Source organism: Sturnira hondurensis, unplaced genomic scaffold (assembly GCF_014824575.4).
Source record: "Sturnira hondurensis isolate 20B ecotype Veracruz unplaced genomic scaffold, ASM1482457v3 Scaffold0002638, whole genome shotgun sequence".
Classification (NCBI taxonomy): Eukaryota; Metazoa; Chordata; class Mammalia; order Chiroptera; family Phyllostomidae; genus Sturnira; species Sturnira hondurensis.
This window is the reverse complement of record NW_028075269.1, coordinates 5,526,345-5,670,523: the sequence shown is the minus strand read 5'-3', so window position 1 is coordinate 5,670,523 and position 144,179 is coordinate 5,526,345. Positions and strand designations below refer to the sequence as shown.

General features: G+C 39.8%; 2 protein-coding genes and 1 pseudogene across 3 annotated transcripts; all 3 read right to left on the bottom strand.

The window, feature by feature from the left end:
- Window positions 1–33,398: 33,398 nt before the first annotated feature.
- BBOX1 (gamma-butyrobetaine hydroxylase 1) lies at window positions 33,399–89,221 on the bottom strand. 2 transcript variants are annotated; one of them, XM_037040416.1, is made up of 8 exons: window positions 88,921–89,221; window positions 78,520–78,773; window positions 76,680–76,794; window positions 58,009–58,207; window positions 44,424–44,529; window positions 39,427–39,623; window positions 35,259–35,425; window positions 33,399–33,898 (listed from the first exon to the last, which is right to left on the bottom strand). In XM_037040416.1, exons 2-8 carry the CDS (start codon window positions 78,736–78,738, stop codon window positions 33,738–33,740), a joined length of 1,164 nt encoding a protein of 387 aa, XP_036896311.1. In that variant the 5' UTR covers window positions 78,739–78,773; window positions 88,921–89,221; the 3' UTR covers window positions 33,399–33,737. The 2 variants fall into 2 exon arrangements, with proteins under 2 accessions (XP_036896311.1, XP_036896312.1); XM_037040417.1 differs by lacking the exon at window positions 88,921–89,221 and having other exon boundaries at window positions 78,520–78,829.
- A 37,319-nt stretch (window positions 89,222–126,540) lies between these two features.
- On the bottom strand, window positions 126,541–128,570 carry FIBIN (fin bud initiation factor homolog). The gene has a single exon (XM_037040415.1). It carries the CDS (start codon window positions 128,105–128,107, stop codon window positions 127,472–127,474), a length of 636 nt encoding a protein of 211 aa, XP_036896310.1. The 5' UTR covers window positions 128,108–128,570; the 3' UTR covers window positions 126,541–127,471.
- A 1,783-nt stretch (window positions 128,571–130,353) lies between these two features.
- LOC118983229 (uncharacterized) lies at window positions 130,354–130,449 on the bottom strand (annotated as a pseudogene).
- Window positions 130,450–144,179: the final 13,730 nt, after the last annotated feature.

Genomic DNA, 144,179 nt, shown 5'->3' with positions numbered 1-144,179 from the left:
CTCAGGCAGCCGTGACTGCGAGCAGCAGACCGGATAGCAATGGAATGGGGGCGGTGGGGAGACATTTGTCTGTGGTGGTGGAAAGGAGGGATGGGTGAAAGGCACGTCAGGCCTTTCCCTCTAACTCTAGCAAGAGTGGTTCTGGCATGTTATGTACTCACGTGCAACGTACAATTTTGTTTCTTAAAGAGGGTTTTCAGGGCTTTCCCATGTTTGAAAATGAGTAGTATGGCAGAAAATACTGTACTGAAAGTCCATGAACAATCCTGATTCTGCTATTTCAGCTACCTGACCTTGAACAATAATTAAAACCATAGTAATGACCATGCTGATTGTTAAGTGATAGCATGTTAAGCTGTGTGTTAGACAGTGTATGTAATAAGTCCCTTTATATACTACTTCATTTAATTCCCACAATAACTCTAGGAGATAGTTATATTATACCCAATTCACAGATGAGGAAAATTAGATGCAAACAGGTAACTTGTTTAAGGAGATACACAGCTGGTATCTCAAGCCCAGGCCTGTCTGATATCAGGACTATGATTTTACAGCGCTGATTTGACTGCTTCTTATGACTTTTCCTCCCACCTCTCATAGATGAATAAGGATCCGTGTCTGTCCTCACAGAATATGATGGGGAATCAAATGAATGAATGCTTTGTTGAGAAAAGTGTTGTAAATCAAAAGTGCTTTAAAAACGAAGCAATATTACTTTATTTAAAGTCTGGTGCTTTTAAATGTTCGTTGAAAGAATATATACTAAATTTGGAACGTAATTTGGAATGTTTCTCTCTCATCTATCTCAACATTTTTTTTCATTCTAATTATGTGAGGAAGAATTGTTCTAAGTCACAGAAAAGTAGTTTTCTAGAAAATCTTTCAGTACAAGAGCTTCCTCCCCAAATTTGGTTGGCTTTAAAGAACTGAAAAATGATTGACCTTGGGGTATCTTTCATGCCACGTATTATAAATGAGTCCCCTTTTTAAACACACTGGTTATAGGTGTACTTGGTATCTCATTCAGTCCTCAAGTGTGGGCATTATTATTTTCATTTTATAAGTGAGGGAACTTAACCTTTAAGAGGTTGAGCAATCCATCCAAGTTTATATAGCTCAAAGTGCAAGCACGAAGCCTGAAGATACTGAATGCCTTGGAGAAGGATTACAGCTTTACAGGCATTGACTCAGGAGGACCTTTCACTTCTTACCAAGCCAAGAAAAGAAAATGGGTTATCACTGCCTACTAGAAAAACTTTCCCGAAAAGTTTGGGTAAATGTGAGTAGTTTCTGCAGCCCTGTGACCCTGAGAGTGAGGGCCGGTTACTCCCTGGAGCCCTGGTATGTGTCTCCAGATCTCCTCAGCAGCCTTGGCTTTGGCAAACCTCTGGCGAGAACCTTGTTTTCTGCCCCAGCATAGCTGGGCTGCAGTGTTTGATAGCATTTGACTTCAGCAAGCCTCCACATGAGCCTCTGATCTAACGCTGGAACAGGGCAACGGTGGAGGGAGGCCCAGCGCGGAATGAGTCAGGTGGAGACTGATGCCGTGTTTCTTGTTAAGCGCTGTTTCCCCTCCAGGTATGTACTTTTCCCCAACAGTCGAACTCTGTCAACACAAGTCTGGGCTTCCCTCTCCCCACCAAGGCAAACACCGTCAACAGAGGGAAAGGAAAAAAAAAATGTCCGTGGCTGGAATCTGAAAACCTCTGCTTTCATGCGGAGGATCAAGAGCCCTTCGCCTTGCCAAACATTATTTGACTTTTGTAAGAACCAGCACTGGAGTTTAAGGGACATCCTTGAATTCAATATTTGGCATGGGAATCACTGGTGATTACTCTCTCTTGATGTACTGGCTAATTGCTTGGAGGTAACGTGGCAGACCCCATCAGAGGATCGTGCATACATTTTCATTACCCCACTGTTTTCTAAATAGTGAAGAAACTGGGTCCTGCAGAAGGCTGTTCACCCAGGAATCTATAGCTGCGTTGAGGGTGAACTGTGTAGCACCAAGGGCTCCCAACTCATTTAGACGGCATTTTCAACACTAGTAAGCTTATCTCCCTTTTTTCTTGTATCAGTATCTACTGAAATGATGCTCTTTGTTCTGAAGCAGCTTGAAAACACATTCTGAAGGAATGATCTGCTGGTAACGGATTGTATGTCCATGCTAAATATTCTGACTCGATTGACCAGCATCTCTAAGGTTGTGGTGGAAGGTGCAACTTCAGGAATTTCCCTAGGTGTGTATTTCAGCTGTAGCACTTATGAGCTCTGTCGTCTTAGGAAGTTTTTACCTCTTTGCGTGCCCGTTTCCCTTTTCATAAAATGCCAATGGCTTGTTACACCCACCTAATGAAGTTACTATGAGTGTTAAGTGAGATTATACAAATGGAGAAGTCAGGACAGTTTCAGGCACATGGTAAAAGCCCAGTAAATGTCTGGTATCACTACTGGGACATGAGACCTTAAGAAACTTATTTTTGGGTGTATCATTAATTAGCCTCTTACTCTTTGTGCCTCAGTTGGCTCATCTGAAAGATAAAAATGCCTATTGCTTCACCATTCAAAATTGAATGAGTTTTTGACTGCTATGCAATGGAGACATTTATTTGTTGACTCATTCATTACTGAGTGAGTCTTTACTGGGTGCCAACTGTGCCAGGCACGTCAGCATGACAGAGAAATTTCCTGTTTTCAAGGAGTTTATAGCCTGTGGGGGAGACAGAAAATTATATGAGCAGTTAGAGTAAAGGATGGAGATTATAACAAGAGGTGAAGTATGGGGTGCTGTGGAGGTACGCAGCTTGGGTAACTGAGTTTGAGGGTCGAGGTGGGGAGGTTAGGGAAGACTTATCGGAAGTGGTAGTTATGCCCAAGCCCAGAGGGTGGGTAGTGGTTTGCCAGGCAGTAAGAGGGAGAGAGTTGATCTGGGAGGGGAGAGCAAACACATGAACAACCAGCGACTGGGGAAAGCAAGAGAATTAAGTGGTTCTACCACATTTCATCTCCTATGAGATGCCATTCATTTTAAGATACGCCTTTGTTTTATGCACCCCTAAGGAAAAGAACAAGCATTGCCAATCAAAACGGTTTTCTTATTACTTGGTGATTTAATACTTTTTGAAAGAGTCTTCCTTATTCGTAATTGGACATATAGTATATTTTATTATATAGCACTCTATCAAATATAGCAAAAGAAAAATATTTATGAAATAATTTGCTTTCATTATTCCTGAAACTTCACTTTTAGAGTCAGATTCTTCTGAAAGGGCCTTTTTCATGCAGAGACATTGACCTCGAGCTTTTCCATATGATACTGTCAAGAGCATTAGTGACACAGCATTTCTTTCTTTCTCTTAAAAATTATTGATTGGTTGATTTTTAGAGATAGGGAGAGGAATGGGGAGAGAGAGGAAGGTGGGGGGGGAGAAAGAGAGAGAGGGGGAGAGAGAGAGAGAAATCTATTTGTTCCACCCATCGGCTGATTCCTGAATGTGCCCTGACCGAGGATCAAACCCACAACCCTGGCAGATCTGGCTGCTGCTGTAAGCAACTGAGCTGCCTGGCCAGGGCAACGCAGCATTTTTTAAAAGGATTCATGGACAAGCTGAAAGTCAGCGGGTCTGTGCTCTGAAGCTGGGTTTGTGAATTTGAGGAGTTACTAGTCTTCCTTTGATTCCCACTTGGGTAATGCCGTGAAATGCCTCCGATTCACTACCTCCCTCCACACCTCCCCACAGCATTTGGTGCTTGGAGGTTGGAAGGGGGGCCACTGTTCTTTCTGGGATTTTCATACAAGCTAACACTCATTCTGACAGTTTGAAGCTGGTACTTTTCATGTTTGTGCATGAAAGGCCAAAACAATTAGTAAGCAGCTGCTGCCTGTTCTATTACAAATTTCAGGTATGTCCCAATCTCAAGGGTGTTGTGACATGAAAAAAAAGTGCATCTCCAAGAATGAAGAAATATGGCTAACATAAAGGGCGTCTGTGTTCCAGTGTGTTGCCGGGAGCAGGGTGAGGAAGGCAATTGGTAACTTTCCGTCAGATGAGCTATCTGAGGGTGTTTTGATTTTATTCTAAAAATGTGAGTTAAGCTAATAAGGATGTCTGCAGAGGAATGACACTTGGTACCCAGCGCAGAGTAGATTGGGTGGGAGCATGGCGAACATGGTGGGTCCGGGGGAGAGGCCGCTGTGGAGGATTCCTGTTCCGAGGGTTATCGTCCTATAAAGGGGCAATGGTCCCCATGGTCTTGGGAGCTCCCAGGGGGCTTCAGCCAAAAGAGACTGCTCCCCAAGTGTAGCTGGCTCTCCCCCGGTTTTCACGAAAAGGTAATGTCCCTAAGGAAGATTAATACAGAAAGACGCCTAGATCTTCACTCTAAATGAGTGAATTGCCCAGATAACAAACGTATCCCTTTAAAAATGAAATTTTCTTTTGGAATAAAATCTCTGAATGCAGTGCCAATTTATAAGGGAAAAAATGGTAGTAGAAAAAATACAATAAAAATTAAACTTAAAAATAAATGACTATAACCTATTTTCTTTCTTTTTTTCATTGCTGACCACTATCATTAAGAATATCAGTATTCTTTGAATGAAATGTCTGTGTTAATGAATCAAAAAGCAGTGCAATAATTTTCAATAGGCTATTGAATTGTATGAAACCATCGGCCTGAATTTTTTTGAAAAGGAGATAATACCTAATATTTGCTCCTCCTGGTGTTGTTTTTGAAGGATGTTTACAGGGTGTGTAAACATTTCATCTGATTGTCACAGCATCCTGTGTCAATCACATTAGGTCCCCCTGGAAGCAGATGCTTAGATAAAATTAAAAGCACAAGAGATTTATTGAGGGAAATGCCTGTGAAAGGTAGAGGGGAGAGGGAGCAGGAGAAGGCAGGGAAAACCTTCAAGTACAGTGGGGGTCTGACGGCCTTGACAGGATGAGAGGAGGAAGGAGACTCGGGTAGGAAGAGCCTCAGACTGCAGTGTGGCTGTGAGTGTGTCTCTGGGGGCCGGTGGGGCCCCCCTGAGCGGAGTGGTCTCTGGAGGAATCCTGAGACAAGCCGGAAAGGCCTGGTTCCGGTTCCACTGCCCTGGTCAGTCACCGGCCGGGAGCAGCCTGGGGAGGGTGTGACTGGGTGTGAATGCTTCTCCCGTGCTTCCAGGCAATTTTTCCTTCTTAAGAGCGACCTCAGCAGCAATTGTCCAGGACGGCTACCCCCCTGTGAAGTAGTCAGGACAGGTACAATCAGTCGGATTTTAAACAAGTTTCAGACAACTAAAGGTTCAATGTGATAGAAGCCGGTTCACAGTTTTCGTGGCTGCCCTAGTAAGTCAATTTTTCAAGTATTTTTGAAAACTCAGTGTGATAACTGATTGTTGGGAGAAAGCCCAGAAAGTCTAAATTTAGGATCTATTCTGAAGAACTGACATATTACCTTATTCAAATCCATGAGAGCTTTAATAGGAGAAACTTACATACATGGGCAAAGCATCTGATTGCTCCCAGTGCTGGCCAACCGGGCAAAAAAATCCATGCCCTCCCAGGACAGGGTCTTTTTAAATAGGGGTTAACAGCCAAACCATAGGGTGGGTAGTCACAAACACCACCAGAAGCGACAGTGCATTTCTGAGTTAACAGATAACATCAGGCAGTTATTCACACTCTGTACATTCATTAACCTGCTTCCTGGGGACATGACATTTATTTTTGGAAGGTGTGCGTTCTGGGTAGTCAGCCAAGCCTGTGGCTACAGAGAGCGAAACAGTCACAGAAGGTTAAACAGGGAGTCCCACATTTCCCAGCCACCTTTACTGCGGAGCCACATTGCATCTCTGTCTTCTCCTCTAGTGGTGTTCGAAGATGGCTAGCGGCTATCACTCCATTCCTGTAGGTCAGTCTGCTTCTCGCATCCAGAGGTGAAATCTGTTATCCCACTGCTTGAATCAGGGCTGGCCCTCTGCCTTGCTTCGACCAGCAGAAAATATTCTGAAAGATTCTGGAAGTCAGAACATCGTCAAAATGTGAAAAATGGCACCAGGGCTAAGAATTGCCACAGGCCTATTTTGAAAGGGAGAGTGAATCCAGAGATCAGGGATGGGTTGGGGGGGGGGCATCCTTAAACCAGCAAAATTGTATGCAAAATTATATGCAAATGGGAGATGGGCCACAGCATTCATCAGAACTATAGCAAGACAGAGACAAACTTGATTAAAGTCGCGCGTTGGCAGGACAAGGGCGGCTCTGGCCAGCCAAGGTCACTTATTTGGGGCCATGAGCTGTTAAGACCTGGTTGTCACATGTCCCTCTGTGGCCATACTTTGCTTCCCAGTCCTGTGAGGCACCATGCTGGCCCTCCCTTAAAAGTTCGTGCCTCTGCTTGTATTATCTACGTGTCCTTTTCCTCCTTCGTCCTTTATTCTCCTGTTGTTCTTACTAATGTGTAATCCCTGTCCCCAGTCTAGCCACTGCCATTGTCCACTTTATTCCAGGACCAGGCGCTTCTCAGAATGCCTCAGCCCATCACACGTGCACACACAGGCACACACACAGCTTTGTCATGGTTGGCCATCAGCAATCATGTTTGTTCTGTAGGCAACGAAATAAATGGGATATGAGATCTCCTTGAATGGGGAAGGTATGGCAAAATCCAGAGGTTAAAAACATCTGCAGTTTATGGCCACAGAGGGACAGGGTTCCGTGGGTCCCAGGGAGACCCTGCCAGGCTTGTGAAAGGAAACTGGTGTGTGTGTGTGTAAAATAAAGGCTGCAGGATAAGGGGTAATTTCCAGTGCCTACCACTAGATGGAGGTCCTGCCTAAAGAACATACTTGAAGGCTCACGTACTCCAATCCCACAGATGTCCTCCTCCAGATAAGACTGTGAATTAGGGGCACCAGATGAAACCCTAATCCATCCAAAGGGCTCTGTGATCTTGCCTTGTTGTGGAACATGCTTCTTCTCGAACTACTTCAGCAATTCTCTCAAATATGGGGCACTCTGTACCGCGTAGTTCATTACTCTTAGACAACTGTAGGATCGTTTCCTTTTCCAATCCTTTTCCCCCTTTGAGTGCCAGATGGCCAGTCTTGTGTTTTATTCTCCATTTAACAAGCTTTAAGTATTGCCCGTCTTGTGAAAAGTTCTTTGTTTCTTGAAAGGAAACCTTGCAAACTCAGGTCACTCTCCCAGTATGGGATTTTGAATGCAAGCAAGGCAGTAAATAAATTCAGACAAATCTGAAGCTAGCTAACCTCTCTTTCTGGGCATTGAGCTGAGGTTTTCTGACTGATACTGTCAGAAAACAATATCAGTCTACCCCATAGCTAAGGAATTTGGGATTAACTGTATTTTTATTGCAAAGATTACTAGAAGCAAGTGCACATTTATTCTGCAAATCAAACTCCATTAATTTAAATGTAGTATGGATCAATTTAATGAGCTATAAACTTACAACATTTGCACTGGCTCTGTATATCTCAGTGAATTCAGCGTGGGCTGTGAGCCAGGGGGTTGCCAGTTCAATTCCCAGTCAGGGCATATGCCTGGATTGCCAGCTGGGTCCCAGTGAAGGGTACGTGGGTGGCAACCACACGTTGATGTTTCTTTCCCTCTTTTCCCCTCTCTAGAAATGAGTACATAAAAGCTTTGAAAAAGAAAAACAATCTTCAAAAAATTAAAAAAAAAACACCTCACAACATTTGATGTTTTCACCACAAAAAGTTTCACACTTGAGATTTAGACATGAAGTGACAATTCACTGAGTTTGCCGCTTTCCCTTTTGTGTGAGAAATCCACAACTTTTCACTTGACAAAGAATGCTTTCTTTTCCAGCTCAGCCAGGTGAAGAACTAGGTTACACTAAGGTTAGGTCTGGGAAGTCTTCACCCTGAGTAACCTCTGAATCCCTCCTTGCTGGGCTGCCCAAGGTCAAGGCATCTGAAACAAAACCGAGGCCTGAAGATGTTCCTTTCCCGTGTCCTCAGTGCTCCATGACAACTCTGCCACAGTTCAGCTCCCTTACCTCTTTATTCTTTTGCAGTCAGTAGCTAGGGGCACGCTTGTTATTTTGCCTGTTCGCCCCCGCCCTTGTCCAAGACTGGGCAAATGGCAATATCATCCTCCGATCCCAGCCAACTGGACCAGGGTGATTCCATCAGGATCTACCAGGATAACTACTCTGATAATTTAAGACAAAGGAAGTTGGATACTGGTAGTTGGTTATATGTGCTGGAAGAGCTGAGAAGCCTAAGAAGGCAGTAACCCAACCCAAGAGGTTGTTACTACCTCTAGGCTGAAAGGAACAAAGGGAGAAGGTGGTATTACCTGAGCCCAGGGCAGAGGGTCATCAGACAGACCTTGGAACTAGAGCCAGGGGGAAAATGCATTCCCTAGTTGAGATGCCACCAGAGCAGAGCACGAAGGGGAACTGTCCTGGCTTTCCCCCCATTGGTTCCCCAATCTTCCAATAATGTCTCTCAGTGGCTCAACTTACCAGAAGCCAGCTGAGAGGAAGCTTGGGAAACTCTTCCTACAAAGGGCCAGGACCTGGGCTATAGAGCAAAGCACAGGAAGGTTGAACGGGCCAAGGGGAAGCACAACCTGTGAATATCTACAGCAAGTAAGACCCATCCAATGTTTTCCTCCAGGAATTGGGATGGATTATGGAAACTAGCACAGTGGCTTTGGGGTGTTGTAGCTGGGAGGTCCTAGGGAGCTAGAGCTGTGGTTTCCTGTTTTGTTTTAGAAAAAAAAGAAAACCAGTATGGACAGAGAAAAGGAGAGATAGAGAGAGGGAAAGTGGGGAAGGAAAGGGGAGAGGCAAGTATAAGGTACATTGAAGTGGATGAGGGAGAAGCAGAGCTGTTGGCAGTATTATGGAGCTAGGGGATAAAATTTGGTACTCAGGGCCTTCCCAAGGCTAAATACTCCAAATAAAAGACACACACCCAGGAAGAACTGACGGTGCTTAGGAATGTCTCTAATCAGGGAAGTGTCTTTTAATGGAGCTTCTAATTTTAATTGGGTGTGTTTCTATTCCGTTACGGAAGAGAATGAAACAATAAGGCCCACAATTTTGTAGCATTTAAATTTGGTGACACATTCAAAATAATCATACAACTTTTTAAAAAAGGTTTTATTTATTTTTAGAGAGGGGAAAGGGAGAAGGAAAGAGAGGGAAAGAAACATCAGTGTTCGGTTGCCCCTTGCACGTCCCCTACTGGGAACTGACCTGCAACCCAGGCACGTGCCCTGACTGGGAATTGAACTGGTGAGCCTTTGCTTTGCAGTCTGGCGCTCAATCCACTGACCCACAGCAGCCAGGGCAAATTGTATAACTTAAAAAACAAAACAAAACCCCAAACTGTTGCCTTGTAATAAAATATGTATTAAATAAAAATATTTTAACCACAGCCAAAAAGGGAGTGTACCTGGGCATATTTAGGTGGAACTTTTATACATTTAATCCAAAAAATGTGGAAAATGCTAATATTCTCTATTTTGTAGATTTTGATCTGAATTTTCTATCAACCTCAGTGCATATAAAGTATTTTTAAGTTAAATATATAATGGCCTACTGAGAAGAGTCAGTTAAAGTTGTCACCAATTTATTAACCATAAATGCAACTTTGAAGCTTGCAGACAATTATATAATAAAACTAAACGTAAGATTCTGTAAAACAAAATAGTTAATAGCAAACCAGTGACATTAGACCCAGGTATATGTTCCAATGATATTCTGCCCAGTTATATTTTCAATGTGTACATTATTTATATAAAGAAATTTTAAAATTATTTAATGTACATAGCCATGTCATTTTAACTTTTTGAAATGAATTGAAATATTTTTAAAATGATATATTTCATACATTTGGTAACATAAGAAAACTAATTTGTTGATCAGTAAATAAGTATTAAAAAATCACCTGGCTGGTGTAGCTCAGTGGATTGAATGCAGGCTTGAGAACCACACGATTGCGGTTCGATTCCCCGTCAGGGCACATGCCTGGGTTGCAGGCCAGTTCCCAGCAGGGGACTCACGAGAGGCAACCACACATTGATATTTCTCTCCTTCTCTCCTTCCCTTCCCCTCTAAAGATAAATAAATAAAAATCTTTAAAAAATGAAAAAAAAAATCAGACCCACTTTTCCAAAGAAGCTTTTGTACAGTTAGGCTCTGGGGTCCTGACTGCTGGCCCTGAGCAGCCCAGCGGCACCCGTGCGGGAAGGACAGAACCTCTCATCTCACGCTCTCCTGATTTTTACTTGTGGAAATTTTATCTCCGCTGCGGGGGGAATTTAGCCCCAGCTTTCGGCAAGACCCTGGATCACACTTCGTTTTTGTTCCCCCCACTCTGAATGCAGACTGCTATAATTCTTGCTAACTTCGCAGAAATGATCCACAGGACAAGTTGACAGGTTCCTGGAGGAGAAAATATTCCACTCTTCATGGTTCGACTGTGGGATATTCCTGCAGATGATATCCGTATGCTTTCCAAGGATATAGCTTAGATACACAGAACAGCCGTAACAAAAAACAACTCGACTAGAAAATAAAAAAGAATGCAATTCTTTAAAGCAATTCCAATTTGAATAAAAATAGGACAAAACAACCAAATACCCTTGAATCATACTAAAGCCCTAAAAAGAACAAAAAAGAGGGCAGTGTAAATAATAATAAAAATACAAAGTGGACCAAAGGCAATGAAAATAGAGTAAGAGTTGAAATAAAAGAAATATAAGATTCAAAGAATAAATCAAACTAAAAATAAAAGAGATGAGAGTAAGTACAGGTGTAAGTTTATAAAGACGAAATCAATTAAAGATTGGATGCGGACTCGGCAGCATTAAGAGCTTTTCGTCTCACCCTGTCATGTGAAAACCTCGGCCGTACTGGCTGAGCCAGGCCTGTGAATTCTAGAGGCCTCGCAGGACTGTGGAAGGACCTCCAGGGCAGAGGACCCTCAGTGCTGTGAGGTGAATACTGAATCTCTGAAGGAAAACCTCTTGGACCTTGTTGACTACATAGGCCACAGGTCATGGTGCTTCCTTAGAGAAACCATCTAGCCCAATTTATTTTTTAAAAAATATTTTATTTATTTATCTTTAGAGGGGAAGGGAAGGAGAGAGGAAGAGAAACATCAGTGTATGGTTGCTACTCATGCATCCCCTGCTGGAAACTTGCCCCTGCAGAGAACTGGCCTGCAACCCAGGCATGTGCCCTGACTGGGAATCGAACCGCGATCGTCTGGTTTGCAGGCCCGTGCTCAATCCACTGAGCTACACCAGCCAGGGCCCCCAATTTCTTTTCTATAGAGGTGAACCAAGGCCTATGTTGAATGAGAAGGTGCAATTTCAGTGGGTGGATATGGATAGGTGGAGCCATGGAGAAACTTTCTTGGCAATGCCACCTGATTAGGAGGACTGTCCAATTAAAAAACCCATGCTCATCACCTTTTCAAATAATTCTTTTTCTTGTACCTGAAGTTTTGGAGTCAACACCAGTGCGTTTGATGTGCCTGGTGGTCAGTTAACTCCTTTGGGGTCTGTTCCCTAGGCCATTGAGTTTGGCTCAAGAGAGTTAAGCTGCACATCTGAGATGGGTCCCAGAACAGGGGTTGCTCTTCAAGGACACAGGAAGCTCAGCTGGCCTGGGGATGAGTCAAGACCGGCACAGAGGTGGGGACTGAGGGAGGACAGTCCCGCAGAACGCGTGGCTGGGTTGGATAGAGAAGCTAGAGAAACCCCCTTCAGGGGGAAGAACGACGTGGAGCAGGCCACAGTCCCGGGCTGGCCCCAGGTTTACGGGGCTCTGAAGTGGCGCCCGGGCTGTCTGCACAGCTGCTCCTCCAATGGGGCCCCAGACGCAGAGCGGGTGGGGCCCATCAAGGCATCTCCGGTGAGACCCAAAGCGCCTGAGGCCTCTTCAGTTACGCCAGTTCTAGAGGGAGAGTCTCTATTAGTTTCCTTTTACTGCTGTTACAAACTACGACAACTGTAGTGTCTTCAAACAAAACAAATTTGTTATCTTACAGTTCCGGAGGTCAGAAGTCTGAAATGAGCCTTCCCGGGGCTAAAATCAAGGTGTCGGCAGGGTTATTTCCTTTTGGGGATTCTAGGAGAGAATTCATTTCTCCCCTTTTCTACCTTCTAGGGACCACTTGCATTTCTTGGTTCCTGGCTCCTTTCTCTCTCCTCCAGCATCTTGGTATCTTTGCATTTACTGCCCCCCCCCCCCCCCACGTCTCATCCATCTGTTTTCTCTCTCCTACATCTACTCCCTACACTGACCCTCTTGCTTTGCTCTTACCAGAGCCTTTGTGATTATTTTGGACCCACTTACTTAATCCAGGCGAACTCATCTATTGATAGAAATCTTTCATTTAATTACATCTGCAAAGTCCCCTTTGCCAGGTAGGCTCACATTCACAGATTAAGGAGATTAAGATGTGACTATCTTTGCGGGGGGCATTATTCAGATGACCACAAGGATTTTCATCCTTTGTCATTTCAGTAGGTGGCACAGGGTCCTGGCAGGCCTGCCCACACTGCAGATGCCTGTTCTTCAGCTGCTGGTCCTCACCACTGTTCTGGTAGGAGCTGAGGGAGGCTCTGCCTGGTGACTCCGTTAAATGGTGAGTGGGTGAACCAGCTGCTTTAGGGTGAGTTTGGGACTCGGCTTTCTGTTGGAAGTCTCAGCAACTTGGGCCTTTGGTTCCTTAAGAAGGAGGGAGCTGAGAGTTCGGTATAAACTTTATAGAACTAGACATACTTGTTCAACAAATACATACTTAGTACTTACATGGTACGGAACACTAGGTGAGGCAGCAGAGTATCATTGGTGAAGAAGACTCGGATTTTACTGATTTCAGGTTTTTACTGTTTCCGGTGTGCTATAATCTAAGCTGCACGGCAGCATAGATGCTTCTTATCTTATTCACTACCAAACTCCTGTGTCACCTTTTCATGGGCCTTGACAGTAAATTTTCAATAAATTTTTGCTGAATCAGGGAAAGATACAATCTTTGACCTCAGTGAGTTTATAGTTTAATATACTAAACTAGGGGTTGGAAGATTCTGGGTTTTGGGTCACCCCTGGCCTGCCCCTTATGCTTATAAATACAGTGTTACTAGAAGGCCGCCATGCCCATCCCTTTCCGTGAGTTTTTGGCTGTTTGGGGCTACAATAGTGGAGTTACATGGCCATGACAGGCTGCATAGGTTACACGTTGGGGCTAAAATGTTTACCATCTGGTGCTTTGCAGAAAAAGTTTGTCATCCCCTGGGCTGACAAATAGTAGTAACTATATGGAGTATAATATGATTTATGATGAGAAATATACTGACCACAGAGGCAATACTTTGGTTATTCTCAGAGCTGCCCGTGCTCCCAAGCCATGTCCTTAGAAAGGCTGCTTAGGTATTTGTCAAACTGTCCATAGAGATGCTTTCTGGTCACCTATGAGCATCTTTGTTGAGGTGGGAACTCTAGTGTTAGGATTTAGTGTTCCTGCATGAGCCGTTCTGCTTTTCCTCTGAAGTTCTCTCCATCTTCCTGTTGTAGTGCTGAAGCATAGGGCTTGGATCTCTACTGTTCATAAGATTTTCCTCGCCCCCTGAAATGTCTGACACTTGCTTTCTATGACTTCATCACCCCTCACCTCTCTCTACTTTCCAGGAAATCTAATATAATCTAATTTTTTTCAAAAGACTTAGACCTTTAGAAAATACCTCAGCTTCTAATTTCCTCTCATCAGAATCCTTAAAGCAAAAAATTAGAAAGCTTTGTTATTGATTTGGAATAAGCATTAGGTGGAAATGAAGATAACAAAAAAACCTGGTATTTAGGAAGTAATCTTGTTTTATTTGCATTGCTAAGCAGTTTGGACCATTACCTGAAAGCAATACATTTTAATTAAGAGAAAGGTTTTAAGAAAACAGTGGCAGGATCAGCCATCAGAATGACATTCAATATTTAGCATCTGCTACCTGTGATGACTGCTGAGTCCTAAACAACTGTTACAGCAATACAGATACCTAACAGCTGAGGATAAGCTGGATTTGTGTGTTGCAAGCTGGTCTAGCTGTCAAGGGCAAAATAGACAGGAGGCATCCCTGTTAGATCAGAGGGAGACCAGGGAGGAGAGTACTGAGTACACTAATCTAGGACAGACATGGCGGGGCCTCTACTTGGAAAGTGACAGCGGGAATGGAGATGAGCATACAGCATCCAACTCTCAGATGTAGACTCAAAAGGGGTTGGGTGAATGATTGGATGCCATTATTGAGGGGGAAGGAAAGGCATGGACTGCTCATAGGTCATGGGCTTGGGCAGTTGGATGGATGGTGAAGCCCTTCACTGAGTTAGGAAGGAGATGAGGTAGAGGAGCAGGTGCAGAGTGTGTGGGGAAGAGGTAGTATCACCTTGGCTGGGGCATTGAACCTTTTGCTCCATCTCTGGACCACGTTTAATGGTTTAGTAAAGGACTTAGCCACCCCAGGAACGAGAAGTGACCAAGGCAAGAGAGGTGAACATCTCTGCATCAAGGGAAGCGTTCTGCTCTGCACAAGCGCATTCAGGAGGCTGGAAAGGGTGCAGACTGTGGTGGAGACATGAATGTTCACCAAGTCAGTTTCCGCTGCCCTGCCAGCAGTTCTGTGTGTAGGCATCTATTAAATTTGCAGCCCTCTCGCCCAATCTCTTTCTCCTCTGGTTTAGGTCCAGACAGAGCTATATAGAATTTGAGATCCCATAAAACCCACAAAAAGCCGCTTCTATTCTGACCCTATAAAGAGTTATGTTTTTTTAAAGTTATTTTTTCTTTCAAAATAAGTTTTATAAAGCTCATAAAATACTGTCCCTGCTGGATTCATTGACTGTGATTCTTTTTTAAAATATAGTTTATTGATTATACCATTACAGTTGTTCTATTCCCCCCTTCATTCCCCTCCATCCTGCATACCCCTCCCCCACTTCCCCCCTCCTTTAGTTTATGACCACGTGTATCAAGTTCTTTAGATTCTATATTTCCCCTACTATTCTTGTCCTCCCCCTATTTATTTTTACCTACCATCTATGCTACTTATTTTCTGTATCTTCTCCCCCCTTCTCCTCCTCCCACTCCCCTGTTGCTAACCCTCCTGTGATTCTACACAGAGAGATTTCCTGACAGGAAAACCCAGATAAGGCACATGGCAGAATTGACACTGGGTCTACATTTGTTTTTAACCTCAAATATTGTGATAAAGACTTATCTCACAAGGACAGGACCTGACAATAATAAAATGGTCATTTTTAAGGAAACCAACCATATGGGAAAACATATTGGCCAATGGTAGACAAGGGCTTGATCTCTAAAATATATAAAGAACTCATATGAATCAATACCAGGAAGACAAACAATCTGAAAAAATGGGCAAAGGACTTAAACAGCCACTTCTCCAAGGAGGACACAGAAAGGGTCCATAGACATATGAAAGGATGCTCAGCATCACTAGTCATCAGAGAGATGCAAATTAAAACCACAATGTGATACCACTTTACACTGGTCAGAAGGCCCATCATTAACAGTCAAAAACAAGTGCTGGTGAGGATGTGCAGAAAAGAGAACCCTAGTGCATTGATGGAAAGAATGTAGACTGGTGTAGCCACTGTGGAAAACAATATGAATGGAACTGCCTTTTGATACAATGATCCTGCTGCTGGGATTATACCCTAAAAATCCTCAAATACAAGTTCAAAAGAATGTATGCACCCCAGTGCTCATAGCAGCACAATGTACAATAGCTAAGTGCTGGAAACAGCCTAAGTGCTCATCAGTAAATGAGTGGATCAAAAACCGGTGGTACATTTATACAATGGAATACAATGCAGCAGAAACAAAAAAGGAACCCCTGCACTTCACAATAGTGTGGATGGAAATGGAGAGTATCACGCTAAGTGAAATAAGCCAGGCGGCAAAAGAAAAATGCTCTGTGATCTCACCTACAAGTGGAAACTATGAGACACGACAAAATGAACAAGCAAATAGGACCAGAGACATGGAAATAAGGAACGAACTGATGGTAACCAGAGGGGAGGGGAGGAGGATAAAGGGGGAAAGATAGGGAAGAGTCCAGTCAAGGAAGATGTATAAAGGACCCGTGGGCGTGGACAACAGGGTGGGGACTGACTGTGGGAGTGGAGGGTTGAGGATGGGTGGGCAGGGCAGGGGAGAGCAACAGGAAAAAATTGAGACAACTGTAATTGAATGCTAATAAAAATGGTCATTTTTAGGTTATCAAATTAAAATCTGCCATTGAAGCAGATGGCAAAATTATAAAAAGAAAGTATTTAAGACTACTTCCTCTAGTCTCTCCTCTACTTTTTCTCCATCCTTTCTCTCCCACCCTTCATTTCTCCTCCCCCTTATCATCCTTTCTCCTGTGACAGTGAGCATGGATGACCATGCAATAGCCTGAACATCCTTCTCTGTGTAGAATTCCCAAAAGAGAAAATAAGGGCAAGGTTAAGAAGTGCATTCATGAAGAAACAAATGATGAAAACTGTTCAAAACCTTCCCAAATAGAACTGAGCCAGTTCAAAAAAAAATTTTTATTTTATTTTAAGAGGTTGAATCCCACTTAGGATTGCTTCAGACAGTAAAACAAAATTTTTGAAAATATTTTATTTATCTTTAGAGGGGAAGGAAAGGAGAGAAGGAGAGAAATATCAATGTATGGTTGTGTCTTATGAGTCCCCTGCTGGGAACTGGCCTGCAACCCAGGCATGTGCCCTGGCTGGGAATTGAACCACGATCGTGTGGTTCCTAGGCCCGTGCTCAATCCACTGAGCTACACCAGCCAGGGTGTAGTAAAACAAAATTTGAAGAAGCAAATTCCTTCTGGTAATTGGACAATACTAGAGCATGCTGTTTCAGTTTTTTATTACATCTATAGCCAGAGAAGGACAGATGTGTTGAACAGGTAAATGTGCTTTTAGAGATTCTTTTTTATTTTTATTTTTTATTTATTTTTTTTAGAGACTCTTTTTTAAAATTACTTTTAAACTCATACATACTTTTTACAGCAGTGTACAGAAAAATGAAGCAGAAAGTACAGAGAATTCTTGTGTACTCCCTGACCTGTGAACAACCTCCACGCACAGTGGTACCTTTGTTACAGTTGATGAACTGACGTGGGCTCATCATCACCACCCAGAGTCTGTGTAGTTTCCATTCTATAGGTTGGTGTTGTACATTCTGTAGTTTTTGATGAATGTACAGTGACCAGTATGAACTGCTATGTACAGAAAACTTTCATTGCCCTAAAAATCCTCTTCAGAAACACCTTTGCAGATTCACCCCGAAAATTTACCATTTTACCAATGATCTGGACACCCTGCAGCCCTGCAGCCCTGTCAAGTTGACACATATAATTAACCATCACAACAATATTTGCTGTATGTATTTATATCTATTTTAAAGACATTAAGAAAGAAGACATGTTTTTAAATTTATTCAGTTCTTTACTATTTTGGGTGCTTTTTTGCTTGTTCTGAAAGACTGGTCTTTACCCAAGATATTTAGCATCTGTTTCTTTACCTGTTAAAAAATAATTGAAAAATGTAATGTGGAATGCTAACTAGTGCCTTCACATTGCAGGTATTCAGTGGATGCTAGTTTCTCTCTCTCTTTGTGTAGCTCCACCAAGTAAGGGAGATTCAACATATTAGGTAAATACAATGCGAAGTGAAACAGCTTTTAACAGAGGAGGATACGGAGGAGCAATAAAGAAAGGCCACCTCCCACAGCGTGGGAGGAAGTGGGGGAGCTTCATGGAGGAGATAATGTTCAAGCTGCGCTTTAGAGGATGCGTAGAAAGACAGGCTCACCGGCACGCAGGGGCTCCAGAGCAGCGGACATACTGGGGAAACTAGAAACTCCCGTTGGCAGAGTAGAGATGCCGTGCGGTGGTAGGGGAAGGAGGGGAAAGTGTGGCTTCGTGACTCATTCAGGATCTGGGACTTCACTTTGTATGTCATAAATCACCATTATAAAATTTTAAAATAGGGAACTGATACACTCTTATTTTGGAAAGATAATTTTGTGGTAGTGAGAGCCGGAGATTGAAAGGTGGGGTGATTAGTTAGGAATTTCTTACACTATCAATGGCTATTATACATAAATCAAGTGCAGTATATTAATCAAAGTATTTGTATTAATCCTAAATGAAAATGACATATTTATGTTAATCGTAAATACTAAGATCACTGGGCTAGTTTTTGAAGATATTGTCATTTGTTTCTTGCATAATATTTAATCTTCATAATAACCTCTAGATTATTGACTGTGTCATTTTACGAAGGAGGAAGTTTGGGTTCAGATAAATGAAGTGACTTGACCAAGACCACACAGCCAGTTAAGAAATCAAGCTAAAAGAACTGAGCCAAGTCTGCATGACTTTGGCCAGTCAGGTGAGAAATGATGAGGGTAAGAATTAGGACAGAAGCAGGATGGACTCCTTCCTACTTTGTTATTTGGATCAGATCTGGCTTTGTGGCCTCAGAATCATTCTTCCTCTCTTCCTTCAATTTGTTATGCAGATCTCGATTGCCACAGAATTAAGCTGCTTGCTCTTTAGGAAGAATTGCTTAAGAACCACTGTTGAAAGAAATATTAATGCACCATTTATGAAAATTCTCACCTTCTCACTTCCATCCCCAGAGGAAACTTCTGGCAACAATTTAGTTTTATCTTTCTAGTCATAATATCCACACATAATATTATACAGAGGTACACGCATACATATGAATACATATACACACATACAATATAATTGTTAGTAAGCATAAGTCATAGATATAATCATAAAGCAACTTTAATTTTGTTTTCTACTGTCCCTTGGTTCTCATCTGGGGACCTAGTTTTTTTTCCTGCCCTGGATGAAATCACATTTAGGTCTTACGCTTTCTCTGGCTACTTCACATCACAAAATACCATCTCAGTTGACTAATTTACCATGTTAAGTCCCAAGTAAAGATTTAAAAAATCTGGATTTGATTTCAATTTGAGGCTTTGTCCCTAATTCATGTTGGTTTTGCTTCAGAAAAATACAGAATGATTAATTTTATCCATATTTCCTCATCTGACCAACATTGTCTTTCTGACTCCTCCGGGTCAGAGTGTCTTATTCCCACTTCATGCCAGTCTTTAAAAGTTTTTCTTCTACTCTGATAGACAAAAAGATCTTAATGTGTTTTTTTAATTTATATTTCTAATTACTAGTGTGGTAGAACATCTTTGCACACATATTGACCGGCCAGTCACATTTCTTCCCCCATAAGTTGCCTGTTCGTGTCTTTTTACAGTTTCTTAATTAGCTGTTGTTTAAAAAATAATTTGTAATCCTTTGTTTTGTCTACAAAGTCATTTGGGTAATATTTTGGAAATATCTTATTTTCAGTTTGTTACGTGACTTTTGTCTTCATGCTGATGCTTCTCGTGCAGATGTTTTACTTTTTGCAAGTCTAGTCTTTCCTTTGTCTTCTAGGTTTTGTGTCTTACCTGGGAAGGTCTTCCCTACTCCATGATTACAACACATTCTTCCATAGTTCTAATCATATGCTCATATTTTCTGCATTTCTTTCAATTCCGTAATCTATCTGGAGTTTATTTTTGTATATAAAGTGAAATAAGTACAGAGGTGAGGGAATAGTCTCAATGTAATGTTTTCACATGGAGGGCCAATAGTTTACTCTGCTGTTTATTGGGGGAAAAGCATCTTTTCCCCATTGACATGAAATATCACTTTTATTAAAATAACATTATGGATATGTTTCTGGACTCTATCCTATACCACGAAAGAGTTGTCTATTCTCATGCCAACACCATGTTTTGTGTTATTACAGCATGGTTTATTGGACATCTGGTAGAGTAGAAGTCCCTCGTTCTTCTTTGTTTACTTCGTTTTTCATGTTCTTGGCTAGTCGTGTGCTGTTTGTCTTTTACATGCATTTTAGAATTAACTTGTTATAATTCATAAGTGATCCAGTTGGAATTATGGTTCTAATTATATTTCATTATAAACTAATTAATTGGAACAGAACCGACATTTTTATAATATTGAACTTTTCTATCCAGAACCATGGTATCTCTACATTATTTAGGTCTCTTTATGTGCCTTAGTGAAATTAACATTATTTTTCATCTACATCTTTCATCTATGTTGCTAGATTTATTTATTCCTTTCTCTTCCAAGTTTCCTTTCAAATTGCCTTCTCTAATTGGTATGGTATTGCTAGTCTTGTTTTGGCCAGAGTTTGCACATCTCAGAGAAATTAACTTATTGGAGTCACATAAGATTCTGTCATTGATTTTAGAAAGAAAGGCAGAAAATAGAGAAACATAGATCAGCTCCCCCCACCCACCATATGTGCTCCGACTGGGAATCAAACTGGTAACCTAGGTATGTGCCCTGACTGTGGGTCAAGCCCATAGCCCTTTGGTGCATGGGATGATGCTTCAACCAGCTGAGCCACCCAGCTAGGGCATCAACATTAATTCTCAGTACTGCTGTAGAATATACACTAGATTTAGAATTAAAGAATGGGATTATGCACCCCCCATTCTATTTAAATCATTTAACTTTTTTTTGTGTGTGTGTGTGTTCTCAGATTCTCATCTAGAAATGGGAGTAATAATTTTGACTTCACACAGCGTCATTATGGGTATCTAATGAGATGGTATTTGGAAATATGTCCTATATTAAGGGACTCTCAGATTCTTACTTTTCACTAAAGTTCATGAGTAGGAAAAAAACATGAGTGGTAAACGTTTTTATGGACTTAAGAAGCTCTGCAATATTCCCATAGCTGAAATATTTCTGCATGTTACAATAACCCTTTAAATGAGAGTAAAGGCAAAACTTGTTAGAAACCTTCTCAAAAGCCTGTTTGAACCACTGCACAGCTCTGTTTTGAGAGCTTCAGTTTGTGTGGTATCTGCCATGTAGTGGGTGAACCCTGTCTTCTAGGGTTTAGTCACTACCCCGAGCACTTTACCCATGTCGTTCAAATGTACAGGTAGATAGATCTTTATTTTATCAATTCTTTCCTTCCTTTCTTTGTTTTCCCTCTCACACTTACTGAAAAGTCACAAGAATAGTAAAGAGGATTTATGTATAATTTTAACTCAGATTCTCTAAAAACTGATATATTACTGCATTTACCTTTTAATTTTTCCCCTCTCACATTCATAGTTTATAGGAGACTCTGTTTTATAAAATCATTGGACAATTATTAGAACCAAATAATATTAATATAATGCTACCATTCCCATGCAGACCCCACATTGAAATCTTGCCAACTGCCCCAATAATGCCTTTGCAAACAACGTTTTTTCCTTTTTCTCCAGGATCCAGTCTAGGATCATCTGTTGCGTCCAGTTCTCATATCTTTTTAGTGTCCCTCTATCTGGAAGGATTTCCTACGTTTTCCCTTGTTATTCAGGACTTTGACATTTTTGAGAGATTCAGGCAAGTTACTTTGTAGAGTATTCCTTAGTTTGGTCTATTTCATATTTTCTCATGTTTAGGTAAATGTTATTCACTCTTTCTTTTGACAAGAATAGTGCAAAGTCATGCTGGCTTCTCAGTTCTTCACATGAGGAAGCACATGTGGTCTGTTTGAACTATCACTTGTAATATTGTCTATTATTATTTAGTTAGGATGGTGTCTGTAAGGTTTCTCTATGTTAAGGTCCACTTATAACTATTTTACATTTATTCATTAATAATAATTATGTTAATAAGAAATCAGTAAATATTTTATAGTGAGCTACTTTGAGACTATGTAAATATCCTGTTCCTCCATAAACTTTTACCCACTAGTTTTTAATATTCATTGATGGTTTTTATCTGAACCGGTTATTACTATCATGGGGGCTTTCTAATTCCATTGTTCAGTTTACATGATCACTTGGCGTTCTACTGAAAGGTAGAGCTTTGCATTCACCTCCATCAGTTCATTTGTGTTCGTATGAACTCAGGAACTACTCTTTATGCAAACTATTGCTATAGTCATTTATGGGATGCTCCAATTGCCCATATTTTGTCAGTTGAATCCCCTCAAGCTAGCTCTTGTGTCCTATTGACACAAATTATGATGATTAAGACACTTCTTTTCTCTGTGGCGGAAGACATTCTGGCTTAACCTGTCATTCTCCTGTTTGTCTGAAGTCATCTTCTTTTGATGGCTCTGGAGTCAGCCACCGTCCCCAGGATCTTTAGCTTCTTCTAATGGATCATGGCACTAAGCTGTGAGATGTCAGCAGCCAGTACTCTTAGTAACTGGGGCAACGAATGACTTTCCTGAGGCAAATATGGCGGTCTACAGTGCTCACTACATATGGTACAGTATAGAACAAAGTTCCTCTTTGTGCACTGTGATTTATCTTAAATACTATTTTGACAGTGTTGACCCATTTTTTTGTCTCATATATTTTTTCCTGTATGTTTTTCCTTTCTCTGTTTTTTCCCTATTAAGTGTCTTTGATAAATAACATATTATTGGATTAAAAACCTTTTAAATTCCCCTTTGAAGTTTCCTTTCTTTTAACTCATGAGCTTAATCCCTTCATATTTAGGATAATTGCAGTTATTTTGGGGCTTATTTTTGCCCTTCCTTCTTTCCTTCCTTCCTTCCTATTATCTTTTTGCTTCTTTTTAATCATATGTCACAGTTCCCTAATTCACTCTTAGCTGAACTCATCCTGCTGTGTATTTCATATATTACACTCTTTATTTATACTACTGGGTTTTTCATATCTTTTTTGACTAAATTTAAAAAAATAAATTTTTGTTATTGTCATATTACCACCTTCCCCTCTTTAAATCTATACTTTCTTATTTATTTTAAATGATTGGTTTGTTTTTTTTCTGACTTGTTCTTTAGTTGCTGCCTTTCTTTTGTGGTGGTCATATCCTCAGGTGACTGATTATTTTGTTTGGTGAGATTGCATTGCCCTAGGGGGAAGAATTACTCTGCAAGTAAATATCAATGAAGGGCCAGGCCCGGCCCTAGTCTCTGTTCACCCCAGGGAGTGTAGGGAGAGGAGCAGCCGGAGGCCCTGCACCACAGCACGGTGGCAGGCCGCGGACGGTGCTGGGCTTTGTCTGCCACCTCTTCACCTGGTAACTTCTCTCAACTCTTAGGGGGAAAGAGCATGGTGACGAGGTGGTAGCTGTTGGTTGTCACATTGCCAGTCCTGGGGTTTTGGAAGTAGAGGGGTAGGATCTGGGAGGCCAGATCTCTTTTCAACATTTTTTCACCTCATTGAGGCTTTTAAAAATATTTAATTAATTTATTTTTAGAGAAAGGGGAAGGAAAGGAGAAAGAGTGGGAGAGAAACATCAGTGTGTGGTTGCCTCTCCTGTGTCCCCTACTGGGGACCTGGCCTGCAACCCAGGCATGTGCCTTGACTGGGAATTGAATTGGCAGTCCTCTGCTTCACAGGCCCATGCTCAGTCCACTGAGCTACATCAGCCAGCACTCACTGAAGCTTTTTAGCTGCCTTGATTTTTCCCCAGTGGACCTCTGCAGCTCTGGATATTGTTGTTGCTTTGGGTGCTGAGGGGACAGGTCATGATGTTCCCAACGTGACAAATGTGAGACAGAGAAGAGAGTTTATTTATTTTTAGAGAGAGAGGAAAGGAGGGAGGGAGGGAAACATTGATGTGTTGCTGCCTCTCATGCGCCCCCTTCTAGGGACCTGGCCCACAACCCAGGCATGTGCTCTGACTGGGAAGTGAACTGGCGACCCTTTGGTTTACAGGCTGGCACTCAGTCCACTGAGCCATACCAGCCATGGCAACAAAGAAGAGAATTTAAAAGATGTCCCCCAACTTATTTTCTCACTGATATTCAGACCATCTTCAGCCTAATATTGTATTTATCCACTTCCTACACCACCTGGACAAAATAGTCATCATTCTTTCCAGGGTGCCTCACATTTTCCTGATGATTCTGGAATCCGTATTTTCCTCCTAAGGCTGTGGTTTTACCAGGTGGAATCTTTGGTAGGGAGCCAGCAACAGCCCCTGCTGATTTGCTACTCAGACAAAGGCCTTGCAAAAATAATTTATATATTCCAGTGGCTACGATTTTTATTGTATAACTTCTGGGTTTTCTGTGCAGATTGTACATGCAGTCTTCGAGGTTTATTGCCAAGAGTTTATTCTTTAACAAATTTAAGTATCCATCTGTAATTTATTTTTTTTGTAACTGGTATAAGATTAAGATAAGGAGGTTTCTATTTTTATTTTCCAGGAGGATCGACAGTTGTGTCATCACCATTAATAAATAACTCATCCTTTAAGTTTGCAATTGAACTGCAATTTTTGTCATATAATACTTTTTTTTACACAGCAGGTTTTATTTCTGGATTTTCTATTCCATGTCACCGACCTGTTTTCAGCGATTTCAGTACTAATACCACAACCAGTGAATTCAAGTGGCTCTGCTAGGACTCTCTCGAATCACTATGTGCTCAGCTGAAGTTACTCTCAGGCCAGTTCTGTCCAAAGATGAGACACGTTTCCAGAGTCCCCAGTGCTGGCCATGACTCCCTATTTCAATCACAAATACTTGCCGAATCACGTTTATTGTTGTGTGCCACCGTGTAAAAGGTAAAAATGGCCAAACATCAGCATTTGATGTAAGCACCATCTGGTTGGGTTGGTCTATTAGATAAATTGTACTTTTTTTAAAAGAAGTACCACATTGTTGTTTTTTTAAAATTAACTTTAAATGCGCCATAATTAGTGGTTGTTGCTAAAGGAAAGCAAATGACATCTTAGATTTTCTTATTTAAGAAGTTTCCACTTGGATCCTGGTTCGGTTTGTTCAGCAGATAGTTCCAGTGTAGAGCAGCTTGGTGGGAGCTTCAGATGTGGGCCTCTTCAAACTCGAGATCTTCAGTTCCTGGGAAAGAAGGTCCATTATTCATCACCACCAATGCTTTTAGTTGTATCCAAGAAAAGGTGGAGGACTTTCCCAGAGATCACTAAACGCTAGCTTTCATGAGGGTTTCATTTTAATTCTGGCTGAATCCAGGATTTCAAAGATGCTGCTGAAAACCTGAAAGCAAATTGTATAGGGGGAAAACATAAACCACTAAATAAGTTTTCTTTTCATGTGCATATTTATATTCATTTCGTCATTTTCCCCATCTGGATCTGCCCCACCACTGGGCCAAGAATTGTCTCTCTGTGTTTGATTTAACTCAAAGCAACTAGGACTGCAATTTTGCCCAAATGTATTAAAAGGAAATGCTGTAATTTATGTCTTAAAATAAAACCACGTATCTATGTGTGTTGTGTCTTCTTGTACCCTGCTTCCCCTCCACCAATTGAAGAATTAGGTCTCTTTGTGTATGACTTAATCCAGAATAACTAGGGTGGTAAGACTGGTAATTTTGTATAAATCTAATAAAAGAGGAACCTTGTGATTTATGTCTTTAAATATGTAATGAACATTGAGCAGCTGGGTCGGCACACGGAGGTTTCTTGGAGAGAAACCATAACGGTATTTGGGTTCATCAAACATCACTGACAGTGATATTTTCCATATGTCTTCCAGAGAACATAAAGCTTAGCTCAGGGCCACTGCTTACATTATACATAAATAAGCCAAAAGCAGCCTTCTTGCACTTATGGTGAATGTTTTCTCATTATATGGATTTCAGCCATTTGAGACCATTTATAACCAGTGTCTTCCAGCCTACATTATAAAATGATCTCTGGAAGTATCATGGTCTCTGAAAATAAAAGAAAGGGAGAAAAAATTTCTTTTTTTCTACCTACTAAATAAAAAATTTGGATTCTTTTCAAAAGAAAAAACAACCTGTACCCAAAAGTGATACTTCGCTTGAGTATTCAGCAACAATTCATTGAGGGGGTCTACTGAGCCCCAAATACGCTGTGTAGTATGAATACCACAATGCCTGGGGATGGAAACCTGGGTAATTAATTATGCAGAAAGCCCTTTGATTACCATTATGATAAATGCTGCCGAGGAAAAGCTCGGTTTATAAGGAGAGTGTGCGCTCTGTAAGAGACTGCAGAAGAAGTCGACTTCCCGGGGTTGACAGGAGGGTCCACTCGCTGACCCCTAATGACAAAGAGTAGGGTAAGGAGACCCTCTCTGGCATCTCTTCTCGCCACTGACGTGCTGAGAGAAGATAAGATCTTGAGTGAGGAGCGTGAGTAAACGCAGACAACGTGTAGCCATGGAAAGTCCCAGAGGCCTTTGAAGCCAGGTCTGGAATGCTTCTTTTAGACTGTGTGAACAGAGCACTGTTTCTTTAAGTGTGGTCCGTGGACCACCTACAGCCAAATCCCTGTGATGCTTGTTAAATAGCAAGACTCCTAGACCTAGGCCCCTTGAATCCAAGGGAGGGTGTACTGGGAGTCGGCATTGTAAACAGGATTCTCAGTGATTTTTATGCATTCCACAATTTGAGAACATTTGCACTGATTTAGATTCTCATGTTTATTAGACCCTCAAATGACTTTTGTGCCCTTTCACTTTTTGTATCTGTGTCACCTGTGGGATTACTTTACAGGGAGTGTAAGTAAGGTAAAGCCATTGGTCAGACCTTTAGAAACAGCAAGGAGCTATGCTAATTCCACATGAAATTAAAATCCTTAGAGTATGGAAAAGCAGAAAGAAGAGAACTGAACTGAAAATCAAAACTTGTGTTTGAATTTTGGCTCTCTCCACTCAATGTTTAAGGCCAAGGGAAGTAATTTCTCTTCTCTCATTCCATTTGCTTGTTCATAAAAGGAGCAGCACTTTCCAAACTTCAGTCAATGGAATATCACCTTCAAAATAGTATCACCTGTACTACTAGAGACAGTTTATTTTCCATAGTTACTTAAGTTTAATTTTAAAAGAATCCTTCTATCATTACCATAAATGAAAACCAATCATCACTTACTATAATTAGAAAGTCATTGCCCTGGTTGGTGTAGCTCAGTGGATTGAGCACGGGCCTGTGAACCAGAGGATCCGGGTTCAATTCCCAGTCAGGGCACATGCCTGGGTTGCAGGCCAGTTCCCAGCAGGGGACACATGAGAAGCAACCATACATTGATATTTCTCTCCCTCTCTCCTTTCCTTCCCCTCTAAAGATAAATAATAAATAAAACCTTAAAAAAACAAAGTCATAACTATCAAATATATAACAACTAAAAAAAGTTTAAAAATTGCCCTGACTGGTGTGGCTCAGTTGGTTGGCATCATTCTCCAAAACAAAAGGTTGTGGGTTCAATACCAGATCAGGGCACATGCTTGGAGCACGTGCTTGGGTTATGGACTTAGTCCCTGACTGGGGTGTGTGTGAGAGGAAACTGATCAATGTTTCTTTCTGACATCGATGTTTCTCTCCCTCTCACTCTCCCTCCTCTCTAAAAATGAATAGATAAAATCTTTTAAAAGCTTAAGAAGTTTATTACTGAAGCTATAAAATTCAAGTCCTTGAATATTCTGTTCTGTATTTTTGAAGTCTTTTTACTCTTTGCTTTACAGTCTTGGAAATTTCTATTTTTATTTTTTTTTGAGCCCAGAATTTTTTCCCTCAGCTACATCCACTCCACTAATGAGTCCATCAAAGATATTAATTTCCATTATAATGGTTTCGAGCTCTAGAATTTCTTTTTGATTTTTCCTTAGAATTTCTGTCTTTCTCCTTACGTTACCCACCTCTTCTTGCATGTTCACTTTACCCATCAAAGCCCTTAGCTACTACTAATCATAGTCTTTTTTTAAAAAATTAATTTCCCGGTGTAATAATTTCAGCATAGCTGCCTTATCTGACTCTGGTTCTAATGCTTGTTCAGGCTCTTGGAGCTGTTTTTGTCTTTTGTTAGGCCTTACAATTTTTTTGTGTGGAAATGTGACATGATGTACTAGGTAAAATGAACTGTGGCAAATAGGTCTATGATTATGTAGTGGTAAGATGTGGAAGGGGAGGGGGTGTTCTATAGTCCTGTGATTAAGTCTCAGTCTTTTGGTGAACTTGTGTCTCAGGGCAGTGAACTTCACCAGTGCATCTTAGTTTCAGGTCCTTGGGTGAGGCAGGCTGGCTGGAGGGGTCTGGAGTTGTGTCTTTTCCTTCCTTCAGGTCACTTAGTCTCTGATAAAATAGTTTCTCCTGAGAGCTGGCGTTGATAAGAAAAGAATAATCTGGAAAATTTCAAAGTGATCTGTCTTCTTTCCCTCCTGGAAACACAGGCAATTTTTCCGATATTTGCTATGAGGATCTATCCGAGCTCCTGGAGGTAAAACCCACAAATATGTGAAGGCCTCTCTATGATTGAGTCCCTCTGGAATTTTTGTATTTTAGGTTTGTGCACGCGGAGCTTTTAGCAATTTGTCCACTATTCATCAGGTTTGCCTGCCCTGGCACTAGTTCCTGTGGAAGCTGCTGCTCTGGGAACTTGTGATTCTCTGCCTTGCTAGTTTGTCTCTACAGTTTTGGAGGCAGCGGTTTGCCCTGTGACTTCCCTTGTCTGATGAATCTGAGAAGAGTTACTGAGTTTTCTATTTGTTCACCTTTTATTAGGGTGAAGTGAGGACTTTGAAACTCTTTAGATGATGGTCTGAAAACTGCAAGTTCCCTGCCGGGATGTTTGAAATTGGTGTATGGCCTGATCCTGGTAGAAAATGGGAAAGCGTTTGAGGCTTGATTTGGGTACATGCACAGATGACATGTGTTAGGAGGGAAGAGAAGTCCTGTGGGGCGCAAACACTGGGACTTTTCTAGATGGCTGAATTCCCGGAGAGGTGATTTGGGTTCCATCAAGATGTCAAATGGAGAATGCTCAAAGCAACAATCATCCTAGCTCCTTTCATTTGTTCTACAAATATTTGGGCACTGGGAAGACACAAATAAAAATCTCTCTTGCCTAAAGAGTTCACAATTTATTGGACACTGTTGGTGGGCTACTCAGTAGCAAGACTCGTAGCCTTGACCTGTTTCTTCAGGAGCAGTGTCTTGCCTACTAGGTCAGAGCCCTTATTGCTTTTGTTCTCCTGGGAGGCTGACCCTGCCTGCTCGGTCTCCCCTTTTACCGAGACAAGCGTTTCTTGTCCAGAGCAGACACTGGTGGCTGCCTACACATCGTCTGATGTTCATCTTCCTCCTAGTTTTTTAGCTGTGCACTCCACCACACGGTCATGGACACCAGGGACCACCTCCCTAGCCTGAGGGTATGTCCTGACTCATTTGAATTAATCATGGAAATTTCATTTCCTATAGCTGTAATTAGTTTATGAAAGTATATTTGACACCATTCTGGTTGGGGAGGTATTAGAGAAAAACCGCAGGAGGAATTTTAGGGAAGATTTCTCTGCTTTTGAGAAAGAGACACAGCAAAAGTGAGTCTCTTTATTTTTGTCCATGTGATCGGTTTGAGGATAAAGCATACACGTAAAGGAAGACAGAAATGTGAGACTAGAAATGTGGGACTGAGGCGGGGGGTACAATGTGGGGAGCCAGCCTTATATCATGGACTTCGTGTTTGGTGCGATAAAACATTTCCTTATCGTTAGATTCAGAATGTCTATTAATTGAAGCCAGAAGCGTCATTATTGTATATCATCCTTCATCAAACAGCTCAAAATTTGCTTCCTCAGGGGACGCCTTCCCTGAGCCCGACTCCCTGCAGATTAGTCTTGTCTTCTTGTTTTATGATCTTAGAGCTTCTTGGATTTTTTATCTACAGTATTGATCAGAATTAGTAATTTCTGGTAATGACTGGTAATTACATTACCAGTAATTAGTAATTAGAATTTCTGTGATTATTTGAACAGTGTTTGACATTCCTACTGGACCCTTAGCTTTATGAAGTCCCTTATGTCCATCTTGAGCACCAGTACCCTGAACAGTGTCTGGCACATAGTAGGTATGCATGAGTATTGCTAGAATGGGTAAATATGAAAATGTGTCGTGTGTAAGGCTTAGTGGAAGCCTGAGGAAAGGGTGTTTAAACATGACTGGGAGAACCAGGGGAGGATTTACAGGGGAACTGAAACTTAAGCTGGCATTTTGACGGAAGAGAAGAAGTCTGCCAGGCATAAACGATGATAGGAAAGAGGACTCCAGGCATCCAAAAAAAAACATGTGCAGAGAACGAGAGATATGCTCTAAGCTATTAAGTCCAAATAAATCACATTTTCATTGCAAGAACTTATAGTTGAAATTTATCCTCAAAAGGATATTTTTATAAGGATGACATAAAGGAATATTTTTGTTTATAAACTGTCTCCTGTTTCTTAGTTTAAATTCCTGAGCTGAGAAATTACTCTCAGTGTCACTCAGTTTTTCCATAGTACTCATTTGGTTGCATACATTTTAAGTATCTAGTAGATATTTACTTACTCACTGTTTAGTGGTCAGCTTAGGGGGAGAAGTAGAGAGCAATGAAGATACCTTGTGACATGTCATTCTGGTGACATGTAGAGTTATTCCAATCAACCAGCCAAGAAGTTGATATTCTCCAAGTCAAATCAGAGAAATGGAACAGACAGTGAGTTCAGGCTGCCAAACAGGGGTAAATTCTAATCCAAGTTACGTCAGATCTATTATGAGTTTGGGGGAAAGTCCAGTCTTCAGACGGTTATATCCAGGAAACCTCATCATCTTTAGTTGGCACCAGATCCCATGGCTCGTAATATGTCATGCCCTGTATGATACTTCAGAAATGGTTGCAACTGGATCCAATCCTTCTGTCCTTCCTTTCCAGGGAGAAATAAGTTTTCAACAGAGAAGGAAACAGCCAGTCTGTGAGGTGCTGCCTTAGAACACTGTCTTCTCATGGCAAAATACAGTACGTAAGGGGGTCTAGCCCATTTTGATTACAAGCCACCTGGTTCTTTATGTGTAGAGTGTAATTGATTCCACAAACTAAGCCAATATAATTAGCTTATCGTCATACCATAAGGCTTATAACCTTGATCACAATCATGAAAATGTCTCCAGGAAAACAAGTAATGATGTCATCCACCATCTACACACTTCCCAGCTGGAGTTCTCCAGTCCAGGTCTTTGTCCTGAGCCGTATGTGTATATGTATCAACTGCTAAATGAAATGGCTCATGGGCAATGCCAGTTCAGTCTGTTCAAAACTGGGTCCATTTTCTTGCCTACAAGCTTGCTTCTGCTATTGTGGCTTCTCTCCTTGGGCATGAAATCACTGTTAATTTCTCCTAACTAGAATCCTGGGAGACATCTTAGAAATCTCCCTCATTCATCACTTGCAGTGGGTTATCATCATTAAGGCCTCTAGATTAGCTTTCTAAATACCTCTGTATACCCTCTCTCAGCATTCGAATGCAATCTTCTTAATTTCTCATCTGGCTTGCTGCAGTAGATTTACAACCCATAAGTGGATTTATGGCCTCTAGTCTTTCTCATTTACAATTCCCTCCATAATGTAGCCAGATGGATCTTTACAAAATGAGTATCTGATCAAGGCACTTTGTTGCTTGAAAGACTTTAAATGGATCCTCATTGCTTTCAAGATTAAATATCAACTTGTCAGTGTAACACATGTTTCAACATTTTGTGACTTGGCTCCCATCTCTGTCTGCAGCCTCATAGATCTCTTCTCACCCCAACTCACCCTCTCTTTCCACAACCTGTGTTATTAGACCTAATAATAGTTAACATCTATTGAGCACTTACCCTAAGCTAGGAACTATGCCAAAAGCTTTAAATCGATATTTTCAAAAGTTCTCTGATGATACATTTCACCAGGGATGTAAGAATACAATTCCTGGTCCCTATTCCAGACCCACTGAATCCTAATCTTCAGGAAATGAGTCTTAGAAGTTACAACATAAAACAAAACAAAACAAAACACAAAAACATCACGATGACTCTTACCATCTGAGAAGTTTAGAAAAACAATGCTTTACATGAGCTTTTCATTTACTAAAGATTAGTGATATAAGAACTATTGTTAGTTGCATTAATAGATAGGAAAACTAAAGCTTAAGAGGAGAGGTAATTTGTCCAAAGATACAGAGTTAACAAACAACTGATGGTCATTATTACGATTTGAACCCAGGACCCAACTCCAGAATTTACAGCACTGTTAATTCTACTCTCTCACTTGTGTGCCAACGCATGTGCTGTGTTCGCTGTCAATTCTCTGTGCTTCATCTGTCCTTTGACTTGGAACATCATTTTCCCATCATTGCCTGGAAAACAATTAGGTTTCCTATGAACCATTCTGTTGACATAACACATCCTCATCTATATCCTTATCTGTTCCCCTACCAGACTGTCAGCAGGTGCATCTCAAGTCCTTGGGTGTCCTTGGTTTAGCAGAGTGCCTGACTTGTACCAGGTATGCATGTGATAAATATCTATTGATTAAATAGAAGTATAATAAGTCACTTTATCTTGGCAAGTGCTGGGGTTTAGCTGCTGTGAATCGATGGAGCTAGGGTCACTCCAGGGAATTATTTGTTTTTAGGTATTGAATGTTCTTCCTTAGGACAGGCCATGTCCCTTTGAATTCACCTGGCTTTCATTCTAGGAGTGTCTTAGGAGAGGTGGGATTGAGAACTCAACCAGTTCTTTTTGAATTTCAAAGGAATCAAGTGGGCGATATACTATAGTAGCTCCAATCAAGACCAGATTATAGAAAAAGACAATGAAGGCCCCAGACAGGGGCAGTGTTATCAGGGAAAGGGGCGTCTGAGCTGGGGATGTAGACTCAATGCCAGAGCTCAGAGAGTCAGAGGGGTGTGCTGACACGGGCTTAGGGCACTCTCGATCCAGGCTGCCCAGTGCTGTGGGTACCTTGTGAGTGTGAAGCAAAAGTGAAAATGTAATTGGGAGTAGTGTTTTGACTTGGTCTTAAGGCCATAGGTAGAGTTCAGCCATGGTGGCAGTGGTTAAGACTTTTGAAATAGGAAGGTTGGTAAGGGCCCAAAATGTATGGACTGAAAGTCTACATATCACCAGGATTTCAGCAAGTAGTAATGCTGAGGCTGCCCTTTCTGGCAGGGATGGGGGGGGGGGGCGGGGCGGGCAGGGGGAAACACAGATACTTACGGAAACTAGATTTCTTCTTAATTTGGCATGCTTGGGTTTGGTGCCATAATTTAGGCTTAAAGGGAATTTTGAGATCACCAGGTCTTTGATGTCTGGCAATTTGGGTAATAGAATTCTTTAACAAAAGTAAGAAAACAAATCTTTGAAAACATGAAGTCTTTTTTTAAGCATGCTGAAGATAGCCATATACAGTCATGAAAGATGAGACCCTACAGACAACAGAGCAAAAACATGTTTAATATGAGATAAGTTTTATTTGGAACACAAGATTTATTTGAAACAAGAGCTTTCTTTAAAACACGGTGATTCAAAGAAAGGTTTTATTTGATACAAAACAATTTCCAGGCATTTTAAAGACTCTCATTGACAGGCAAAAGAAATTAGATCCTGCAAGTGCTAGCACAGAAGGCATGCCTTCTTTGGAAAAGAAAGAAAACACTGCTACAAATATCTAAAGAGTTGGCATTAGAGGTGATTACATAGGAAAAATCTTGTGAGAAAGGTGACACATTCAGTTTAAAGAAATTAATATGTCAATGACATGGCTGTTGGCTTGTGGAGACATCCTTACGTTATCTTACCAAATACACTCATTGGAATCTTACTGAAATTATAGCCAGAAGATTCAGTCTTTGTTCTGGGTACTCTTACTTAAGATGCGGAGCCTGGACATTACCACGTCCCAGTCAGCATAAGCTCCTTCTAGATGGCGGGATATCTCAGTTCCTGCTTCGTAGCTACTTCGGCCATGAAGCAAGCGCCAATTATCAAAAGTAATCACATCACCTAGGTAAAAGAGTTTTTCGATATGAGTTATTATGTCTTACACTTTGCAGCGACCGAAAATGCAAAACAGGAAATATCATTGCTACTCAGTTCACGTCAAGAAAGTATGTGTTTATGTCCTTACTTAAAACCCAGACATCCGCACTTCATACCAATTAGGCCACACGGTGCAAACAGCCTTAGACATTGCTACATTTAAACTACATAGCCTGGCAGCCTCCTATGGACACTTTTAGAGTTCTTACTTGAATTGTTCTTGAAAACTTTTGAATTGTTCTTGTCAATGGCTACTTATCTCTTCCTTAGAAATAGTTATTTCCAGCTTAACAGCCTCAAATAGTTATAAAAATAGTGACATTCTTGGTTTGTCTTTCATGTTTCTGGTATTTCATGTGCATTCTTTCTAAGCCTCAGAAGAATCATAAAAAGAGAATTATCATCTCATCTTTTCATATATGAGAAAGCTGAGGTTCTGAGCAGTTGAGGGATTTGCCCAAAGCTATGATCCCATTAAATGGCGAAGTTTGGATTCCAACTCCTAACTATTTTGTATTTTTTCTCCCATAGTATTTTCACTTTACCTGTCACTGCTCTTAAAATCAACTTGGCATGATTGCCAAGAATAAAAAAGCGGCAGGTTTATGGATATTTTTAGCATTACTGTATTATACCATGATCAATTAAAAATAATAACAAGTGAAAAGAATATTCCACTTGGTCAAAACAACCACAGAGGGAAATTATGCTTTTTATTTTAAGTATCCAAAGCCTTGAGTCTGATGTCACTTTACTGAGTCAATATAGTCCAGGAAAAACACAGCACTTTCTGCTCCTTCATTTCAAGTGGCTGGAATATTTCAAGTACTGCTTTATTTCAGGTAGCACTCGTCTGCCAGATCAGATAAGCTTAATGAGTAAAAACCACTCGTGTCCTTTAGAGTGAGAACCATGAGGGTAATTTTATTTGTTTACCAGGATAGAATGACTGAGTACAAGCTTCAGTTTATATTGATTGGTTATCAGGACAGAAAATAGAAGTCATCAGTCTTGATATCAGACATGAGATTCCATTTGGCCTATAGCTTGTCCTTCAAGTATTTATTCTTTAGGTTGGAGGTTATTAGACATTGGTGTGCTTAAGGAGTGCCTAAGAGCTTTGATAAACATGAATATTTTAAAGTCTGGAGAGTCAGGGGTTGGGGCCAGGAGTCTGCTCTTTAAGCAAGTTGGCTACTAACCAAGATTCTACTGTCATGTTCCATAGTTCATGCTTGAAAACACAGCTCTACATATTGCTCTAAGTGGTAAAGATAGAAGAAAATGCATCCTTTCAGTTGTTTGAGAAACCACGTTCACTGACCTGGGTTCATCTTGAAAGTAAACTTGGACTCTTCACAGTTCATGAGGTCCACAAACTCCTTCAGAGCAGTATAAAAAGGCTGAACTTTTTCAACAGGTACATCAAATATCGTGTCTCTTGTTGCATTGTTGAAGTTGATGCGGACTACTTGGCCTTTGTCATCTAATCTAGTTTTTTAGAGAGCAAAAGTTAAACATATGAGTCACAAAGTACATACTTACATTCAATGGTTAAATGTGTCCTGAAAGATGATTTGGAAACACAATATTCAAGAATCCAAACACATGTACAGAAGATGTGAATGTTATCTGTGGCACAATGTGTTTATTTCTTTTTTTTACTTATCCGTTTAGCAAGTATCTTTATTATTTTACATTTAAGAAAATGAATACATTCTTCATTCTTTAAATAGTAGCTTCAGGGGAGGGGTGGGGGGAAGGCAGAAAACTGTACTTAAACAACAACAAAAAATAAATAGTAGCTTTAACATATAGAATGTTAGAATTGTTCCTAAGTCCATCACTTTATATGTTTCTTTTACTGGGGTTTTAAGTATGATTTTATTGGAGCATTCGTGGAAAAAAACATCTGTTTTTTAAAGGTTTGAAATACACTTTTCTAGTTCAATCCCTAGTTTACAGATGGGGAAACTGAGGCACAGGAAAAGGAAGAGTCTAGTCTGAGGTACATTCTTTGTACCATCTGTGCCATCCTCCAAGTTACTGACCAGGATGTCATGACTCTGGCACTTCCTGGGCCTTCAGCACTATTTACGGGAGACTGAGGATGGCGCAAACTACTAAGAAGCTAACCAACTTCCTCCAAGGACCAAACTGGAATTACAAGGAAATTACAGAAAAATCCTGAATAGAACACTAGCTGGAGAGATGCCTTATAACCAAGTACTTAAGGAAGAAAAAGCAGCACCACAATGAGACTGGTAGGGAGTGCAGAGGAGGAGTGAGAGGGCTGGTTGGGCTCCCACAGGCAGTAGCTGAAGTCTTGGATGGATATTTCAGCAGCCTAGCTGTTCCCCCTAAGAAGTGTGCTGTCTAAACAAACCCCAGCTGGGCTCCCTAGCCTATAACACCAGAACTGGGAAAGGAATCCAAATAACAGTCAGCTGTGAAAAGCAGCAGGGTTTCTCTCTGCCAGGGAGGGATTGCTAGAGATGCAGAGAGCCTCTTACAGGGCCAAGGCACAAAATTTCATGCACAGCCACTTACCCTGGGCTCTGGCAGAGGCAGGGCAGAGTGGACTGGAGACACTTGAAGAATGTCTGAGGTTGGTGGCTTATGGGAGAGAGCTGAAGGATTAACAGCCAGGATCCCTGTGCTATGTCATTCCTCATACAGCGGAGGCCATATTTCTAGGGCAGAGCACTCTCCTCCAAGCACTGTCAGCCTGTGGAGAAGCAGTAGCCCCACTAGAAGAAATCCATCTTACCCCACCCTGTGGAATTTAAGCTAGACTGCGGACTACAGCTTGAGGCTGTATCAGTGATTTATTTAACAACCCAGGTAGATCTCAGGGAGCTTTGAGACTGTAATAGACCCTCCCCCAAGCCCAGTGCTGGTCAAAACTGGCCTGGGTGCTCAGCCTGGTTCATTCCTCACACAAACAGGCCCAGCAGAGGGAGCCACATGCTGTGGATTGCTGATTGCTCCAAACAGGTTTCCTACAGCCACTCACAAGCAGCATCTGACATAGGCCTGCACTAGAGTCTTTACAGATCTACCTAATACATAGAAACATATACAAAGAGGCAGCTGAAACAGGAAGAAAAAGAAACAGGCCCCCAACAAAAGAACAAGAGACTCTCCAGAAGAAGATCTAAATGAAATGGAGGAAAGCAGTTTGTCAGATATGGAGTTTAAAGTAAGCATTATAAGGACACTCAACAGCATGAAAAAAGACATAGAAATCATAAAAAGAACATTTATAAATGAAGAATGCAATATCTGAAATGAATAATACAGTGGAAGAAATAACAGTAGGTTTGCTGAAGCAGAGGATTGAATCAGTGATTTGGAAGACAAGGTTGAAAAAACAGCCAAGCAGAGAAGCAAAAAAAAAAAAAAAATCAATAAAAATTAAAAAATGAGGAGACCTTAAGAAACTTTTGGGACAATATGAAACATAACAATATCCACATCATAGGAATAACAGAAGGAGAAGAGAGTGAGCAAGGGATTGAGAACCGATTTGAAGAGATAATGACTGAAAACTTCCTTAATCTGGGAAAAGAAAAAGACACACCAGTTCAGGAAGTGTAGAGAGTCCCAAACAAGTTGGACCCAAACACGTCCGTACCAAGACACATCATAATTAAACTGGCGAAGCTTAACAACAAGGACAGAATCCTAAAAGCAGCAGGAGGAAAGCCAGTAGTTACCTACAAAGGGAGCTCCAATTAGACTGTCATCTGATTTCTCAACAGAAACACTTCAGGCCAGAAGGCACTGGCATGAAATATTCAAAGTGGTAAAATGCAAGGACCTACAACCAAGGCTACTTTACCCAGCAAGGCCATCATTTAATACTGAAGGGGGAATAAAGAGCTTTTCAGACAAGTATAAGCTAAAGGAGTTTTTTTTTAACACCAAACCAATACTGCAAAGGATGTTAAAGAGCTTGCTTTAAGAAGAAGAAGAAGAAAAAGAAAGATGAAAATAGTTAAAAAATAAAATGGCAATAAATAACATATCAATAATCACCTTAAATGTAAATGGCTTAAATGCTCCATCCAAAAGTTGTAGGGGAGCCAAATGGATAAGAAAACAAGACCCGTATATATGCTGTCTCCAAGAGACCCACCTCTGGTTGTAAATATACACAGACTGAAAGTAAAGATATTAAAAAATATATTTCATGCAAATGGGAACAAAAGAAAATATTGGAATACCAATATTTATATCTGATGAAAAGACTTTAAAACCAAGGCTATAGCAAGAGGCAAAGAAGGACACTACATAATGATAAAGGAACTAATCCTCAAGAAGATTTAACTCTAGTAAACATTTATGCACCCGACATAAGAGCACCCAAATGTATTAAGCAAATCATGATGGACATAAAGAGAGAGATGTACTAAAATACAGTCATAATATGAAATTTTAACACTCCACTGATCTCTGTGGATAGATCTTCCAGACAGAAAGTCAAAAGGGAGACAATGGCCTTAAATAACACACTAGGTAAAATGGGTTTAATTGATATCTTCAGAGCATTTTATCTAAAAGCAGAATATATACATACTTTTAAAGAGCACATGGGATGTTTTCTAGGATGGACCACATGTTAGGACACAAAACAAGTCTCAATATATTTAAGAAGATTGAGATCCTATTAAGCATCTTCTTTGACCAAAATGCTATGAAACTAGAAATCAATCACAAGAAGAACACTGAAAAATACATAAAGACATGGAAGCTAACTGACATGTTTTGTTGGCATCAATTTGGAGAGACATCCTGTTTCATTGTCAGCCCGTGTGGTTCACATGAGGCTGTCTTTGTTCAGGAGATCAATACGTGACCCAGGAATGGCTCATCAGAATTGTCTGACTTTCTCTCTGTGGCGATTGCTTCAAGGGTACACCTGAACACAAACTGGGCAGTGCATCATTGAGCTTTGTTGAAGTTATTGGGAAATATGTGCTTTCTCTCTATTGTGATTACCGGCTCTAAGAATAAGGAAAGCTTGGAACACCCATTGATTATTTTTGCAAATGAAGCCACCGAAAAGGATGGAAAAGCTAAGAGATAAAGAAAAGGAGATCAATTTCAGATAACACTGTTTAACTCTTGGATCTATCTAATGCTTTAGATTCTTTTACTTCTGACTGGGAGTGTTCTGACTAGGACAATCATACTGATTACAATTACATAGAACTTAGGTTTTAAAAATTAAGAAGAATTAAGTGTATGGGAAGTCTTAGTTATTTTTCTTATATTGATGAAGAACAGAGATTTTATGAAATTTGATAAATAATTCTTTTATGGTGAAAAGATTATTTTCCCCCCTTTTCCTCTAAAATTGGATTAAAAATTAATAAAAAGTAAAACTCAGCAGTGAACTGAAGCTTTTTGCTGTTTAAGCTTTAGGTCAATGCAGCTTTTGCTGTCAGCTGTCTTATTGCTTTGACAAATGTATAAATAACACTCACTCTATAATTTTGTGTTTGGATTGTACGGAGAAATCGCAGTAGTCCACTCCAATGTCCGTGAAGTCCACAAAGGTAGAGGACAAAATCTGGAACGCCCGAAGGTTTTTTTCCTTGAGTTTTCGGCATACGTTGAATCCATCGACAATTTCCGAATCTCCCCCAGTAACTGTCTGTTTTATGCAGTGGAGAAACTGAACCTTCAAAAAGAAATGGAGAGAAATACGTTTTTAAAAGGATATGTACTTACGTTTTTTGACACTGTGTTTAAAGAAAGCTACAGAAAGATATACACACACTAAAACCGACCAACTTTTTTTACTTGTCACTGTCAGCAGAGAACAGGGCAAAGGAGAAAAAGTCGCTTGGTATCAATATTTTGTAGTTCAAACATTGTTACAGTTGAAGACATGGACACAGGTAGGCTAGTGTTCACTCGTGAACACAAGGCACGGATGGTAATCGTTGCAGGGAGCTAGCGCTTCATGTTGGGGTGTTTATGCGTGTGATGTTGGCTTTACAAAGGAGGCGGGGTTTCATCTGGGTCAAGGAGGATGGATACAACGTTGAATACAAAGAGTAGAATGGAGAGGGAGAATCCCACCGTTGGGTGTCAAAAAGCTTGGCTTCAGCAGAGGGTCACACCTGGGAATAGTAGATGCAGTGGAAAGGTGATTCGGGACCTCATCATGGAGAGTCTTGAGTGTCCGATGAAGGATATTGGACTTTGGGGCTGAGAGGAGGATAGTGAAAGGCTTTCGAATATGGAAGTAAAACTGAAGGGGAGAATGCCAGTCCAGTGGTGTTACACGGGATAAATTATTGAAGGTAGGAAGGAGTGAGAGTCTAATGCAATAGTTTACGTGTAAGGATAAGACAGTAATGAGGTGGAGTGGTCTATGAGGATAAACCCAAGGAACCAAAAGGATTAAAGTTATTTTTGCTAAGGTCTAGGAGAAAACATAAAATTTAACACTATTTTTTTAAAGTGAAACATAGTAAACATTTTTTGATTGGAGTTTATTTTTTTTGTTATGTTACTCCTTTTTGAAAGTCAGCATGGATGGGTTATTTTTAATACCTATATTTAGACACTGATTTTCTGCTTAGGGAAACTAAAACTATTCAATTGTGAAAACTTTATTCTTAATGAGTGAAAAAATAAAAAAAACAATGTTTAACAGTTCTTATAGAAGGGAAGAGCAAATATGATCAAATATCCAGACTAGGCAGATGTGATTAGGAATGAGAAAAATATCCATTTACTTGCTTATTTCCATATTGTGCAGAACAGGGCTGTCCATTTGGACTTTCCGTAATAATGGAAGGGCAGTCACTAGACCCACACGGCTATGGTGCACCTAAAATGTGGTTAGTGTGACCCAGGAGCTGAATTTTACATTTTGTTTAATTTTAACAAATTTAAATTGAAACTTAAATAGTCATTTGTGGCTTGTGACTATTGTATGACATAGTGCGGGTCTAGAACACAGATCCTCCATCCTTCCCCAACTGCATGCATTTTTGTCATATTTTAAATCTTATACATGCTTATTCTCAAATTATGACAGCATAATTTAGATTTATTAAGTCTTCACTACAGTACTTAGAATTTATACTTTCATCTCCATTTTATAGGTGAAGACACTCAGACTCAGAGCTGAAAAACATCAGCCAGCTAGTACAACTCAGCTCATACGTGGTAACACCGGTATTCAAACTTTGGTCCATTTGCCTCAAAAGCCTTCGGCAGCAAGTTCCTTCCCTATCAAGAGGGAAATCTCTTTACAGCAGTCCTAATAGTTCAGTATTGTGTGGTGTGTATCTGTGTGTTCTGTAAACGTAAACTTCCATTTCAGATTGATAATAACTTATTTTCTGATGTTAGGAGAGAAATGGTCTAAATTAATAGTAGTTCAGTCCTTACATAGATGCAGGTTTTCTGAAACTAAGAAAAATATGTGCCGAAGCTGAACGAGTCATTATAGAAAGCCCTGTCATTACTAGGGCAATGAAGGGAGAGACAGCAGGATTAAAAGATGACGTGAAAATCCCACCTTCACATCTCCCGAACTCCAAGAAGGCAAAACAATAGTGTGACTTGGACTCCAGGAGAATCAGAGTGTTCTTTAAATCCTTTTAGACTTTGCCATAATGAAGTCATAGCGTACTTGAAATATAAATCTTTAAAAAAGGTCAACTGATGTCTTTTACATCTGGCAAGGCCAAGTCATAATCTTTCCTTGTAGACTTAGGTTTTAATGTAATCTTCTGGAAGAAAAACGCAGATGGAGCCAGACAATGCTTTCACTGCTAATTGAAAAGGAAAATATATGCCTGATGTGTAGAAAACCCAATTTTATTTCATGTAAGTCATTTAGAACCAAAAATATTTTCTTTCTAAATGTTACTTTATGGCAGCATGTGACTCCTGGCCCAGACAAAGAAGCCAGCAAAGCGAATCTGTGTTTCATTAAAGCTGTCTCCTTGTTCCTGCCCCATGTGATCCCAATTGGTCAAACTGAACTCTCAACAGGTAACTTATCCAGATCATTGCATCTGGACTAAAAGAACACTGACTAATTCTGCTTGTTATAAAAACACTCCAATGTAGGGACAAAAACCGCTCAATAATCCAAAAGGGACATTTGAACAACACACAAAGAGTGCCTACATTGAAATTATTCTGCTACTAGAATCTGGACATTTCGGGAATGACCTTTTATTTAAAAGATCTACTGGGTCATTTGACTTTGGACATTTCATTTGCTGATGGAGACAGGCATAAATCTGTGTCTTCCCCCCACCCTCTTCATAGCATATCTGTTAAGTCTCTATTGCATGCATGAACTGTGTTAAGTCTTGAGATATAGAGAAGTCTAAGATTAAGTTCTTGCATTTAAAGAGTTTATAATGTATGACAATGTCTATAAATAATCTTCACATTATATAAATTATGGAAATTAGAAAGTCCAACTCAAGACCAACTCAAGACCCATATGGTGCAGTGAAAGATGGAGGCCAGGGTTCAAGTCCAAGTTCTCTATTAATCAGATGTCACCCTGTGAAAGTATTTAACCTTGCTGTGTGTCATTTCCTTGTCTGACATGAAAAAGATATGATCCATCCTGTCTACCTTAAAGGAATGTATCAGATAAAGCCATATAAGTAAAAAAATGCTTTGAAAAAGTATAAAATGCTATGAAAATGTCAAGCATTATACTTTACTTCAGTAATATTTATGAAGTCATTTAATCACTTTTCCACAGGCTTTCAATTTTAACCCAGAAACAAACCTAAACTCATAAAAACCAGCAGATAATTTAAAAATTCAAATAGAAGTCTGGTTGTCTAGTTTATTTTTTAAAACTTTATTGCCTCTAACTTCTCCAGCCTATCTTGAGCAAATGAAATGAGCTGGTTAGTTTGGCTTTTAACCATAAGGGTTTTAGAAAATTTCCGGACCGCAATGAAAACAATCACATTGTGTGTCTCTTCCTGTCCCCAAACCCTACCTGAAAAGGTGACTGTAGTGGTCATTTCAGTATCATTGAGTTCAAAGAAATCATGCAGTGTTTTACAATCAACAAAATCATCTAAAATATAAAGTCATGTTCTAAACTAGCTTAATTACCACAGTCAAGGACAATGGGTAACAATAAGGGCACAGAGAAAGCATGTTCAGTTAATGTGATAAAAATAGGCTAATTTGGATTTCTCCTTATTTTACCTTCATTAACTAAAGAATTGTCCCAAATTCCACTTCCATTTACCTTTGAAGATACTGATTTCTGTGTAATATTTCATTTAGTACCATTTAGTTCTAAAAATAGGAACAAATGGGGGGTGGAAATGGGAGGGGAGTGGGAAGGGGTGGGGGGACAAGGCAGAAAACTGTACTTGAACAACAGTAAAAAATGTTAAAAAATAAAATGCACATTTTTGTGATAAAAAATACAAATAGGAACAAAGTATATTTTCAAAGGTGGCTTCCTAACCATTTATTGTTTGGTTTCGCAAAATCATGCTTTTGTAAAAATGCAGCTGGTTTCGTAAAAGGACCATTTTGTAATGATTTGGTGGCAGAGGGTCCCAGGCATTCTCTTGGGGGCTCTGTGGCTTCGTGCTGACCGTGTCCGCCCTCGATGAGGAATCCGATAGATGGGCGGTAGATGGTTTCTAAAACCTGACAAGGATGTTCTGCTCCTTGCATTTACAACCCCTTGGAGTCCATCTTTGCAGCTTCTTTCACAAAAGGTGGATGCTGCTTCCTCCCCGCTTGAATCTGGGCTAAACTTCTGATTGGCTTTGACCAAATAGCATGGCAGAAGTGACATTGTGTCGATTCCTAGCCTGGGTCTCCAGAGGCCTTGTAGATTTTGGCTTGCTCTCTGGAAATGCTGCCAGCTGCATGTGCTTCAGCCTAGGCTAGCCAGCTGGAGGGAGATGCGATGGAGCAGAGACCAGCCATCTCAACCACCACCTCGGCCAAGCAGCCCCCAGCAGACTCAGCAGCAGCAGAACCACCCCGAGGAACGCAGCCCAAATTGTAAAAAACGTGTCCTAAGCAAGCGGTTGTTCTTTTAAGCCACTCACTTATGGCGTGGGGATTTTTTTTCAGTAATAGCTAATATGAATGATAGCCATATGACTTTGTGGGGGAAACCCTACATTGTTCTCTTGTTTTCTTTTTTTTCTTTGAACTCTCTTGGGAATGATGTGTGGAAAAACCTCAAGATGTACTGCTGTGGTAAAATGTCTTGGCAAAGCAAAAAGTCCACTCGTTATGGGGAGAAACAAAAAGTGTTAAAAAAAACACATGAAGATCTTTTATCTGTTAGGGATGTGAAGATCTTCAGGACTTAGGTACAGAGGTTCTTTGAGTTTGGAGAAAGAAATCTGCATAACACAAATTAGCTATATGATATAATCTTCTAGGCTCAAAACAGAGGATATCAGTCTTTGGCCTGCCCTGCAGAATGTGTTGAGGCTCACCTTACCCCAGGTGGATGGTGGAGAGCGGGATAGTCAGTGTGAAAGCTGAGCTTCCCAGTTGTGTAAGCCACATTGTTCGCATCGATTTTATCTTGCACTTGCCAAGTATGTCTGTAAAATACAAGAAACATATGTTTAAACAGGCCACGGCTGAGCCAGAGGAAATGTGTTAAAAGTGAACTTGATACATGGGGGAAATGGAAACTTTTCATTTTATGAAATAATTGCCACAATGATGATGAGCCAAGGAAGAGAGTCTGACCTTTCTTTGTCTAAAGTAACCATTTCCGAACAGTATATGATCATCTATTGCACAGAGTTTATAAAGAGGTATAGGTGGAATTTTAGGTTAGTTTTTATTTAATACCTTTATAATGTCGGTAACCACCCCCTCCGTCAATCTCATTTCGAAAACATTTCCATCACTCTCAACTAAAATCTCTTACTTATGGAGAAGTTTGTTCACATTCAACATGTTCCCCTGTCCTTTGTGTTGCTGAAAATTGGCAGCTAAATGCAGACGCTTGGACAAATTCTATTCTCTCTCTTTGACAAAACTGTAGATGACATTATCTGCTTTTATTATAGGACACAGCATGTCTAGAAGTCTTTCTTTTTGTAACATTTGTTACTTAATAAAAGTAACATTTGTGTACTTTTATTAAGATCTACTTTTCTCTGAACTACTATTTGGTTTCCCCATATAATAGCTTACGTAGGATGATGAGAAAATGCTTGCTTCCTTTCCTTCATTTACAATGTTGGCAGTGTAATGAATTGATTTTCTACAGCTCTAAAATGAATGATACACAGACACGGGCAGCATCTTGGGGACTGGCTGTGGGAGAAAGGGCTGGAATGGGCAGAGGAGGGCAAAGGGGGAAAGTTGGGACAACTGTAATAGAATAACAATAAAAATTTTTAAAAAGATGAATAGTTTTTTTAAAAAAATAACAGTATTGATGAAAATGTACTAAACCTAGATAGAAGGAGTGTTTTCAAATCATAGTCAAGGTACTAAATGACACAAAAGTGCATATTTCAAAATGGTTAACTTTTCACTATGTCAACTTTATCTCCATTAGCAAACAATAGCTTGGCTTAAAAGTTAAAAAGTGTCTGTTAACCACAACAGCGACAACAAACCCTAGGGATTACTTGCAACCCTGTGACAAGGAAACAACCCATTATTCAGATGTTGTAAGGTGTTTCCCTCGGAAGATTAAGACAATGGGCCATTGGGAGGAAAGGGTGTTCTTATGTGGGGCCCAAGGCAGTGTGACAAAAATGTCACTGTATGTGCACATCATGCTATTGCTGTTACAAGGTTTATTTATTTATTTCTGTTTACCTTTACCAAACCATTTTCAGTAGATACATATTGAACACTTATTCTATTCCAGGCACTGTTTTGCAATGGAGCTAGACAAACCAATGACCAAATCTAATATCAATAGAGATAAGTGCTATGAAAAATGAAAGCAGGGTTAAGGGGATAAGGATTGGGGGCCAGAAGACTATCACGGCAGAACTGAAGCTTTTGGAAGTGCTCTAGAAAGAGCTGGAATTTTTCACAGAAAGTTGAATAAAATCAGGGAAGGAGAAGAATAAATTTCTGGGATGTGTGTTTTAGGCAAAGGGATCTGAAGAGAAAAGGTTGGGTTTTCTCCTCATTCTCTGAGGTTAGCAATAAAACTACCTAGTTTGCTCTCCTTATCTTCTCATTGAAATTCAGGATGGAAAGTCTGGTATATTGCAGGAAGGGTGAAAGAGCTATCCCCTTGTGGCCATAAACTGCAAAGAGACCCAGTGAAAAGCGGAGGAGTACACATAGCCTGCTGCAACTCACCTCAAGTATGAGTCAAGCAATCCATTATGCATGGTGACTGTAGCCAAGAAATACATATTGTCTACAAAGGTCATGCCACTCTACATCCCATACATAATACAGATTCAGATGTTGTCAACATCAGCATTCCAAGAATTATCAACACATAGGAAGGGATTTAAGGAGACAAAAAAACTAATTTTCTCAAGTGACTGAATATATGTTTAATATCTTCTGACTAAGAAGATACTGCTGTTGACACTGTCAGTAGGAGATGACTATATTTAAATTATCTTTTCAAAAGTGATGATAGTTTTGCATTGATTCACCTACATTCTCCTTCCTGGTTTCTCCTGAGATCAAGAGTACGCTAACCGAGTTTTGCTGCAGCCAAGAGTTGGCCGAGATTGACGGTGCAAGCTTTAGCAGGGAACAACTCTCTTCTTTGTTTGACACTAACCGGCTTCTGCAGGGAAGGGGCCTGTGACTTGGCTTCATCAGAGCACTCTCCAGCCCTCTGAGCTAACTGGCAGGGGATGACAAACATTTTTGAGCTCTAAAGTATCTTATACATGGTATGGGATATGTAGTCTGAAAGTCTGTGCTCATACACAATGATAAATCTTGGGAAAGGAGCTTGCCAATTCCAATCACAAAACATTCTCCTAATAGTCTTAGCGTAAGTCTGGAAAAATCCTAGACATGTCATTGGGTCTACCTTTCCTTATGGAAATGAATCATGCCAGGAAGGTCTATGACTCTAAGCTTTCACTTATCCTTCTCAAATCCAAATCTCCAAAGAAACACAGCAGAAATAAACACAAACAGAATCCATCAGCCTGTGTAGAAACTAATTTTTGAAAGCTCACGTGTGGAGCTTTAGAGGGTATATGTAAGTGCATCTCTTATTAGAGACACATTCTAACAGTGTTCCGAGTAAGGCAACTACTCAAGCAGATTGTCAAGAATTCTTATGACGGAAGCAGAAATGCAGGGCCAGATTCTTCTGAAGCTGAAGAGACAAGCTCAGCACAGCATCTTAACCCAGTGGTCTAGACTTGCTTGGTATTGTGCTACAAGGAATCCTGCTTTTGCCCAAGATGCGGTTTTAGAGAAAGCTAAACAAACCAAGATGCTATTCTCCAAAAACCGCTGAGCTAAAAATACAAGGTGTCATTCTCAATATTTAACTAGAACTTTCCCTCATATTTTTCTCTATTCAAGGGTTTTGGCAAAAGCTCCTGTAAATGAAAATAATTATTTTTTAGAGAATATTTTATGGGTTCTTGGATTTAAAGCTAATTTATTAGATTTGGCATAATCTAGATGGGCAGTCATAGCTATCACTATATCTCACGATACTAATAGTATTTGGTGGCAAATTAAAAACCTTCAGAGTTTATAGGATGCTTAAATATTGTTTTCACTTGATTTGTCCTTTATACCTTTGATGACAGTTTTTAAAAGATTTTACTTATTTATGTTTAGAGAAGGGGGAAAGGGAGGGAGGGCAACATTGATGAGAGAGAGAAACATTGATCGGTTGCCTCTTGTATGCATCCAGACCGGGGATCGAACCTGTAATCTGGGCACATGCCCTGACCAGGAATCAAACCACAGACCTTTTGCTTTGTGGGACAATGCTCCACCGAGCCACACTGATTAGAACTTGATGGTAGATTTTGTTACTCTTTCAGTTAGTGGTTCACACTTGGAAAATCATGCTGGGTTTCTTCGTAATCTTTTTTCATTTTTGAAGTTATACTCACATAAAAAGTTGTTCTCTACCTGCAACCTGGATTTATGTCACCAATGGCTGTAACTCCCAGTGTTGACCTGTTACACGCTTTTCTTGTCAAGTTGTAAAAAAAAAAACTTTCTTTTTTCATGTTTCAATACTTTTGAACATTATTGTTGTCCCAAGAGATTGAAAACATAATGTTCATATCTTATTTTTAATTTTAAAATTTTAACATGCAAAATGATCCACTAGTAAAAATAAACAAAAAAACTTATGGTTAACCATTTAAAGGATATCGTACTGTGTATTATCTGTAACTATAGCTGTGACACTCCACATGTGACTTCCCAGATGCAGTCTCTTACCAGAGCTCCAGACATATATTATTTTTCCATTATCATTTACTAGACTCATACAATGGGCCAGGCACTGAGGATACAGAAGGGGCAGAATAGATTTATACCTCATGAAACTTCCAGTGTGTGGGGAAAACAAATTAGTGTGATTAAGTTTTCATAGCTAAAATCCAAGATGTTATGGGAGTAAAGAAGTGAAGATTAAATGGAGACCTGAAGGGTGAATAGGATTTGCCTAGAAGAGAAAAGGTCATTGCAGGCAGAAGAAATAGCTTGTCAGGAGGGAGAGAACGCGGCCTCACAGAATGTGTGAGAGAAGTTCAGTCTGGGTGGAAGTGCAAAGTTTGCTCTGTGTCTCCTTTGGCTTCCCTTCAAATTTCTGCTTCCCTCGTTGTCCTGTGAAGTCTTACGGAAAATACCTCATTACTTTAGGGAACTGAGTTTGAACATATTCTTATCTCATAGCAATTAACTCTCTATCAAAAATGTTTTTGAATGAAAACATGGACTGTGTAATAGTAAATTGTGTTATTTTCCTGATTGTTTGACTCTATTTTTAATCCTGACATAAATTATGTATTTTAGGTCTACTTCAGTCATGACTACTTTAGCCATCCATTACCATTGTTCTGTTTCTAGGCGAGGGTTATGGTTATTTGTAAACAATAGTTGGCAAAATCACTAAGGTTTGTTTTTAAAAATCATTATCTTTCAGGTCTACTTGCATTATGGACACATATTTACACTGCATTTATTCCTAAATATGAAAAAGTTCCTACCATTTTTTAGGTGAGAATTAATATTCCCAAACACAAACTAGAAAAACAGAAGTAACCTTTCCCATGTGTTCTTACTCAATCCATGAAATTTGTATGTTAATCTCCATGAGGTATAAACATGTAAAGCAAACAAGGAAGATTTGGGGGCTATGAGGCTGACATAAATTTTAATTTCTCTGAATTCTCCCAGCAAAACATCTGGAGTGTAAACCCCAAAACATGGGGACAACATTGAATCAAAATTAGGTGACAACATATATCCATGACTCCCACCCCCCAAAATGAGCAGGTAGAGAGAGACCTTCCAAACTCATAACGTGTGGTATCAGCAACTGTGTAGGAGAAAGCAGAGGGAAGCAAGCAGGTACCTGACGGAGCTGAGACATTTTCAAATTGCTAACAGATATTTACTGGAAAATGCAACAGGGCAATTTGAGAATGCCAATTAAACCTCAGAGGGGATTTTCACATTCCAGTATAGCTGAGCACAGTGAGTTCATGGTCAGGGACTGAAATATTCTGGGCCCTAGGATCTCTTAAAAATTTATGGAACTCCCTTCCATGATTAGGTTTCCTTCTTAGAAAAAAAAAACCTCCCCATTGAGCGTCGTCGGGACAAAGTAATGAGGAGGTCCGGATGAAAGTTAAGGAGAGGAACCAGGAGGTCTTAGAACGCCATCAGCCATGGTTTCGAAATACAGCTTAAAACGGTAACTTACAAAGGTTTCTGAATCATCTCTCTCTTTAATAGTTAAGAAAACAGATTTCACATAAAAACTGGCAATATAAAATGATTAAGATTTAGCGTCATAGTTATTTTTTTTAGAAAAGAGAGTAGCAAAATGGTGTACCTATAGACAATACATATCAGAAAAATACTCCCTCAAAAGATAATATATATATATTTCTAACTTTTGTTTTCTACTTATAGCTATATAATGAGCCAAAATAAATGACACAATATATTAAATGATATAATATATTGAAAATAACCTACATGAGATTAGAAATTCAAAAAGAGGGTGATGTATTCAGGCAAAAATTTTAAAAACCATTTAAATATGAAGACTAGACTAGAAGGAATGCAAGATCAAATAAGCATAACAGATAATGCCTTTGAAGATAAAAGGGGGAAAAATTTGAATGTCAAAAAAAGAAGAGATAAGAAGGATTTCAGAGAAAATAACAAGAAAATAGGCAAAGACTATTTCATACATGCATATTAGGAGTCCTTAAGTGAAGAAACCCAAAGTAAAGAACAAAGCAAATAATAGAAACTAACATTAAAAAAGACTGAAGTTAAAAACGAAGATTTGAAACTACATATTGAATGACCAAATTATACCCTCTCTTAAAAATTGCCCCAGAACAGCCAACAACACATAGTCTATAAAATTATTGGTCCTAATATATATATATATATATTTGGGGGCATCCAGGTACAAAATGTCAAATTACTTAGAAAGAAAAGAAAATTAGGTGGCCAATAAAACCATAGTGCACATATTACAGATGCTGTCGGCCAAGAATTTTCTATTTAGCCAACTTGATTTTTCAAGTGTAAAGGCCTTAAAGTGCTGTCAACATGTAAGAATTCAGAGAACATTGTTCCCATGAGTCCTTCCTGGGGAATTTACGAGAGAATGAGCTTCGGACAACTGGAGTGACTAGTGGTGATGCACAGACATGGCACCGGGCCGATGACTACACCTGTGTTTACTAATAGACGTGATTACCAGGAAGGGAAACACAGATACCCCCAAACTGAAAAGTGGGGAAACCAAAGTGTAGTGCTAAGTGAGGTGCACTTGGGTGATAATATTATGAGCCAAAAAAGGTGGAGAGTACCATAAAATTCAGAAGGGCCGTTACATTTGGGGACAAAAGAGAGGTGTGTGATGGGTGGGGAGACTCGGGTGGGTTCTGGAGCTGCGGGCATGTTCCAATGACCTGGATAGTGTCCACAAGTGTTTGCCTTGCTGTCATTTATTCAGCTAGGCTTCATTTTATGTATCTGTACTATATTTTACAACGAGAACTATTTTTTGAATTTATTTTTGAAGTTTAATGATACTTCTAATAATGAAAACGAAGACAGCTATATATAGAAAAAGAACTGCCTCTGAAAAGTAAAGATAAAGGAAAGTGGTATAGCAATTCTCTCCAAAGTCCCAAAGGCCTTCATTATGAACAATGTAGAATGCAATGCATTGCAAAATAATAATAATAATAATAATAATAATAATAAAGATTATTGTTTATGAAAATTCCTTTGCATCGGAGGTCAAATTTTGCTTAATTAATTTCATCTTAGCAAGAATTGGATGCTAGTTTAGGTTACTGATGTGAAAGATTTAAATATAAACTTTATCTTCCTTTGTGACGAGTTATCTGATTTTTTGCTGATTGTCATTTTGCCTTTGCGTAAATATTTGGCTATAATTGACCTGAATAGAGGGAAAGGGAATTGATAATCTGGTGCTGTTGTTATAATTGGATTTACAAAATGTGTACATTACAATGTCAAATATTCTCTGGTATCTGAGCAATAAATACGAGTAGAAGCCAAATTTGATAGTCAACATTGTTACGGTATTAGGAACTACAGCGGAAATGTTCGGTAACCACAGACCACCCTCCTACCAGAATGTAAAGGAAGTACTGCAGAGACTGTTGAGTCAAGGAAACTTGGGTCTGCAGCCTGACTGTTCTACTTCAGTTTCCTTACCTCTAAAATGGGGGTAAAGATTCTTGTAAGAATTGAGAAAAAAATCAAGAAAATGATGGTAAAGCATTTATCCCGATACTTGGCACATCAGTGATGCTTACTAAAAAATCACTTTCCCGCTCCAATAGTGACAGCTGCCTGTGCTGCCCGCACAGAGCACAACCAAGGAAGCAATGGGGTTCAGGCTTGTGGAGACGCAGCTACGTTATTGGGGTGTCTTACAAACTTCCTCAAATGATTTCTAGAGGAGCATGAGACACAGAAGTTCTTTCTCCTTTCATTCATGAGATGACCTCATACTCAAGTGGTTTTGTTGGCAGCAGCTTTAATGACAATGAACCCTGATATTACAGAGGAATCCCCAGGGACTGAGACTTGGCCTATAACATAAGCTGGGGGTCACAATGGCTGAAAGAACGGAGCTTGTAACTCTGCTTAGGAAACCCTCATACTCACAAAAACACACATTTTAAAGGCCCCTGCCCCGAGTCAAACACTGTGCTTGGTACTAAATCTTAAAACAGCTCATTAAGAAATCCCTGTGTGAACTTTTTACCAAGTGGGATGGAATTACAACTAAATTCAGAACTCAGACAAGTTTTCTTTGCCTTCTTCCCAAGTCTGAATTGCTTTTAGGTTTTGTTCTGATTTTTTTCATAACTCAGAAGCCATTTTTATTCAGGATAGGCTCTGTGGTTTTCTCAAGCAACTTACTGGCTAGAACTTCAACAAAATGGGTAAACTTGTTCTTTTCTTTCCCTGTTCAGCCACCACACGTCACAAATGTTTCCTGTTTATGTGTATATCAGCCAAGTAGCTGCCTCGAAGTCAGCTTTGGAAGCAGTGCTAATGGTACTAGCAATTTCTAAGGGCCCAGATACCAAGGAATAATAATATTTTTCACTTACACTCCCTGAGTCTCTAATACAACCTCACGTGTGGGATGCTGCCGCGCTGGCACACAGAAATGCTAGCAGAAATACTTGCAGTCCTCAGAAGCCATTTTGGTTTTCTTAATTCTTCACTGGACCGCCTGGCATACTTGACAAACATCCCACTAGAAACATTTTCTGTCTGACATCTCATTCATCTCATGAAGCCTCCATGCAAGGCACTCGTGCTGAGGCAAAGCTGGGCAGTAATAGTAGAATTTTACATTTTTTCCAGCAAATTTTTATCCGAAGGTCTCAGAGGGCCTGACAGGTATTCCAACGCTCCTATGGACAGAGAAAAGCGAGTCCTCAGTTCAGGAGAGGCACAGAGCTCCACAGAATTAAATGAAAGGTTTGGATTAACTGGTCACTTCCAAATAACCGGCTGAGAAGGCATGAATATATTGTGTTTCCATTGTTCCTTTGGGCAGCTATCTGGGCAGTAATGGAATACAGGTGCTTTGGGGCATTGGCTCCTCAATTCTTTTTGGAGCTAGGTGTTCCACGGTATTTATTTATATTTTCTTTACAATGTGTGGTGGTATAAGTTTTTTCAGCGATTGCACAGCTTCCATGTTTGTTTCTATAAAAGAAAATTTAACTATCACCAACAGGCATAGTTTCTTTTCTTTTATTCATTTTCTTCATTGTCTCTCACTATTTTGACTTTGTTCCTGATGCCAGTGTTTCAGAAAATAAAAAATAAAAATAAAAAATGAAATAAAAAATAAAATATTTTAAAATATTTTAAAAAAATATTTTATTTTTAATTTCCCCTTCATTGTTCTTATTAGTCTAATCACTACTGCAAGTATGTTAATGCAACTTTCTCATGCCAGCAAATAGAATATTTTTGACAGAGAGAAATCTGATCTTCTGGGCTTTGTTCTGGAAAGAAGTTGGTCTTGCTAGTTGATGATAAAAATTTTAATATCTCCAACTGACTTTCTCGTGAAGAAGGGTGACTCAGAGTCAGTCTTGAGGTTAATTTTCTAACTAAGGATTGGTAAGTGTCATCAATGCTAAGAAAGCACTTTTGATGTTTGGCCCAATGGATGCCCTCAATATTTTAGCATATATTCCCCTTTCATTAAAATTTCCTGAGAGACAAGAGTGTGAGCAATGAGCAAGTACTGTTTCCCGTTGGGTTAAATTATCTCATAAAATTCAGACAACTTCTTCAATAAAGAAAGCCATTTTTATCGATTTTTTGGGTGGGGGTCAGGGACTTGGGATGAGATATTTGGCCTCATTCTGTAAAAAGTACATCGCCCTGAATCAAAGGTTTAAATCCTTCTAAAGAGGTTATCATTTTATATACTGTCCTACAAGTATACATATTTGACACATATTTGATGACAGTAGAATTTTCTTTATCAACTTATTCTTTTCTCCCAGGTATGTTTTCATCATCGAGGCATTAGGAGACTGAGCGTTTTACATGGCTGTGTGAAAAAAGTATGGTCTTGACCAGGGGTGTCAAATTCATTTTCACCGGGGGCCACATCAGCTTCACGGTTGCCTTCAAAGGGCCAAATGTAAATGTAATTTCAACTCCTTAGCAGTTAAGGGGTAGTTACATTTATACAGTCCCTTTGAAGGCAACTGGAAGGCTGATGTGGCCCCCAGTGAAAATGAGTTTGACACCCCTGGTTTATTCTGCAGTGACAGAATAATGGCAAGCATCTGAAATAATACAGATGTGGGCAATGGATGACATGCACTTTTGTCCCCAATGTTATTACCACTTTTGATTTAGAAGTTGAACATAATCTTATAATTATAAAATGCTCTGATAATTATTGCATTCATTTGCTGCGTTGTAGTCTTCTAAAAGCATCTAGGCATGCATTTATTCATTAAACATTTATTCTCTGCCCAGTATATACCCAGGCTGCACAAAATGCTGGAACCTACTGTTTTTGTTCATCCAATCAACAATTTAATCATTGAGAATACAGCCACAAACCAAAATTAGATATTACACTTTTCATTTTAGACCAATGCAATTTGAATTCTCCAAATAGGGCCCCATTTGAATGGAAAGGTGCTAGGTGGGTATTGGCTCCCAAGGGAGGTGTGTGTAAAATGACACCTCACCGTTGACTGGTTTGGGCATCTAAGCGAGAGTGCAAACCAGGCTCCCGGAAAAACCTGCGTGAAAAACAAAGTTTACCTTTAACTTCACCCACTTACCCTCTGCAAGACCCTCCCATGCATTATTTATTGCCTTCATTCATTATGTACACTTGCTTGCTAAGCAATTATTTTTCAAACAAGAAGAATCGTGCCAGTGGAGAAACAAAGATAGCAAAGGGAGGGGCCCTGGCTAAAGCAGCTGCTAGTTCTATTGTGAAGATAAGTCATGTCCAGGCATTGGCACAGGATGAAGATGAACTTGATAAATGCCACGGAGGGTACATAACTGTGAGAGCTGAGAGGATGTGTAGCACCTAAGTTATCTGCCAGTTGAGACTTGCCTTCTCTTGAGGGGCACTTCCTCTCAGCCAGAGGTTTGTAACCATTGCTGCACATCAGAATCACCTACAGTTTAAAAAATTCCTGATACTCAGGCCAAATCCAAGTCCTGCTAAAAAAAAACCAAAAACCTCTGAAAAGTGGACCCAAACCTCAGCACATTTTAAAAATTGGCTATTTCAGTGTGCAGGCTCAGTTGAGAACCATTGTTACCCAAACTACAATATCATTTCCCCACATTACTATGGAAAGGAGCAGAAAAGAAAAATAACTTCAGGGAAAATGCTTTTATCATTTTCTTAACAACAACAAATAAATTAAACCCACAAATAAGCAAAACATACAAAGCAACGACAGTGAAACTGTCCTCTTCCGTAACTTCTTAAGCTAGGAAATGAAAAAGTGTCCCCCCACCCCCCCAAAAGGAGAGGTCTTGATGATGAGTGCTGAGAGAAGCGGTAAGGTGCAAGACAGGCACTTGTGGCCTGTGGTACAGTTTGAGATTCAGGAGAGAAGTGTGATCACCTGTGGAAGGTGAGCCTGAGGACTGGCGGGTTAAACCTACTCAGTTTGATGCACTGGGCTTGGACAAAGGACATGGAATAAAGAGTAGGAGTTCTGATTTTATTTTAACAAGGAACCTTTAGTCTTTATTCCAATAAATTTCACAATGTTAGATCAGTGGCCAAATTATTTTATTACTATTCATAAAAAAAAACCAGAACAGAATACAAGCCATAAATCAGGATGCAGAATTGACGCTTTTGTGATGGGTCGGGGTAGGAGTAACAGAACGACAATGAAGAGCCCCTGGTTTGGCCACAGTTATGAAATTGTCCAAAGTGTTGGCATAGATACAAAAAGTCTGCTGTCAGCAAATAAAAGCTAAGTGCAACAATGTAGAAAATATTTATTTTGAAATGTTCTGTTCACATCCAGTGCCTGCAAGCATCTTTCCCATGTTCTCCCTTTATATTACTGGTAGTGACATGGATTAGGAAGCCAAGGGGACCGAAAAGACCCAGATCCCAGCTCTGGTTCCTGTTTAACTATAGGTTGGCATGTGGGTTGTGGTTTAATTCTCTGGGCTTCAGATTCCTTAGAGTGAAATGGAAGATAGTATCTACTTCAGAAAATTGTGAAAATGAAATAAAGAACAAATAATACAGTCGAGGCTTTTAGTAATTTCAAGGGTTTTCCTTTTTTTTTTTTTTGTTTGCCGGTGACCGCTGTGATCCCTAAGGCCATTCAAATTCTCGAAGAGGTAGGGAATGTACACATTTTATGAGACATTCTTGGAGCAGTGGTAGGGGCTGGGTCATTGAAGTCTAGATAGGATAGCATCTTCTGCAATTCATTAAGTTGCTGAAATCACTGGGGGCAAGAAATTGAGTTTTTCAATCCTTTGTTTACTAACAGATGAGGTCTTACCATAGATTCTGGCAGCAAACTCCAAGGCCAACAGGGCCGGGGAAGGCCTTTGGCAAACTGGGGAGTGGACACATGCTGTCTTCAAGGAGCAGCCTCTGCTTTGGACCAGCAGGTTGTCAGCACGCAGGAATTTAGGCTCAGTTGTTGCCAGACTTGATTTTTTCAAGAAATGTCAGATCCATATGTAATGTAAAATCTCCCCGTTTTTAAAGTATTGGTGACTAATATCTTCTTCAAATATCACCTAGCCCCAGCAAAACACATCTAAATGCAGTCTGTGTGCTACCAGTTTCCAACCTTCGGGTTTTGAAGGCCCTTTCTCCTTTCAGTGCTCTCTGCTCTACGAGCCCAAGAATCATTGTCTTCACTGCACATAGAGGCTCACCCTAAAGACGAGAAATGACGTCATGCCCCCACTCCCAGGTAAGTATTTTCTGTTGTTAGTGTTTCGTCATCCGTAATTAGTTTTTCCTCCCAGCAATTCCTAGGCACACCGCTTCTTATTCCAAAGTTACAATAAAGTATATTTTTTTGTTACTTGCTTAAGTTCACAGACTTAATTTTCTGCATGTTCATTTTATCTTTTTTATTTTTAAACACATCTGGTGGCTGGATTCAATCCTCCAGGGTCTGATTTTATTTTTCACCAACTCTTGGGAGGTAAAACTTTAATGACTTTTAACATTTGTAGAGCTGAATATTTTATAAAAATCTTGAAGAAACACAGTCTTCCACCCCATTTGTTATGGACTGAATTGTGTCTCCCCACGATTCACATGAGGAAGCCCTAACTAACGCTCAATGTGACTCTATCGGGAGAGAGCGCCTGTAAGGAGGCAATCAAGGTTAAGTTCCAAGTGCGGGGCCTCTAGGCCTGGTAAGAAGAGGAGCAGACACTTTTCTCCTGTGGGTGCACAGAAGAAAGCCCGTGTGAGGAGATGTGAGACAGTGGCCATCTGCAGGCCAGGAGGAGAGGTCGCTCCAGAAACCAACCCTGCTGGCACTTTGATCTTGAACGTCTGGCCTTCCAAACCGCCAGGAAGTAAATTTCTGTTCTTTAAGCCACCCAGTCTTAAAGGTGTATATTAGGCAAACTAATATACACCTATAACTAGACTGCTGTCTTTGGGCTTTTAGACCTCTTAAGAATTCCAGTGATTCTCACTAGAAATCTCACTTTTAGACTCAGCTTCTTAGCTGACTTTCTGCTCAAGACAGCCTGGAAATTTCTGTATCTCCAACCAAAACGGGACCCCTTCTGAGAAGTATATTAAACTTTATACATAATGTCAGAATATCAACTATTTGGTGACTCACCCATAAAATGTGAGATAAAGAAAACCAATCCTTTTCCCAAGCCTTAAAATTTCTCCGCGTTTGCTGGATGCTCCAGTGAGTCGCACTATGCCTACTCTCTTGAGGCTGGAGAGCCACTTGCGTGCGTGTTCGTCGCTTTTTAAGACATCTTCAAAATTCAGAGTAGGGAGCTGGAGTTCTGAGCCCCAATACTGACATTCTGTGAATTAAGAAAATGAAGAAACCAGATGACATTACACTGTTTTTAAGCACAATGATAACCTCAGAGAAGGGACAAGTTCCATGAAGTCGACCTTTGACTTACCATGGAATCTATGAAATTTTAGTCGTATTACAAATGCCCAAGTGACCATATTTCCTCCCTGGGACCACGCTGGTCAGTCTACTTACGTGCCCCCCTGCTTACTACTATGCCTGACCCATGACAGGTATTCATTATGTCACATTTGTTGAGAGAATGTAGATTAGCTTATGGACGGCTCTTGGTCTGTATGTGCTTAGAACTTCTCTGTCTGGACACTGTTTAGAAATAAACCTGAATACTGTGTTTTAGCAACCAAGTCTTATTGCTGAATTCCAAGTAGATGATAAAATCAGAACGGTGGACTAGAACATCACATGCCTAGTCCTGGGAGTGGGGGAGGTGTTTCCCAGGAGAGGTACAGTTCCTTCTTTCTTACATCATCTGATAAGAAGCTTTCTCTGGGGTTGACTTGTACTTTGGAGTCAACAAAATCTGGCTATGGGGGAAGGGAAGATAAAGAGTGTGCTCCTGGGGTGCTCGGACACCTTGGTGACAAAGCCACAGGAGACAAAGTCAGATGCATTCTTTGATTCTTTATGATTAAATTGCCCACTAAAATGTGTACTTAAAAGAAAACACAAAGGAAAACAAATACAAAAAAGAATTTGACTGTAAACCAGGATCTCCCAAAGGAGGTGGAACACAAAGAAAATAACTCAGATATTACAAGTGCATTCAGAAAAGACTTAAGTCTAGCCAGTTACTTTGATTTCGTTGTTTCTCAGGAATAAATCTGCATCAGAAAGGCAAACCTTCCTAACAAGTGACAGCATGAGAATTCATGATCTCAACACCATCTAAGCAATGCCTCAATTTTCTAACCGGGGAATATTTTTCATGTTAGAGAACACAACCTGAACAGCCCCCTTCCCGTTTATGAATGAGAGATTGGTCAATGTCCCCTTGTTGTAGTTGTAGACTGGAAATCGTTCCCTCTCGTGTCAACATGGCTATTTGTGTAGAAACAAGGATTTCTTGGCAGTCAGTGAGTGGCCTTAGGAATGAAAAGACACAGGCAGGTGCAGGAAGCCACTTCCTGCTCTTCTACCAGCTGGTGACATAGGGACATTTGCAGAAGTGAGTAGGTGTGTGTATGTGGGAAGACCCAGGCAGACGACACATGCATATATTACCAAAGTTTCTGGGTCATTGAGCCTAACAGCTTGCATGAGGCAACACTTCTGGGCCTTAAGTTGCAAACTGTAAATTAGGCCTTCCTGGTTACTGAATTCTTTTTGGACTATAGTTATGTTCTTTAGTATCGAATACATTCCACAGGCCAAAGTGACTTATTGTATCTTCTGAGGAAGTCAAGTTTATATCCAGTTAATGATTCCTAATTGCCCCCTTTAACTCTTCTCTCTCTCTTTGGGACCAACCAGACCTCAAAGAACAATAACCTTACTTCTTTCTTCTTATCTTTTTTTAAAGCATTGCTTATCGAGTGCTTCTTACATTTGAGAGAACCTTAGAATTTAATATCAACCAAATCACTTGGGCAGAGAGAAACAGCTCAGCATATGGGTCATTTTGTGTCACACCAAAGGGGGTTGGCTAAAGCAAGCGCAGACAAGGAGGTGTGAAGGTTTGGGGATAATGATCATACTCTTTTCTTTTTGGAGAGGGGGTGGTTTAACATACACATTTTTGGTATTCCTTGATTATATCAGCTACTTAACAATTATTTGTCGGTTTATCTTTTCAATAAGCCTAATGTTTTACCATGTTATAAGTAAGACATTGTGCTAAGCAATAGGTTTTATGTTGCTCATAATCTGTGGGAGAGCAGGACATGGGAACTGACACTTAAAACACAGTGTGATAGAAGCTGTAGTTGAAATATGTTCAGGACACCAGAGAGGTATCCTATCTTCTGATCGGATAGCCCCCTTATGCTCTTTCTGGGGTGCTAGCTACTCTTTACACGCATCAAGGGCCCCAGGTCTGCTTCTCATGCCTCAACCATTCCTTCTAAAATCAAACAGGAGTGGTTTTACACAAAAGAGACTCTTCTCAAAGGGACAATCTGCTTGGTGTGTTCTCAACGTTCAGTTATGCGGTTGTTTGCTTTGCCATCCCATTTGTTCTTTCTATTTAAAGTTTCCAGGTTGTAATATCTGATACTAATCAAGAGAGTATTGCAGAAAGAAGGTTATAAATAAAGGAAGGTGATAAATGTTATAACTAATGCCTGACTAGACAAGTCATTTGGCTTCCAGTTAGGAGAAAACTTTCCTGGGCGAATGTCAGCATTAAGGACGTAATAACAAATCACCATCTCCTCTTTCCAAAGCTTACTCTAAGCAGACGATAGCTAGAAACTTAAACGGTATTTAAAACAGTGTTAGTTGATTGACCCCAAATGAAAAGCACAAGCCCACAGAGGGTTAGAGGTGGGCGGATGCGATGTTGGAGACTCCTCCGGTGTTTGCACACTGACTAGGATTTCCCATCGTCATCAGTTCTCACTATTGAACAACAGGATTGCCTAAACCACGACTGGAGGTCCTCCTAGCTTTCAGACACTGTGAAAACCTGGCTGAGGGCAGGTCTTTCATTCCTCTGTAGACTCTCAGGTAGATTAGTATCATCTACATGGCCATATAGCAAATGGGTTGATTACAGAGTTAAATAATCTGCTGATGAACCTTTGCTTTGATATTTAGAAGAATATCTTATGTCCTGTAGAGAACAAACCAGCCTGCAGAGTTGGTGTTGGTCCGAGGCTACAGTGTTGTCAGGTAGAACTTCTGAGATGACGGACATATTCTGTGTCTGTGCTGGCTAGTACTGTAGCTGTTGGCACCGACATACGGCTATTGAGACTTGACATGCAGTGAGTGGAACTGAGGAACTAAACTTTTTATTTAATATTAACTGACTTAAATAGTCACATGTGACAGGCACTGTATGTGATGGGACATGAATAAATTAAGAGCCTGGAGGCAAAGAGGCCTAGCTTTAAATAATTTTCCCGACTCTTACCAGCTAGTTTCTTGGTCTCTTCTCTGAGCCTCTGTCTCATAATTTATAAAACAGCCCTAGTTATATTTATATTGCAGGTCTTTCTTTTTTTTTTAAATATTTTATTTATTTATCCTTAGAGGGGAAGGGAAGGAGAGAGGAAGAGAAACATCAATGTATGGTTGCTTCTTGTGCCTCCCCTGCTGGGAACTGGCCCCTGCTGGGAACTGGCCTGCAACCCAGGTATATGCCCTGACTGGGAATCGAACCGCGATCGTCTGGTTCACAGGCCCGTGCTCAATCCACTGAGCTACACCAGCCAGGGCTTACATTGCAGGTCTTTCATTGCCATGCAGTGAGACCGTACAAGGAGCCTCATACAGCGCCTGGCACATGGCAGATTAATAATAATAACAACAACAATAATAATAAATAATAGCTAATATTTGCTGAGTACTTTTTTAGGTGTAGGGAACAGTGCTAGGTTCTTCTTGTATATTATTTCTTTTAACACCCATAATAAATAGATGTGTCAGATGCTTTCAGTATTTTCACATTACAGGGAACGGAACAGAAATCCAAGTCCTGTTGCTAATGATTTGCAGAGCTAGTTAGTCAAATCCAGGTGACCGATTCCAAAGTCTGTAATTTTATCAGCTGCGCAGGAACATTTGAGGCCTTGAAATATTGTTATCCTGTGCATTTTTGTGTTCTGTGTCTGAATGTCCACAGCTTTTTCTGTCCCTTATGAAGGAAATCTACCAGACAAATAAGAAAGCAGAGCCAATTAGAACTAGGAACACTTTGTCTGAACTTGTTCAAGCATGGGTGTTGAGAGATAAACGTTGGCTCCCCGTCAGCACTTCAGACACAGAGAAAACATCCTGAGTCGGCCAAGCAGCCTGCCTTTCACTTTCTGAGAGGGGAGCAGGGGCTTAAAACCGGGCTGGCTTCTCTTAAGCCATGGTTATTTCGGTGACCCGTGTCAGTTTGATTTTATGTAAGGCCGTCATCACTTTCCAGAGAGTCTGGTGACTGTGGCGAGGACATATAATAAAGAGTGAAAAAAAACCATTTTCACTAGGTGTAAATGTTTTCAAAACTTCAAGTTTGTATTTTGACTGCTTTGTGGATTTCAGAAGCACCTGCTTGGGGCACACACGAAACACATCTGTGCACACTCACAGCACGTTTCAGTGAGTTTGTTTCCACGCGAGTCCCCTTCTCACTACAGACTAACCCTCGCACAGACACAACACGCTCTCCAGCACATAAGCAAACACACACAACACCCTCGTTTTAAAAACACAGAGTGAGTAAGAGTCTTCCAATAAGTGTTTTACTATACATGCATAAAATTAGCCATATCCACACCAAGACTCTGGTATAAAGCAAGGCTAACAATACTGTAGACAGCATAGTAGGTAGTACAAATAATTCAGATTCATAGGATTTTACTTTCAGAAAGTATTTACCAAAATGTTTTAAGTTCAGCAAAGTCTACAATTTTCCAACTCTAGTGCCCATTTTGGTGTGCCCTGGTGGGGGCTTGGCAGGGACCAGAGACCAAGGGCCACAGCCCATTGCAGAACTCGTGTCCCAGTACGAGCCACCCAAATACTCAGTAACGCTAACCATGACTTTCAGGGACAGCATGGTGACTAATCAGTTTCTAAATCTACCAGAGCACTTCAAATATAAGGCACTCTACTTTTCATGTGAGATAAGCTACATTTTATTAGCTGCCAGCAAAATCATTCTATGATATCTGCACGGAAACCTCAACATTGACGATGTAGTTTATACCCATTTTTTCAGTCTCCTCCAACTGCAAAGCATAACTCCTGGGCACCCAAAAGAAAACACATTTGGCTAGAGTAAATCATTCGTCAGGAAAACACATTAAAAACAAATTTAAATTTCACACTTGGGTCTGGATACATAAACAGTATGGAAAATGACGGAATATTGAAGGCATGAGCCACCTCGTCCAATTTAACTTACGGCCCCGCTAATAAATACTTCCTTCGAACTTGGGCTTCACACATCATAAAGTTTACGAACAGGCTACATGCTGGCTTTCAAGAAACCGTTTGTACAAGATTTCCTTCTCGGGGTTAAGAATCACATTCCTGAATCCTAAGTTGTATTTTAGAAAGGAAAGGACACAAAGAAGCTCTTCAGTTACAGACTCACGCGCGCAGCATGCTGAGTTGCAATGTGTTATTTCAAGAGTTTCGGACCTTCCGTCCACCTGGAATGAACTGTGCTGTTGGCTCTGAAACAGCGAATATGATGTGCTGGGAATCTGCCAACCCCTTACTATCTTTTCTATAAATACCTTGTAGGGGTCTGGCCCCTCCTCCGCAAAAAAATAAAAATAAAAATAAAAATCTGACCCTTTGTAGAGGAAAGACACCTGCGTAGAAACTGGGCTTTGATTCTTTTCTTTGCACTAAGGGGCCCAGCAGTCTTTGAATGTGCTTTTACTTCTTGTCTAGTGAACTCTGAATGTCTTTCAAGATTCTGGGCATGTGTCCTCCCTTAGACTGAAATTTTCTGCGCCTGAGATGAGGATTTGAATGCAAGTTTGAATGCAAATTCAAATTTATTGAAGTGTCCTGGGTACGCTGTTAGGAGGTAGGGAACTAAAACATGGAAGGAAGCCTCTAGAAGGTTTTAAGGAACAGGTTGTTGCTTTTGGCAACAGGGGCTCAGCACTGCTGGACCTTGTGGCAGTGCTGTAGAATACACTTCAGAGTTGTCTAGGCCAGAATTGTCCAGCACAGGCCACCCATGCCCACCCCTCGCTGGGTGAGGGCCGTTCTTCCGGGCACTCACAGACTCCTGGGTCTTTCTGGACTCTCTGTGTCCCCTGGCCAAGCATGCTCCCTCAGTCAGAGAAAGCCCTCCAGGAGAGTGGCAACTGAGCAGCAGGAAGCTGCTGGCAAGTACAGGGGTACCGAGGGGCTGCAGGGGTCACCTACAGCCTCTACAATGCCTCCTTCAGGACGTGCAAAGGAGGGTTAGGTGTCTGTCCTGTCTGGGCCCCCAGCGCAGATCCACAGAGCAGCCACAGCACTTTTTCAATTATTCAACACACAGTTATGGAAAGCCTGGCGAGGTAAAAGAGATTTCATGAGTGAATACAAATAGAAGTGATGGCTGCCTTTGTGAGGGAAACAGTGAGTGAAAAAGGAAGCCAACAAGTAGGCACATAAAGGTAAACATCTCAGCAAGTGCTATGGGGAATCAGATGAGGTCTATTGGTAATTATTGGGGGATCGATGCAAAACTGACTTGGACATGGTGGCTATGAAAGGACGAGCTAAAGATATGCTATTTAAGCCAAATCCTAAGGGGTGAGAGAAGCCATTCTTCCAAGGGCAAGGGAGCAAGGAGACAAGTATCCTGGTGGGAAGGACAGTAGGAAGATGGGGAGTATCTTAGCTTGTTGGAGGAACTTGAAGTCCCCGAGGTAGAGCACAAGAGGCAACTGGGGCATGTAGCAGATGAGGTGGAAAAGTAGTCGAGGTCAGGCGGGACCTTGACCCCTTCTCTCCCACTAGGACTGCAATCATGTTACAAACTGTGCGGGCCAAGTCATTTATCACCCCTGTTGCCTCTCTCTCCCTCTCCCCAGAATATAGCCCAGGGCTGACACCCAGGAGATTTTCAGAAAATGAGTGTTTTCTGTATCCTGAACAAAAATTTTTACTTTGCCCCTAAAGGACCATCTGGTTGGAGAAAACAGGAACACATGAAACATGAAGTGACACCAAATGGCAGTGTGTGATAAACCCTGGAAAAAACGAGAGCTAACGTTTGTTGAGCACTTACGATGCCAGGTATTCTTCTGACCCATTACAGATGGATTAATTCACGTAGTCCTCACAACAGCCCCATAACAGAGGTTCCATTATTGTTCTCATTTCATAGATGAGGAGATAGGCACAAAGACATTAGTTAATTCACCTAATTACATGCAGCTAATACATGTCAGGACAGGAATACCCATGCAAACAATTTGACTCCACGTAGTAAAAAAGTGTTGCTTGTGGAAGGAAAACAAGCACCAGAGGATGTCAGGAAAGGAAGTGAGTAAGTATCTCAGACTTCCTTAGAGTTGGCAGGGCAAACAGAAAATTTATTTTTACCCTCTGTTGTTACTGAAAGGTAACAGAACAACCTCCTGATCACTTTCAATTACACAGCGCACATCTTCCTACAGAACAGCCCATACTGGTTAAGAGAGTTGTACCTCACCTAACCCTCCCATTGTCTCCAACTGGACAGCTCCTATTGTCACAAGCTTCGTCCTTATGCCGAGGCAGAATCCACCTCTGTTGCCTTTCATCGAAGCCCTGATGCTGTGCTCCAGATTCACACAGAACATGACAATCTTGGAGATGTGTACAAAGACAGTTAATGTGTTACCTTTCCTTTCAAAGACCATATAGCCCCTTTCTTTCCCATGTTTTTCATGTCTTATGGCTCCCAAGCCCTGCACTGCCCTCTCTGGTCTCCTTTGGATCCTGCACTCACGTTCTCGGATGCCCCATGAGAACCTTGCTGCCTTGAGAGAGACCCAAGACTACAGGTGAGACCCGACCTGGTGGGCTCACCACTACATTTTCATTCAGGTAGTCTTGAATGAAAGACCCCTACATTTTCATTCAGGTGGCCCCAATTTAATCAGTCTTTTTTGGGCAGTCTCATACTGATTTGTGAGTCTATATTGACTCATACTGACTTCTCACTTACCCAAGACTTTCCAAAGCTAGTTCATGGAGAACATATTAAGCACATATTGAGATAAAGATATTGCTCCAATTTGATAGAGATATTGTATCAAAGTTAACAGTTTAACATTTGAAGATAACAGAACTGAATTCAAATATGAATTCTGACAGTTCTCATTTGCATGACCCTCCAAAAGTGATATATTCTTTCAGTTCAAGTTCTTCATCTGGAAATCATGGGATGAAAACAACCTGCAGGGTTGCTGTTAAATGAGGTGATATCTATGAAGAACTCATCATAGGGAACTTGATTCAATGCGCACTTGAACCTGAGCATCTGAACACGGCTGGAGGAAAACATACTACAATGACTGATCTTATTGCTCAGCAACTAATCTCTTCTTAACTCATACTCCCCTAGCTGACTGTTTCTCACGTTCTCTTATCTCCAAATCTCCCACACTTCCTCCTCCTACTCATGCTTAGCTGACAACTTTGCTTCTCATTTCAGCAAAAAGTAGGGCTGAAAAGAGAGCTTTCATACACTCCCACCAGCACATTCATCGACCTGCCTGTGTCCGTGTCCTTATCGCCATTTGATGTAACATTGATATATTCGTAAATCTATCGATCACTTTACCAAGATGTAAACTTCTTAGTGGCAAGGCTTTTCTCTGTTTTTCTCACCGTCGCATCCCCAGCACCTAAGACAGTGCCCGGTACATCGCAGACACTCATTATTTGCTAGATAAATTCATAGTAAATAGTAGATGCTCAATAAATGATTACTGATCTTAGTTATTTCCCTAGATTCCGGCTGTCTAATGTGGGAGACAGCCAATGCACAGGCATTGACCATTCATGGCAATAACTGCTGTGACACAGACTGAGGAGCCCACTCAAATGGCTGCAACCACATGGGGTGGGGGGTGCATGTATTTCGTAGAACAGATACTCTTTGGTCAAATCTTGGCTCTGCTAGTTCTTGTCTCTTTGACTTTGGACTAATTACTTCATTTCTCTCACTCTCTCATTTTCCTCATGTGGAAAATGACTATAATTGTAATGCTGCCTTTGTGAAGATGTTTAGAGACCCTGCTTCCTCCTGGTATGAGCACATTTTTCTTTTTAGATACTTTACCTCCCTTGTTGAGATCATCTACTTGCATATGGCCATGAATTGTGCCTCGTTTGAGTCTGGAATTGATTTCCTTCAAGTATTTAGTTCATACATGAAATATAGGCTGGTATTTTTGATCTGTAGCAATCCTTAACCAGTTAGTAGATAACATGGGCATGCTCTCTCAAGTTTGCTGAGCATCCCAGCTTCAGGAAACACTTTGTAGTTGCAGATTGAAACTAGGGTCATAGTGGACCAGTTGTTTTCACTGCCATCCTTAATTTCACTTAAATCAAACTATCTGCCCGGAAGGTAACTTTTTGGCCCAGACTTCGGACCAATGTCTGAAAACTTAAAAATTTCCTCAGGGCAAGGGTTCACTTCTCAGCCACTTTCTTGTTTTTAATCAGAAATAGAACATGACTTTTCTCCATGGAAGGGGGACTCAAGTACAAGATGTTATTATGCCACCGTTGTTTCTCTCTCCTCCTGTTCCAACCCAAATGCTCTTCACAGTGTCTCTGCTCTTATGTCCGTGGCTCTCTAAATTGGAGAAGAGAGGGACGGGAAAGGATCTAGCTGGTTTTTCGGACCCGCAGTGTCCAGGCACTCTGTGATGTACAGTACTTACATTTTATCATTTATTCTTCACATCCCAAAGCTGAGTGGACCACCTCTTTTATTTACAGAAAGAGTGAGTCTCAGATCATTTACAAAATGAAGTCAAGATCACAAAGCAGAGAATCAAAGCCAGATCTATTGACGCCGAAGACAGTTCTCTTTTCATAACACAGCCTTTCAAAGGTGAAGAGCTTTCTTGACATACTACACTTTCACTTTTTCTCCCCTAACAAATTCTAACAGTCTTTTTTGAAAGACATATCTGCTTCCATTATTATATTACAGCCTTGCATTAGTGAAATTATCTTTATTTCTTGGAATGACTTCCTTTCTTGTCTGTAGTTTATGGTTTGGCTCAGGGATAAATATAAATAGAGGGTAGAATCGTGGGTAAAGAGCTTCCCTGGGGTGGGAGCTGGACTTCACAGGATAGACAGGCGAAGGTTAGCCAGACAAAACGAATGGCATAAGGAGAGCATGGATAGAAGTAGGAATTTACATGCCTCTGGAGGTGGCGCCAGATTGTGGGGTGGTTGGAAATCCCCAGGGAAGACTCTGGGCTTCATTGTGCCACAGTGAGAACAGAGCAAAGGGGGACACGAGGTGGTGATGGGCACCAGGACAATGAACCTTCAGAGTTGTGCAAGCTGGAGGTGAACACGAGGCCATGTTATTTCAGTAACCAGACTTGAGATGATAAAAGGCTCCAGCTGAATCGTTGGCAAGAGAGACAACCTACACAATCTTTTCTTCCTATAACCTGTTGAGTAACAGTCTTTTTTTGGCAAACATATGACATATGTGGAATCTTGACAGCCATTGGGGGAAAAGGAGAAAGAGATTTCACTAATGGGATCCAGCATTTTTTTTTTATAAACAAGTATAGTGCTCAAGAGGATCAAGCAGCCTCTTAGGACTGCCCAGTCTCTGTAGTTACTTATACCTGTCATTAAGGAAAACTCATGAACATTGAGTTAATAAGTAAACTGTGGCATTGCCCTTCACTCTACATCGTGTGACTCTAAAAGATAGATAGATACTATTTCTATCATGCAGATAAAGGTTTGGGGGCGTAGAAATGTTAAATAATTTGCTCAGGATCAGAGACCTAGCAATACCTAGGGTCGAGAGCCCTCCTTAACTTTATTGGTACACCATCCTTGTGACTAAAAGCAAAGTTACAAACTGAGAAAAGTAGAGAAGTTTGAGAGAAAGAATATTGATAAGTTAGAGCATCTGTTGAATGGAACAGAGGTTAAAAATTATCTAATATGTTCAACTTGAAATCAGGCAAATCAATAAGGTGTATAAATAACAATGGCAATTTTTTAAAAAATCAATTGTTTTTTATACAGGGATAGAATTGTTTTTTAAATAAAAAAATATTTATTTATTTATTTATTTGCCACGGGCACATTTGTAAATTTGGGACTGAAACTTGAAAAAAAAAATTTAAGTATGATGAAGATACTCATTACCTCCAAACCAAAGTTGTATAGTTCTATGTTCTACTATTTTGAAGAAGCAAAGTAGAACAAGAAGTGAGAGGTAACAGTTTTTCAACCAGTTGTCCTCTGGTAGTTTATTTTCTTTCTTTTTCTTTTTTTCCTTATGAATATCCTGATGTGTAGGCACTAGCAAAAATGGCAGGCTAAATGTATAACATGTGTGTAGGTTTGGTAAGAATAATGCCAGCATATGAAGTGATTTGACTTTACTTCTTGAAATTGCCACACTTTTCAATTTTCTAAATTTATAAATGCTAAATGTGGAGTCCAACTGCCAATGTTATAAAACTCATTTCTGTTCTGCAAGAAAAACTAAGCCTCGTTTCTGAGGAATGGAAGCTTTTCACTCATTGAAGAAAGTTCATTCTGCTTTTACTCTGTTTGAAAAAAGAATGAGAAAATAAGAAGTAAACTTACTCTGGTATAACTACAGAAAGTTGTTTTTCCAGGGAAAAAAGTTAGTGTATTTTCCTTAATTTTTGATGTGGCAAGTTTACTGAAAAAACATGAACAAGAAACGTACAGTAATAATTCTTCCTTGATTTGCTTTAGCTTCTCAAAAATATGCTCAAACTTTTTCACAGCTTTAAACACACCAGCTTTAAAAAAAATACTTAAAAACACATGACCAGGGTATTATTTATTTAAACATTTGAATATTCACTTATTTTTTTAACTGAGGTAAAATTGGTATATAACACTATATTAGTTTTAAGTGTATGGTATAGTAATTTAATCTTGGTATATACTACAAAGTGATTACAGTAAGTGTAGTTAACATCCATCACCGTAAAACTGACCCCCTTCACTCATTTTGCCAGTCCTCCAACCTCCTTCCCCTCTGATAACCAACAATCTATTTTTTGCATCTATGAATTTTAGTTTTGTTTTTTAATTTGTTTTAGAGTCTACATATATGTAAAATTATACAGTACTTGTTTTTCTCTATTGGAATTGTTTCACTTGGCATAATACCCTCTAGATCCATCCATGTTACTGAAAATGGCAAGATTTCCTTTTTATGGTTGTGTAATATTTTCTTGCATGTACATACCACATCTTCTTTATCCATTCATATATCAATGAACACGTAAATTGTTTCCAGACATTGGTTATTATAAATAATATTGCGATGGATATAGGGGTGCATATATCTTTTTGAATTAGTATTTTCATTTAAAAAATAAGTGTGCAGAACTGGAATAGTTAGATCATGTTGTGGTTCTATTTTTAATATTTTTGAGAAATTTTTGTACTGTTTTATATAGTGGCTGTACTGATTCACATTCTTGCCAAAGGTATGTGAGTGTTCCCTCTTCTACACATCTTCTGAAATATGTATTTGTCTTTTTGATAATAGCCATTCTAACAGGCATGAAATATCTCACTGTGGTTTTGATTTTCATTTTCCTGATAATTAATGAAATGTGCCTTTTGGACATCTGTATGTCTTCTTTGGGAAAAAATATCCACTAAGATCTTCTGTTTTTTAGTCAAATTTCTTGGTTAATGAGTTGAGTTCTTTATGTATTTTGAATATTAACCCCTTATCAAATGTAAGACTTGCAAGTATAGTCTCCCATTCAGTAGGTTGCCTTTACTTTTTAATGGTGTTTCCTTTGTTTTATAAAAGCTTTTTATTTTGATGTAGTCTCACTTGATTTTTACTTTTATTGCTTTTGCAGTCAGATCCAAAAATTTAACAAGACTGATATCAAAAAGCTTATCACCTATTTTCTTCTAGGAGTTTTATGTTTTTAAGTCTTACAGTCATGCCCTTTATCCATTTTCAGTTAATTTTTGTGTATGGTGTAAGACAATGGTATAATCTTAGTCTTTTCATATGGCTGTGTAGTTTAAGAAGTTATCTGTTCCCTACTGTATATTCTTGGCTCCTTTCTCATACATTATCTCACCATATTTGCATTGGTTTATTTTGGGGCTCTCTATTCTGTTTAATTGAATCATGGGCCTGATTTTCTGTGCATACCATATTGTTTTGATTAATATAGCTTTGTCATATAGTTTGAAATCTGCACTCAATCTCCAACTTTTTTCTTTTTTCTCAAGCCTGCTTTGGCTACTTGAGCTTTTCCGTGGTTTCATACAGATTTTAGAATTGTTTGTTCTAGTTCTGTGAAAAATGCCATTGGAATTTTCACAGGAATATTGTTGAATCTGTTTAGTACAAACATTGGATGATAATGTGATACTTTTTTATGACGTTAAGTAAAAAAAGATTTTTAAAGAATATGATTAATATGTCTTACCTAAGATTTTAATATATAATAGATAGTGTACAGTCTTTTTAAGTAATTCTCTAATATATCCCATTGTAAAATATACTTATCTTTAACATTTCTCTCTGATGTGGTATGTGTCTTCCAGATGGAAATATGAATGGAGATTGAAAAAGGGCAAAAGGAGGATATTGCCTAGTGTTTACAAGTGAAATGAAAAACTAGGCAGATGACTCTGGCACCAAACGTTAGACTGTGTGTACCTGCTAAGGACACTCTAGAATGCCACAGGACAAATCTTGGGTTGTGAGTCTCCATCTTGGGATCACTGACAGAACAAGGGTGACTCCAACTGTTGTAAGAATGTCAGAACCTTTGCTATTGTGCCAAAGTGTACCAAGTGCAATGCAGAAACTGAGTGTAACAATAACTGATTACAAACAATGTAATTCAAAAAAGAGCAGGATAGGACACATTGGAAGACATCGGTATAGCCCAGAGTAAAAGTGAAGCAAAATATACATGTATGAACTCACTGACATTTAAAATACCCATATTCATTTTATCAAAACCCCAAAGACATATCTATGAAAGTCAGTAGGTCCCTTTCACATAGAAGAGGTACAACAGCACAGAGACTTGTTTCTTGAGCATATGAAGACTTTGAGCTATTCGGCTACCTATGGCTCAGAGGGTGAGCTTGGGTGACCTCAGGGAAGGAATCTTCATTCCTTCTTTTCAGGGACTGTATTAGGGTATGTGACATGGTGGCTTGATTGCTCTGATGCAGCTGCTTCAACAGAGCTGTTCTGAAGTCATTCTGACCCGATAGCTGTGACACCGTTTGGGACGGTCTAAGGCAGCCTGAAAAAACCAACCTCCCATACCTTTTTATAATAACCAAGCACTAGGCGAAACCAATACAATACCTCTGCCCTGCATTGCAGAGTCCTGCCTCTGGGGGTTTAAGAATGGGTGAAGAGGGGGCAAGGCTTAGAGACAGGGGCGAACTACCACAAGGGAGTTAGGTATATTTAACATGTATATTACTTGCTAATTTAAAAAAAAACAGCGATTCTTTCCTTTTTTTAAACCAATATGTAAAAGTACTGCCTGTACCAAAACAATTGTATTCCTTGCATTATAATAAAAATCTTCATCTTCAAGGACACACATGGCCCCTTGCAAGCAAGGGGAGCTCTGTTCCAACCCCCACCCGGCCCCTGTCGTTGGCAAGCCACAGAGATTTAGAGGGCCCAGACTATCATTTGAGAGTTTCCACTCCCTCTTGTGCCCTAGTCCTTTCGAAACAAGAAGGAGTTATGGCCGTGGGCTGAAGGGAGGTAATCTGATGAAAGAGAGGGAGGAGATTTGCCCTGCTATAAGAGGGGCATATCAAATTGAGAGGAAATGTTCTTTTCTGACTATGCAATGTACTCAATCCCTGGACTGCTGAGAAAAACTGAGCATCCTGTCTCCACGGGAAAAAAATCTGCTTAAATTACAAATTTTTAAGTTTCAGTTTGCAGTAACCAATATTACTAAAGTCAGGGAATAATATGCAAATATTTCAGTGTCGATTGAAAGAGATAGAATAAGCCTTTGATCTGATACAGAGTGTTAATTTAAAATTTTATATATATATATATGTATATATATATATATATAACATATTGTATATTATTTTTTTCTATTTCAGTCCCATCAATTATGTTATGGAAATTTTGCATATTGAAGTCAGTCACAAAGATGAATGTGCAATTATGTCAGTTTCACATGGAAGCTAAAGTATAAGTACATAAAAATCTTCATATTTAGAATGTGCTATTAAGTTTTCCACTTTCATCTGTATGTTTGGACATGTACACGTGTTGGTTTCCATCAATCCATTTTTAAGTTGGTAGAGATTAAAGAACAGGACGACCAACCTCCAATCCTGTAAGTCAATATATCTTTTTCTTTAGTGCAAATTCTAACCCCACCCCCGGTGCCACTTCCCTAGTTTAGGCTCTCAATGATTTCACGAGATCATTTCTAGGCCACCCTATGGTCTCCCTGCTCCTGGTCACTCCCCACACCAGTCTCTTCAACACAGGCGACCAGACCAAGACCTTTCTACAACATAGATCCAATCACTTCACTGTCTTTTGTAAAATAAATACAAACCAAGAACCAACGGTGTACAATGGAGAGGGGAGAAATGCAACAAGAGAAAAATGAAGCTAAGGAGACATTTGCAAACTGGTACGGATTTTGAGAGACGATATGCATTTGGTCAAAATGCATGTACACCTCTGAAACCATAAAACACATTCCCCCCACCAAAAAAGCCCAAAGCAATCTTCTCATTAAATTGATAAAGATCTTAAATTCACTTCTCTGGCTTTATAAACCTGAGAACTAATGGAACCGAACATGCTTGAATTCCATGTTGAGGAAACTTCCTTATCTAAGGGTTTAGGACTGAGACTCTAAGTAGGCCCTAAAGCCACTGACGGCTCAGCCCCTTACTTCTTCTCTGTGGCCTGACACTTTTAACTTCACCAGCATTAAATGAATCACAGTTTCCCAAGCCTACCCTGCTATTTCATACTTCCAGGATTTTCCACCGGCCTTTTCCTGTGTCGAAAATTTCCCAACTTTTCACCTTTGCCTGACAACCTGATTCTTCAAAACCTAGCTCAATGATGACCTCCCTTCAGAGGACCGCTTCCTTATCTTTTCAGGTTCCTTCCTCTATGATCAATCTGATATGATTGCCATAATGGACTTGAAATAATGTGTTATACTTATTTGTTTTCATGGCTAGTGAATCCTCCTAGACTTGATAAATCCTTGAGGATGGAACCCATGTCTTTTTAAAGCTTGGTGGTTTTTAAAATAGTCTCCAGCACAAAACAGGTTCCCCATCTATGTGCCACTAAACAGAAAATTATGAGGGTGTGACTATTATCCAAGTCTTCCTTCTGGCGGTGTCTTCCCCATGACAGAGCTTCTTCTGGCTCCTTATCATCTGTCTTGTCAAGTTCGAGTTCAACATCTAGGGCCAAGGGAAGACCAAGGAAAAGTCTACATCTTGATGCCAGATTTTAAAAGGCTTTTCCTCACTCTAAGGAAAGAAGGGAAGAGGAAGGATTGCCCCTGAGGACTAAAAACAAGACAAAATGCTTTCACAAATGTAACTGAGCTTGTTTACATATTCTGGAGTACAAATGTTTGAAAATAGGTGAGCGCAGTGAAATACGTGTCAGATTCTACAGGCAAAAAGCCGTAGAAGCAATATTCCAAAATGGCCCATTATTTCTTCTTTAACCCACCAACCGCACAGCTTGAGAATGTATTTTAAAAACCTGATCTTGTTTTAAACCATTAAAATATTTTTCCAATGCCTAAAGCAGCCGGTTCTCCTTACATTATTCATGGTTGCAGTCTGTCAGTGTGACCAGTTTTTTCCACTGCTTAACTAAGTATAGTACCGTTTCCATTTTGCTACTGCCTGATAGTATGGAGAAATGTAAGCTTATAAACCGCACTTTTCGAGAAATATTCATGGGTTGGGGGGGTGTGGGCCATATCCTTTTACAGTGCTTAACAGCTTAAGCTCTAATAAAAAACTTGTCTTTTATTCCCTGAAATAATCCAGAGAAGAGCCTGCAGGATATTAAGGTAAAATCCCACAGGATTACAAAATTAGGGCAGGGTTAGAGAAAAATATTTTGAGTACCAGATGAAATTTAAAATAAATTAAAAATAATAATACATTAGTGATTCTGCTCTGTGACCCAGTCACTCCTCAGTTGTGTAACTGGGGAGCCCTGGAAGTACCCAGCGAAGCACTCACTTGGGAAGGCAGGAAATATGTACTTTCCTGGGTACCCACAAGGGTTCTTCCAGCTGGCTGGGCTCGATAAAGAGGAAAATGGATTCCTGGTGGTTTAGACAGCAAGCACTGGAAGAAAATCTTGTCAGTTGTCCGAATGGTGAGACTGAAGGGAGAAAAGGAGCTAGTTCTTGACAAGACTGGCCTATGATTCAACTGGAAGGGGACAATATTGTACCCTGCTGATAACCACAGGCCTAGGTGAAGATGTGCGGTTCGAGTTGACTAATTAATAACATCTCCGTATCCAGTAAACTGTTTAAAGTCTAGCATTTAAAATGATGGAGAATTACCACATACATTCGAGAATTTCAGTATTGAAAGGAGTAAGGTAATATCTCTATCTTGGGATATGGCCCAGAGTTCCCAGAGAGGAGTTACAAATTCAACAGAGTTCAAAGAGGCAGAAGTCCAGTATTTCTGGTTGATAGTGGAGAAGAAAGTTTAGGGAAACGTGCCTTATTAGTGTGTTTGTAGAAGTCAAGATTCCAGTAAATGTGTAAGAATCTCCATGTTCTTAGAATTTGCCTTTGACCCACATAATCTTATGATATAAATCTTCAGAATACATAGAGAGTAAGTTATTAACACTTTCTACTTTTCTCCAGTGCCTCTGCTTGAGCTATAATTAGTGTGTATCTCCTAAAAGTCATACTTTAAAAAAAGAGCTTTCTATCTATATTATTTACTTTATTTTGTCTCTGCTCAAGGGTAAAGTCTTTTTCAAATCCATTTGTTGCAGATTTTATGAACATTTATGTGGTGACAGATTCTTTTGAGATCCATATAAACCCTCCCATATGTATATGTACATAGGAGTGTACATATATGCACACTCACACATATGTGCACACTCTCATATACACACAATGCTGTATGTGACTTCATGGGGTCCATGGACTGCATACTTCTATCTGTGGGTACCAGGATAGGAATTTCTGCTTAATTGACTTGGTGTAATTCTGGACTTAGGTAAAATTATTAAGAAGGGCAACTCTGGTTTGTTTCATAGTTTTGTAGTGATCACTTTTGGGTTGTTTGTGGTGTGTCAGGTTTCACAGTATGTGAGAAGGCTACACGTTTGTTATATTTCTTTTCTTCCTGTCTCTTTAGAATGTCTAGAACTGATCTATGTTTCTTTTTATCACTCTCCAAATGATCTGTGTTGGCAAACTGTTGAACATCCCACATAAATTACCATAATATTGTAATGAAAGCACAAGGGTTTGAATTTGCCTCTGAGCAAATTTCTTACTGTACAGTTTAGATATTGAAGACCATGGGAAGGTTACCTGGAAAAAACAATTCTCTTTGGAGCTTTTCTCTGGCTTGCTGTGAAAAGCATCTTTTCTTCAGCCAATCAGCTTCAAATTCACTGTAATGTTCATTTGGCCATGTGATAAGAACCTGATAACACAGAAAGCAAGTATCACTTACACGTATATTATGCTTCGATATACTTTAGTTTCTCACTGTTGCCCTGTTTCTTAATGTTATTTAAATAATCAGGGAATTCACTTCTTTTCTCTCTTTTTTTTTCCTTATAAACACACAGGCATAGAATAAGCTTTTGGAAAACAAGGGTTCTGAAAGTCAAGGGGATCCCTCTGAGTTCTGAGGCCCCTTAAATATCACACAAGAAATAAATCCTGGCTAGAATGGACATTCTTATTCTATATTCTCTAAATCTGTGGTTTCCAAACTTTCTGTGATGACTTGAAGTTAGATATCACTTAACATTCCTGCCCAGAGTGTCAGAAGTAGTAATGATGTGACCATACAGATAAAAACAACAGCATAAAAGTAGCAGCACTTTGAGTGCATCCTGTAAAACGAGCAGTGCAGACACACCTCACGAGTCCTCATGCAATGCCAGGGAGAAGGCACTACTACCACTCACATCACTTCAGGGGAGGAGTGTAAGAGTAAATGCTATTTCTATGGCCACACNTTAAATATCACACAAGAAATAAATCCTGGCTAGAATGGACATTCTTATTCTATATTCTCTAAATCTGTGGTTTCCAAACTTTCTGTGATGACTTGAAGTTAGATATCACTTAACATTCCTGCCCAGAGTGTCAGAAGTAGTAATGATGTGACCATACAGATAAAAACAACAGCACAAAAGTAGCAGCACTTTGAGTGCATCCTGTAAAACGAGCAGTGCAGACACACCTCACGAATCCTCATGCAATGCCAGGGAGAAGGCACTACTACCACTCACATCACTTCGGGGAGGAGTGTAAGAGTAAATGTTATTTCTATGGCCACACAGCTACCGAGCAGTGAACTCTGGGAGTACGTCCTCAAGTGGAGATGAAGACAAGAGTGGGAGGAGGGTGACTTGTTGGTCACATTTGCTTTTCTGTAACTATGCTAATAAATTTGGAAGGAAGACACACTAAACGGTGGCCACATGTGGTTTGTGGTTTTGAGAGCTATGCTTTTGGGACTCCTAGAAGAAACCTTGTACATTTACTCACTAATTTGAATGCTTATTATATGCTAGACACTGTGTTAAACACTTTTACCCATATTATCTCTGTGAAACCTCCTCATTTCAGCTCTCTGAACAACTTCTGGTGGTATACCTATCTTACAGATGAGTAAACTGAGGCCCAGAAGCCTTCTTCTTTTATAGAAATAGTTTGTATCTTCAAAGCTCTCACTCACAGCCTACTGTCTGGTGTAGCTCAGTGGATTGAGCACAAGTCTGCGAACCACACAATCGCTGTTTGATTCCCAGTCAGGGCGCATGCCAAGGCTGCAGGCCAGTTCCCAGCAGGGGACTCATGAGAGACAACCATACACTGATATTTCTCTCCCTCTCTCCTTTCCTTCCCCTCTAAAGATAAATAAATAAAATCTTTAAGAAAAAGCTGTCACTCACTGAAGGAGTAATGAGTAACACTGTATATTTTATTAAAAAATAGTAGCAGTAATGAAAATGGTAATGATAACAACAGAAATCTTTCATTTACTGAGCAGGCTTACTTTGTACCAAGCACGATGCAAACCCGGTAATACGTACGGTCAAATGAAAAAAAATTATTATAAATGATTGGAGACTAACGCCTACATTTATCTTAGGAGAGAAGGGAGAAATGGAAATAATTTAGAGGTAGTTACCCTTTTTCTGTCAAATGACACGTCTTTAATACCAATGTTCACGTCAAGAGATTCCACAAGAAATTTCCGTGCTTTTGCAGAATCCAGGTAGCAGTAAGGGCACTGGCAGTTGTCCCTGAGCCACACGGCCGGGTAGAATGACTCTGTGCCGTCGTGCCAGAGAATCTGCATCAAATGAGCCCCGTCCAGCACTTCCGCCTTCTGGATGGCACAGTGCATGTTTCTGGTCCTTGCCGGCAGATCTTGTCAGACACCTGCTGTGACAAATCAGCATTAAAAGGAATCCCAGGCAGATTCAGGTCTGAACTTGATCTCTAAGAGTGTGAACCGTTCAAGTGGACTCTGGCTTTGGCTATTTGCTCAGCTGCCAGAGTTTGAACTTTGACTTATTAATGCTGGGACTCTTGTCCTGGAAGAGTATTTCATAGGCTGTAAACAGAAACACAGTAACTAAGAGTCAGTGAGATAAATGTGCTGAGTCAGGTTCCAAATGAAAAGAATCCCTTGCTTTTCTCACAGACATGTCAGATAATAAGTTCACAAACAATGACAAGTATACTTTTATATTTGCATAAAAACTTTTAAGGGAGAAAAATGCTCTGCACATTGGAAGCATAAAAATGATACCTGTACTATTTTAACTGATGTGCAATTGCACATGCCTTTTGAAAAAAATGTTTCTATGATACAAAATGAGTAAACTTCTTTTAATAAGAGAATACTAATGCAATTTTAAAATTTTAAAAGGTACTGCAATCCAGTACATTGGACTGCTTCTATTGTATCACTTTTTTTTTACTTATATAGTCCATTTTCTCAGTGTAATATAAAAGTTCCTAGGCAAGGAACTGTTGGTTTGTTCTCTGAGATTTTCTGTTTTAATAAAGTGTGCCTTGATATTTTGGTTAGCTTACTCTAACCCTTTACTGAATACTTTCATATGTTTACTTGGAAATGCGTCACTTCTTTTTGTTAAGAAATTCACCAAATTTAAGAACATGCAGTACTGACAGAAAAGGAAATCAAGTGAAACAGAGGCCCCGTGGCACTGTGGACGGAGCACCTCAGTGCTGACTCTGATTCCAGTCATGACTATGAATTTGACCTTCAGAAGTCCTATCAGTGTTCTAAATCTCACTTTCTTCCACAGAAATTCTGTTTCTCAAGTCCTAGAACATAATACATGAACTTCTTCATTTCTTCCACATTATAATTAGCTCATCATTAATAGGAGGTCACATGTGACAATGGACTTTATTGTCTTGGATGAAGGAGAGGCACACACACACACACACACACACACACACACAGTGACTAGAACAAGTATCTCCCGTGTACCAGACACTGCCGCTGTCAACAAAGGGTTCAGTGACAAGCAAAACAAAGCAGCTTCCTGTCTTTCTTGAACTTATAGATTGGAAAGTTTTATACATCATTAAAAATACTTAAAAATACTTTCCACAACATTAAAGTAAAACAGCTTCTATAAGTGGTTGTTTTGCATACCCTTCCTCAAATCATTAGCTTGGATAATGTAGTCACGTTATGAAGCAGAGCCAACACACACACACACACACACACACACAAAAGACTGCTTTCTTCATTTAGCTAACTCCCTCTAAAGTTATCTAATGATGAGAAGAAAATGGATTTCATTGGGATTCATGCTTATTCCTACTTGAAAACTCGTATCTACTTTTCCTCTCCTTCTCTCTTTTTTTAAGATTTTATTTATTTTTAGAAAGAAGGAGAGAAACATGGATGTCAAGAGAACATGGATGGGTTGCCTCTCAAATGCACTCTGAGAGGGGACTGAACACACAACCCAGGTATGTGCCTTGGCCAGGAATTGAACCTGTGACTTTTCAGGGTTCTATTTTCTCTTCGTAATTTATATAGCAACGGGAGAGTATTATTACCTAAAAATTATCAAAACTATAATGTAGTCAAACCTGGGTGTTTATCCCATAGGTTCAAAAGGAGGCCCTCAGGAAGTCCGAGTATCAGTCTCTCTGTGGAATGAGCAGTGAATTTAGCTTTCCTGTTCGAAAGGGAGGCTGGCAGGTACTCTCATGTAAATGGTTTCAAAGGGCAGCGATGATTCCAGTAAGTCTGGTATAATATAACTACTCATTAAATAGTGCATGACACACGTGGACAGAATGGAAAGTGTAGTAAATTTTTATCTCAGTCAAGGGTTGGCAACTCTTTGTAAAAGGGCAGATACTACATAATTCAGGTTTGCAGGCTACATACAGTCTCTATTACATATTGTTTTATTTTTCTAAACACTATAAGAATGAAAACACTATTCTTACCTCATGGGCTGTGGAAAAATAGGCTGTAAGCCGTATCTGGTGGTAGGTTGCGTGTCCTTGATCAAGTTATCTAAGTTATCATGCTTTTACTACAGTGGAATATAACCATAGTTAAATACAGAAAATAGCCCTCTTTTTCCTCCTCATAGATAAGGTTAAACTTATTCAGGTATCTACTAAATATCTTATTTCTGCCTGCTGCACGAGAGGGTGCAAAGACCACCACGAAGTTCCTGACCTCAGGGAATAGTGAGATAATTAAGAAAGTCAACCAAAAATAAGACTGAGCATGAATGACATTTTTTTTGTCTGAGAGACTCTAGGACACTTGCTTAGAGAATTGCCTATTTTAAGAAGTCTTAAAAGATCTGTACTTGATGTTGCTGAATGCCCATTGATCTCATATTATTTTTCTTCTTCATTCTTCAGTGCAAGCATGTGATTAGTTCTTAGCTATATTTCACAGCTTCTCTTGTAGCAAAGATTAGTGTGTGATATAATACCGGCCAATGAAATATATTTAGAAGTTTCTGGATGGAAACATTTTTTTAAAATAAGTAGACTCAATTGCCACATGATGTTTTTCCTTCTTCCTGCCTGGAATGTAGATGTGGTATTGGCAAGGAAGCAGCCATTTTGCAGACATGAGGCAAGAAGCAGAAGGTTAAAATCTGAAAGTAACCTGGGCTCTTCATGGTTCTGTGAAGTCACATTAGCAGTACTGGACAGTCACGTCTGGACTTGTTCTTACCCAAGGGAAAAATAAACTCCTTACACATGTAAACCTTTATACGCCATTTTTTCTGGATGCAAATAGATTGGATCACAAACAGAAAAAATTGTGCAAGGTCGTTCCAAGGAGAGAAGGTAGAATGAGCCAAGGAACTAAGATTTGAAAATATGGAGTTTGAATGTACTTTCAAACTCCAGCTAAAATATGCCTTTGCTCCAGTTAAACAAAAAAAAATATGGTTTAGCTGGAGCAGATGGCCCATGAGAAAGAATACAGGTTAAAAGAAATTAAAAGATGGGCTGTTACAAGCTCAAGAAGAACTGTGGACAAAGGAATTTGGGCCTAATTTTGTCATGAGTGGAAAATTTAAACTATTTCTTTCAGGCAGAAGATTGACAAGGGATATGATACTGATAGTGTTATGGTCTATAAGGAGCAGGCAGCAACACTAGAATTATAGACATTGTTTGGAGTTGTTTATTTTTTTTTATTTTTTGTAGTAACCAGATTAAGAATAAATGAGAACGGTGGGGGTGGCAGTGTAGAAGGAGAAAGAGGGTGATGTGAGCAACATTGCAAAGTTATATTTGAAATTGTTCCTCAGATTTTATTTTCATAACTTTTTTGGCTCTTTTATTAAAAACTGTTTTATGAAAGAGATTGACTCTGTTCCCTGATTCTCGAAGAAAACAATTCTTTTTTGAGCTTGCTTAAAGAGATCAATTACTATAATCTATTATTTTAAGGATGATCAAGCAATGCAATACCGAATGTAATTGTTCACATGCACAGCCCTGTGAACACGTGGCTGTGTGTTACCAGGCATGCAGATACCCCAAGATTTCTCATCGTACAAGGCTGTGCTTTTCCAGGGAGTGGAAAGCAGACAGAGAGAAGGGAAAGATCCTGGTTTCACAGCAGATAAGTATCAACTGGGGTGAAAGAGCACCCAGAGGCAGAATAGAAGCAGGAGAAAATATTTACATATATCATATTTTGTTTGTCTTGTTATTCATTTTGTCATTTAATCTGTTTGTACACTGATGGATTAATCACTTGCTAAAATTACTTTCCAAGAATGAAAGGCAAAAAACATCTCAGAATATCAACATATGCAAAATAAACATATAGCTTTCAAGTTCATCTACTTAACATTGAGACTATATTTAACTTTTAAAGTATAGTTAATAATAACTATAGAAGAATAGTTAATAATATTTTGATAACTATACATGGTGCCAGTTGGGTACTGGGAATATTGGGGGAACACTCTGTAAAGCATATGACTGTCTATCCAGTAGGCTGTAAACCTGAAACTATTACAAAATAATATGAAATGTAAACTGTACTTGACAAATAGAATTAAAAAATAAATTTACAAATTGGTCCTGGCTTGATTTTTCAGTTATTGTAAGCTGTAATCCTATCCCCTTCCTTCTCTCTTTTCTCTAAATCTACTAATTTTTCAGACTATTTTTCAGAAAATGTAATGTCTAGATTCTGCATCTTTCCAGTTTACAATTGTCTTTCAAATGAGGGGACACTGAATTACACAAGATAGCACAGATCCAATATTTCTAATATAAAAACCAGAAAAACTAGCCCTGGCTGTTGTAGTTCAGTGAATTGAGCACAGGCCTGTGAACCACACGATCGTGGTTTGATTCCCAGTCAGGGCACATGCCTGGGTTGCAGGCCAGTTCCTGGCAGGGGACACACGAGAGGCAACCATACATTGATATTTCTCTCCCCCTCTCCTTCCCTTCCCCTCGAAAGATAAATAAATAAAATCTTAAAAAAAAAACAACCAGAAAAACTAGTACTTTCTCTGGAGAAAGAGTAAATATCTAAAAGTTTTTTAATATTTTTCATCATGTGAGTTTTAAAAAATAGTGATAACCTTATGAGATCTTCTGAATTATGAAAGAGCAACTGGTTTGGTTCTAAAATAAGAATATTTGTTTTAATTATGTTGATAGTAGTGTTATAATAACAGTAAGTAGAAGTAATAATTTACATTTACTGAATGCCTTTTCATGCCACTCACCGTTCTGAGTGCTTCATGTGCATTAACTTATTGACTCTTCATTACAACTCAGTGAAAAATCTACTGCAATTACTCAAATGAGCAGCAAAGGAAGAGGTTGGAGAAGATTAGCATACAGATGATAGCAAAAGCCATGTGAAATTCTTCAAGAGAAGCCTTCTCGTTTATCTTTATCATCTAAGTTCCATGTGTGTTGGCATATATTCTGAACTCAACTCATTGTCATTATTTGTGTTCACCAATGGGTTTGAAATTGTTTGAGAGAGTTTTTCTAAAACTTAAATCAAGGACTGAGCAACAAAGAAAGAAGACTCGTGGACATGGACAACAGGCAATTGCTGGTGGAACAGGATACAAGTGGACCAAATGGTAATGGGAAAAATATAATAAAGATTACATATTAAAAATAAATGAGATACATTAATTCTTAATGGATACTTTATTTGAAGAGTGCATTTTTCACCACAAAAAACCACTGTTTTATGTACTTAGAGATGGCATGATGCCTACCTACTACTTACCGTTGAAGTGCTCATATCTACACACATCTGCACCAGTGGACACTAATGATAACCCAAACTTCCACTTTAAGCTTTCTGTCTCTCTTTTTTTCTCCTTTTTTGTTTTTTTCCTCCTTCTACCCAGCATTTTTGAACTGGAGAGGAAAAATCACTTTTCCAGACATCAGGGTAACCTGGAACTCTTTCCCCCAACTCACTGGACTGATGGATCTCCTTAGGAGATACTGCCAGACAGGTGGCACTCTGAGGACGGTGGCTGATGGGAGGTTGCCCTAGGCACGAGAGTACGGAAGAACCGGAAAGACATGGGTGTTGCTGAAGTAAATTGTTTGAGTTCTATAAAGAAACTTGGCAGGTCATTTCTACTCTTAACAATCCCTTCTCATCTGAAAAGCAGAGCTTGGATTGGTGGAGATTCCTATCCAAAAAGATGGGGTTCTTTTAATTTCCTCCCATCACTTGAAGGGCATGTGTGTGTTTGTGTATTTCTTCCTAACTCACCCTAGTTTTCACCTTCAAAGTTATGGGACTTTGTGTGGAGCTCCTGTTTGGCAAAATCAAATTGTTTGCTTTAGTGATTATCCTACTTCAGCAATGGGTGTGGTTTTTATCTTTTTTGATCTTTGAAGAGATTTTGATGAACTGTAATTTTGTCTGCTGGTTTCTCCAACACTGTGTGGAAAGTCAGGCAAGCAGTTCTAAAAGTCTGGTTCAGGGCAAGGAAAATGGAAGCTCAGAGCTTCTGGGTGTGATTCATCCAAGCCCACACCACTTGTGAGTGGGAGAGGTTGTCCCCAAACAGATTTGGAAGTCCAGTGTGCACATAGAAAGGGGATATTTTCTAATTCTAAGAAAAGAGAGTGAAAAAATTTCACAAATGCTAATTACAACTAATTTGAATCATAGCTTTCACATGGGATTCTCAGGAAGTTGATTCAGAAACTTTATAGTGACTGTGTACATAGTTAAAACTGCTGGAGAAAAATAATATACACCTGAGAAGGTTGATTCATTTACTAGATTGCTCACTACTGAAAATAAAAGGTTGTTATTCCTGACTGCTTTTTTAGTGGAAAACAAGAACAGAGTGAATTCATGTTATCAAATGTCAGTATCATGTTGCCAATGTCAGTTACATTTCCTTTTTTCTCCAAATAATTAACATGGCAGTTCCAGCCAAGATGGAGGCAGAGGCAGAAACACTTCTCCTCCTCACACAACCAAAAGAAGGACAACAAGCAATTTAAAAACAAAAGCAACCAGAACTACCTGAAAGTTGAACTGTGTGGAAGTCTGACAACAAAGGAGTTAAAGAAACATTCATCCAGACTGACAGTGTCACAACCTACAGTGAAGTGGGTTGCCCCACCCTGGTGAATACTTAAGGCTCCACCACTTATACCATAACACCATAACAGGTGTTCCAAGACAAAGAAATATGGTCCAAATGAAAGAACAGAACAAAACTCCAGAAAAAGAACTAAGCAATGAGGACATAGACAACCTAACAGATGCAGAGTTCAAAACGCTGGTAATCAGGATGCTCACAGCAATGACTGACTTTGGTCACAAAATGAAGGAAGAAATGAAGGCTATATGAAGTGAAATGAAGGAAAAATACACAGGGAACTAACAGCGAAGGGAAGAAAACCAGGATTCAAATCAAGGATTTGGAACAAAAGGAAGAAATAAACATTCAACCAGAACAGAATGAAGAAACAATAATTCAAAAAATGAGGAGAGGCTGAGGAACCTCTGGGACAACGTTAAACATTCTAACACCCAAATCATATAAGTGCCATAGAAAAAAGAGGAAGAGAAAGAAATTGAAAATTTATTTGAAAACATATTGAAGGAAAACATCCCCAATCTGGCAAAGAAAATAGATTTCCAGGAAGTCCAGGAAGCTCAGAGAGTCCCAAAGAAGTTGGACCCAAGAAGAAACACACAAAGACACATCATAATAAAGATACCCAAGATTAAAGATAAGGAGAGAATCCTAGAAGCACCAAGAGAAAAGGAGACAGTTCTCTACAGAGGGGTACCCATCAGACTACCAGTGGATTTCTCAAAAGAAACCTTGCGGGCAAGAAGGGGCTAGAAAGAAGTATTTGAAGTCATGAAAGGCAAGGACCTACATCTAATATTACTCTATTCAGCAAAGCTTTCATTTAGAATGGAAGGGCAGATAGTACTCCCCAGATAAGGTCAAGTTAAAAGAGTTCATCACCACCAAGCCTTTATTTTATGAAGTGTTAAAGGAACTTATTTAAGAAAAAGAAGAACATCAAAAACTATGGACAGTAAAATGAAAACAAACTCACAACTATCAACAATTGAACCTAAAAAACAAAAACTAAGTGCACAACTCGGAAAGGAGAAGAATCACACAAATGGGGATCACATGGAGGCTTATCAGTGGGGAGGGGGAGGAAGAGAATGGGGGCAAAGGTACAGGGAATAAGAAGCATGAATGGTAGGTACAAAATAGACAGGGGGAGGTTAAGAATAGTACAGAAAATGGAGAAGCGAAAGACCTTATATGTATGACCCATGGACATGAACTAAGCTCGGGGGTGTGCTGGAGGGTGGAGGGGTGCAGGGCAGAGAGGGATAAAGAGAAGAAAAATTTGGGGACAACTGTGATAACATAATCAATAAAATATACTTAAAAATTTCCATTTTCCTTTCTTAAGTAAGTCCTCAGACCTGCTACTGTACAGCAGGATACTCTATTGTGTCTGAGGATAATGGGGTCAGAAAATGATCCTGCTTCTAAGTAGTAGAATCCGAAAATGATCAAAATGTAAGGAATGTGCATATTCTATCAGTGCATGCATATAAGGTGTATATATAAAACCATTTATCCAGCACTTATGATGTTCTAGCCATTCTGCTAGTGCTTCCTGTAATACAGTATGTGTTGACATTATTTAACCCTCCTGACGACCCTGAGATTTGTACCATCACTTCCGTTATAGAGATAACCTTGAGCTTGGAGAGGTGAAGTAATTGACTTGAAAGCAGAAGAAATAGGAATTCTTGGTTACTGCATAGTACTACATCATGGAGAGTCTATAGATGAATAGTTTTCCAGGCAATAATTTTAATTCACCAAAATGTACTATCAAAATAATAGCTAGAATCTCCAGATTGTTGGTTGTTAGCGAACCTCCCATACTTGTTTTCATCATTGGAGAGAGGGGACAGAAAGTCGTTTCTCAGTCATTATAGCACAAAGACTTAAAAATATTACTATTCTTTTCTATTTCAATCTTCAAATCATAAAACACAACTAATTTCCATTTGGTAGGGTAAAGTTTGACCACACTCTATTAGTGGTGTCTGAAATTTAATATTGCTCGAATACAGACACACTTTATTAATTCGACTTTCTACATAAGGTCCTTCAAATTAGATATTGTTTTATTTTTTAAACTTAATAAGGAGCTGAGCTACTTAATAATTCAGGCATATATTCTCAGGTGAATACTAAGTTCCATAAAGTCATTAGAAGAACCAGTCCAGTCTCTTGAGCAGTTCACCATTCTAGCTGATATCTTGCTTGAAGTGTCAAATTTCATGCAAACACTTCCTTTCTAAACTACAAAAAGGAAAACTTGAGCTTTACTCTGGCAGAATTACTACATTCAGATTGGAACTTGAATTTTCAAGACATTTGTTTATTGATGTAATGCAGCGTCTGACGCTAGATTTTAAGAAGATTGCTAAATCTGTGAACCAGAACACACATTCATTATGAGAAAGTTTATATTTTCAATGAAATTAATGCAAAATACCTATCCTATCTCTTCTTGAATGACATTCAGGGAGCAAAGCTTTTGAAAGGGTACACAATAACTTTTCTTGAGCAGCATTCTAAGATGCTAGTTACATCCAGCTTTTTGGGCTTACCAAAGGGCCAAGGTCTAATATGCAGTCACCTTTCTTTGGACTGGGTTGTAGATTATTCAACCAACATTTCCAATCGGAACCCTCCCTCCATGCCCCACAGACTAGTGTGCTTTTTAGACAATATTCTCTCTGTCCCCTCTGTATGCTTTCTGGATCACCTTAGAGATTGCAAAGTAATTTGACTGCTAGACTAAGCCAAACATAATTGGAAAAGGGAAACTGCCAAGAAGCAATCAGATCAGCTGCATTCCAAAATCAAGTCTATTCCAAATGCCTGTTGGACCATCCCCACGCAGCGCACGTGGCTATGAGATTTCCAATTGGATGCTTCCCCACCCCAGTCCAGAGACCTGAATCTACAAGCTCTTTAAATAAAGAAAACTGGAACTTAATCATACCTGTTCTCAAACGTGCTTTAGGCGCCAAACCACGCAAAACACACGAAGGAAAGAAAATGTCAGCTTCGATCCTAAATGTCCTTGAGCAGGCAGCCTCCTGGTGCCCCGCACATCCCAGATTGATCTGCCCTCGGTTTCCCTGTGTCTGATGCTGTGCTATTACTTGGACACCTTTCGTTTGGCGCCTGGCAGCTCTACTGCAGCCCTGCCCCCAGACACAGCGAAGATTTGCAAATGAAGAAGGATGTCACAATCTGAAGGTGTAGCAACTCTCGAAAGGAGCTTGGGAATTTAAAATAAAGTCGAAAGAAAGAAGGAAAGAACTTCTATGGCCTAGAGGGAAAGCAGTTAGAAAGAGAAAACTTTCTTTTACTATCGTGTCCGGAACCACAAAACCCCAGGACTCAATGAAAAGAAAGCCTCACCTTAGCTTAGAATCTTTCCCGGTAGAAAGAAAAGCAGGTCTCACCTGTCTTTGTCTCCTGTCCTGGAGGCAGCAGTAGCAACAGAAGCAGGTGAAGGATCTCTTTCACTCCTGTCCCACCTGTTCGCAGTGACAGCTCTATTATTGCAAAACTTACTTGGAAGAAAAGCATTGAGCTATGTATTTAACAGGGAGGAGCTACCAGCCCTCATCTGAGCAAGAGGAGAGGTGGCATTGGCCATAGCATATTCCATGCGAGCCCCTTCAGAGAGAGCATGATTAGTTGTCAGGGAGGGGGAGCTGGTAGGAAGGCTGGAGTGTGTCCCCCCCCTGAGCCTGATGCCCTCCTTTCTCTGCCACATTGCCTGGAATGAGCAGTAGCTGCCAAAGAGCATTGGACTTTTCTGCACACTCCAGGTTGCCCAGTGACTTGACTCACAACGCACAGCCCTGAGGGCAACAAAAGGGAAAGGCCGGAGTGGGCAGTGTGCCAGGGACCCAGGGCCTGACAGCCAGGCTTTCAGACAGGAAGTGCCCAGCGTAGAGTGGGGGAGAGAGGGCTGGTGGACAAGTCTTAAGTCCTTGTTCCTAACTGGGTCCAGATTCCATTAACAGAAACTCTGCAGGTGACCGAGAGAATCTAGGAAAGAGGTGAATGAGCCCTCTGCCTTCCTCCTACCACCACCAGAAGCAGCCTCAGCAGGGAGCTTGTTGTTTCTTGCCTGAAGGGCACTCACAGCTAGGAGACTCAGGCAAGAACAAAGGAGCTAGCCATAGAGAAAGAAAATGTAGCCCAACCCTCAGGTGGTCTCCTCTACTGGTTTGTTGTCCTGACAACTCCCCCTTCCAAGAATACAGTGTCCCCTCCTCCCTCAACCATGCCCCTCCCCTCAGCTCCTTTCACAGTAAAATTTAAATTGGGTTTCTTCTTGTGGTCCCCTCCTCCATCTTTCTCTTTCCTCCCTCCAGTCTAGGTCAAATTACTGACACCCAGTGTCCAGTGACAATAGCCACAGCTTTTGTTTCCCATGTAAAGCAGGAGGGTGTGTGTATGTAGAATGCTTTCATAAACATTGCCAGCTTTTTGAATCCATGGTAACTGAGTTTACAGGTATGTCAGTAAAAATCAGCTAATTATATTCTAGAAATTCTGATGATATAATAAAAATATACTCAACTAGCCCTGGCTGGTGTGGCTCAGTGGATTGAGTGCCAACCTCCAAACCAAAGGGTCACTGGTTCAATTCCCAGTCAGGACACATGCCTGGTCCCCAATTAGGGGAACACAAGAGGCAGCCACACATGGATGTTTTTTCTCTCTCTCTCTCTTTCTCCCTCCCTCCCTCTCTCTAAAATTAAATACAATCTTTTTTAAAAAAGAAAACAATACACTCAACTAATTTTTATTTCACACCTTGTGCTTAGTAACTATTGGAATAAATTTGGTAGATTCTGTTCAAGTTTTAAGAAAACTGTTGAAAAAAATGTTGCATGTCCATGGTTTCTAAAAGATGAATAAAACAAAACAAAAACAACAAACAACAAATAAATCTGTCAAGAGTTAAAGTTTAAAAACATGCACATAAAGAATTAATTCCCGCTTTGAAAACAAACAACAAACAAACAAATCCTACTCTTGAATGAGAGAAGCTGTAACCAGAAAAGCCGGCATTCATGCTGCCTGTCACTACCAGAACCAGTAAGTAGAGACAAAGATTGAATCTTAATGGATGCTTTATTCAGATGTCAGCAATCTAAGAAGACAGCTGGTTATATTTCCTAAGAAACCATCTTAATATCGTATCTCAAGCAGACCTTTTTTATGAGCAGAAGAAAAGGGTAGGTAAGACTTTGGAATGCAGGAGAAAAGGTTTATCTTATAAAAGTTGCAGTATATTGATTTTCCTAGGTTCCCAGCAATTCTTTATATGCATCCTGGTTGGTGGGTGTTTTCTCCCTGGATCCCAATGGCTCAGATACCATCTTATCGCTTGCAGCCCTCTTGGGGCACAAAGGTTGAATTTCTTTGGTGCCTCCTGGAGTCAGGGTAGGTCATGCATTCCAGTTCCTGCAACAACAGCTTTCTACATGCATTAATCACTAAACATATTAACTATAACTAAACATTTTTAAACTCTTAAGTTCCCCCCATCAAAACTTCTTTAAAGTTGAAAAAAATCAGGACATTTCTCTGAAGATTCTCTCTTTTCTGTGTCAATTCTTCAGTCTCTGGCTTGATTTCACAAATGGCCTCTCAGTATACTATCCTGGAAGTAGAAGGAAATATGAATATTCTGGGTTTCAGATAGAGAAAAATGAGATTATAGAAGTTCGTGAGTTATAACAGAAGGTTACAAAAAGTGCATTGTTACTGGAATGAGAAATGTTGAAACTTTGCCTGTGTGTTCCTTTTTTTTCAGATTTAATAAAAAATTGTTCTTAAAATTAATTCTATGTTAAAGACAGCTAACTGAACTTAATAATAGCCAGTGTATTAGACATCAGAAATACATTAAGACTCACTGTTCATTTTCAACAGAAATACAACAACACTCTCATCACCAGTGAACATGTACAAGTGAGAGATGCTCGGGATTATTTGAAAGACTTCTTCAGTTATGTCCAATAGCAGTAGTTGATGATGTTGAGCAAGATCTCATTCAAAGATTTTTTTAAAGACACTTATTTTTAATTATATGACGTATGATATTATGTTTGTTTCAGGTATACGACATAGTAATTAAACATTTATACTCCTCACAAAGTGACCACTAAGATAAAGCTAGGAACCATCTGTCACCATACACAGATATGACAATATTATTGACAATATTGTCTATGCTGTACATTACATCCCAAATTACAAATTTTATGACTGGAAGTTTGTACATCTTAATTCCCTTCACCCCCCTATTTCCTTCCCATCTGGCAACCGTCAGTTTGTTCTCTGTGTCTAGGAGCTGCTTTCTGTTTGCTTTGGTTTGGTTTTCAGATTCCAGATGCAAATGAAGTCATGTGGTATTTGTTTTTTTCTGTATGACTTATTTCACTGAGCATGATATCCTCTAGGCCCACCTACCCCTGGGGGGATTTGATGTTGGGTGGTATTTCCAGAGGACAAAGCCACTGGAGCCTGGCGACTCCAGTGGCAGCAGACTTACATGATTTTCAGCACGTGCTTTTGCTCAGGGAGCTGTCCCGGGCCTAGGAAGGTATTAGAGATGGCAGGACTATTTAGTTGCAGTGAAATCTAGTACCTATGGAAACGTCCGGCTGCTTACACCATTCTGTATTTCAAAGAAGGAAAAAGAATAGGGTTTGCCAAAGATACTGCTCATACAAACAGCCACAAGTACCATTCTTTTAAATTAAATTTTGATAATTTTATGAAGGTTTAAAAATGTCATAGCAGTTAAACACAAAAAATTTGTTTTAATGATACTAAAAAACAAAACTTAATTTATATACTTTTATATAAAGAAGAAAACCAAAATGACCCATAATACCACTGCCCTCATATTAACAAAATTGTAGAAAGGTGTTAAATATATACTTTTTCTTTCTCTCTTTCAAATTCCTTTTCCCAAAGGTAATTACTGTTAACAAGTTTTTTGTCTATACAAAAGTATTTACTATGCATATATGTAACCCGTAAACATTGGACAAGCAGCTCTCTGTGCCCACGTGTTTTTAATTCTCAGGTAATAATGGAAATGCTTTTCTTGTCCATGGTGACAGGACCAAGGAGCAAGGCAAGAGCCCAGCCCAGAATACGTGAGAAGATGCAGCTAGGTATACGGAAAGAATCCTTGCATTGTGCAAGAAACATAATGTGTCTTGACTTTTTCCAATAACAAACACTATTATGATAAATAAATATTAGTAATCATTTTGCTAACTAAAATCAATAGCTAAGCTTTGAATTTTTAGTTATTCAATATCTAAAAAGTTAGTAATTTCTGAGTAAATAAATAATAAGCTTTCGATAAATGGTACTTCTTCATATTATTTTACTTGGTCTGAAAAAATGGTGGTAATAAGCCAATTTAATCTTGAAAATAATTTGTCTCAGGTATTTAACTATTTAATATTTAATCTATTGTATCTCCTTTTTGTGAAACATTACCTTCAGGAAAGTCTTGGGTTGTGACTTCTACATTGAGTCCCATTCTTAGATCAGGCAATGGAGGCCTCTACCCTCTTGCCTGTGTGTTAGGGCGCTCTACTCTGGCCCTTTTGTATTTGTACCACTTCCCATAGTGATTTATCTATGGCACCAAGGGACCTACCCAGAGCCTTCACCATCCCCCCACTCTGGATAATGTTCTGCCAGCCGGACTCTGAAATTTCAGGCCTTCAAAGACTTGTGACTGCTTCCAGGGTCTGTGAGATCTCCCCTCTCTTCCTCCAGGTTACCGAGGTTACATGGCTCCGCTGGTCTGTACACCCTAGTCCCAAGAGGTGGTCCAGGGGTGGCTCTATATGTGGGTGTGCTGGGTCGATAGATGAAGCTTAGATGTACATTCTGGCATGTCCACATAGTCTCCCCCCCACCGCAGGATCAAACTTGAAATGCAATGAGAAGTGGAGAGAGATGCGGGCTTCAGAGTCCAAGATGGGGGCTTGTGTCTAGGGACTGGTTCTCCCTTCCCTGCCAAATTTTAAAGTGAAACAACAAGGAATATGGGAATTCTAAATTCAAGCTTGATCCTCTAGCATATTATGAAAGTTTATTTCTCCAGGTCGGTTTATATAACTTACTTAAATCGGCAGGTTCTTATAAGCAATGGTATGTTGCTGGTAGTTATTTAAGAGCCTCTCTGAAAAAAAAGACAATGACTTGATTGTAATGTTTGCAATTGTGATGGTGTCAATGATCCTGCCATGACCAATGTCAAGCTACTAATGCAACCTTACTGAATGTGAATTTAGGAAGATGGATATAGAGTTGACTTTCCTGAACCAACAACTGCTGGGTCCAGCCCATCACTGTTTATAATAATTTTAAATACAGTCATGCTCCACTTATTAACTGAGATATATCCTGAGAAATTGTTAGGTGGTTGTGCAAGCATCATAGAGTGCACTTACACAAACCTAGATGATATAGTCTACTGCACACCTAGGCTGTATGATACAGCTTATTGCTCCTAAGCTACAAGACTATACAACATGTTACTGTAAGAAACAACATAAGATTGAACATAAGATGAAATACAGCACAAGTGAAAATAATGTAGTCAAGAGAGAGTAAACAGGAGATGTATTAAGCTATAGCAGTACAACCAGCATGGCTTTACAGCAAACTTTTTAAAAATATATTTTAAAAAGATTTTATTTATTTACTTTTAGAGAAGGGAAGGGAGAGAGAAAGAGGAGAGGAACATCAATGTGTGGTTGTATCCCAGGGACATGCCCTGACTGGGGCCTTGGCCCACAGCCCAGGCGTGCGACCTGACTGGGAATCGAACCAACTACCCTTTGGTTCACTGGCTGGCGCTCAATCCACTGAGCTATACCAGCCAGGACAACAAACTGTTTTTAGTGAGTAGAAAGTGTACACCCTAAAATAACAATAAAAGTAAAGTATAGGAAATACATAAACCAGTAACACTCGTTTATTATCATTATCAAATAGGTATTGTGCCTGACTATCTGTGTTATGTTTTTACGTGACGAGCAGACCAGTAGGTTTGTTTATACCCACGTCACTACAAATACATGAGTAATGTGTATGACATTAGCAGAGTTACACTGCCACTAGGCGACAGGAGTTTTTCATCTCTGTTATAATCTCATGGGACTGCTGTGGTACACGCAGTCCATTGTCGACCAAAACATTGTTGTGTGGTGGGTGACTGTATTTAGATGTGGTATAAGATCCTCAGTTTGCACTCTCATCCTTGGACCCCCAAATGTTGATGATTCATCCTACTGCATAGAAAAGTGCTGACATGCCCTGGCCGGTGTGGTTCAGTGGTTGAGTGCCAGCCTGCGAACCAAAGTGTCTCTGATTGATTCCCAGTCAGGGCACCTGCCTGGGTTGCAGACCAGGTCCTCAGTGCGCAAGAGGCAATCGCACATTGATGTTTCTCTCCCTCTCTTTCTTCTTCTCTTCCTTCTCTTTAAAGATAAATAAATAAATAAATAAATAAAGAAAGAAAGAAAGAAAGAAAGAAAAATAAAAGTGCTGACATGTAGTAGACCCTTAATAAGTATCACTTGAATAAAAGACCCTATTAATTATATGACTTTACGTAAACCTTTCATCCATAAATTAATCTGTACTCTAAGGAATGATTAACCAAATAATATGGCTTATGTGAAAGCATCTAGCATAGTACATGGCAACGTATTTATAATCAATAAATTTCAAAAATATGAATCATACATAGGCAATCAATTTTATTATCACATATGGGGAAAATTCAAGCTTTTTAGTTTAAGCTATCTTAGGTGTTTGTCATTTTTCTGCATTTGTCTCTCAGACAAGACAAACACCCATTTTTTTTAGGGTTTTTCTTGGGCCTTTGTAGAAGACATCTCATTTTCATACTGTTCCCTAGGGAACGGCACTCACACAGTGTTACTCACTTTAGAAAGTTTGGTAAAATTCCATTTGGCTGAAAGTCTGTCATCTGAGCCTAGGGGAGGAAATGCAGTGTTTTATGCTTTAATTTTGTTCTCAGCTGTATTTTGTATCCTGAGATAGTAGGGAGAAAAATGGCTTTGAATTAATACTTGAAATTTAGTCGTTCCATATGTTACCCTTAATGAAGGATGTATTAAGTTTTTAAGACAAGCACAGGAGAAAGGCAGTATAAGTGATTCAGCAGTGAGGTTCTTCCTCTCATTGGCTTGGGTAGTTTAACAAAGCGTAGTCATAAGTGACAATTTCTACTTGGAACAGTTGCCACTCATGGACACATTCCATTGGTTGGCAATTGATATACTTGGTAGAAATATTATTTTTTCCTAATAGGAGATATTTTACTCCTCAGGTGGATGTTTCTTCTTCCTCAATTATTTCAATGTTGCTACCATGAGCTCAATGAGTCATTTTCCCTTGCTCTCTATTTTTCAGTAGTTAGATATTTTTTCTCTTCACAATGCCACGATTTACTTTTAGTTTTTCTGACACCTCCTACAAAAAAAGTTGTTTAACTGAGCTTTGCTTCTATAAACTCAAAACCCTAGGAAATAAATGTCTTGTAAACATGGGAATCTCCCTTTATACTATATACAAAATCTACCCCCAAAACAAAACCATGAAGTTTTTCTCCAAAAGGAGCAGCCTGTTAACGAGTATCCTGTATCAGATCACTCAAGTGGTGAAAACTCGTCTGAACAGGCTGCTGAATGAGAACACAGAGTCATCAAAATGGACATCAACATACAGGCAGAGCTCATCAGCAAATGCAGATGTATAACTTAGGGTCTGGAAGAAAGTTAGCTATCTTCTGATCCAACCATCTTATTCTATAGAATCTGGAATACTACCAACCTAAAGAAGAACCTGGTATCATCAAGGGCACTCTAGAGATTTTCTTGTCTATATCAGTGAGAATGGGCTGGGGAATGGACCGGGGTATGGTCTGTAAATACATAACTGCAAAGCTCACTGGCTTAAGACAGCAGAGGGGTATTTCTCATGTACTCGACGTGCTAATCCTGTGGGGGCAGTGGGGCTGTTCCATGCGCTTGGGGATCAAGACTGGTAAAGTCTCTACTTCCTGGAACATCACGAGATGCCCTGGCGGAGGGAAAGCAAGCATGGCTAATTATGCCTGGAATTTAAAGTCTCCCATCATGTCACATATCATTTCTACTAATTTCATTAGTCAAGAAGTCAAATGGTCCCTTTTCCTTTCAAGGAGATGTGTTATTGGAAGGGGGAAACTGGAATATTTCTGAACAGTCTCCATGTCTGCCAATGCTGATTACTCCTGCTGTCATCAACAATTTCCAAATACGCGAACTCAGAGACACGGCTAGGAAACATGAAATATGCGGAGGCATAATAAAACCTTAAAAGAAGCTATTTTGAGGATGCAATGATAGAAAATTTACCCTAGAAAATTACCGTGGAATTGAGTGGCTGAAAAGTTTCTTCCACTTCTCACCCGGCTGAATTAGTAACACCCAAGCAGTTGCAGGATAAATGACGTTAAGATATCTAAGGAAAGGATCAGTAAGAAGGTGGGGAAACACTGAAAACCAGGAGTTAGAATAAGGACGCTGATGGCACCCTTCCACCACCACCCGAGGATTTGGCAATACAGGTGGATGCATCAGTGTCCAATAACACTTATTATTCAATAATGTTGGAAACCCAATGATACTTCTCCTTGCTCACCAAGACATTTTTATGTAAAAATCTGGCTTCCAAAGATTTTTTTCTTAATGGAAGATAATGGACTGCTCAGGCAAGTGTGAATATTTCACAGTTGAGAGTTAAGTATTCTTGCTCTAGTTCAACACATTAGTCTCTGCATTATATGCTTAAGTTTGGACATTGCTAGGGAGCCTCAACTAATTGTTATCAGCTCTGGAGACTGACATTTTCTGGTTCTGCATGGCTAATACTTGATTGTGGTAATCAAGTATTGACTACCACAGAGATGCTACTAGATAAGACCTTCTACTCCACGGTCTGGTAACCTTCTGGCAGTATCTGAACTCCTATCTCAACCATCCCTCACCCTCCAAAAGACAGTTCTTGCCTCCTCCATTGCTAACATTACCTTCAAAGTCTGATGTGAAGGGTGCTAGTTAACTTCTCTTCTTAATGTGATCTATGTTCTGCCCAAAGAAAGTAAACCAGTGGAACATGCCCCATTGATTTCAAGGCACAGCATCTCCTCATTATTTATTCCTGAGCTCTTGTCAAATGCAAATGTCCTTTGGGAGACGCACTACTTAATCACTTCTGTTTACTGAGCTACTGAGCATTTCTTATGGAACAGGCACCTTAGTCAGTGCGGAGGTAGGTACTATTATTTTTACTTTACAGATGAAGAACCTAGGCTCAGAGAAGTTTGGTAACACCCCAAAGTTTACTAAGCTAGCAATTAGCAAGGCTTGGATTCAAATGCAGTTCTGACTTCAAAATCCAAGCTCCTTATCACTATGCAGCAATGAAGGGACTAAGAGTGACTGCAATACTCATTTATTCAACAAGCAGGTTTAAGAGCCCACTGTGAGCTCTTCGAGATGCCCTTCAAGGAGCTGTTGAGGAACACAGACAGTGTGTAAGTAAAGTAATGGGATCATTTCAGTTAGTGGCAAGTAGTGCAAAAAAAACTAAACGGAAATGGGATGGTGAGAAATTTGAGCGAAAAGGTAGTAGTCGGGCTGGTCTGGAAAAGTTTTTGAAAAACAAGTTTATGGAAAACATGCTCCAGCTGAGACCTGAATGATAAGACAGAGCCAGTCTCTGGGAGAGCGCAGGAAACGTTGCAGGCAGAGAGAACAGAGGACTGGGGAGAGGATAAGCACATTCCAGGCAGGAAAAAGAGCCCCGCAAAAATGTTTGAGGTAAGGGTCAGCACGGCGCCTGTGAGGAACAGACAGGCCACTGCGGATGCACATACTGATAAGGGGGAGAATGGCGGATGACATTAGCAGATGGGAGGAATGAAATCATTTAAAGCAGAACATCAAAAGAGCAACATCTACTCTTGGATGTAAGTAAAAGGTTTAACAGGGAAAAGTTTAGGAGTCTCAGAAGACAGAAGCTTTTTGCTTTATATTTCTTTCCAGGGTCAGCCCTGCTTCCAGTTATCCTTCACCCTGACCCCCTAGCCCCAGACCCAGGGGTATGGAGCACAGATTTGGTTTTAGATACACAAACCATTGTATTTCTTCAAGCACCCGTTGGGCATGAGACAAGGGATTGTCTAGTGGGGGTGTCCAACCTTTTGGTGTCTCTGAGCCACACTGCAAGGAGAAGAGTTATCTTGGGCCATGCATTAAATATGTTGAGACATGTAATCATAGAAAAGGCTCATAATGTTTTAAGTAAATTTCTGATTTTGTGTTGGGCTGCATTCATAGCCACCCTGAGCCACACGCAGCCCACGGGCCGCAGGTTGGACATCCCGGATAGTACTGACTGGGGTTGGTCCAAGCCCACATTGTTATAAACAGCTTGGCCTCAGCCACTGCCACCCGCTTCAGAAGTTAGTGTTCAGAATTTGAAATTTCAAAAGCTGTGTAACGAAATGATGGTGGCTGAAATGAACTCTAACGGCTGGTAATGGGACTAAATGAATATTACATGTGGATTTGAGGACATACACTGAGAAACTGATGCTTTCTTAAGATCATCAAATTTTTTCCCAAATCAACACTTGTAACATTTGTCGCAATCCCATATGTCCACTTTGAAATTAACAGGTTTCCTCTAAGTTTCATGGGAAAGAGTCAAGTGATCTCATAGTTAGAAAATGCCTTTTATTCTTATGTTAAATTTTAGGAGACTCATTGGGACTCAAGGGAACTTTACTTGCTGTTTTCATTTTTTTCCTACTTTTTAAATTGAGATATAATTGACATAACATTATATTAGTTTCAGATATACAACCTAATGATTCAGTATTTGTACATATTGTGAACCCATCAATAACACCCATGGACATACATAGTTACAGTTTTTCCTTTTCTTGTGATAAATGCTTTTAAGACTCACTCTCTTAGCAACTTTCAAATAATCCTCACTGTTTTCTCGCCGGTTTACCTCCTGCAGGAACCTTCTCTGCAAGCCAGCTCTCAAGTTACTTCAGCAAAGTAACACACAATCCTGTTTGCTGACTTGTTTAACAAATGAAGTACTCTCCAGGCAGTTGGAATACCTCTCAACAAAAGACTTAAACATATGCCTAGGCAAATAGATTTAGAGTTTGATAATATGCTTTGAAAGAGGAATTTAGAATGTGTCTGGAAGAAAATATATGCTACTCTGGAATCTCTTGACAAACATGGTCCAATGTGTGTGACTCTTGGGCAAACTTGCATTTGGGAAAGTAGAGTAATGTCTTTTGTTCACTTGAAACTAAATCCTAAATCTTACATACTTTCCTTATTTAGATGTGTTTACAATACTTTTTATTTGTTCTTAGCTTTATAGGATTCTATAACATTCTTTGTTTTTCTTTCATGATCATTTTTTCCAATTAGCTCACAAGGCTCTGACTGCATTTTTGGCATAAAGAAGGTAACTCCTTACTCACTGCACGTTGAGCAGTGGGTGGAGAGAGTTAACACACTCTTTATGTGAAGCATTTGGAAAACAATGATTTGTGAGTTTATTATTTGTCTAGCCAAATCTGAATTCCTCAAAATACTCTATTTTTTATACTTAGGAAACTATATCATCTTGAATACTATTCAAGCCACTATTAAACTCTTCATCTAGACATGTGTGCTTAATTTGCCAATGTAGGAGTGAATTTTAATTTTGAAATGCTGTTAGATAGATAAATTGAAAATATAAAAACATCTCAATGGAAAAATTGTTTTACTGCTATAATAAATTACTTAAGAAGGTTAGGCTGGCCATTAAAGGCTTAAAAAAAATGATAAACACAGAACTCTAGGGCTGAAAGCTTTGTCCTAAAAGAAATACAAATGGAAATCTGGAAGTCATTTGTTTTATAGTACATCAGTGTGACTTAGTTACTTTCATGAACCCAGTTACATATATGTGTACCATAAGATTTTCTTTGTATTGCATCCCTTTTGATTACTAAGAGAATTATCTTTATTGACTTCCTTATCAATAAATGATGCTTAAATATTTTATTTATAACTCACAATATCTGAAATATTATGAAGTTAAATAACATTAGTGATGAATGCCAGGCACACAAGAATTGAGACACATCATCTGAATGTACTAATTTATTTCTCAATGAGATTGTAAGAAATCACTAAATGGGGATTGTGGCTGCAGAATTCTGGATAATGAAGATTTTTGTTGTATATTTAGAGAAACATTTTTATCTATATTGCCTTCTTCTGTAGTAAGATTTTACATGGTCATAAAATGTTAAACAATACAGAACTATGTAAACTTCAGAATTAATGTTCTCTCTTTACTCTTCTGTCCCTAAATTAATTTGTCAGAGAGAATACCTTTCAAGAGTTTTAGTGTTTACATAGACTTGCCTAAAGGTATGCCTACGAACACACCCACATACATACACACTGTACATATCCATGACATATGTTTAAGTTCACATGTATATAGAAGAAATGAGATTATATCATATATAATTCTGCAACTTGCTTTAGTACATATATTGTGAAGAACTTTCCATGTGTGCACATGTAGTAATGCCTTCCTATTTTCAGCCACTGATATTGAAACAATCAGATTGTGCTTTACTTATTACTTTGGTAAAATTGGGAAAAATTAAGGCCTATCTTTAGGCAGGTAGGAGGAACAGACCCTTTTTTATCTAATCAGGGGGAATGGAAATAGTGATGGTAGGGCTTTCCTGGGACTTGAGGCAGTACAGGACCAAGTTTTAACTCACAATACGTTTGGTCCAGGGATTCCACTTCTAGCTTTCTAGCTTATAGGAATACTTTCTCCAATGTATAATGATATATGCAAAAATATATTCATTGCAGCTCTCTATCTTTCTCTTTTTTTGAGACTGGAAACAGTCATTTCTGAGGGCTTTGGAAAATGGCTCTTACCTCCCACTCTGCCTTGATGCATTTCTTTGTTCCTCTATTATTTTTTTATTCCCACCCCTCTACTCCTCCCGTTTGACAACCCAGTGTGTTCTCTATATCACATATCTGTTTCTACTTTGTTTTCTGTTTCTTTCAGATCCCACATTTTTCTGTGTATAATGTACAGTTTTTTGCCTAAATTTTTGAGGGAAAAATACGGATGTGCATTATACATGGGTAGTACTAATTCTGTATCTATATAAACATTTCCAATTCCTTTACTTATGTGTATGCATTAAAACTGTAGCTCTAAAAGGAATAATGACATCCTTTTACTAGAGCAAAATATAATAATACAAAAAAACAAATATCCAAATTTAAATAAATAATTGAATTAAAAAGTTAAAATGAAAGATTCTTTTCTCTTGAAAGATTGCGCCAAAAATGTTGGTGTGCGTTGTACATGGGAATATACTACACATGGCAAAATGGGGTAAGTGAAATCATACGGTATTTGCCTTTCTCCGTCTGCTTCATTTCACTTAGCATAAGCATTCTCTGCATTAAAAAATTAGAAAAGGCAGACAACCTAATGCTTATCAATATAGTGGATTGGCTAAATTAATTTAAATGTATGTATTTCTCACAATTGGAACAGTGTGAGAAATAAATAAATTTGAGTTAATTTAGCCAGTCTGCTGTTCCAGACTGGGCTTGCCTGCAATTTGTGAGCTGGGTGTGTGTCTGCCCACGTGTCTTCCATCCTTTTTGGACCAGTGACCATTGTGATGTGTTCTTCTCATGGTGAAAGGCAGGGATGCGAAAGGGCTGGCCAACCCACATAAATGCTATTTAAGTTCTTGCTTACATAAAACCTGCCAGCATCTCATACACCAAATCAAGTCCCGTGGCGGAGCCTGACGTGAAGGGAGAGAATTCATGCCATTCTCCTTCCCTCTATGGAGGAGGTCACCGGAGAGGAAGTGACCATTTGAAAACAATCTAATTATGGCTACTACTGTGAACTATTTTGGATAGATTCTGCAGGTTTCAGGTAAATCTTAGGGACAAACAAGTCCAATCCAGTCTAGTTGAACTTAAAACTTCAATGTCATGCTTAGTTTACTGCTATATCCAACTCTTCTGCATCCAACTTCAGCTTAACCCAGAGCCAGTACACCTGAAAAAGTCTCACTCCTCTCTCTTCCTTTCTTGGTTTTCCCAATATGGAAGAAAACAGAATAGGATTTCCAAGCACTTGTTTTTCATTAGCATTGGATCCTAAGAGTCAATTCTAAGGAAGTGGGGGAAGTTGCATTCAAGTTTGCATTACTTAGCATGTATAAAACCGGGATTTTCAATCAAGAGCAGCCATACTGCTAGGGAAATTGTTACACCTGCAAGGTATAGTTTGAGTTTGCAGGCCCTGGAAAAGTCCTGTCTTGGTTAAAAATGTGTACTCTTTGAATTATAATCTGATGGGAGTCTAGGGTTAAGCACTGTTTCCACAAAGACTAAACCAAGAGAACATCTTAATCTCTTGTAATATCAGTTCAGCTGTCTGGTTTCCTGTGTCCTGGTGAGCCAGAATTGGGTGGATAATGCGAACCCTCCTGAGATGCCCGGTGCAAAGATATCCCTTACACCCACCATATATAATACCAACGGTAGCTTTTCCAGTAAAAACACTCTAATCAAAATAAGGAAATCATCATTCTGTTCAGTACATAGTGAATAACATTATGGACTTTAAGCTAGATTTCTGGCTGCTTTTCGTGAGGGGAAAGAATGAGAGTTTTGGAATCAAAGATCCACATTCTCATCCTGATCTGCTACTTCCTAGCTCTGTGACCTTAGGCAGTTACACTCTTATCTATGTCTTCATTAAAAAATTGTGAATTCCAATAACTGCCTGATAACATATTGTGGTTAAACGATTTAATGTACATAAAGCCTTTAGCCCAAAGTAGGTGTTAGTATTTAGAAGAGTATGAAAGCAGATAACCAAATGATTTACTATGCCATATGCACACTTGGTGAGGGAGTATTTGTTACTGCCTCCTAGGAAGTTGGTCACACTCTGCAGAAATATGATTTTGTTTGAGAAGCTCTCTTTTATAGTGCTAATTTTGAAGAACCAGAAGATAATACGGATTGTTTTATTTTCTAAAATTATATTTTATTGGTTATGCTATTACAGTTGTCCTGATTCTATGCCCCCCACCAAACCCTGCATTTACCTAATATCCTCTCCCTGGGCAATCCCCTCACCATCAATGTTCAGGGGTCATGTGTATAAATTCTTTGGCTACTCCATTTCTTAGACCATACTTTACATCCCTATGGCTATTCTGAAACTACCTATTTGTACTTCTTAATCCCCTCACCTTTTTACCCATTCTGCCACATCCCCCTCCCATTTGGCAGCCATCAAAATGCCCTCTGTATCCACGATTCTGTCTCTGTCCTTCTTGTGTGCTTAGTTTGCTTTTTAGATTCCATTGTTGATAGAGTTGTATTTTTTTGCCATTTTACTGTTCGTAGTTTTGATCTTCTTTTTCTTAAGTAAGTTCCTTTAACATTTTATATAATAATGGTTTGGTGATAATGAACTTCTTTAGTTTTTTCTTGTCTGGGAAGCTCTTTATCTTCCCTTTAATTCTAAATGATATCTTTGATGGGTAGAAAGAATAATCTTGGCTGTAGGTCCCTGCTTTCCATGACCTTGAATATTTCTTGCCAATCTTTTCTACACTACAAAGTTTCTTTTGAGAAGTTAGCTGATAGTTTTATGAGAACTCCCCTGAGTTCCTATAAAGGAGCTGGTAACCATCTTCTTTTCTTTTGCTGCTTTTAAGAGTCTCTCTTTATTTTTAACCTCTGGAATTTTAATTATGATGTATCTTGGAGTGGGCTTCTTTGCATTCATCTGGTTTGAGACTCTCTGTGCTTCCTGAACTTGTACGTCTATTTTCTTCACCAAATTAGGGAAGTTTTCTTTAATTGTTTTTTCAAATAGATTTCTGATTTCTTGCTCTTTCTCTTCTCCTTCTGGCATGGCTCTGATGCAAATGTTGTACCTCTTAAAGTTTTCCCAGAGGCTGCTTATCCTATCCTCATTGCTTGTATTTATTTATTTATTTATTTATTTATATTTAATTCTTGTTCAAGTACAGTTTTCTGTCTTATATTCCCAGCCCTGTCCCACCCAGTGCTCCCTACCTCCCTCCCATTTCCGCACCCCCCACCATAGTTATTGTCCATGTGTCCTTCATACTTGTTCATGTGAGTCCTTCCCCTTTTCCCCTGTGATTCTCTCCCCTCTCCCCTCTGGTCCCTGTCAGCCTGTTCCGTATTTGAGTGTCTTTGGTCATATTTTGCTTGCTTATTTGTTTTGTTGTTTAGATTCCTGTTAACGGTGATATCATATGGTATTTGTCTTTCACCACCCGGCTTATTTTGCTCAGCATAATGCTTTCCAGTTCCATCCATGATGTTGCAAAAGGTAGGAGCTCCTTCTTCCTTTCTGCAACATAGAATTCCATTGTGTAAATGTACCATAGATTTTTGATCCAGTCATTTACTGATGGGCATCTAGGTTGCTTCCAACTCTTGGCTATCATAACCACTATGGAATTTTCTAAGAAAACTAAAAATGAATGGGCCTTTTGGCCCAGAAATTCCACTGTTAGGAATATATCCTAAGAACCCTGAAGCACCAATCCAAAAGAACCTATGCACCCTGATGTTCATAGCAGCACAATTTACTATCCTCATTTTTTGGATTCTTTTTTCTTCTTGTTATTCTGGTTGGTTGTTTTTTCTTCCTTATATTCCAAATCATTGATTTGATTCTTGGCTTCATCCACTGTACTGTTGTTTCCCTATAGATTGTTCTTTATTTTAATTAGTGTATCCTTTGTCTCTCACTTCATATTTTTATGCTGTTGAGGTCCTCACTAAATTCTTTGAGCATCCTTATAACCAGTGTTTTGAATTCTGTATCTGATAGATTGTTTATCTCCATTTGTTTAGTTCTTTTTCTGGAGGTTTGATCTGTTCTTTCATTTGGGCCATCTTTTTTGATTGCCTCATTTTGGCAGCCTCCCTGTGTTTGTTTCTATGCATTAGGTAGAACAGCTTTGACTCCATGTCTGTGGCCTACCATAGTAGGTGTCCTATAGGGTCCAATGACACAGCCTCCCCTAGCACCCAAGTTAGTTACATCAGGTGTGCCCTTCATGTGGGCTGAGTATACCCTTCTCTTGTAGTTTAGCCTTGATTGCTTTTGGCAGATCAATAGGAGGGATTTACCCAGGCCAGTCAGCTGCAAGGCATGGCTATGACCACTTACCACCAACCTCCACCTTCCATGGTGGATCAGCTATACAGGGGCAGGGTGGTGGTGCTCCAATGTGGTCTGTAGCTGTTGAGTGGGTGCCCTAGCCCTGGGGTTCCTGGATGGTGCCAAGGTCAACCCCCACCTGTTTTGCCCAGGCCACCCTGCCTGAGCTATAAAGCAATCTGAGATGGCTACTACTTGTGCTGGGCTTGGAGATTCCATGGCAAAGCCACACTGTGAAACTAAGCAAACTGCTGCTAGTGCTGTCCTGGGGCTCACTGAGGCAAGCTCTTTCCTGTTTGATGGGATTTAAGAAGTTGTGCAGCCTGAGCCAAGACCAGCCATTCATATGGAAAAGCAGCTTGGTGGACCCATAAATTGGGTGGGCCAGAACCTCTGGAGATCTCCAAGGCAGGTCAATCAGTGTTAGAAGGTTGATGGGAGTCTCAGATATGGCACCAGCTTGCTAGCTCTGTGGATGGAGTATTTAGGGACGATGGCCTCTGCTCACCTTGATGCCAGACACTTCGGTTTCTCCCTGGATAGCACTGGTGCCTTTTAAGTTGCTGTCCCAGTGTTGGAGCTCAGAAAGAGTGAGTCCAAGTAGGTGAGCCCATGTGTGGGTTCTTTAAGAGGAACTGCTTGGAGCTCCAGAAGTCTCTTTCACTAACTCAATCCTGGCTTATTTTTGCAATTCTGAGGACTTATCTTCCTGGCACTGGAACCTTGGGCTGGGAGGCCTGGAGTGGGGCTGGACTACTCACTCCTAAAATATCCCTTCAAAATTTTTATTCACTGCACATGCATGAGGGACCAGCTTGTTCTGTCTTTGCCCCTCCTACCAGTCTGGATGGATGTGGTTTCTTTAATACATAGTTGTCAGACTTCCATTCTACTCAATTTCTGACAGTTCTGAGAGATGGTTGTTCTATATTTTAAATATAAGTTTGTTGTGGTTGTGTGAAGAGGTGACCCATGTCTGTCTTGACTGCCACCATCTTGACTGGAATTCTATTGATTGTTTTTAAATGTATTAGACTCTAGTTGACAATCTGGCAAAAATTTAAAAAGGGAGAAAGAGAAAAAGAAAGAAAAATGTTGTATTTTGCGAAGCAAGGCCCAGGAAAGCTGGTCTTGGGTGACAATCAAGACATACTGATCTTCACCATTATGTTCCTGTTTTTAATTATTTTCCTATATTATTCATTATGCACATGCATGAGTATGCGTGCACACACACACACACACACACTACATCAGTCAATGCTGTTTCTCCCAGATGAAGGATAAACAGTTATTTGCATAATACATTTGTTTACTGGTCATCCCTGAATTCAATCATAATGAGGGATACATTGTTTACATTCCAGCAATGCAAGTTCTTTAGTCCAGAGAGTGCATGTGTCTTAGTACCACAGAACTTGTTGCTCATGGCCTACAGTCACCAGATGATATCCCAAAGTAACTTTCAATCTTTGGTATTTATCTTCCCAGGAAACCACCCTGCTCCAATGGAAACAGCAAGAGATTTGGAGCCCATGGTAAAAGTCACCAGCTGTCTAGTGAAATTCACTCTTCCCACATACCTTAGCTTCCCTCATAGTTAAGTGTACTCATGTGACTTAGTTTCCTCTAATGCAATTTGAGTAGGAATACTGACTATCATTCTAAACCTGGCCTACACAGCTCCCCCAGTGTGTTCTTTCACGTTTCTTCCTGCACATAATGATGAGGATCCTGAGGGTTATGGAACCACAAGATAGAAGGAGTTTAGGTCACTGGATGACCACACAGGGCAGCCACTCCACTGATGCAAATGATGCTCCTGGTCACCATATGTGAGTAAGTAAACATCTATAGTATTAATATACAAGAAGTTTTGGGGCTATTTGTCACTACAGTTTAATCAATCTAATACATGATGGAAGGTCCAAATCTGGTATTTAATTTTTACTACATATGTAGTGTTCAGTTATCCTCTAGGAGGCTGTTGTTTTCCATGTACTATGGATATAATAATAGTTTCATCACAAATTATAATTAAGAATTTAGATGAGGAATGTAAACTGACAAAGTTAAAGCTGGAAAACCTTTCTTTCCCCCTTTTGTTTTGGGCCCAGAGGCATAGGATTAGATTAGTCATAGTCTTTAGTCATAAGCCACTCCCATCACTGGCTCAGGATTGGTTATATTTGCTTTATTTCTTATAATTATTTGTTTTTTAAAATTATTTTTTTATTTTCAGTAATACAACAAACACTTGAGGAATCACCATTCAACATAAGAACTAGAATATCACTTGAAATTCCCCTTACCTAGTCCATCATGAGGTAGGTCACAGTCATCTACCATGGCTAGATACCAAAGTATAAGACCCTTGTTCTTGGGTTACAGGGCCTTTCATCTGTATACTTAGGGGTGCTCCAGTTCCTTTGTCATTGTGATTAGAGTCCAGAGTAAAATAGCAACATGGCATAGCAGAACTCAGTCCAGCCTTATTCTGCTGGGTGAGTCCTCTTGGGGAGTGGTACCAACTTCTTACTCGCAGTAATGAGATGAGGTTCCCAGCCTCACAGATGTAGGATGATACGAGTGAGTGGCAGAATTTGCTACATGACATGCTTCTCATGTTTGTGGGGGCACCATTCCACCTTGGGGCATAATCAGGAGGCTGGGGTCTAAGTCTTGGTTAACTAGAATTCATGGTTTTAAGTATTTGACCAATGCTGATTTCCATGCAGCTTTGCAGGAGGACAGCTCCTTTCCTAAGGGATGAGGCTTGGTCTTCGAAAGTTAATCTTTACTTCTCAATCCTGTTCATCTAAATTCTTTCCCACACTTGATATTAGCAAACATTATTAATATCATTTGTATTATTTTGACAGTCTAAAATAGTATCTTGTGTTGTAATTTGTATTTTCCAGTTATCCGGTGAAGTTAAATCCTACTGTGTTTTCACATGTTTTCTTTACCTGCAAGTGCTTGCTCATTCCTTTGGCCATTCATTACTGGTTTATTAGTCATTTATGATTTTTAGGAGTTCTTTAGATGTTGTTATTAATTTTTTATTGGTTATGCATGTTGAAAATATCTTCTTCTAGTTCATAACACATGTTTTCATTTTCTTTAAGGTTTCTTGTAATTAAGAAGTGGTCTTTAAAATAGTTAAATTATTTCATGTTTTAATTATATTGGCACATTTTGTGTTTTAAGAAATCCTTCTGTATCTTAAGGTCAGAAAGAAATTCAGCCATACTTTTCAATAAAGTATTTACTTTTGTCATTTAAGTCTTTAATCCATCTGGAATTGATTTTTTTGTGGAGCAGGCAGAAATCCAATTTTAGTTTTTCTTGTATGGATAAGCAATTTGTGATGGCCTTTCTATGACATCATTTGTATTTTCTGGGATTCGAGTTGGACATTCTGCCTTAGTTAAAGTCATGTATGGCACAGAATGGCTCACATTTCTTAGACCAAGTGTCCCCATCATTACCTTAACTGGGAGGAGGGTTCTTTCTTCTCACCAGTGATTTTTATTTTTTAGTGAAGCTATAAACTTCATTTCTTACATTTTCCTCAGTGGCAAAATTATTTGATTTACTTTGCTCTAAATCATTTCTCAGGGTAATTTTCCTGGCCCAAACCGTATATTATTGCCCCCAAAGCCTCCTTCCCTGATTGCAGTCCATGACTGAAGGTGAAATGTGTGCTTTGAGCGTCTCCTCTCCCCCAGGGGAGGTTCCATCCAGATCATTCAAAGGTCACTTTGCAGAGGGTATAGGTTTGCATGTTCTGCCGAGTTGGAGAAGGTCACACGGGATCAAGAGTGAAAAGCCGCTGAGGCGGTGTTGACATGGCATTTGTGCACCCAGCAAAGTGTGGGGTGGTGTTTAGCCAGGACTGTGGCCTCTTGATGAAATCCAGATCTCTGTGGTTAGCAAGAACTAGTGGCTTCCAATGATGGTTTTCTTCGGGGAGAGAGGTTTATTCTCAGGAAAAGTAAAAATACTACTTGACAAAGTTAGCATACACTCTCTCTCTTTTTTTTTTTTGGTAAACCTTTGAGCCATATCAATATTGGTCACTTTAAAAAATTAGTCTATTCTTATTATTTTAAAATTATATCTTGGGAAATAAGTTGCTTAACAAGGGCTTCCCAGGAAGACAACTTCGATCTCTCATTATTATTTTAACAGACCTTTGCACACTTGACAAATGGAATTGATCTAATGCTAGAGAAGGGGTCATGCTATAGAAACCCAGTAACACAGGGTGAAAACACATGGATTTTTTTTCCCTCAGCTCCAGAAGGAAAGCCCAATCCATGCTATTATCGGCAATTCTTATTCAGCATATATTCTTCCCTCTGATTCTGCAAACCCATTCTGCTGTTGAGTCAGTCTGTGGTTAAACCAGAGACCTAAATGATAACTCCCGTCCACGCAATGACACACCACCTACAAAAACAGGCAGTGGCTGTAGAACAACATTTCTCTTGCAAATTTTTGACAGAACTCCTAGTAATGTAGTGAGACACATAATTTGTCTAACAAGTGTTTAAATAAGGAGTTGCTGAAATCTTGTCTGTCAAGATTCCAGAATGAAATCTTGTGAGCACAATTTTCTGAATGGCAGTGAAATAATCTAGTTTTATAGTTGCTATGGGTCTGAGGAAAGCCTGCTTAATTCATTTCAGTGTAGTTCCATTCAGCTGTATTTCTGAATATCTAACACACAATTGGTCTACTATACAGACTTTATCAAATATCTAATACACATAAGACAATGTGCTTGGGGAGGTGGTGAAAAGGCATTTCTTGCTGTTTTCATGAGGAGATTAAAAACTTCTTGACAGCCAACAATAAAAATTCTTCTGGTAATTTTCAACAAATGGACTTAGTGAAAATATTTCAGGGCATCATAGAATAATGAAATTATTTTATCTTGTAATTTATAACACTCACCTAAGCAAATAGCCATTTAAGCAAAACTCATTCAGCCATTGATGACTTAAATGTACATGTGGGATATTTATTTCATTTTATTTTTTAAAACTTTTTTTAGATATTATTTATTTATCTTTAGAGGGGAAGGGAAGGAGAGAGGGAGAGAATATCAATGTATGGTTGCCTCTCATGCGTCCCCTGCTGGGAACTGGCCTGCAACCCAGGCATGTGCCCTGACTGGGAATCAAACCACAATCTTCTGGTTCTGAGGCCGGTGCTCAACCCACTGAGCTACACCAGCAAGGACATGTGATATTTATTTTTATAAAATATATGGCAAAGTAAATATTGCAAGTCCATAGAAACAGTTCTGACTATGTACATCCTCGTTTATGCCTTTGAGAAGGCATAGTTTAAAAATTGAGAAATGGTGAGTAAGTGTTATTATCCTTGGAATACCCTAAGAAGTATTACTGGAGAATTAATGAACATATTATAGAAATTAGTCTCTTATTGTTTCATCTGTGAAGAGTCTGTTAATTTTTACTGCATATCTAACATACACATTGGTTTGTCTTAGAGCTAATGGGATAGTTAGGTATATACAATTGAATAACATGTTAAAATATTCGATATGCTATATCTTACAGTTTTAATAAATCCTACGGTTGGCAATAAAGTTCTCGTAGAGAAATATGATTTCTACTGCAAAAGGATTGCCCAACCAAAGTTTCAAACTCAAGCTATTTATTGAAAATGTCCAGAGTCACAATAAAAGCATTATAATATTAAAAAAGATAGTAGGGAGATGAGGCTTAGGAATACTAAAAACCAATATATATAATTTAATGATATAATATTTAATAAGATAATACATTATACTTATATATATAATAAATTATATAATAATGGCTAAGAAAATATAATGCTTTGTATATTGTAGATTTTATACTTATCATATACGTCTATATAATATATACATTCATTTGCATATGTTAGTCCAAAGGCCCAAAATGTGGGAAGCTTGGGTCTTCTGGCAAATTTCTCTAGCAGGAACTAGCATTCTTTGTGCTGGTGACATTACAGAGACAACTACTTATCCTCCCTGGTGGTAAGAATGACTCCTTCTCAAAGTCTCAGAAGCATCTGATTGGTTGACAATTGGTCATAGACCTTTCTTGACAGAATCGGAGTCTGGTCCATAATTGGAGTTGGGCATATGCAAAGGCGGAATTTTCAGAAACTTCAAACACAATGAGGGGAAGGTAATTCTCTCCCTCCCAGATCGGAGGACTACTGAGAAGAGGATAATGTTGGGACCTGCCTACTCAGGCAGGGTGGACATTGTCATGCTACAGAGATGAAGGAGAATGAGGGCGCAGCAGGGGATGTTGAATTGGAAGGAGAATTAGAAGGCCATTATGGTTGATGGAGTAAAAATGAAGTGTCCCCAGAGAACACACCAAATTAAAGAACACAAAAGGTAAAATAAGATGACCTCATAAAAGTTAAACTATAAAATGAACCCTTTAGGTTTAATGGGTCAGAGATGGGTGAAATTATGTAAAAGAGACAGAGTGCTGTTCAGGCCCGTAAGACAGAACTGAACCTGAGTGAAGGCATTACCTTATCTATAGAAAAAGTGTGCCATTTAGCAGAGATGTTGGCCAGCAAAGGAGAAGCAGAGAGACACAAGCTAGAGACGGGAGTGCCCTTATGAGCTGGTATAAACATGTGTTTCTCACAGGCAGATGTACCCTGGAAGCAAGCACATTGTTGTCATTAAATGTACTAATCACCAGAGTTGACTACAGGAAATACACTTTTTTGCTTACGAAGGTGCTTTTGGGTAAATTGTCTTCCCCAGTGGTCTTTCTACAGGGAGACAATGTGCAACAGAAAGAGATTGTTCATCAGTTCTATTTCTCTGGTTTATATTTGGTTTATCTATACACATCAGCACTCATTTTCATCCCAAATATCGGTTGGCCAAAAAGTTCTTTGGATTTTTTCTGTAAATGGCTCTGGTAGTGCTTAGCTGTCTTTAACTTTATTTGAAACAATTTTGTTAGATTATATTGTGACAGTGGTCATATCAGCATGCATTAAAAAATTAAAATCTGAATTTTGGGGTAGCCATTTTAATATTGAAGATGGAAGTAAGTATACAACATTTTGGCATATTATGTTTTATGATTTCAAGAAAGTGAAAAAAGCAACTGAAAAACAAAACAAAAAGCAAAAAACCAATTTGTGCAGTGTATGGAGAAAGTGCTATGACTGATTAATGTTTCAAAATTGGATTGCGAAGTTTCGTGCTGGAGACTTCTTACTGGACCATGCTCTATGATCCGGTAGACCAGTGGAAGTGGATAGATAGTGATCAAACTGAGACATTAATTGTCTCATTTTATTCAATGTTATACCTTATGGGAGATAGCCGGCTTAATCAAAGTATCCAAATCAATAAAGTTATTGGTGAAAATGAGAAGTGTGTCTTTTATTTTACAGAAAAAAGTAAATGGGCTTTTTGGCCTACCCAATCTAATCAAATATGAAGAATTACGAAGGCCAAATTACTAACAAGGTACGCTTTAAGAAATGGGTTGCAATGAAAAGATGGCAACTGAAGCCATACAACAGGGATGTATAGCATGAAAGATGGTGGAGGCATAAACAAAAGAATATTTATGTACAACCCATAGACCCAGACAACGATGTAGGGATTGACTTAGGGAGGGGAGAGGGTGGGGCTAGGTGGAGGTGGGGAAAGGGAGAAAAAGCAGGAACAACTTCAACAGCATTATTTTTTTTTAAGTTATAAAAAGAAATGTCTTAATAATAACACTCTTTTATACCTGTGTAGCGTCTCATAATTTTCAGAACATTTTCACTTCATTATCTCATTTGACTATTTTGTGAGGGAAGCAAACATTTCCAAACCCACTTGAAAGTACAGATATTTAGCACGTGGTTTACAAGTAAGACATGGCAGAGAGCGTATTTCTTCTACCATTCAGTGTTTTCCCATGGGTCGCCACTTTCTGTAGCTTCTTCAGCATTCTGCTGATCACCATTGGGTTTGTGTAAATGATGAGTGAAATACTGCTCTGGCCCTCAGAGAGCTGGTGGCGCTACAAAGTGCTATACACGGACACAATTTATTTTGTATTTAAGCTTTAAGAGGGATCAATTTGGTCATTCACTAATCCAGTCTAAGCCCTATAAAACCAACATTTATAAAACATAGGAAAACATAATAAATAAAATAGTATTATTTAATCCCCCTATAACCCCACATATATATTTTACATACACACCAAAATTGACATCAACTCCATTATTTCCTAATTGTTTTCCCTTTTGTTCTTTTCTCATTTTGATCTTTATTTTATTTTCTTCATTTTTTGGCTTTGGAAGGGTCTTGGCTGCTTATACTTTAAAAGAGGTTCCTGACACTGTGTCACTTCCATCACAGTTTATTTGTCAAAGCAAGTCACAAGGCCATCAGATTCAAGGGGAGGGGAGTAAATGCCATCTTCCAATGAATGAAGCAGCAGAGAATTTGTAGCTGTCTTTAATTCATTGAAAAGTAGATAATTAGTTGATTACTACTTCTTTTCACTAAGCTTTATGCTCTAAGATAGCATGGGTAATATCTATCATTGCTCAGTATAGTCAACACCTGTGTCTAGCTAGCATTAGTACCAAAAATAAATGACAAGTGTCAATGCATGTCAGGAAAAGATGAGGAAAGCAAACACTTGGTTTAAATATTACCTCCTCTCCATCTCGTAATCATGAAAGGCATTTCTAGTGGATCACAGAACTCTTTCTTCTTAAGCTCTGATAAGAACTTCATATTCTGCTTGACACAGTGATATAGGTAGTCTTTACCAATCAAAGTTGTCATGCATTATATCACTGTAAACAGGAGCCCCAGACAAGGCTTTGGGGAGGTAGATGGAGCTAGGTTTGGAAAGATATATAAGATTCGGAAAGGCAGAAAAACGAGATAAGACCTCTATTAGCCTGTATTGTTCCACTAGAAGAATTAGAACAAGGTGACCCTCTTGGCAGATGAATAAAAAAGAAACAAACAAATACACAAACAAACAAAAAAATGCTCTCTCTCTCTTTTTTTTTTTTACAGAGATTTCCCCTTTGGTTTGTGAGCAGACTGCAAACTGTGTGTGAAGAAAAAGGAGCCCTTTTTCTTTTAGGCAGATGCCATTCTGGTACAGGGAATGTGACTGGATCTATTGCTTTCATGGAGTGCACAAACTTCCCAGGAGTGGATGATGACTTTGAGAGGGCATTTGGATATGAGTAATTGCAGGGAAACATAAATGAAGGTTATTCTTGAGTTCTTCATTTTCAGCTCAAGAGCTCCTTCTTCTTATAAGCAGTGGTCTTTCAAATTGAAGATTCATACCTACAATTCTTTATTTTAGGACTAGTTGTTTCTACCCTGAGATCAGCTGGGTTCACAATGAGGGCTCGCAAGCATCCAACAATAATTATGCTTCTTTCATGTCAAACCACCAAGTGAAAAATGAAAGCTCCAATCAACCAGATGTTTTGTCTACATCAAGACAAACTATCAGTTAGACTAAATCAACATTCCTTATCCTCTTTGATTGTCTTGCCAAAGTGTAGGGGAATCCCTAATCAATGGAAAGACCACAACTCGAGCATTTGGATGCTAAAGCCAAGGAGATAAATTTAGCCTTTTGACAGATGCTTTCACTTTTCGACCAGATGTCGGGTCAATAGAACCACACTAATATATAAAATGTAGGATTTTGCATCAAAAAGCCTCAACTTTTTAGTATCTGTATGATCTAATAGGTTAGACAAACTTTTATAATACAAATCTTCCTAAAATTCTGTTTTCTTCATGTTTTGAATTCAGAAATACACCCATTACTTTTGAGAAGAATCTTAGCCTTATATTTAAGATCCTCAATTGAACTACCATCTTCCTCTTATCCCACTGCTTTAAATTTTACACATTCTAAACTGGGTTTCTCAGTGTTGGCACTATTGACATTGCAAGTCAGATACTTCTTTGTCATGGGAGCTTTCCTCTGCACTGTAGGGTGCTTAATGGCATCCCTGGCCCCTACCCCTTTCCTCATGCCACACTCTAATCCCCTGATTAATGTGGCTCCTCCTTTCATAATCTTTTTGTTGGAAAGTAGAGTGAATAATGTGTTGGTGCAGTTTTTCCTTACTACCAAGATCTGGGAGGGAGATAAGAGGAAAAGAGGGCAAATGGACAAGGAGAAGGAGAAAAAGCATGGACTCATTGGACTCATTTTGCTCCATCATGATACGAGGACAAAGACTACTTACTATATCTCACTTTACACTTAATGAAATTGTTTAATATACACCAAGCTGGATTCTCTCATTCAGTGCTCATCAAAATCTTATAAAATAAGGACCATTAAATCCATTTCACAGAGAAGAAAACTGAGGTCCAGGAAATGTCACTTATTTGCCATGTAGAACCTAGATGACAAAGTGAGCAGCCGTGGTTCAATTCCAGGCAGGTAGTGTCTAAGAGTTCTAATACTATTTCAAAGAGTATAATACTCTAAGAGATACTATCTTGAGGTGCTTTGCTTTGGTTTCATCTTCCTGTTATTAAATGATGGATCACCTGAGACAAAAAGCCAATTGAAATTTCCTTTCTATGTGTATTTCTATTCCAGGGCTTTCATTTGCCTTTAATGACTTTCTCAGGCCTTCCTCTTGAGAGTGAGACCTTCCAGGGCTGAGCTCAGCCCAAACATGAAACTTTTGGGAAAGAGTTAGGAAAGTCTGTTCAGCTGTTTTTGTAGAAGGAGGGAAAAAATGGTTATAAAGTACCTTTTCTTTTATTCCCAAACATAACTTAGTATTTAGACTTTCAAGTTAGCATGTTATCAGAACTTTGTAAGGAAGTGAAGAATTAGTTGCAAAGGACTTGAATTTAAGACTCTTCCCTCTTTTTCCCTTATAGAGCAGCGTAGAGTTGTGTGAAGCAAACTCTTTTCAGATGGCTGGCGACATTGTGATGGAATGGGCTGATGGTGCCCTGTGTAGTAAGCTGGTCAGCCATGGAAAATTTTGGTTCTCATTTGGGACTTATTCTATTCATGCTTCCTTTGACCTCTCTCCGACAGAGTCTTCTCCAGGTTTGCTAATCAGCTGATAAAACTCACCAATGACTGCTGACTGTATCACTCAACCAGGACCGTTCATTCAACCATTCAGATATTTTTGTGGAATTCCTACATTATTTCATTTATTTACTTCAACAACCCTATGAGTATATCTTATCATTACCAATTTACATAAAAGGAACCTAAGGTGTGGTTAGAATGTGTTAACTGCCCTTGGAAACTAATATTGTGAGTGTAGAACCAAAATTCAACCCAGAGTTTTGCCTGTTTGCAAAGCCCATGCTTTTACCCACCGTAAATCATTGCTTCCTGGTACTCCAGTGCTGCTGGGAGACCGTGCTTATTGTTTATGTTACAGAAGGAAGAATTGGAGGAGCTGGGGATATTGAGCCTGGACAAAGAAGCTGTCGGATCTTTGATTAATGTGGAGTGAATAAGGGACAGATGGAGGCTGTGGATCCCTGTTGAAGCCACATGATGAGAAATTTCAGTTCAATATATAGAAGGACTTTTTAAGAGCTAGAACTCCCCAACAAAGGGATTCACTCCCCCGAGTGAAGAAACAGCTCCACAATTTGAGACATCTAATGGTGGCCTGTATAGTCACTTGGCAGGGCTGTGATATAATAAGGAAGACTCAGGCAGGTGTTGAATAAGTGAGTAGAATGAGCTTGGCTCTCCAGGTTGTGATTGTATGATTCTTTGGTCTTAATATCATGAATTTATACAACCCAGAATAAGTTTTTTCACCTGTTTAGACCCGAGATTCTCCACTTTTGAAGTTTATTTCTAGCTCTATTCTTCTCAGACTCTGCAGTTCTCAAAGCAAAACTACAATTAAGGATGTAATTAAAAGTACAGGTTTATTACTACTTTAGCCTGGCAGAGTTTAACATAATGTTGATACCTTGGGTTTCAAGCTCAGGTTGCCTCATTCAATCCTGGACACTTGAGACTGGAGTCTTGCTAATGCTTTCTTTTTTTCCCTTTTAGTCAGTTAAATCCCAAATTTGCTTTATTTAGCCCCATGGGTCACTGAGGAATAACTCTCTCAAAATATCCCTGAAGCCCTGATTTGAAGACTTCCTGGTCCTTTCTGAAGTAGGGTTCCACTGGGGGATGGGATGGGCCAGATTGGGAGAGAGTGGTAGCCAGAGGTGGGACTGTGGCAAGGCTGGAGATCAGGGAAAGGCAACAGAGAAAGCCTAGCATAGCCTTATGGTGACGCTTCGGAAAGGCAGGCAAACCGTTTACAAGTGACCCTCGTGAAGGGTCGTTGCAAGGATTAGGGGTGTTAAATAGGTAGGACGTACTTAGAATAGTGTGCTGGCCACACAATAAGTAGTGTAAAAATATTGTCAATGGTTTTATTATTATTATTATTAATCTGTGAATCTAGTACAGTGATTGCCTTTAGTAAATATGCAATAAATATTTGTGGGATGGACAGAAAAATTAGTTGATTGCTCTTTGACAAATAGTTTAATAATAATTGAAAAGTACAGCGGTGGCTGAACATTTGGGTAACGGTAAGATTTTTTCCAGGGGAAATGGGAAAGCCCTGTAAACGCTGACATCCTGTTAATGTTATGTTGTTATTTTAACTGTCAGTCCAGATTTCTCACTGCTCTTCTTTTTTTTATGATGAAATGTGGAAATTTGGAGGGTCTATGGGAAATGTGGTTATGGGCTAAGTATTTACCATCCGTATGGCTTTGCTCACTTCTAAGTCTCAATGAGTTTTTGTTTGAGCCAAACAGTTAAAAATCGTTCTATTTCTAAAGTTCCCCAAGTGACCAAAATGCCTCTAATTAGAAAAGAAATGAATACTGCTTATTCATTCCTTATTGTTATTGCTAAATATATGCACATATTTAGGTTCACTGGGCTAAATTGTCTGCTTTTCTATTGGAGAGTACATAGAGTCAAGTCCTTTCCGGGCATGTGTCGGCGGGTCACTGTGCCCTGTCTTCAGTTCCTTGTTCAGCTGACCCCAGACCTCCTTCCTCAAAGCCCAGGTTGAGGCTGCGTGCGGAGAGACAGGCAAGCTAGAGAATTATCAAACTGCTTCTCACTTCGGGAAGCTGAAGAGCTATGCAGTAATGTCCCTAGGTACTCTCAGTGAAGCCCACTTACCTATGAACTGAAATTTGGTTTGGATCAGTCCCTTCTATCTGCCCTGGCAGACTCGTGACCAGGGGGCCGTAAAGGACTTCCAGACATTTAGACACGACAGATCACACAGTGAGTGGGGTTATAGAAAGAGGCTTAGGCTGTTACCCTAATGCTTTCCGTATTGAGATCACCACAAATGGGGTCTGGCCTTCAGTCTTACAGGCCTGAGGACCAGACTTTTCCAGGGTACCCAGGACCAAATCTGTGGTTAGTACTCAATAAATATTAGAAACATATATTCCTATTTACTTTCACTTGGTAGCCCTACTGCCAAGTTTTGTACATTCTTTTGCTGTAACCACCTAGGCACTGAAATTTCCAAGTTTCTTTCATGCTCAAGGTGTAAAGCAAAGGCACTGTTAACATTTGGAAATGGAGGATAAGCATGTTTGCTGACAGTTACTTTCTGCTGCAGCATCCATTCTGTTGGCCCAAATAGGGAGCGATGTTTGCAGTGTAAAAACATGCGCGGCATCTTCTCTTAGATGAATGGAAACAAAAGTGTATTGGGTTTCTCAGGAGCCCGTCTAGGATGGGGAAGTCAATACGGTTTGTAGACACATACAGAATGTCTCAGGCTTCTTTGAAACCCGCCTGTTCACTTCAACCTAAGAACGCAGCAGACACCCTTTCTTAAAAGAATGTCTGTGAAGAGATACCCATGGCTAAGATGGCGTGAGAATAGTGGCACTTACTTTTGCACATTTATTGCAGGAAGTCCTCTCCATACATTGGCTTATCAAGTCTTCACAAGAACCCTGCACACTATGTCATTCCCACTGTGCAGTGGAGGAAACCAAGGCTCCAAGAGGTTGCACAGTTTGCTGAGGTTCTGCAGCTCATAAACTGTAGAAGCACAATGTGAATCAGGATCCTGCTTCTTCTTCTGCTCCTAACGGCAAGAGCAGAGGGAGAGAGAGAGCCAAGCAGTAAACAGGAGAGAAAGAGCTTGGCTAAGGCAAGAGGGAGGGGGAAACCAGGGCAGGGCATAACTGACACTTGAAGGGGCGGCAGAAACATACCTCAGAGCAAAGCAAACCCACTAGGTTCGCTGCTCTTTATAATTTAACCTGCGGTCGAATCATGTGGAAAGTGTTAGTGGTTTGACTCAGTGGGACTGCCAGTGAAACACACATTTAGAAAGTTGAAGGAGGCACCCCAATGTTTGCTTCGTCCTGGGATAAGAGCTGGGCAAAGATCTAAGCAAGAGAAGACGTTCAGGAAACACTGCTCTAACTGCACGCAGGAGGAAACTTTTCACAACTGGAAAATGCAAGCCATCACTGCCAACCCCAGAGCACGGAGGCTCTACCTCATTAATCATAACTGTCAGGCTCCTCTCTGTAAACAGCAAGCTGTTGACACAAAATGTCTTCTGTTTCTCATGGAAAAGCAAAAAAAGAAGATGGTGAAACATACAAGTCATCGAAGTAAATGTTCGTTAGTGTCAAAATCAGATGTTCTGTGACCTTACCAAATATGTGGCAACAAAAAATTCTGAAGTCGTTGGAAAGCCTCAAAAGTTTTATATTTAGATATAGCTCATCTACTCTACTTAAAGTTCCTACGAAGAAAAATAAAAAATAAACAGAGATGCAGTGATGATGCTAGAGGTCATTAATAAAAGGAAGATGTCTAGACTTCAGTGTAATCACAGTAATTTTTCTGTATTAGTCAATCATGTGATACATTTCTGTGATTTAGTGAAAATCTCCACTTTCACAGGTCTGTCCATCAAATGGGGTAGACGGGGCTTGGGCTGGGAGGCTTGAGGTGGGGCTTCAAGTCAGAGGAGTTGGCCAGGGTCCATATATTGCCTCATGTGTCAGAAGAGCAACCATGTCTGATTCATGCATATCCAGCTACCTTGGCGGGGGAGCGTAGTCAGGAATCTGAGAGGGGTGCTACTAACATCAGATCCGAAGGGGGAGGTAGAGAAGAAATGGAGAGGAGTTGGGGTATTGGCTCAATGCACAAGGTTGGGAAGAACGGAGCTTTATTCTTGAACAAAAGCAATAATAGGACGCATTCATAAGGATCAAGGTCAGTTCAGGCTTTCTTTCTGCCACCAAGCCTCTGCCATCTCTAGTCAGTGTGACCAGTAGCCTTCCTACTTCTCCTCTTGCTGCCCCTCCCAGAGTGTGTAAATCAGGGCGCATCACTCCTCTCCTTGCATCTCCAGTGCATTGAAATTAGAATATTATCCAACTGGAAATGAGATAGTTGTACTATTCAAATCTTATTTCTTAATATCCCAGTATATGCTCTCCTTAGATCTCCAGTTCATTGAAATTAGAATTTTATCCACATTTCTCATGATGGCCTTTTAGTTTTTAGGTTCCCTGGCTCCAGTTCTCTCTGACTTCAAGCTCTTCAATTTCTTTTCTGATTTACTGTGCTGTGGTCACACTGGCTCCCCCACTCCTCCTTAACAAGCATGAAAACTTCTGTGTGCTTGAAGGATTTTTTTCCCTTATTGTTCTTCTACCAAGAACACTCCTCCTTTAATCTTTAGATACCTGTCATTCTACTCAAGATTTAAGGCTCATTTCAAAGATCTCCTACTTATTCAGAGAGGTCTTTCTTAACTATTTTATCTAAAACAGTATACATATCACTGCCTAACATTCTATTATATATATATTTTTAGTTTACCTGTTATCTCTTTCTCCATTAGAGGAGTCCTAATGAATTCATTAAATTTTCACATTCAAAGGCTACATCAAGGAAGGCATGGATTTTTTTTTTGGCTGCTATATCCTGCAATAATGACTGATACATAGTAAGCATTCAACAATTTTTTTAAAGAAATGAATACATGAGTGACAGGCAGACTTGCAAGGAAAGTGGTGCCTGGACAAAGAGTCTTTGTACCTGGCTCAGTCCTGACTAACTTTTCTAGCTGTGACAATTGGGTACTATCTGCATGTTGTGAATACCATGGACTTTCCTGACAGGTTGGCATCTGTGACATGTGTTGTGATCGTGTGTGCTAATGCATGCAAAAGTGCTTGGAAAATATGATACTTAGCAAGAAACCAGTGGCTCTTGGGCAAAAAGTCAGCCGCATGTATGTCGGCCTAAGACATTTGTACTTCGCCCAATGTAAAGCAGAGAAAAAAGGTTCTTTGAAAGAAATTGGGTTTGAATTTTTCCACTTAAGAAAATTATATAAGGAAAATGTTTACTTCACAGGCCATTCATCAAAGATCCTAGAATAGGAAGAGAGTTCAGAAATATATCTGGTTTCCTGCCTTCGGAAAGGAACGGCACTGTTCCCAGTTAAAGGCAGCACAAAGTCAGACTGCCTGCCTTTGACTCCATTCCTGTCTGGCAGTGAGACATTGGGTCAGTCACTTAACCTATTTGGGCCCAAGTTTCCTCATCCAAAGTGTTCAGAGAACATGACATATATTTGAAATACAGTCCTGGGAGGGTTATATAAGATGATGTTCAGAAATCATTTTGAGCAGTGCCCCTTTAATAAATATTGGCTATTACTATCTTCACTCTGCAACAAAGTGGTAGAATTTTACAACACTGAAGGAACTTTTTCAAAGTGGCCCAGCTAATATATGGTGGGGCAAGATCTAGAACCCAGAACTTTTGCCGCTTGCAGTGCTGTGGGTAGATTTAAGCACTTAGAAAAGACTTAAGCAATTAAGTATATTTAACGCCTAAAATAGACATCAGCTCCAAAACAAGGTATTATTGTAATAGCTTGTGTAAAGAAAAAAATAATGTACAAAGATATGGGTGAAAAGTGCTGAAAGAATGAACACCAAAGAGCAACTAGTTTGTGTACAGCGGGGGAGTTTGAGCATATGAACAATTTTATCTTCTTTGTGTTATGCTGTTTACCATGTTATTAGAATTCAGCAGACATGAACTATATAACCAAAAAAAGTTATTTAAAAAGCAAAACAACAACAATTCCAGCAACGACACTGCTATGTCTCTTAAAAGTGTGATTATACCAATCCTCATATCTATTACAGTGGTTCGCATTTTCCAGACAGTTCTGGTTTCGACTTTTGCTAAGCTCCCATAGAACCTGCCCATGTACCAGTCCCCCACATTGCCACACTAATTCTGTGTCCCTGCGTCATTTTCCTCACATGCCCGTATACTATTTCTGTCCCAGGCACCTCATATGGTGGCACTGTAAAAATGTTTGATGAATGACAGAGCCATTGGGATTCTGACTCAAGAAAAAGTATTTTGGGGGACTATCTCAATTCCAAAGTTACGGAGATGATTTGCAGAATCCCTTTGTCTGTACTAGTGAATTATTGTTACGCATTTCTGTATTTCATTTCTCCCCAAGACTTGTGTTGTTTTTTCTTTTACATTAGAACATTTTTAAACCGTATTTCACATTTATGTTTCATACCTAAGTATTCTTTATCAAGAAGATTTTAATAATCACCCTCTGTAAAGTGCCCTAAGGAAATTTGACCATATTACCCTTTAGGTTGATTTCATATGTTTAAGGGGTTTTCATGGACATTTTTATTACTTGTTCAAGTGGTTCATCATCTAAGTTTCAGGCTTTTCTCAGAAAGCTTTGAACCTGTGTCTTTAGCAGAGTTATAAACAAGAGTTTAAAAGGCAGTGAAACTTACTTGAACCCTGGGATAGCCTCTGGGTGCTACCGTCCATGACACCCCTGCCTGCTTCTGCCGGCTTCCATGAGCATGGCTTTGGTTGCCCCAGAGGCTAACGTGGCCTGGTGTTCTTTATTAGGGCTAGAGATAGACAGATACCTATCTTCAAAGGAGACAGTCTTCAAAGTGGACATATGGACGTTTTCACATGGTCAGACTGGGAGCACAAGGGTTAGTGGTGTTACACTGTGAATCATAGGCAGAAAGCATCGGTGAGGAGTTTGCAAACAGAGGAGCCACTCAGTGTCTGATGGACAGTAGTCAGACATCTAAACTGCTGTAGGAGGTGGGCTGACTGGGCCACAGGGGACAGCATTTGGAGCGTACAGCTGTCAGCCTCACTGGACCATGACACGTCACGTTCTTCTTTTGTTTGATTATATATCTTGCTAGACAATGATTACTTTACAATGTGACAACACAGTGAAGTATATAAGGCAACACACAATTTTAACCTTGGGAAAATTACCTAGGATTTCTAGGCCTAAGTTATAAATACAACGATAACAATAATAACAGTAACGACAAGTAATATTTATAGAGAATCCACTCTGTGTCAGGTGCTGTTATAAGCATTTGGCATGTACCAATTCCTTTTATAAAATGCTTCCCTCATACAGTTTATTGTTGGAATTAAGGGAAATAACTCTTGCAAAGTTCTTAGCAGAGGACCTGACCAATAATATGAGTTTTCAAATAAGTTAGCTATTTCATTGTTATTATAAGTAATAATGATGAATGCATCTTTCTTCAACTAAGAATCTAAGAGGCTTTAAAAATTTTTGGCTAGATGAAGTTCCAAGGCTTTGTCATATCCCAGAAATACCCGTAACCTAACTCAGGGCCCGAAGCATATTAAGTGATTGACAAATATTTATAAAAATAACAAATATTCTAAGTCATATGGATATTTTTGTAAGTAGATTTCTCAAGAAAGAAAGTATGTAGTTTTCATCAGAGTCTCAATATATTTCATGATATAAGAAATAAAGAACCACTACTTTGAAAAAGAATTCGTCATCGTGTGAGTAATGGAGTCCTAACAAGAATGACTGGGAAGCAAGGAGGACAGATCCGAGAGGCGCTGGCTCCTACCCTGGGAGGACTCTGAAGGGCCTTGCAGTGCTCTCCTGAGTTCGCCGTCCAAGGGGGCTCCCTCTCCCCACCTAGAAACTCCTGCTGGCCATCTAGAGGCATTTACATAACACTCTGGGATTACTGGCTGTTCATCTGCCACGAAAGGATGATTCGATGTCAGATCATTTAATTTTGGTTTTGTAGGAGTCACTGACTGTTAGCACTGGAAAGAACCTCGTCCATGATCTATGCCTGGTTTTCAAATTTGGACCAGAAGTGTCACCCCTCCCCACCCTGAAATCGTGGAACACATCTCTGCTTGGGGACAGCAGTCTTTACATCTGTGTCTTTTAAATCATGCTTAATTAGCACTGTATGCAACCATTAGCAATTGGTTCAAATTGGCATATGTGAGGAAACAGGTTTCTATCCATATCTGGCATCTCATATCTTTCTATCACAGCTGGGAAAATCAAGGAGGTGACATTTAATGCGTGCAAGGATTAGACTTGAGCACTGTAGAGTGCCATGCGAAAATTCTGAGATGCGAGGGTTGTGACTACAAACTACAATCATTTAAGTACCAAATATCATGTCTTTTGCTTATGCTGTTATTTTGTGCTCCTCTTTCCTGTAATGAAGAAGGAAATATTTTAAGTGATGATTTACCCTCTTACCACACACCAATCTAGAGGTAGCTAAAAGCAGGCTCTGGGTGATGAAATTATAAATGATTAGTTTGAGTCATTTACAAATCATTTATCAATGACTGTTCCATACGTTTTTTATTGCATGGCTCTGCAATAACATAGCCATGCAGAGGCTCGGGTCTCAGGTCACTCCTCTCGTCTCTCTGCATTCTTGAGAAGAGCCGTGTGGGAAAGTCCTGCGCTCTAATCTAAGACACCTGAACTGTTGCACCTAGCTGAGGATGAGTCCTTTTCTGGGACTCAGTTTCCCCTACTGTAATAGGAGAATATTGGACACTTCATAGGAATTCACAACTGGATCCCTGTGCCTGGAAGAGAAAAAATGGCTCATTATTGAAGAGTAGATTGCAAACATGTATTTATTTCCTTGTGTGTGTGTGTGTGTGTGTGTGTGTGTGTGTGTGTGGTGTCAAAAAGAAAGCAAATTTAAGTGAGGATGAGAATTGACCAGGGAAAGACATAAAATAAAGTGCATTTCCACCCTTTTAAAGCGTTAATTAAGTAACCTAGACCTGGCTTCAGAATTACTGAACAGCATCGTGGTTTCTATGACTTTGAATGGGATCCCCCTCCATCTACATTTTGAGGGCACGTAAGTTACAAGTCCTGTCATAAAATCTTCCAGTTGGTTCTACGGAAAACTGGAGAAAGTTGGAGTTTTCAGGCAGACCAGCAGAGATCAAGTCCTGGCATGGCCTAGACTTCTGTTTCTTTTGAAGATCGTAAGGGTGGTCCGGAGATGGAGGGTTGCCAGATACGTAGCTGTCCCTCTGCCTGTCACATATACTCTGAGTAAACTGGCTTGAATCCCATCTTTCTCTTCCCTTTTGTACTGGCCACTCTTTGCCATATCAGAAAGTTACAGATAGAAATTAGAAAATAAGCCAGCATTACATGAGAATGTATTTATTGTCTGAATAATAAAACTTGGTTAAGGAGTTATTAAAATTCCCCCTACCTGAAGTACAAGTTTCCATAAACAAACAGAAGCAACTCCCCCAAATGAGAAAGCATACATTGGTAAACTAAATCATAGGCCTTTGGGGGGTGCTTTCAAACAATCAATCTACTTCTTCGTGGTGGACCATACGTAGCACTGATGACCCAGACGTAGGGTGCGAGACATAGCGAATCAACTTATCGACAGGAGTGCACAGCCACCACAAAGTTGAGACTTCAGTGTGGTCGCTTTAACTGACACACCACCACAGAAGCATTTCAGACATCTTCCTGCAAAGGATGACCTGCTTATAGTTTCTAGCCAATACTCTTACCAAAAAAAAATTCCTAAAAACAAAATCTTAGAGATCATGGTAATAAATAAGAGAGAAAAGGTGAGGAAGAAACAAGCAACTTCCATCTGCAGGCAAGCGTGCAGATGCAGCAGAGCGCACCTCATCCTCCATCCCAGGCGACCTTGACAGCTTTCAGAGCCCCCAGTCACAGCTGAAAACGGAAAGGAGCTATGCACACCGCTTTCTGAGTGTTTCCACAACATCTCCGGGAGGGGAAAGCTAAGCACTGCATAATCTGTGTGCTTTGGCTGAAACAGGTGTCTCTGCAGCTTTATCAAGCCTGTAGGAAAGGTGGGAGGCATGGTTTAACACTTTTCAGGTGACTAATCAATGGCAGGCACATAAATAAGGTAAAACAAAACCACTCAACTCCCACTTCTTTTAAAGAGGACTTCAGATCATTCTCCAAGTGCAAATCTGGGTAAGAAGATTGTAAGTGTAAGGGAAATGTCAGCCCTGTCTTCTGTTCCCCAGCCTCCACAGCAGGGTAGCTCTGCTACCCTCTCCAGGCAGGGTGCCCAGTCACCTATACTTTAAGATAGTCGTTTTTCAGGCGACCTAGTCGGGTCCCGTGGCTCCTGATGGTGAGGGCCAGCAGCTCATATCTGTCCCTGAGCCCCACAGAGATGGCGAGCGTTTCCTTCAGCAGGGACTTGGTGTGGACCAGCATCCCCAAGAAGTCCTCATTGAGTCTGCTCTCCTGCCGGCTGTCCTGTTCCTGGCCCTGCTTGAACTTGCTTTCCAGCTCAGTGAGGGACTTGTCGGAGTTGGAGTACGCATCCCCGATCTGGTGGGACTCCCGGCGCAGGTACTTTCCGTAGCTCTCTTCCCCGTCCAGGTCATAGGAGATGCTCTTACTGATGCCCTCCAGGACCCGCCCAGCGTCCTCCACCTGGCGGCCCAGCACTGTGAACTGTTCCCGCAGGGTGAGGCTCAGGAGACGGCTGGCCTGGCTCCCCTCCCCCTGGGAGCAACGCCGGTGGTCACTCACCCTGAAGAGCAGCTGGCACTTCTCCGGGTCATCGTTCTCCTCGTAGTCCCCGTCAGGCACGAAGTAGTGGTGCAGCGTCCCATTGGACATCTCCGGGTAGAGAGGGCCATCGAAGTAGCCCTGGCAGAGGTGCCAGAAGAAACCCATCCAGAGGAACTTCAGAAACATCATCCTGTATGTTCAGGATGACAGGGGACCCCTGAAGAAGACTTTTCGCCCAGGCACGAGAAAGGGGTCCCCCTTGGGAGTCAGCGCCTCCCTGAGACAGCGGCAGCCTCAGTCCAATCCGGCTTGCTGCACCCTGTCCCCACCTCCCCAGCAGGCTTCATGTGGCTGTGGCAACAGCGCCTGGGTAGCAGGGTCAGCAGCGCGGGATGCACCAGGCTCAGAGCTGCAGCGCTACGTGCTGGGCGGCTGGAACTCCGAAGGCTCTTTCCGCAGGGATCGCAGGGCTCTGGCGGGACGCAGGCTCCGTCTCCTGAGCGCACTGTCGGAGTTTCCCCTTGCTGCAGGAGTTGGAGCCTGTAGCTGGAGAGAAAGACTGGTTCTTGCCCTCTGGTACTATTTCAACTTCTGGACTGGGTGGGAATGTGGAGCTTTTCCTTTGGCTAATGATATCCTGAGGATCTCTCTGCTCTCAAATTACAGCTGGTTTCGTCACTTGGAAGCTAGGGAACAAGTTTGGAAAGAAACCTCTCATCAGGTCTCTGTTATTAAAGGTACAGGGTCTCTTTTTCAAGATTGGAAGGGAGACCGTAAAAATAAGAATTTGGCTTGAAGGAAAAAATGGGGACAGGATAGGTAGAAATTCCCATAACAAAAAGATTGGTTTGCTATCAGCAGATTGGGAGGAAGAAGGGTGATCACCCTAGAAAAATGACATTTTGCATTTAATACGGATCAGTTAGATGGGATTCAATGATTATGTCTTTCATGTAAAAAGTTTGTGACTTTGAATTTGAAGTGTAGAAAGTGGCAGTATGATGTGAAAATGGTTAATTAAAATTAATAATAACACTTTGGATGCAATAGGAAATAGAAAAGTGATTAATGCATGGTTGTAAGTATATATAAGAATAAAAGCTGAAATGGAATTTTGCCAGTTTTATAAGTAAATGGACATGTGAAATAATTGTTTAATTTTATAAAAAAAAACAACCCCTCCATGCTAAGCTCCTACATTGTATCTTTAAATTGACACCTTTATAGCTATTACCTCTTTTTGGTAGTTTCCCTATTTTCCAGATGGAGAAACAAAGGGACAGGATGTTAAACAAATTGTTTATAGTCACAAAGTTATGTTGCAGTTAACCTTGTAGTTGAGCCAGCACTTATTAATTCACAGGGTCTTTTCATGTAGGGAAAAGGTACTTTTTTTTAACTGGCTATTATAATTTCTGATTTTTTAGAAGATTTTATTTATTTATGTTTAGAGGGGAAAGGAAAGAAAGAGGGAGAGAAACATCAATGTATGGTTGCTTCCTGTGCATCCCCTGCTGGGAACTGGCCTGCAACCCAGGCATGTGGCCTGACTGGGAATCGAACCGTGGTTGTTCAGTTCGCAGGCCCGAGCTCAATCCACTGAGCCACGCCAGCCAGGGCTAATTTCTGATTTTTAATTGACTAGAAAATGGCCATCCTCAGGCCATCTAATTTGTTCAACAATGTTTATGGGGCACTTCCTACAGACCACAGCCTACTCACGTCTTCCAAACAGAGCAGTGAATAAAAAATGGAGACCAATCCTTGCTCTCCTAGGGCTTCTGTTCCTGGGAAATGGAGAGAGGATTACATAAGATATAATGTATGTTGGGTAGGAATGGGGTTGTAGAGAAAAGACAGGGAAGGGAGGGGAAAGCAAGAGGCAGTGAGGTTATTTCCTGTTTCTGACTTGACATCTAACTGAAACACTCATATGATTTGCCTGTGTTTATACTGATCACCCTCTTCAAGTCATGGGGGACTGGTATCATTCAGAGCCACAGTACCATACAGTTTTGGGACTGTGACATTTATTGCCATCACTTTTACTGCCATGAAGCCAGACTCTTGGATAGACATGAGAAGTCTTGTCAGAGAAGTGGATATTTTGTTCACGTGGTGTCGTATGCACAGATTTTTGAGACCTGTTGATTGCACATTTTTCAATGTTAACCAATTTTTTTTCTAACAACAAATAATTTTATATGTATTTTTACACATTAGCCCCATTTTACAGATGAATAGACAGAGAGGTTAAGTAACATAGCTAGCACGTAGTAAATTTCAGATCCAGGTGCTTTGACTGCAGATTCCATGTTCGAGATTACTGCACTAAACTGGACTGAATTAATCCTGAGCCACATGGGGGCCTGCATCCTTAATGAGCACCTGAGACAAACATATGTCTACTTTGTCTAAAAGCAGACAGCATATTAAAAAATAAGTAACAAATCAGTGTGTCATCCTTGCACAGGGGCCACGCCACTCTTCTCTGTGTCATTCCCATGTTAGTCTATGCGCTGTTGATGCTCCGACTGACTGTACAGTTTAGTTCTTATCCACATACCCAGCATCATGAAAACAGAGACCAAAGGAGTTTCCTTAGTGTTGATACTCACTGAAAGACTGTGGCTGTTTTCACTGTACAGGTTTGCCCTTCTCTGCAAAAGTACAGTGTTTCTGTGAAACGTTTTGTAAGCCAAAATGGCATAAAGTAATTACTGTTAATTTATAAAGGAAAAATTTGGGAGCATTCCCAGACCCCCAAAATAACCTACCGGATCATACCAAGTTACATATAAAACTGAAAATCATACTCCCAAAATAGTAGAAGCAGGAATGATGTGCTGCACTGCCTATGTAATGTGGAAATAATGTATATCCAGTGTATTTTTACTTACAAGGCCCCACTGCCTCTGTAACTGGCTCACTGAAGAACAAATACTGAACACTGTTTTCACTTTGGACTTTTTTTTTTAAAGCAAAACTATTCTTTGGATTTCTTTTGGTTCATGAAAACAGGTACTTTTGTAAAGGTGAAGTGGCATGAGGTGAATTTTTGAAAAGTAAGGCATACCGACATTCCAACAGAAAACTACAACCACCTGGCTGGTGTGGATCAGTGGGTTGAGCACAGGCCTGCAAACCAAAACGTCATTGGGTCCATTCCCTGTCGAGGCACATGCCTGGGTTGTGGGCCTGGTCCCCCAGCTGGGCGTGTGCAAGAGGCAACGTAGTGATGTTTTTCTTTCTTTCTCCCTCCCTCCCCCTTCTCTAAAAATAAATGGAGAAAATCTAAAAAAAAAAAAAAAAAAAGGAAAAAGGAAAAAAGAAAAGAAAAAAGAAAACTACAATGTTTTCCAGTTGAGAAACTGAACTTTTGGACTCAAGAACCAGATTGCATCATTCCTTTTCCCTGGGACATTAACAAGTGACAACAGATGGATTCAAATTGCCTGCTTGACAGAGAAGAAAACTTTATTCTGATTCACTCCACTTCCTGCACAATCCCTCCCTGACTTACTAAATAATTCTATTAAGTACACCTGTATTAAGCACTTACTACTACTTGTCCTGTGCATGTAGGGTGCAGTGTTAAGTTAGGTACAGATGCAAAAGTGTGCAATAAATAATTTCAGCCTATAGGGAGATTGCTCTCTGGTTTGATATATGTGTATACACACACACACACACACACATAATCAGGATAAGAATGGCTAGGAATATTTATGTTTTCCTGCAATTAATTTATCTAAAGATATGAGCCCCATGCTATGCATCAGAAAGGAATCATCTTGGTGCAAATAACTGCAAATCAAACTCAATCAGGTTAAAAGCAAAAGGAATTCGTGACTTACACAAAATCTATGACTAGATTTTCAACCTATCTCTGGTCCAGAATCTAGTTTCCTATCACCAGTTTTGGGATTTACTTCCTCAGCTTACACTCACTCTTGGGCAGTCTCTTTCATTTGTGTTTCCGAGATGGCCACCAGTGTCGTCAGGGACTTCCTTCCTTATGTCTAGCAAAAATGCCAGATTAGATTTTCCAGTAGCTTATATGCGGGTCCTCCAAATCAACCTTGGTGGCCACAGTTAGCCTGATTTCGATCATTAATCCATCCTTGAACCAGGCTGATTGTAGTCAGAGGTTTAGAATAAGCCCCTGGGCTTAGTAAGGGCCCCATTCTGCAGCTGCAGGCAAGGGGCCACACCAGCTGCGTGGCTGGGGGATTCAGGGTCCTGGTTAGGAAGGGGAAATTATGAGAACAGATTCTGAGGAAGTAACTACAAACGTTTCCTCGACTCCATGCCTTTGTCTTTGTCAGCCACGTCTAAAAGACACAGGCACGTTTCTGCTGCCGGAGAGTAGTAAGAGTTTAAGAGCTGGTTCGATGGAAGAAAAAGCTCCCTTTGTAGCACTTGCTGATTTCCATGTTATAAATACTCCCACGGTGGCAGATGTCACTGACCGCAGAGTTGGGAACACGGCAATGGCACCCAGTACAGAGCACTTCCATCACACCCGTGCATTAGATGCAAATGGCCCCCAAATCACAGAAAACAGTCAAGTGTTATACAATGAGAAGTGATTAATCTTACATATACATCTCCTTTACTTTATTTAATTATATGTTTAAATAACAATTTTGATAATGACTATGTCTAACAACTGACTTGCAAAATTCCCCCAAACCTAACAATTGGTTCTCACGAGAAGGTGCTAGTAGGCACCAGCATAACACAATCTTTTGCACTAAACTCTTCATCTTGTTCACTTTTAAAAGGTATTTATTGGTGTTGGGTTGGCCAAGAAGTTTGTTGGGTTTTAAGGTAAAAACTAAAGACACAATTTTCATTTTCACCAATAACTTTATTGAGCAATGTATTCATTGTTTTGCTCCTCTGCCTTCTGCCAACTTTCAGGCAACTTCATAATTTCATCTTCCCCAGACTTTTGAACTTTTTGAGCAGCAAACAACTGCTCCACATGCCTTTTACAGTCTTCCAGCCATCAGAGAGATGCAAAAGAAAACCACAATTAGATACCACTTCACACTGGTCAGAATGGCCATCATAAACAAAGCAACAAACAACAAGTGCTGGTGAAGATGTGGAGAAAAGGGAACCCTCGTGCACTGTTGGTGGGAATGCAGACTGGTGCAGCCACTATGGAAGACAGTATGGAATTTTCTCGAAAAACCAAAAAGGGAACTGCTTTTTGATCCAGCAGTTCTACTGTTGGGATTATACCCTAAGAATCCTGAAACACCAATTCAAAAGAACCTGTTTATCCCTACATTAATAGCAGTGCTATTTATAATAGCCAAGTGCTGGAAATAGTAAATGAGTGGATCAAAAAACTGGTACATTCACACAATGGAATACCCTCACAGACTCTGTCCTGCAGAGTCCGCCTGATGAGAATCAATGTACAGGTGACAACAATCCTGTGTGGAAAAAGGGAACAGGCGTGACTACTCTCTCAAGGGGAGAGTGCCTATGGTGCCTTGGCTACTCCCTCAAGAAGGGAGCGCCCGGACCCTTGCCTAGACAGGCTTTTATTGTTTTCCTGGGGTCTTACATCATAGAAAGGTTTATTATCTATCACATAGAACATTATTGTCTACATTCTAGGTATAATCAAGGAAATAAAAATAACATGCAAAGGGGAATGGTGATGAGCTCATTAGCTCTGTCCTTGGGAGAACTCATTCAGGCTTTGGATATTACCTTGAAGATAGACAATACACATTTGTTGTTTTAGACCAGGGTAGTGGAGTTTTAGCAGAGCAAGCCATAACAATCTGTATGCATTTTCTAGGTCTGATTCCCACGGGAAAACTCAGTTTGAAGGTCTGGCTCCTGCCTACCACTTTGCTTCTGTAGGTTTTCCATACAGAGCTGAGTCACATTTGCCAGGCCAAGGTAAACCAGTTCCCTACAGAATACTACATAGCAGAAAAAAAGAAAGAACACCTACCTTTTGCAACAGCATGATGGAACTGGAGAGTATTATGCTAAGTGAAATAAGCCAGGCAGTGAAAGGGACTTGAAATATTTTCCATTAAGAGAATTTTGTAAAGACTGAAATAAATGGAAATCCAAAAGTGCAATTGTCTGGTGCTTGTCTGATGAATACAACAGATAAATCAGAACTTTCCAGCCAAGCTGTAACAGTTTTTGCCTGGTTGTCAAAGAAATATGCAATCTTGCGTTACTGATGGAAGATTATGTATTTTCTCTTGATTAATTCTGGACACTTTTTCTCTTTTTTTAAAGATTTTTTAAAATTTAACTTTAGACAGAGGGGAGAGGAGGGAGTGAGAGAGGAAGAGAAACATCAGTGTGTGGTTGTCTCTCACATGCCCCCTACTGTGGACCTGGCCTGCAATCCAGGCATGTGCCCTGCCTGGGAATCCAACCTGGGACCCTTTGGTTCTCAGGTCAGCACTCAGTCCACTGAGGCACACTACCCAGGGTGTACACTCTTCACTGAGTGCTACAGTTGATCTAATTGAGAGCAGTCTTTGTTGGAATTAATCGTTTGGTTTTCTGGAAGTAGGTCATAATAGGGGACTCCCTTCAATCCCACATATACACAACCAGCATCACCTTCTTTGAGTGAAGACCGGCCTTTGGTGTGTTTGATGGTGGTTCCTATTATGTGCCCCATGATCTCTTTCATTCCACATTACTGGAAAGTATCCATTTTTCAATGCCCATCACAATTTGTTTTAAAACCAGAACATTTTCATTGTGTTTAAGTAGAGAATACCACGTGGAAATCCAGTCAAGAAGGTTTATTTTTGCTTAACTCATGCGGAACCCAAACATTAAAGCGATTAACATAATCAGCCTGGTGCAAATGCTTTTCAGTGCTTGATTTGGATATTTTGAGTATGTCGACTATTTCCTGTGTAGTATAACATTGATTGTTCTCAATTGATGTCTTGACTTAATTGCTATCAACTTCAACTGGTCTACCAAACCATGGAGCATTTATTATTCAGCAAAAGAAATCTCTGGCATGAAACTTCTAAACCACTTTTGACATGTTTGTTGAGTCACAGCAGCTTCTCCATACACTGAACAAATCTTTTTTTGTGTGTGATCCAGTTGCATTTTTATTTTTCTTGAAACAGTAAAGCATAATAGGCCATAAAAGTTGCTTATGTTCTTTCATCTTCAATATTAAAATGGCTACACAAAATTTTACAATTTTGATAAGCTTTTACAAAATGTATGCTGACATGACAGCTATCACAATGCATTCTAATAAAATTGTTTGAAATGAAGTTAAAGACAACTAAGTACTACTACAGCCATGTTATAGAAAACTGAATAAATATTCTGGCCAACCCAATAGGTTCTTTACATGTGCCCAATTTCACCTTGGGCCAGTCTACTGGAGTCAAAGTCAAGGCGGGTTTCTGAGGATCAGCCTAAAAGAAATGGAACCAGAGGAAATTTCCAAACACAGACATACCAGAGGACTTTGAAGAGTAGGTAGAAGAAGCACTATCTACTGATAGAAAGACAGCTGAGCCTAAGGCTGAAAACTAGAGACAGAGTCAAAGGGCAGAAACAGGATAAATTTAAGGATAAAGAAGGACCTCAGCAGCAGCAGTGGCCAGAGTCAAGTAAGTAAGTAAGTAAGTAAGTAAGTAAGCTCCTTTGTCCAATACCGGCTGCTTATATGTAGTTCCCACTGTGCAGGGCTAGTAGGGTTGGCTAGCTTCAAACTGATTTATCTTTTATCCCTTTCAGCACACTTTAAAATCTTGCTCCTTTGGTCCAATTACCACTTTAGAGAGGGAAGCAGCAACTCAGGCTGGCACCGAGAGCTTAAAGCCCTGTAAGATTCCTTAAGCTCTGTGATTTCCACTTGACAAAGGTTTCTGGGGTCCCCTGGCCATTTCTAATTATGTTAGTAAAAGTTTTCTAGAAAAGGGGCTTGTATGCACTAAATAAAAGAAGTGTTGGGGAGGTGAAGTCCCACTATACTCTAGAAACCCACAAGGGGCCTCTGGGAAGTGGAAGCTCTCACTCTTAAATCCCTCTAAAACTGCAAGACTGAATTTCTGTACCATGAAAAGAAGAAAAAAAAATACAAAAGAGAGTTAGCCTGGACCAGAGTAGGGATCTCAGTGGGAGAAGAGAAGAAAAGGGAGGAAGATGAAAGGGACAGCATTGAACACTTTGAGGTTATTTGATCAATTAACAAGTAATCGATAGCAATTTATTGAGCAGCAATTGTTTACAGAGGGTAGGAAGGAGAGAGGAAGAGAAATGGAAAAGAGAGAAATGAAAGAGAGGAGTAGGTAGGGAAGGAAGGTGGAAAGCAAGCAAGGAGGAAAAGATGGAAGGAAAAGGAGAAAAAAGGTGTAATAAATTTTGATTATCTTCTGTGCTCTTTATTTGCCACATTATCTCAGTGAAGTGGTTATTATTATTTGCTGTAAGAATATTGGTTAAGAGCTGAGGAGAATTAATTAACAAGAACAATTACAAAGTTCCCATTACATAGAGGTAATAAAACACACCTATGAAAATATAATTAGAATGCTAACAAGGAAGTAGGTACAATGTGGGAAGTGCCTGGTAGGTTCTCCCAATCTTCTATTATTCAGAATAAGCTATGATACACTGCGGTAAGAATGCTAACAGCAAATTCAAGTCTGTTGCAAGCCAAGGTGACTCAGTAACTCTTCCCTATACTTAAGTGTAATGTCACTTCCTCTCATGTACTAACTTTAATGTCATTTCTTCTAAAAGCTCTTCCTTGATTTCTGGATTTTAATTAGCTCTCCCTATCATTCCATTTGATATCACCCTGTTCTTTTCCTCATGGTACTTTCCACTATTTAAATTGTGGTATTTATTTAGGTATTTATTTAATTGTGCCTTAATTTAGGTATTTATTTGTTTTAGGTTTGTTTTTACAGCTTGACTTATGCTACATGGGGATAGAAACCTGTTCACTTCTCTCTCTCCACTGCCAGGGTCAAAGGAGGTACTAAATACATGTGAGCACCCTAGGGTAAGTTGGTCACTTCCTCTTTAGCGTTTTGAGAAGTTGTTTTCATAGTTAGTGTTCAATGACGCATTTTTTGTTCTTTTATGGTGTGCGTTGCATTTTATTTTGTTATCTGTTAACCTAACATATCCCCCACACTTGACTGTGTGTTCAAGGTAGCGATGTGTTTTATTTATCTTTATCTTCTTTGTAATAAGCACAGAGCCAGGCAGATATCCAAATATTTGTTAGTTGTTGAGATAACCAAACTGTAGAATTTAAGGAATTCTACTTAATGACGGTCAGATAATCTATCTGCATCTTTGTCTTATCTGGCCAAATCAGCTAGTGATGGCTCACACTTAATCTGGATGATCTTGGCAGAAGAGATGAGATGGAGCACTGTGAATTCCAATATTTGGAACTTTCAGAAGAAGGGAGTACCACTCAGAAGGCTGACTTCTGACCCATCCTAAGTAAACTGTGCAACAGTTTGTACATACAGTCCTAGAATATTCTGGGCTGTAAACTGCAGAAGCATCAGACCATGCTACAAGATGATTTGCTCTTGTCCTGGTAAAAGTTTTTTACTTTTCTGCTATTGGCACTGCCTACCCTGGTTTATGATCCAGCCAGCTTTGAGAGAAACCAGGCCTTCTTTATTTCCCTTTTGGAGTAGTCTTCTATTTTTTCTCATCATTTGAATGGTCAGTTCTAATAGAATTGGAAGAGATGAGAAAAAGCAGAGAAATGATGTGTGAAGAGAGAACATAAGTCTCACCTCAGTTGTGCAAGCACTTCGTCCTTTATGAGCAACCACATGGGAAAACAAGTTGTAGATGCAGCTCTGCAGTCTGCGGAGGTTGCAGGGATCCCAGGGTACAAATAGCCTGTAAATGGAAATGTAAGTTTAAGACTATAGGAGAAGGACCTATGAAACCTATGATGATTCGAGGGAGTGGAAACTCACATCTAAATGGAAACAGAACAAGTGTCATGAAATTTTCAGGCCAAGAGCCACTGACTAAGGTTACTGAGAAACCATGGGGCTGAGTCAGTCTCTTATTCAAGGCTGTTTCTGGTCTTAATAAAACTCATAAAGGAGTTCACAAAATGGACAACCAGAAGCCCCTCAGTTATCACTTGGAGTAGGGAGTGGAGGGATGTGGCAGGGTTAATAATAGCGTTTCTTTTTTTTTCTTTGTCAGAAAACAGGAACATCTTCCACGCTTGTATTTCTTAGTTCTTGGAGGCCTCTTTTCTTCAAGATCCTAAAGATTTCAAAATTGCCCAGCAGTGAACAAATCCTTGATTATATTTTGAGTCCAAATCCAAATCCAACTTTCAATTCTAAAGAAATGCAGTTGGAAGAGGATAATAGGGGCTATTTTGAAGATGAGTCAAAATGGGCCCTCCATTATTGCCTCTGGGAGAAATCTGAACACATTTCAGACAGCTTATTTCCAGATCCAAGTTCCAGGGTGGACCCGGTTTGCTCCACTTCTCACTTTTCAGCTTTATGTAGCCTCATGGACACTCACACTTTCCTTCTCAGTTCTCTCCCTTACTCCTCACTTGGCCCTTGCTGCTGATGACCCTGATGATTAGATGTCAGACAGATGGAGGTAGAAGAAAAGTTTTATCTGGAGGTTAGCTATAAAACAACTCACTTAAATGCGGTCTCTAGGTTTTGAATCTTCATTTAGACAGGCTCTTGCTTAAAACTTCTAACCAAGTTCAGTGTAGGTGCTTCAACAAATATTTGTTAATAGAAGTATGAAGCAAATGGTCACAAAATAAATGAGGTTATCAATTAAATATTGACTGTATGTTTAGAACCATAGGCATGAGAGGACTGATGACATAGATCTGAAATGCAATTCATTAGTGTGGTTAAGACTTTTCAACAGAGGTTACGTATCAGGTAGCCAAAGATTATTCAGATGAGAAAAACATATTCCTTTACCGCTGAAATTTTCCTGCAAAATTTTGTTCATGACCAAAAATGGCTTTGCGTCACCGCCTGCCATCCCTACCATATGCTGTGCTACTGCAGCTTTGGGAAGAACGAACAGCACATAAAAGAATGTAAGCAGCTGTAAAAGGAACATGGAGTAGATTTGGTTACATAATAAAGAATATGTAAAGATCAGTATAGTCACATTAAATGACTTGGAACAACATTTGTCACACATTTTGATAAGAAATTTTTAATATTCTTAGGGTATATTGTGGTCATAGAACTCAATAAGAAAAACACTACAAGCCTAGAAGATAAACACATAAGCAACATAAATAGGCAGTTTTTAGTAGAGAAAATTACATATCAATTTAACATATTGAGTATGTAATCTACCAAGTAATGAAAAACCAAAAATGAAAATAACCATAGGATAATGTTTATCCTAATATCTTAGTATAAAATAATTATATTTCTTTTTTTGGATTTTATTTATTTATCTCTAGAGGGGAAGGGAAGGAGAGAGGGAGAGAAATATCAATGTATGGTTGCCTTTCATGCATCCCCTGCCGGGACCTGGCCTGCAACCCAGGCATGTGCCCTGACTGGGAATCGGACCACAGTCCTTTGGTTCTCAGGCCTGTGCTCAATCCACTGCTACACCAGTCAGGACAATATACTTATATTTCTTAATGTTATAATGGCACAGAAAAACAAGCATTCTCATATATTAAATGTGGAAATATTAAAGGGTTTGACTTTTTTGCAAAGCAGCGTGGCTAGTTGCATTGATTTACAATTTTTTGAATAAAAGAAAAAAATTTTCATAACCTTAGACTTAATAATTTTGTTTCTAGCATACATACCAGAGCCATTAACATAAATGCATAGAAAGATTCTGAGGAAAGCAGTTTATTGTGTCACCGTTTCTAAGAATAGAAAGCTAGAAAAAAAACCAGGATGTCCCAAAGAGAAAAAAGCTAAATATACAATGTATCCACATCCACATGGAAATATTTTGCATCTTTTAAAAATTAAGTTATTTTAATAAAATGACAAACTATTACTAAAGGGACAAAACTATCTTATTAATATAGTTAAATTTACTATAGTTATTTAATATAGTTACATTTACTATATTAAAAATAGTTAATAACATAACAGTAACAACAAAGACAACAGTGCAAAGCCAGGGTGGTAATATGACAAAAGGTGGCATGCCTGCTTCTTGGAGGGAGTACAGTAGCCCCCCCTTTATCTGCAGGAAATAGGTTCCACAGTCCGCAAGAAACACCTGAAACCACGGGTGGTATGAAAGCCTGTGTGTGCTATGTTTTTTCCTATGCATATTGTACATACCTGTGATAAAGCTTAATGTACAAATTAGGCACAGTAAGAGATTAACAACAACTAGTAATAAAATGGAACAACTATTACAATGTAGTGTAATCAAAGCTATGTGAATTCTAATAACTCTTTATTATACTGCATTCACCCTTCTTTTTCTGGTGACAGGAGACGACACAATGCCGACGTGATGAGATGAAGTGAGGTGGATGACACAGGCTTTGTGCATAAGGTTAAGATGCTCCGAGGATTACGTGAAAACAGACTCTGTGATACTGCGCTGGTCAGTCGAACAACCTGGGCGGCTAGTACATGACATGGACTCCTGGGCAGAGGGTGATTCGTATCCTGGGGAGGATGGAGTGGGACAGTGCGATTTTTTTTATCGTGCCAGGCAGGACAGTGCTGGATTTAAAACTTATATATATTTTTATTTCTGTAATTTTCTGTTTAATATTTTCAGACCATGGTTTGGCCTTGGGTAATGGAAACCAAGGAACGTGAAATCGTGCATAAGGGGTGGGCTACCATAGAGACAAAAGTTATGTTCTTCTTTAATTTTGTTCGCATTCCTCACATTTTCTACCATAGGACGTAGTATAAGTTTTAGGATGAAAAAGAAAGAGGGAAACAGTTCGAAGAGGTAGGAAAACTTGGGCCGCATTCTGAAAGCCCCTGGCCTCATGGAGCTCCTGACTTCATATTCTTCCGGGGCAGTGCTTCCCTGGCGGTCTCATCCTGGGTGTGGCAGACTGCAGACTTTCATTTGCATTCATCTTTTAAAGCACTTGCCTCTGAAGCCAGATACCCAAGCTTCTGATTCAGGAGCCTCTGATAGATTCCTTCCACTGTTGAAATTAAACCAGCATGTTCCATTCTTGTAGACCTGGAGGTTAAATTTCAAGATTTTCAGAATTGGAATTGCTACTGCCGGTGTTATGGGTTGGGCTATAGGGCAAAGCAAGGGGGAGATGCAGTCCTTATGTGCTGTGGAGTTATTTTGTGATGAAGCCTCTCTATACAAGACTACCTCACCAGAAATCCTAAAATTCAGAAATTATAGTCAAGGTAAGTAATCTAAGACCAATGAATTTTAATCTTTTTTTCTTTCTTACCTCCAAGATCCTTGTATATTTATTAAGATTGCTGCTTCATATATATATTTTTCCCTCACACTATCACCTAAATGGAAGGGACTTCTATTAGGTAGCTTCATAGCCTAATTTATATCCTGTAATATACAGAGAAAAAATTACACATTATTAGATATTTAACATGTTTTTTCAATTTTATTTCTTTTACTCTAAACAAAGGTTCCCTTCAGGGATATTTAAAGCAAGTTTGAAGACACGTGGTTGTTCACAATGTTGTTGTATAGAAAATGGGGGAGAAAGGCATAATTTCCCATTCTCAAAAACAACAAAGAGGGCAGGTTTTAGTAAAGTTTAACAACAAAATTTGTTTTGGTCTTAACACTAGTCATGGGAAAAATCTTTCAAAGTATTTTATTTTGCAAAGCTGTGAGAAATAAAAATGAAGTTTGGATTTTTGGCAAAGTTTAAAAATAGAACATGTACTACCAGGGAGGTCTGTCAAGTAACGAAGTAACTGATGGTGTTTAGAGACTCTTAACAGTATATAAAGATAGAAAATCACTTGTTCCTCAAAACAGACTAGTGTCTGGTACAAACTGACAGCAAATTATAGTTTATAAATAGTGGAACAACATGTGACCATTAATAACATTGTTATGACAGCATAGTAATATAATAGGGTTGAAGGTGTTTAATAGAGAGAGAATGCAAAATAAGAATGTTCTCTGTCTTTTCTTTCGGATTTTAGTTAACATTAGGGACAGTGAGCCACTTTCCTGCTGGGTATGGCACTGGGTCAATGTGTTTGAGGCTCTCCGCCTGGGATAACCCATCTTCCTCTGTTCTCCTTCCAAATGGTTTATTGATAATGGCTTTATCTCAAAAGTAGGAGCCAAATGGAAAAGGACAAAATGATCCCAGGAGAAGAAAATATTCTTGTCAGGAATAATAAAAATAAGTTTAAAAATAACTCAAAGTGATTCGACATTAGAATTCTGCTTTTCAATTGCAGAGTGATTTCTGCAATCTCCAGTTAAATGAGTGTATTTCTTATTTTTAACTTCCCGGGCCCTCCTTGGCTCAGGTATGGCTGCTTTCCCAAGCTGTTTGAGGAGAAGAAAGGGATTAAGTCTGGAATGGCGAATTTGCTGTTGTCTGCACTGTGGAATTCGCTGTGGGTGCGGAGCTCCAACAGCTGACAGGAAGGAGAAAAAGTACCCATTTGGATGTTAGGTCTATGTGAAACCAAATATCAGGCTTTTTGGATACACCCAGATCTTAGATGTTTGGCAATGTTCAGGCAAAATGTTTCTGTGTTTTCCTCTTACTCTAGGTATTTTGATATTTTGGGATCCTGGCCTTTGAATCTTAAACCAAATAAGTTTATAGGTATTTTAGTGTGAGGAAGAAAGACTACTGATTGGAAAATGCAGTCCCAAATACTAAAAACAGAATATCATCAAATCATATGAACTCAAATATTATAGGTAAACTTAAGACACTAATATATGTGTGTATATATATACACATATATGTACATGTATGTATATACATCTCATATTGATTTATGCTTCTGGAAAGCATGGAGTAACAGGTTAAATACCCTCTAACTAAAACACCAGACATAGTGCTTAAAATAAGAGTTTTCAAGACATCGGCAGAAGGTAAAGGATAACAGTGACCTATGAAATGAGGGAAGCCAGACATAGTGTAGGGAGAGGCAACCCAGGTGGCCTCCCTGAGTTGAGAAAATGGGGCCAGGTATCTGGGAGGTGAAGCTGGCGGAGTTCACAGACCAGAGTAGTGGAAAGGGTGCATATAACTCCACAGAGAAGGACCTCCAGAGATCTGCAGGCAGTCTCCCTCACATCTTCAGATGAGTATTGATCCGCACATGCATGTAAAGATACTACCGGAAGTAGAGAAAGAACCACACTAAAGGATTAGAGGAACCAGTCTCTGGAGCTTGCATGGGGCTAGAAGGGGTCCTGTTCCAACTGAGCAGTGTAGAAAACTTCATTACTCACTGAGTGTTGGGTAGATTAGTCAGAAGAATTTTGTTACAGTAGTGGGGAAATATTAACCATTTTCCAAATACTGTACTGATCCTGGATATAAAAACTTACAAACAGAACCTGATAATATCAAACCATTTCCATGTAATATACCCAAACTCCAAAACAAAATAAAAGAATGTCAATAAAGGAGGAAGAATATGGCAGTGGAGTAGGTAGAAGTTACACTCACCTCCTCCCAGGCCTGACCTGGAATTACAGTCACATCACAGAACCATTAGCCTGAATAACCAACTGCAGATGAGCTGGACAGAAGTCTCACAACCAAGGATTTACTGAAGGAGCCACAGCAAGACCGCTAGGAAGGGCAGAGACAGGAAACAGGCTGGCCCTGCACCAATATGTGATGTGTGAGGGCTGAAAATCCAAAGCCATGTCTTAGCTGCAAAGGTCCCCCATTAGGAAGGTGGAGTCTCAACCCCACACAGAGTTTCCTAGCCTCTAGCAACTGAGCTGAGAAGAGGTGCTCACATAACACCTGGCTGTGAAAATTAGCAGGAATCCTGTCTCCAGGGAAAGACTGGAGCCTACTAGTAACCCAGGAGTCCTCTTAAAGGGCCAACACACAAAATTTTGTTTGCAGAGTCTTACAAGGACAGACCCAGTGGTGTGAATCTGGGAAGAAAGCTAAAGGGACAGCAACCAGAGTCCCTATGCTGAGTCCATTTCCCACACTCCACGCAGATGTCATCTTTCCTGCTGGGAGCACTTCCCTCTAAACTGCATTGGACTGGAAAGACTGTGCAAGCCCCACCCTCAGGTGTCT

Bases quoted from the DNA above. Each gene is read 5' to 3' on its own strand.
- FIBIN (XM_037040415.1), bottom strand. From the start codon at position 128,107: ATGATGTTTCTGAAGTTCCTCTGGATGGGTTTCTTCTGGCACCTCTGC.
- BBOX1 (XM_037040416.1), bottom strand. From the start codon at position 78,738: ATGCACTGTGCCATCCAGAAGGCGGAAGTGCTGGACGGGGCTCATTTG. The intron at 76,795-78,519 runs GTAACTACCTCT...CTGTGTTATCAG, and splicing joins TGTCATTTGACAGAAAAAGG to GTTCTTATCACATGGCCAAA. The intron at 39,624-44,423 runs GTAAGGTGAGCC...TTCTTTTTGAAG, and splicing joins CTCTCCACCATCCACCTGGG to GTTCAGTTTCTCCACTGCAT.